At 34.1% G+C, this 136,942-nt stretch overlaps 10 protein-coding genes and 1 pseudogene across 15 annotated transcripts; 7 read left to right on the top strand and 4 right to left on the bottom strand.

Annotated features, from left to right (window-relative positions):
* Positions 1-6,564: 6,564 nt before the first annotated feature.
* Positions 6,565-7,002, bottom strand: LOC117927943 (secreted RxLR effector protein 161-like). The gene has a single exon (XM_034847677.1). The coding sequence runs from the start codon at positions 7,000-7,002 to the stop codon at positions 6,565-6,567; it is 438 nt and encodes a 145-aa protein (XP_034703568.1).
* A 12,983-nt stretch (positions 7,003-19,985) lies between these two features.
* On the top strand, positions 19,986-20,435 carry LOC117927942 (uncharacterized mitochondrial protein AtMg00810-like). The gene has a single exon (XM_034847676.1). It carries the CDS (start codon positions 19,986-19,988, stop codon positions 20,433-20,435), a length of 450 nt encoding a protein of 149 aa, XP_034703567.1.
* A 1,060-nt stretch (positions 20,436-21,495) lies between these two features.
* On the top strand, positions 21,496-26,687 carry LOC117928959 (cinnamoyl-CoA reductase 2-like). 2 transcript variants are annotated; one of them, XM_034849116.1, is made up of 6 exons: positions 21,496-21,691; positions 21,807-21,976; positions 22,592-22,777; positions 25,026-25,188; positions 25,334-25,523; positions 26,395-26,687. In XM_034849116.1, the coding sequence occupies exons 1-6, from the start codon at positions 21,568-21,570 to the stop codon at positions 26,531-26,533; spliced, it is 972 nt and encodes a 323-aa protein (XP_034705007.1). In that variant the 5' UTR covers positions 21,496-21,567; the 3' UTR covers positions 26,534-26,687. The 2 variants fall into 2 exon arrangements, with proteins under 2 accessions (XP_034705007.1, XP_034705008.1); XM_034849117.1 differs by having other exon boundaries at positions 21,497-21,691; positions 26,389-26,649.
* Positions 26,688-42,322: 15,635 nt separating this feature from the next.
* On the top strand, positions 42,323-46,724 carry LOC117927855 (protein trichome birefringence-like 38). Its single transcript, XM_034847548.1, has 6 exons — positions 42,323-42,379; positions 42,467-42,778; positions 44,524-44,698; positions 45,255-45,430; positions 45,554-45,712; positions 46,272-46,724. The coding sequence occupies exons 2-6, from the start codon at positions 42,480-42,482 to the stop codon at positions 46,561-46,563; spliced, it is 1,101 nt and encodes a 366-aa protein (XP_034703439.1). The 5' UTR covers positions 42,323-42,379; positions 42,467-42,479; the 3' UTR covers positions 46,564-46,724.
* Positions 46,725-48,333: 1,609 nt separating this feature from the next.
* On the top strand, positions 48,334-49,140 carry LOC117927856 (dirigent protein 22-like). The gene has a single exon (XM_034847549.1). The coding sequence runs from the start codon at positions 48,375-48,377 to the stop codon at positions 48,921-48,923; it is 549 nt and encodes a 182-aa protein (XP_034703440.1). The 5' UTR covers positions 48,334-48,374; the 3' UTR covers positions 48,924-49,140.
* A 2,441-nt stretch (positions 49,141-51,581) lies between these two features.
* On the bottom strand, positions 51,582-54,600 carry LOC117929208 (scarecrow-like protein 3). 4 transcript variants are annotated; one of them, XM_034849481.1, is made up of 3 exons: positions 54,056-54,600; positions 53,769-53,869; positions 51,582-53,211 (listed from the first exon to the last, which is right to left on the bottom strand). In XM_034849481.1, exons 2-3 carry the CDS (start codon positions 53,790-53,792, stop codon positions 51,757-51,759), a joined length of 1,479 nt encoding a protein of 492 aa, XP_034705372.1. In that variant the 5' UTR covers positions 53,793-53,869; positions 54,056-54,600; the 3' UTR covers positions 51,582-51,756. The 4 variants fall into 4 exon arrangements, with proteins under 4 accessions (XP_034705372.1, XP_034705374.1, XP_034705373.1 ...); XM_034849483.1 differs by lacking the exon at positions 53,769-53,869 and having other exon boundaries at positions 51,582-53,214; positions 54,056-54,599; XM_034849482.1 differs by lacking the exon at positions 53,769-53,869 and having other exon boundaries at positions 54,056-54,599.
* A 15,082-nt stretch (positions 54,601-69,682) lies between these two features.
* LOC117927936 (probable inactive purple acid phosphatase 27) lies at positions 69,683-73,931 on the top strand. The gene is made up of 13 exons (XM_034847668.1): positions 69,683-70,017; positions 70,233-70,320; positions 70,454-70,723; positions 70,809-70,914; positions 71,047-71,161; positions 71,420-71,552; positions 71,787-71,974; positions 72,157-72,343; positions 72,468-72,535; positions 72,610-72,703; positions 72,935-73,126; positions 73,233-73,313; positions 73,755-73,931. The coding sequence occupies exons 1-13, from the start codon at positions 69,683-69,685 to the stop codon at positions 73,848-73,850; spliced, it is 1,953 nt and encodes a 650-aa protein (XP_034703559.1). The 3' UTR covers positions 73,851-73,931.
* A 3,511-nt stretch (positions 73,932-77,442) lies between these two features.
* Positions 77,443-82,611, top strand: LOC117928056 (probable inactive purple acid phosphatase 27). Its single transcript, XM_034847824.1, has 13 exons — positions 77,443-78,317; positions 78,683-78,770; positions 78,907-79,173; positions 79,258-79,363; positions 79,518-79,632; positions 79,971-80,103; positions 80,300-80,487; positions 80,767-80,953; positions 81,079-81,146; positions 81,220-81,304; positions 81,376-81,567; positions 81,655-81,735; positions 82,391-82,611. Exons 1-13 carry the CDS (start codon positions 77,971-77,973, stop codon positions 82,454-82,456), a joined length of 1,923 nt encoding a protein of 640 aa, XP_034703715.1. The 5' UTR covers positions 77,443-77,970; the 3' UTR covers positions 82,457-82,611.
* Positions 82,612-83,915: 1,304 nt separating this feature from the next.
* Positions 83,916-87,120, bottom strand: LOC117927800 (NADH dehydrogenase (ubiquinone) complex I, assembly factor 6). The gene is made up of 3 exons (XM_034847485.1): positions 86,975-87,120; positions 86,772-86,871; positions 83,916-85,212 (listed from the first exon to the last, which is right to left on the bottom strand). The coding sequence occupies exon 3, from the start codon at positions 85,188-85,190 to the stop codon at positions 84,279-84,281; it is 912 nt and encodes a 303-aa protein (XP_034703376.1). The 5' UTR covers positions 85,191-85,212; positions 86,772-86,871; positions 86,975-87,120; the 3' UTR covers positions 83,916-84,278.
* Positions 87,121-88,060: 940 nt separating this feature from the next.
* On the bottom strand, positions 88,061-121,279 carry LOC117929024 (crossover junction endonuclease MUS81). 2 transcript variants are annotated; one of them, XM_034849210.1, is made up of 16 exons: positions 120,956-121,279; positions 120,235-120,389; positions 120,043-120,121; positions 119,849-119,935; positions 119,623-119,748; positions 118,494-118,722; positions 115,548-115,755; positions 115,308-115,438; positions 114,386-114,475; positions 114,124-114,272; positions 111,512-111,569; positions 108,196-108,354; positions 106,861-106,940; positions 103,589-103,826; positions 89,005-89,091; positions 88,061-88,481 (listed from the first exon to the last, which is right to left on the bottom strand). In XM_034849210.1, exons 1-16 carry the CDS (start codon positions 121,147-121,149, stop codon positions 88,377-88,379), a joined length of 2,175 nt encoding a protein of 724 aa, XP_034705101.1. In that variant the 5' UTR covers positions 121,150-121,279; the 3' UTR covers positions 88,061-88,376. The 2 variants fall into 2 exon arrangements, with proteins under 2 accessions (XP_034705101.1, XP_034705102.1); XM_034849211.1 differs by having other exon boundaries at positions 103,709-103,826.
* A 6,414-nt stretch (positions 121,280-127,693) lies between these two features.
* LOC117929347 lies at positions 127,694-129,821 on the top strand (annotated as a pseudogene).
* Positions 129,822-136,942: the final 7,121 nt, after the last annotated feature.

Raw genomic sequence — 136,942 nt, 5'->3', positions numbered from 1 at the left:
AGGGACCATCCAACATTCTCTTGGAAATCACAGCCACCTCAGTACCAGCAACCTGCTCAAGCACCTCAGCAAAGCCTCAACCTTGAACAAGCTATGATGAATCTTAATAAGGTCATGGAAGACTTTGTTGAAGCTAACAAATCCATCAATGCTCAGCTCAGTCAAAGAAATGACTGTGTAGAGAAAAAAGATGGATGAAGTGCAAAATGATCTATCTCAAAAGATAGATAATCTTCAAGATTCAATCTCAAGGTTTGCCAACCTCAACACAGTGCAAGAGAAAGAAAACTCTCCTTCTCAACCTTATCAAAATTCCATGAGTATCCATGAAATGGAGGCTAAGGAGGCATAACCTTCACAAAAGAGGGAAGTCAAAGAAGTTATCACTCTGAGGAGTGGTAAAGAGGTTGATCTGCCCACATGCAAGTTAGAGCATGAGGTAGAGAGTGAAACAGAGAAAGAAAAGAGGGAGGAAATCAAAGGAAAGAGAAAGGGGAAAATGATAGAGAAAAATGACTATGATCTTAAATTGGATGAAGAACCACAGAGGATAGTCATCAAGGAAAAAATGATGAAATACGTGCATCCGCTTTTTCTCCAAGCTTTGTATGACAAAAAGGGAATTGGTTTTGTTGCCATCATACAATGCAAGTCTCAAGTGAAGGATGCTAACTTCATATGGGATCCGGGCAAGCTGAATCAGGATCAAATTTTTTTGATGGACTTAGTCTTTTTAAAGACTAGCTAGTCCATACCTTTTTGCTTTATTTATTACTTGTTTTAATTTTGATTTCAATGTTTTAATTTTGATTTCAATGCTTTAATTTTGATTTTAATGCTTTAATTCTAGTTTGTTTTGTTGTAATATAGGTTTTTGGATGATCAAAATCAAGAGGAATTGCAAAGGAAGAAATCGGGAAGAAATCGGAGCGAAAACAGAGCAAAAACAGAGCAAACAAGGGGAAAAAGGGGTCTGCGAGATTTCGCAGCCTCTGCGAAATCGGCCTTTTGCTGTAAAATCACTTCGCAACACTTTTTAGCCTCTGCGAACCGGTTTCACAGCCTGCGAAACGGTGTTTGGCACACGAGTGCCACTCCGCAGCACAGGAGCCCCCATTTCGCAGCTACGAAGTGCTCTACGAACCACTAAGGCGTAAAAAGCCCCAATTCCGCAGCGATTTCTCAGCGATTTCTCCATTCTGCGGGGTGTTTCGCAGCTGCGAAACCAACTTTTGGCACACGAGTGCCATTCCGCGGTACAGTGACCCCAATTTCGCAGCTGCGAAACGGCTGCGAACCACCAAAGCATGAAAGATCCCATTTCCGCAGGGAAAGCTCCATTTTGCAGAGGATTTCGAAGCTGCGAAACCAACTTTTTGGAACAAGAGTCCATTTGGAAGCTCCGTACACTCATTTCGCAGCTGCAAAATGGCTACGAAACCTCCACACCTTAAAATCCTTCAGCGCGCACACCATGAACAGACATGTCACAGCCGTACCCCCATTTCGGCAACTATTGGACACATTTGGATCACTTTCCGAAGTTCATTTCATGCATACCATATCTCGTTTCAAAGCTTGGGAAGTCAGAAGTCCATAGCTTCAAACGGTACTCGATTTGGATTTGAAAAGGAAAAGTTATGGCTGTTTGAAGATGACTGTGCAAACCATGAGCGGAAATGTCGCACCTCCATTTCGCTACTGTTGGAGACATTTTTGAAGCACTTCCTGGAGCTCAAATTATGCATACCATATCTCGTTTCAAAGCTTGGGAAGTCAGGAGTCCAGCGCTTTAAATGGTATGCAATTTGGAGGTAAAATGAAGAAGTTATGGCCATTTGAAGATGAGCGCGCAAAGCTGAGCGGGAATTTCACAGTCGAGACGCCATTTGGAAGGGTGTTTCGCAGCTGCGAAACCACTTCTTGGCACACGAGTGTCATTTTGCAGCACAGTGACCCTCATTTCGCAGCTGCGAAATGGGCTGCGAAATTTTTTTTCCTCCTTTTCATCACTTTTGGGCTACGAAATCACCTCCAAGCTTCAAAATGGCTGCGATATCACCACCAAAAGTCGAAATGGCCTTCAAATTGTGAAATTGACTTGAAAAATGGAGGGAAGTTTGCAAAAACACCATGCAAAGCTAAGGGGAGTTGCTAAAATGCCAACAGAGCCCCACGCACCAGCTGAGTACCCTCTAGAACTCATGAACAGCCACCTCTCCATTTCAGCCTTGACCAAGACTAGAGGACAGGCCCGCGCACCCTGAGATCACACATGAAGCCTCTCATTCCATTTCTTACCTCCTTTAAACCATCAAAGCCCATAGCTACCAACTGAGAGCTCCAGTTGAGGAGACTATGCCATCTAAGGAGACTACCAGAGCAGAGGCCAAAGTCCTGATCCAATCCACTCAAGAGGCCACCACAGATGCATCAGCTCCACATGACCCTACCATTACTTGATCATCTCTTTACTTTTTATCTTTATATATTATACATAGCTCCATGTTATGATGTTTTATATTCTGGGATTGGAGGTATCCATTGATCATATCTTATGTTTTACTTTCTCAGAATCATACATAAACATCCTTTTTGTTTAAACTTGGCATTTTTCTATTTTCTCTACTCGCTAACTCTTATGTTTTCTTTGAAACATGTGGTTTCTCCTATACGACTCAGACTCCATGTCACTCAGGAGGTACCACTTCCTCCCTATTTTTTAATCGCTTTTGTCACATTGAGGACAATGTTCAGCTTGGTTGGGGGGAGAGTTGAGGAAGTAAGTATTGTTAATAATGCTAAGTTATTTTGGTAATTTACTTGTTTTTTTTTTTGCTTAATTTTTAAATTTTTAAGTTTTTTATTCTACTCCCCATGGTTATTAAGGAAAAATTTTCAAAATGAAAAAGGAGAAATTGATTTTTTGTCTTTTTACTTGACTTAGAGTTTGTATTATGCTTACTAAAGTTGATGAATTATTGAAACTTCTATTGAATTCAACCTTAGTTCTTCCACTTTAAGCTATTCACACACTGTGCACACTAGGTTCCGATTATAAGATGAAAAACTATTTCCCTCTTGACTTAGGAAAATTTTAGACTTGGTACCTTTGACCTCATTTAATAGTGTTGGGACACCTTGTAAAAGGCCAATGAGTCTTTGAAAAAAAAAAAAAAAAGAAAGAAAAAGAAAAAATGTTTACTTGCCTTGAAACCCGAGCAAGGTCTGAGGGGTATATGGTGAAAATCTTTAATACCTGGTGCCCTAAGCCTTCATTGGTTGGGAGTCACCGGCCTCAATGCTCGTTACAAGGGTGAATAGGTGGAGTTTAACATACTGTAGGTGCTTGGTATTAAAATTCATTCTCAAAAGTCCGGGGTAAAATCCGAGGAGTTAGTGGTTGAAAGATCCTTAAAACTTGATGCCCTAAACCTTAATTGGTTGGGAGTCATCGATGGACCCCCGTTACATGGACAATTTAAAAAAGAATACCTTTAAGCCTTGTACTCCTACAATAAAAAAAAAAATTGTGAAAGAAAAGAGGTGCGTTCTTAGCCTATTGGAGGTTGATTAGTTTGCTAAGCTTTGAAAAGAACTAGGTTGAGGGGAGAGATTAGTTTGACATACTATATCCAGAAACTAATAAGTAACACTTAGATTTTTGTGGAAGAGTAAGGTTTGGTCCTTTGGAAGTGGAAATGATTTTAAAGCTTAAATTTGCATAATGCCTTCTCTTTATGAATTGTGACTAGGCAAATTATTTGATAGCTTCTATTGAAGTTTGAGTTTTATTTCTTTAATGTTCCATGTGAGAGTTTGATCAATCATGCCACTTGAAAATTGTTTTTTGATTAGCATGATGTTGTAAATTATGGTAATTTTAATTTATTTTTCTCTCCTTCATTGCTAAGGGACTAGCAATATGTCGGTTGGGGGGAGTGATTACTACTCAAAAAGTGCTATTTGATAGCTTGCAATTAACTCTTTTAAACACTTTTGAGTAGTAGTTATTGCCTTTTAACCCAATTAACATGTTAAGGACCCTTACAATCACTTCTAATCAATTTGTGTTAAGTTTTGGTGTTTTGATAGCTTTTTGATCACCAATGCAATATGAGATTAAGGAGAGTTATTTGGAATCCATGGCAAAGCAATGAAGAGCTCAAATTCATGAAGAACCAAGATTTGGAGCTCCATAGCCCTTTTCCAAAGCCGTTCAAAGCAAGCAAAGGAGAAAAGCAAAGAGGAAAACAGAGTGAAGAAAACAGAGGACAGCAGCTGCAGTCTTCCTTCGCACTTTTGGAGCACTTCCCGAAGTCCATTTTCTACATGCTATATACCATTTCAAAGCTCAGGAAGTCAAAAATCCAATGCTTCAAACCGTGTGCAATTTGGAGCTGAAATGAGGAAGTTACAGCCTTTGGAAGACAACTGCTCCAAGCTGAAGGAAGGCTTCAGAAAAATGCTGCGGAATCAGCCTTTTGTTGCGAGATATTTCGCAGCCTTTTTGCACAGTGCTATGGTTTTCCCCTGAAGCTTCACGCCGCGATGGAAGCCCAGCACCACAAGATGGAAGTCAACTTTGTGAAGGTGTTGAATCAGCTGGTTGCTATGAAGAAATTTCGCAACCCTTCTTGTGCACCTGCGAAATTTCGCAGACCTCACCTTTCACCTGCGAAGTGGTCCTTAGTGCTTCCCGATATTTGTAACCGACACTTGGAGATATTTTTGATTAGATTTTTGTTGTCTAAATGCCCAAATTCTCCTTGTAAACCACCAGTGATAGAATTCCTTAGTTTTTAAGTTAGGAATTTGACAAAAATATCTATGTAATAGCTGTAAGTGTAATTGTGGTATTAAGGGAGCCCGAGGAGCCTGTTCTCAGGGGTGTTAGAGTTTTGGTTCCAAGGGATCCTTTGTACAGTTTTGGGGAAGGAAGTAAAATACAGAGCACTTGCTCTGTTTTTCATATATTCTTGTCTTCTCTTTCATTTTCATTTTTTTTTTCTTGCTAGCCAAACATTCTCTGAGATGTTTTCTCAGAGGATGAGAGGCTAGACTCTTTGTCTCTTGGAGCTAAGGTAACCGGGTAAGTTTCCACATGCATAAATTGGAAGTTTTGTTGTTTTAGTTGTTAATGAAGAGAAAGTGTGACCCGTTAATGGTTTTTTATCTTTTTAGTTAACTTAAAACGTCTTTAAATCACTGGGCCAACACTGGTAAGGCAAGTGATCTCCGTCCATGGAGATGCACTAGTTTACCCTTGCGAGCCTCTGGGAGGTGAGTTGAAGGTAGGATTTTCTAGAATTGCCAACACTTGGTAAGCTTTTGGACTCCAAGGAGACATCCATTAGTTATCTCTTGCCGAGCTTGTGAAGGGAAATCCAAGGTTAAAGATCACCTTGAATGGCAAGTGCTAGGTGAGAGGCACGAGCCATTGCAAGTTGCATCAGTGAGAGGGATTTAGTGTTTGAACCCATTAATGGGAAGCATCTGTACAACACCGGTTGGAGAAGGAACTATATGTTAATTCTCTAATGCGAGGAAAAGAAACAAGTGACCGGAACTCCCTTTTTGTATGAGGAATCTGAGCCTAGTGATCTGAAACTCCAAGAAACACTTTTTCTTTATAAGTAAAATCAGTTACTATTTTTGGTTAGTTTAAAACCTTTCCTTTTTCATTCAAACGTCTTTGTGTTTTCTTTTAAAGCTAACCTTGAAATGAAAAGGCACCAATCCAGCTTTGAATTGATATCATTTGTGAAGTGAAAACCCATCCCAGTGAACGATCCTAGAGCCACTATGCTATAGTAGCTTTGTCTTTGCTACCCTAGTATATGGTGTAAAGGTTATAAATTTTGTTGATTAATCCCTCAATCAAGGAGCACCAGCTGGACACGAATCAGCTGAGACACCAATTAGGCATGAATCACAAGGTTCAACCATGAGCTGTTACTCACTTAAAAAAATGAAGCTAACCCTTTGAGGTTTATCTAATCAAATCAAAATAGCAAGGATTCAATATCATGTTTATCAATCAAGCCATGGAGATAAAAACATCTTGAAGCTTTTAAGATCATTAAGAGTCAATTTAACTCTTAAACAAAAGTGTAAGCATGTCACTCTCATGAACTCAACAAATGTTGAAAATTTATGAAAAATGAAGAAAGGATTGAATCAAAACAAAAAGACATCAACTTGATTAAAGTTAGGAACATAGGAAGACAACTAGGACTCAAGAATATGCAAGAAGATGTCTTAGACAGGTTCTAGAGAAAGTCAATTGACTGTGCATAAACCTATGGACTTTCTAAGTGATTCAAACCTAGACACATCCAAAGGTTTAGTAAGAATATCAGCAATTTGACCCTCAGTTGGAACATATTCCAATGACACCACTTTGTCTTCAACTAAGTCACGAATGAAGTGATGTCTAATGTCAATGTGTTTTGTTCTAGAGTGCAGAACAAGGTTCTTGGAGATGTTGATTGCACTAGTATTGTCACAAAACACTACCATGGTTCCTTGATTTATTCCATAGTCTCTCAACATTTGCTTGATCTACAAAAGCTGAGAACAACAACTACCGGCAGCAATGTATTCCGCTTCAACTGTGGAAAGCGAAACAGAGTTTTGCTTCTTACTCATCCAAGCAACCAAACAATTTCCAATATAGAAACAACCACCTAAAGTGTTTTTCCTATCATCCACATTTCCAGCCCAATTGGCATCAGTGTAGCAAGCTACATCAGAATGAGTGTCAAATGGATACCAAAGACCTAGCTCTAAAGTACCAGCAATGTACCTAATGATACGCTTAAGAGCTATGAGATGAGATTCCTTAGGACATGCCTGATACCTAGCACACACTCCAACACTAAAAGCTATGTCTGGTCTACTAGCAGTGAGGTACAAGAGGCTACCAATCATGCTTCTATACAATGTTTCCTCTACCCCTTTCCCGGATTCATCCTTACTTAGCTTTAGGTTGGTAGGCATTGGTGTCCTAAAATGTTTAGTTGACTCAAGCCCAAACTTTTTGACAAGTTCCCTTGCGTATTTGGATTAGGATAGGAAAATCCCATCCTTGAGTTGTTTCACTTGGAAACAAAGAAAATAGGTCAATTCTCCTACCATGCTCATCTCAAACTCACTTTTCATCTCTTTGGAAAAATCTAAAGCACACTCACTAGAGGTAGAGCCAAACACTATGTCATCCACATAGATTTGTGCTACCAAGAACACTTCATCATTTCTTCTAATGAACAATATTCGATCAGCTCCCCCTTTCATGAATCCTTTCCTAAGAAGATAGGATGTGAGTCTTTCATGCCAAGCTCTAGGAGCTTGCTTTCAACCATAGAGAGCTTTTCTAAGTCTATAGACATGATTTGGATACCTAGGATCTTGAAACCCTTTGGGTTGCTCCACATACACTTCTTCATTGAGGATCCCATTTAGAAAGGCACTCTTGACATCCATTTGAAACAATTTAAATTTCCATACACAAGCTATAGCTAAAAGCATTCGAATAGATTCAAGTCTTGCAACTGGAGCAAAGGTTTCATCAAAATCAATTCCCTCAATTTGCTTGAACCCTTGAGCAACAAACCTAGCTTTATTTCTCACAATCATACCATTTTCATCCATCTTATTTTTGAAAATCCATTTTGTTCCAATGACATTCACATCTTTTGGTCTAGGCACTAATAACCAAACATCATTTCTAGAAAATTGATTTAGCTCTTCATGAAGAGTCTCTACTCAAACTTCATCATTCAAGGCTTCTTTAACATTTTTTGGTTCAATTTGGGAGGTATAGCAAACATAGCTTACCTCATTTAGCTTGGATTGTCTCCTTGTTACCATGATATCCTCATAGTTCCCAATCACATTGCTCAAAGGATGGTTCTTAGGTACCCTTGACTTATTTTTCTTTGATGGCTCAATTCTCCCCCTATCTCCTTTCTTTTCTTCATCTTCACTTAACTTTTCATCTTCAAATTTTTCTTTAATCACTTCAATATCTTTTAACACATCAATTCTATCATCATCACACTCTCTTGACCTTGATCATATATCATCCACAATCACATTGATTGATTCCACCATACATTTTGAACTCAAAATGTATACTCTATATGCCCGAATTTTGGAGGAATATCCTAAGAATATCCCTTCTTCACTCTTGGATTCAAACTTTCCAAGATTTTCATGATCTTTCAAGACATAACATCTACTTCCAAACACCCTAAAGTACTTCACACTGGGTTTCTTACCTTTCCACAGCTCATAACAAGTCTTCCTAGTATGAGGACGCATGTGAGTTCTATTGGAAGTATAGCAAGCGGTGTTGATGGCTTCAGCTAAAAAATGTGTAGGGAGTTCATACTGATTTAGCATTGTTTGGGCCATTTCTTAAAGGACACGATTTTTTCTCTCAACTACCCCATTTTGTTGAGGTGTTCTAAGAGCGGAAAACTCATGTTTGATTCCTAGAGAATGAAAAAATTAAAAAAAAAATTGAATTGTCAAATTCTCTCCCCCTATCACTCCTAATTCTTTCAATGGGATGCCCTTTTTCATTTTGAATTTTCAAACCAATTTCCTTGAAATTATGAATGCCTCACTCTTATCTCTTAGGAATGCAATCCATGCATACCTAGAATAGTCATCAACTATCACCAAAATGTATTTCTTGACCCCTAAACTCTTAGTTCTCATTTGTCCCATGAGGTCCATATGTAAGAGTTCTAAAGGTTTAGAGGTCAAAATTTCATCAACTCTCTTATGTGTACTCCTTGCTTGTTTTCCCTTTGACAAGGACCACAAATAGAATTAAAGGGTTTTCCAAGCTGAGGAATCCCTTTGATGACTTCATTATCTACAACCTTCATCAAGTCACGGTAGTTTAAATGACCCAACCTACGGTGCCACAAATCGATTGATTCAATTTTTGAACTACCACACACAAGAGAAGAATAAAAAAAGATAGAAGGATTTTGACAAACAGCATAGCAATTATCAGAAGTTCTCAAACCAATCATCACACAATTTCCTTTCAAATCAAACACTTTACATAAATTTTGTGAAAATTGAACATTGAACTTCTTGTCACATATTTGAATAATGCTAATCAAGTTAGCTTTCAATCCTTCCACATACAAAACCTCTTCAAGGTTAGGGATCCCGGGAGCACAAATTGTGCCTTTCCCTTTCACACTAGCAACATTGCCATCACCAAAAGTCACATTTCCTCTATCAAATTCAATGAAATTAGTGAAGAATGATCTATTACCTGTCATATGACATGAACAACCACTATCAAAATACCATGAGTGTAACTCACTAGCTCTAAGTGCAGTGTGAACAACAAGGCAATTAAGCTCATTTTTTTTCACCCATATTTGTTTTACATTTGTGACTTTGGTCATTCCATTTGAAGTGCTTCCTTGGAAGCCACTATAATAAGGGACTTTTGAATCTCTCTTGAACACTCTCTTGCCTCCTTGTAACAACCTATTTATCAAAGTGAATGATTCATTCATTAGGTTGGTTAACTTTCTTTGGAAACTCTCAAACATCCTAGCATAACATCTATCAATGGTGTGTCCCATTTTAGTGCAATGAAGTTTCAGTTTTTGAGGAATTTTCTTAGGGACCACTTCTTCACAAGACTTGACAAACATTGTTTTACCACTACTTGGAGTGGTAGCTTCATCAACAGAACCTAAGCCTCTTTTATCAAATGATTTCCTCCCTAAATTGCTCAAATCACTAAGTCTTTTAGAGCTAGGATGTGACTCTTCTTTCCTAAGAATCAACTCATTCTTAAACACTTGATTTTCACTCTTCAATTCATCACACATTTTCTTCATGTCAAAGTGTTCGCCCTCAAGAAAGGCAATCTTATCTAGCAAAGATTTTTTTCTCTCCCCTTAGAGTTTTAATCTCATTGATTAAACTCCTTTTAGAAATCTTCCACTCAACTTGTTCCTATTTGAGACTTAAGCACTCCTTGTACAAAGTCTCATATGCAGAGTCAAAACTCATCTCATCACCATTTGAGTCACTTGACTCACAAGACTCACTAAGTGCCTCCTTTTTTAGTGGTTCATCAATGACACTTGCTATAAAGGTTGTGAAATTAGTGCATTCCTCACTGGCATTGGATTCTTTTTCACTAGATTGACATGATTCTGAGTCACTCTATGGACCCGCATTTTTCACATGCGTCCCCACTCGATCGGCGAGACTCGCTTTTTATTTGTGAAAAATTATTTAGTTTTGGAAAAGTTGGAGCCGCCACTTATTTTATTTTTATTTTCAAGGGAAAATAAAACAAGAAATAAAACCCTAAAAAAATGACTCCATAATTTTTGGAAAATCGTGTATTTGAAAAACCCGAGTCTAAGTCCGGGGATCAGGTTACTTATTGGGAAGGTACCTCTAGGAGGTAGCACCCCTCTAAGCCTTAAAGAGGTCTCTACTGACTAAATTGGGGGTTATGTGGCAATTAATTGATTAATTGTAGATACCTAATGATTACTACCAAAAAGTGCTATTTTGTAGACCTAATTATAATGGTTTTAAGCACCTTTGTGTAGTAATCATATTCATTTAACCCAATTAATTCATTAAGGTCCTTAGTAATTGGTTTTAACCATTTTGTGGCAAGTTTACATGTTTTTATCAGCTTATGAATCAATTCAAGCATGCCAAATGATGGAGGAGCTAATTGGACAAGTTAAAGCAAGGATTTTGGAAGTTTACAGGCTTGAATTTCAAGTGGAAACACGAGCACAAGCAAAGAGAATGCAAAGAGGAAAAACAAGCAAAGTGAAGAGGAAAACAGAGGACAGCAGCTGTAGTCTTCTCTCGAACTTTTGGAGCACTTCCCGAAGTCCATTTTCTACATGCTATATACCATTTCAAAGCTCAGGAAGTCAAGAATCCAACGCTTCAAACCGTGTACAATTTGGAGCTGAAATGAGGAAGATATGGCCTTCGGAAGACAACTGCATCAAATCTTGTGAAAATTTCGCAAGGTGAATTTCTCCTTGCGAAATTTCGCAAGGAGAAATTCACATTGCGAAAATGCCAAATCTCCTCTGTTTCTCCACGCACGCACCACCGACTTCTCAGATATTTTTAGCTTGATATTTTCTCATGTAAATTCCTTTTGTAACCTTGTATTCAGCCATCATAAGGCTTTATCTTGTAATTTTGCTATATATAGAGGTGCACAACACCTCCAAAAGGGGAGATTGAAAAATGGATGGTTGGGGGATCGATCCTCTGTACAAAAATTAGAAATATATAAAGCTCCTTTTTTCTCTCTTCTCCTCTTCTTCTCCATTTCTATTTTCTTAGTAGCCAAACATCCTTGGTGGATGAAATCCCCAAGGATGAGAGGCTAACCTTTTAAGTTTCTCAAAGTATGGATGTTATGTGATGGCTTGGATGCAATCCCATGGAAATTTCTCGCACCCGGAAGGTAAGGTAGTCGTTTTTCATTAATGGTTCATTAATGGAAAGTTTGGTTTTTATTTCCTTTGGACAACTTCCAACGGCCAATACTTGATAAGCTTTTGGATTTCTATCCATTAGTTATCTCCTACGAGCTATTGGAAGGTGAGGTTTTCAATTCCAAGTTTTGCATTAATCCGTTAGAACCAATTTCAATGGCCATTGAAAGGTGAGTTTATCACCTGGAATGACTTTGAGTTGCCAATATTTGGTAAGCTTTTGGCTTCAGACCATTAGTTATCTCTTACGAGCCATTCAAAGGAAGTCTAAGGTGAATAACCATTGATGAAATTCACTACCATCTGTTTTGTCATTTTAAAGGATTAAAACTTGATTTGCTAAATCCATACCGGTTCGGGAAGCAAGCATCACCATAGTTGCAACCCCAACGCGAGGAGCCTATCCTGAGATTTCCAATTTGCATAAGAGCCAGAGCATAGCTATCCTATCTTTGAGAAACTTGTTTTTACACCCTTTCATTTTAGTCTTTAATGTTAGCTTAAGTTAGTTTAAATCTCTCTAAAATATTTTCATCTTCTTTTAAAGCTAACATCCATAAGAAAATCACCTATTTTCCTAATTTGAATATCACTTGTGTTTGCGAAAACCCTTCCCAGTGAACGATCCTAGAACCACTATGCTATAGTAGCTTGGCTACTTTAGTAATAGTATTTAAGGTATAAATTTTGTTGATACGCCTTTAAAGCTAAGCTACCATGAGTCGCATCACCTAAGTAAGCTAGGTGATTTCAGAAAGTAGCATGCTAAATAAGGAGATCAATCACAATAAAAGAGAGTTAGGGTGCATACCTGAACCACTTCTTAAGCGCCATCACAAAACATCAATGGTTAATTCAAAAATATGACACACAACATGCATTTTATCAAGGACGATCAAACAAGCATTGAGACAATCAAGTATGACATCAAACAAGGGTAATGACACGCATATTCATGGAATTTTGGGAACGTACCTGGATAGCATATATAACTCCTAATGCGCTTCCTCAGGACATGGGGGTTAGATAATAAATAATAAATAATAAATCCTAGCATGCTTATCTAAATAATTAGCAAAAATTATCAGAATTTGGAACAATTAATTATCATACATATCTTGTATACAATTCCTAAAAAAGAAAAATGTAAATATAATTACAATAAATAGTAGGGTGGTAGCAAAAATAAATTTTGAAAAAGATTTTCTTATGTAGGGGTTTCACCAATTCCCCAAATTAATATACACGAATTTAGCCTAAAACTGTCCCATTTATTTGGGACCACAAGCTTTGATTCGTGTTTTGTTTAAAACCAAAATTTTTGTTGAAAATTGAGAAGGATGCAAACCGATTAAGATATGGTTGCATGTTATTTTTTAAATAGAAAAGAGATTTTGATTCCAGAGGCTTTAAATGAATTTTTTTTAAAACTCTCTTAAAAGGGTTTTTTTTTTTTTTTAGAAAAAGAGTTTTGTTTTAAAATAAAGGAAATTAATTTTTAAAATAACAAAAATAGAAAACAAAATATCAATCAAAACAAAAGGAGACAAAGATCACGAAATAAAGATTTTAGGAAATCTTGTCAATTAAAGTGGTGAGAGTAAAGGCCAACCTTCATGGGTTTCCAATGGCTCTAAAAAAAAAAAAAAATTTTGACCAACAATCACTAAGGCAACAAATTTATAACTTCCTAATCAAATAAACTAACAAAATTATCATCCAAAAACTAACATTTAGATTTTAAGAAACACATGAATAACTAGAATTAAACTAATTGGAATTAAAAATGTAAACTTTTCCTCACAAGATCAATTAAACTAAAGAATTAAGGTCGATAATACGTTCAAATTAAAAATAAACTAGAATTTAAACTAATTGGAATTAAAGATATAAACTTTACCTTACAAGACCAATTAAACTAATAGATTTAAGATCAATAACTCATTCAAATTAAAAAAAAACTAGAATTTAAACTAATCGGAATTAAAAATATAAACTTTACCTTACAAGTCCAATTAAACTAATAGATTTAATATCAATAACTCATTCAAATTAAAAATAAACTAGAATTTAAATTAATCGAAATTAAAAATATAAACTTTACCCTACAAGTCCAATTAAACGAATAGATTTAAATCAATAACTCATTCAAATTAAAAATAAACTAAAATTAAACTAAAAATATAAACTTTACTTTACAAGTCCAATTAAACTAATAGATTTAAGATCAATAACTCATTCAAATTAAAAATAAACTAGAATTCAAACTAATCGGAATAAAAAATATAAACTTTACCTTACAAGTCCAATTAAACTAATAGATTTAAGATCAATAACTCATTCAAATTAAAAATAAACTAAAATTAAAGTAAAAATATAAACTTTACCTTACAAGTCCAATTAAACTAATAGATTTAAGATCAATAACTCATTCAAATTAAAAATAAACTAGAATTCAAACTAATCGGAATTAAAAATATAAACTTTACCTTACAAGTCCAATTAAACTGATAGATTTAAGATCAATAACTCATCCAAATTAAAAATAAACTAAAATTAAAGTAAAAATATAAACTTTACCTTACAAGTCCAATTAAACTAATAGATTTAAGATCAATAACTCATTCAAATTAAAAATAAACTAAAATTAAACTAAAAATATAAAATTTATTTAAACTTTCATGTAGATTAAAATAAACTAGCATAGACCTAATGAATTGCAATCATAAAAGAGAGACATTTAATCTAAGAAAAATAAAAGATTGTTCGAAATCGAGATTTAAAAGAATTTATCACAAACAATTAATTAAACCAATCAACTAAAACCCAAACTAAAAAAGAAATACTGTATCAAAAATCGAAAACTAACCTGTATTGTATCGAAAAAATACTCTCTTGATGTGTCGAAATGACAGCCCAATTAGTTTTTCAAGTCCTCTACCACTCCTCCCAAAAAACTCGTGTGTGTTGATCTCCCCTAGAAGAAAAAGTCTCATTTCCCAAGAAAAAAAGTCCTACCCTCCTTCTTCTATTCCTTTTTGTCTCATTTATATGGCAACCTATCTTTTTCATGGAATATTTTATTTCCTTTTGGGATATGTACGTGGATATATGGAAAGTGATGTTTTAATTGCAAAGTGGTATTTTAACTCTTATGGAAAGTTCTTTTCTATTTTATATACATCATAATTCAAAAAAAAAATAAAAAAATATATATTAACAAACCTTTTTAAAGGTAATAATAATAATAATAACTTATCAAATTGGTATAAACAAATATATATATATATATTAAAAAAACTTAACTTACCAAAAAATATATTAAAAGCACTTTAAGAAAATAACCAAATAAAATACAAAATAACTTACTAAAAAAATTTATTAACGTACATATTAGTAAAAACATTTAATAGTAATAATAATAGTAATCATAAAAAGAGATAAGATAATTGATCACATGCAATCTTGTAAAAACAAATAAATAGATAACAATAAACAAGTAGCTAAACAAATATAATAAATAAATAACTAAATAAATAAATAGATAAATGAATAAGAAATCAAGCTCATGCAAGTGTTAAGAAATACAAATCATGCGAACTATGCAAGTCATACAGGAGTTATCTAAAAGGTAACATAGGTGGGCCAGTATGCCTAAGTGGACCTAGCAAACCAAAGTGGGTCTAGATGTGCCTAAATGAGCTTAGGTGAGTCTAAGTGGGTTAAAGTGGACCTAAGTGAGCTTAGGTGAATTTAAGTGGGTCAAGGTGGACCTAAATGGGTCAAGGTGGACCTAAGTGGGTCAAGGTGGACCTAAGTGGGCTAGGTGTACCTAAGTGGGCCTAAGGTGAGACTAGGTGGGCCTAACTAAGCCTAACCTAAAGTGCACTTAAGTGAAGCCTAATCTAAACTTGAAGGGCAGCCAAGGTTATAATGTGGAGCCGAGTAAACCCCTCAACTAAAGTCTCCGAGGTGGCTCAAGAAAGGTAAGTAGCGTGAGTAGTTATGGGCTATCAAGAGATTACTGTAAAGTATTGGTAATGGAATTTAAAACATGTGCTAAAGGGACAAAATTGAGGGTCTACACACTCCAAGTGACTTGCATGGCTTTCTTTCCTTTTTTCTTTGAGGGACATTCAGTGGCATAGTGCCCGTTTCCCCCACACTTGAAGCATTCAACCTCAAGGTCCTTTTTGACACTCTTGTCTTTCTTTTTGTCTTTTACATTTGATTTTCCCATTGAATTATTCCATTTTTTAGCATCTTCCTTGGACTTCTTCTTATATTTCCTGAACTTCATGTATTTTTTGAATTTTCTAGCAAATCTAGCAACCTCTCCATCCGACATTTTCTCATTACCCTCACCTTCGGAACTTAAGGACTCCTCTTTAATGGCATTCAAGGCAATGCCCTTTGATTTCCTAGGTGATCCAAGAGTCATTTCAAAGGTTTGGAGTGAACCCACAAGTTCATCCATTTTCAAGGAATCCACATCCTTGGACTCTTCAATGGCAGTGACTTTTGCTTTAAATCTCTCCGGAAGAGATCTTAGAATTTTTTTAACCACTTTGGAATTAGGGATGGGCTCACCTAGATTAAAACTAGAATTCACAATGTCCATCAGTTTTGCATAGAACTCTTCAAAGTTCTCATGATCCTCCATCCTAATTGTCTCAAACCTAGAGGTTAACATTTGAAGTTTGGACACTTTCACAGCATTAGTGCCTTCATGAGTCACTTGGAGGATATCCTAAGCCTTCTTAGCCGAAGTACATGTGGCTATCCTACGAAATTCATCTGTGCTAATGGCATTAAAGATAGAGTACATGACTCTAGCATTGTTCTCACTAGCTTCATTATCACCTCTATCCCATTCCAACTTAGGCTTGATAACATTAGTTGGTCTTCCTTCTCTATCCAACACCTTAGGTGGAGACCAACCAAATTCAACAGCATTCCAAACTCTTTCGCTTTGTATTTTAAGAAAATATTGCATTCTCACTTTCCAATGAGAATAATTTTCGTCGGTTAAAAATGGTGGTCTCCCAATGGAAGCTCCCTCTTGATGAGGTTCCATGATTGAGATTCAAGGACCGAAAATGATTTTTCTTTTAAAAACCTGCTCTGATACCAATTGAAAATGTGAATCTTAATAATGGAATACACCTAGAGGGAGGGGTGAATAGGTGTTTTATAACAATTTTGAAATTCTCCCAACAAATATTACCTAACCTTAGACTATCTTAATGTCAAGAAACTTTTCTTCCAACAACTTTTCAATAAATCATAACATCCACAAGCAAGAATGTATGCATCAACACTCTCCCAACAATTTATCAATGCAAAACACATGCAAATGCTTCAACACTCCTCAAAAATAAATTAAAATGTAGAGTGAGAGAAAGAGACAATGAACACTGGATTTTAACGTGGAAAACCTCCAAAGAGATCAAAAACCACGAGCCTATCACCGATTGAAAAACTCCACTATGAAGAATAAAAACTGAGTGCAAGGTTTTACCTAGCTCAAGCCAACTAATCATTCTTGGACTACTTGACTAGTACCTTCATTTTCAGCTTCTCTATTCTTCTTTCGGAGCACCCTTGGAGTCCGCACCAAGCTCAATCCCAGCCTCTTCTTGGATCCACACAAGAAGAAAAATGGGTATGTACCCAAACCCAAATAGAATGAGAGATTGAGATGTGAATGAAGGAATGAATCAACCCATTTATTGCTTAAGAAAATCCATTAAAAACTAGTTTGGAAAACATTAAGAGAAGTGGATTTTCTTTGCAATGAAAAACCCCAAATTAGGAAAACAAAAATGAGAAAATGAAGAACACAAGGAGTGTGGCTGCTCTCCCCATGTTTTCTACAGTCTCTCTCTCTAGAAAATGAGAGAAGATTGGTTTTTAAAGTATAAAAAGAAACCCTTAATCTAATGGCTAAGATTTGATAAAAAAAACATTAGTTGGATAGATCCACCCCTACACCTGGATCGATCCAAAAACAGAGGAATGAAAGTCTTGCATCAAAAACCATTTTTCCCAACTTTCTAACACATTTAAAGATTAAAAGTCGGGTTGATTCACATCCAATCACTCCACGCTCGACTACATACCTCGGCCTCTTAGCAAAGTCTTAGTCTTCAAAGTCAAGTAGTACGAATAGGAATAGGAAAGCCGAGTTAGGGGACACTTAGGAATTTTGTCCGGAATTGCCAACCTAGCTAAACACTCACAACAGTTTTCTTCATCAAACGAAGTCTTCATGGGAAATGGTAAGGGTCTCCCTATTCATCACATTGGTCACACCTCGTTTTCATCATCATTCATTCTCTCCAAAACACTTGCCTTAAAACAACTTCTCCATGTACCAGAAATTACAAAAAATCTTCATAGTGTTTCTAAGTTTGTTGCTGATAATCATGTATTCTTTGAATTTCATCCTACCTCTCGTTTTATCAAGAATCTTTCCACTCAGACAGTCCTCATGCACGACCAGCTTAAGGGAGGATTATATGTGTTCGATAACACACAACTGATAGTACATGCTTCATCTACATCTCCCTTTGTATTGTGGCATAATAGACTTGGTCACCCTTCTTCACATATCATTTCTCTTATACTCAATAAATGTAATCTCCCTCATCTTAATAAAATTCCCTCTCTTATCTGTTCTGCTTGTTGCATGGGAAAAATTCATAAGCCCCTATTCTCGCATTCAACATCCTCCTACACCAAACCCTTAGAACTTATACATATTGACGTATGGGGGCTAGCCCCAACACCCTCCTCACATAAACATCAATACTATATTCACTTCATTGATGCCTACTTCCGATTTACTTGGATTTACATACTTAAACATAAGTCTGAAGCATTTCAAGTCTTTCTTCACTTCAAGTCACAAGTTGAACTTCAATTAGGCCACAAGATCAAAGTTGTGTAATTAGATTGGGGTGGCGAATATCGTTCATTCACTCAATATCTTACTTCCAATGGAATTATCCACCGTATTTCATGTCCTTATACTCATGAACAAAATGGACTTGCTGAACGTAAACACCAACACATTGTCGAACATGGCCTTGCCCTTCTTGCTCAAGCCTCTCTTCCCTTTAAATACTGGGATAAAGCATTTCACATAAGTGTTTATCTCATTAATCGACTGCCTACTCCATTCCTAAAAAACAAATCTCCCTTAGAAGTTCTCTTCCACCAAAAGCCATCATATTCTCAGCTCAAAGTCTTTGGTTGCATGTGCTACCCCAACCTCCGGCCCTTCAACCACCACAAGCTGCAATTCGGGTCCATTCCTTGGATATAGTCTCAATCACAAGGGCTATAAATGTCTCAACCCTAATGGTAACATATTGATTTCCCGTGATGTTATTTTTTATGAACATGCCTTCTCATTTGCCCAGCTGTAGTCCCAAAAACAGGTAACTTCCTCTTTCAGCTCTTCATCCACTTCTCTTCCCTATCAAACCTCTTTTCCACTAATGGTTCTCCCTTCTTCAACCTCTTCTCCAACCAACCCACCAATATCTCCTACCATCTCTAACCACAATGTAGCATCACATCTTCCATCATCCTTTGCCTCTCTTCTTCCCACCCATCCTATGATCACAATCTAAAAATGGCATCTTTAAACTAAAGGCCTATCTCATTTCTACCATTCCCACTTCAGTCCCTAAAGCCCTCCAACTTAGCCATTGGAAATAGGCTATGACTAATGAATATCTCACTCTTCTTCGAAACAACACTTGGAATCTTGTCTCTCCTCCCACTGATTGCAAATTGATTAGCTGCAAATGGGTGTTCAAAGTTAAGGAGAATCTCGATGGAACCATAAAAAAATACAAGGTCTGTTTAGTTGCTAAGGGTTTTCATCGGATTGCTGGATTTGACTTTAATGAAACCTTTAGCCTGGTTGTCAAACCGACTACCATTCATATTGTTCTCACTATTGCCTTAAATCTACAATGGAAAATTTGACAACAAGATGTCAATAACGCTCTTCTCAATGGCGACCTACATGAAGAAATATTCATGATCCAACCTGAAGGCTTTATCGACCCTCTTAGCCCGAACTACGTTTGCAAGTTAAATAAATCTCTCTACGGCCTCAAACAGGCCCCTAGAGCTTGGTTCGAAAAGCTACATCAAACACTTGGCACTCTTGGTTTCTCATCCACTAAATTAAATCAATCCCTCTTTATCAACATTACACCTACTTAATCCACTTACATTCTAGTATATGTGGATGATATTCTTATCACAAGTAGCAATGATCAGTTTGTTCAATATGTGATCACGTAGCTCAACAACCAATTTGCTCTCAAAGATCTTGGAGATATTGATTACTTTCTAGGTATCCAAGTCAAGCATACATCTGCTAGAATGCACTTGTCACAAACCAAGTATATCTCCAATCTACTTTAAAAAACCATGATGCTTCATGTCAAGCCGGTTCCCACACCTATGGTATCTAACCAATCCCTATCCAACTTTGGAAGTGCTCCATTCAACAACACTCAACTCTATAGAAGCATTGTTGGTGCCCTCCAATATGCCACCATCACACGTTTAGATATCACCTATAGTGTCAACCAAGTTTGCCAATTCATGCAATCTCCTTTTACTGCTCATTGGAAGGCTATCAAGAGAATTCTACGCTACTTAGCTGTCACTCTTCACCATGGACTCCATCTTCAGCACAACTCCAACTCACACATCAACTTAACAGGGTTCTGTGATGCAGATTGGGCATCAGATGTTGATGATCGCCACTCCATATCAGGATATTGCCTCTTTCTTGGTCCAAACTTGGTTCCTGGCACTCTTGAAAGCAACATAAAGTCTCTAAGTCTTCTACCGAGGCAGAATATCAGAGTGTAGCTACCTTTGTTGCTGACATTTCTTGGCTGTAGTCTCTCCTCAAAGAATTAAACATATCTTCCTCCACAACCCCGGTCATCTGGTGTGACAACCTCAACACAATGTACCTCTCGACTAATCCCATTCTTCATGCTCGGACTAAGCATATCGAAATTGATCTTTATTTTGTTTGAGAAAAAGTTCTTCAGAAACAAATCCAAATCCATTATGTACCTTCCTCTGATCAACTAGTTGATGTCTTCACTAAGGCAATTCCCAGCTTCAGATTCCTCACCATACGTGCCAAACTGAGTGTCAACCAAAGTCCACCCTGAGTTTGAGGGGGGCTGTTAGTGAACTCAGTTGAGTTTGTTACCAAATTCAATTAGTTTCAACTGATCATTTATGTTAAAACCAATCTCTCAAGTTAGTTATAGGTATCAACAACTACGTATATAAAAACTACAGAAGTGTAATGATTTTATAACCGAGAAATAAGAGCAAGAAGCATTACTCTGTTTTTCTCTTACTCTGTTTTCTCTTTCTCTTATTCTAATAATTTCTGTTACTCCATTTCTTCAAACATTCCTTATATATTACTACTATATTTAGCCATTTCATATATCATAATATCTCATAAGGAAAATCTTAATTTCATAAATTTTTATCCTCATAATTATCATATTCATAAATATTTTTCTAGCATATTTTCTATATAATATTCCTTATCATATATTCATAATAATTACTTTCCTACTATGTAAAATATTCTATAATTTTTTTTTCTAATATATAAAATAATCTTTATAATATTTTTTTTTATCATATATCAATTAACTGTCTTGATTACTTTCCTTATTTAATATTCTTAATAAATAATAAATTTTATTATTTTATTACTGAAAAATCTGATTTGACATTTCCGAAGTTATATTTTATTTTATTTTGTTATCGGGGTTAGTATTACTGTCCTTATGCCAGTTGCTGCATGTGATGAGCCATGACATAATTTAATATAGATTCCTCTCTGCTGTCTGAACATCTGGCAGTTGTGGAGATCCAAACAAGGAAGTAAGAACAAATACAAACTCAAAAGCCTGGCCAAAACGCAGATGCCTTTGGGCGCTTCTCTGTGAGAGAAAAATAAGGGATAATGGCAGAGAAGAGAGATGAGGAAAGAGTGTGTGTTACAGGCGCCGGAGGGTATGTGGCCTCATGGCTTGTCAAGCTTCTTCTCTCTAAGGGTTTTATCGTTCATGGAACCGTCAGAGACCCATGTAACTTGCTTCTCTCTCTTTGCCTTTAGTTTCTGGTTTTTTTTTTTTTTTTTTTTTTTTTTTTTTGTGGAATTTGAATGATAGAAGGTGTCTGATGGTTTGATCACAGACCCATGTGATGAGAAGAACAGTCATATGAAGAAGTTGGAGAAGGCTTCAGAGAATTTGAAGCTGTTCAAGGCAGACTTGTTGGAGCTTGAAAGCCTCTGTGCAGCCATTGATGGTTGCACTGGGGTTTTCCATGTTGCCAGCCCTGTTCCTTCAGCCAAAGTAGCCAATCCAGAGGTGAGGTTTTTTTCTTTCAATTCTAGAGGAAAATAATAATAATAATAATGTAGTTTTTATTTATTATTTGTCATAAAAAAAATTTAAAAAAAAAATGAAGAAGAAAAGGCTTTGTAAAGAGAAGAGATAAAGAGAGTTTTGACTCTATTGTTTTTTAAAACATCAAGTTGGGTGTTTTTAAATGAATTGATAATTTCATATGAATAGATTTTCATTTATTTTACTTAAATTATTATTTTTCCTTTTATTTTTTTATTTATTTATTCCATTTTCATCTCTCCTCAACACCAAACTAGAGAACACTTTTGGAAAATGAATTGAAATAAAATAAAATAAAAACATTTAGGCACATAGAGATTGGAAGCAAATAATTATTTTTATATTCTAATTATATATATATATATATATATATATATATATATATTTCATTTTATTTATATGTTTTCCCAATTTTTAGGCAAATAATTATTTTTAGGCTATAAAAAAAACGCCATCGAAATTGGCGTAATCCTTTCCTTTCTAAATCTCATAGTGGAATGATAAAAAATTAGTAAGAGCTGCAAATGAAAATGGGATTGAAAAGTAGAAGATAATTGATGTATGAATTTAATATAGGTTGAACTGCTGGAACCAGCCGTCACGGGTACACGAAATGTACTGAAGGCATGTGAGAAGGCCAAAGTGAAGAAAGTCGTTGTAGTATCATCAGCTGCTGCAGTCAACCGTAACCCAAATTGGCCCATGGATCGCCCCAAAGACGAGGAATGTTGGTCCGATCCTGAATTTTGTAGGACAAATCAGGTATCCCATTACCAAATTCATGATTCTTCCGGGTTTAATTTTTAATAGCCTTAATCCTATATTATATCCAAATGTCTAATAAGTTATTTTTGTTAAGATTTTTTTTATTAGAAATAGAGGGAGAAATAAGTGACATCCCATGTGTTATTTTTAATCATATAAACGCATTTTAAAGTTATAAAAGTTTATTAGATACAGAGCGAATAATATTTACATCATTGGGAGTTAGTCATTATATGATATTTTGGGATATATCCATCTTTATGTGCTTATTATATGAATTTATCCACCTATTTTGAAGTAAAATCTTGATTTGTGAACATATTTAACATTTGAGCATAATTTAATGTCTCCACTATAGGAGGATTACTTAATTTCTTTGTCTTACTTCAAATTAAAGATGTGAAACAAAATCAGCCCTATGTTGAGACAAAGTACAAAATAATTATTGAAATGATTTATTTTTTGTTGGACAATGTCTTAAGTTTCTAATTAATATACATTCATCTCTTCATAAAAAATATTATATAGATTATACCCTATGTTTATTAGATTGTCTCATAGAATAAAAAAAAAAAGTTATTAGCAATATGCCAATAAATATTCTAAGTCTAAAGAATAAAATATTATGAGTTGGAAATGAAGGTTGAGATGTATAAAAACCTATATCAAATCGGTAGAAATGCAAAGAAGGATTGAAGATATTAGTGGAGTGAGGACTCACAATTTAAGGTATAGATATGAGGAGTGAAAAACACGAAGATATATGGATATTTTAAGACTAAATAATTGTATCTTGTTTCTTTAATTGATAATATTCTATATGGGATAGTGAAATGATTCTATCTTATTTCTAAATATAGGCATAGTTTGTTTAACCACATTCAAACTTTATATACCATTGTGTGTTGATTATTTTATCTTTATATTCTTGTAATAATATATTAGCATTAAAGATTCAACCTATACAATAAGTTATGTTGAAGTCCAAGTCAAAATTTTTGGAAAAGCCAAAAAAAAAAAAAAAAAAACACAAATTATGTTTGAAGATGAAGTTTATTTTTCCCTCATTAGAATAAGATACATAAAGCTTGTATCATAAAGATAGAAGATTGACTTGATAGAATTTAATTAAGATACAGATTATTGAAAAATCTTCGAAATATATAATTGATATACATCTCATTTTGTATAGAATATTTCTCATGTTAATGTGACATTGTAATATTAAATTTCTTAATAGAATAAGGATAATTATTATGTCTACAAAATTTCTAGATCCTAATACAAAAAAGTTAGGAGATAGAGATGTAAAGACTATGTCAAGTATAAATGCAAGAAAGAGTGAAAGATATCAATGAAATAAGGGTTCCTAGCTTATGGTAGAAATAAAAGGAGTGATGAAATATAGAATGTAAGTATGATATAGTAGAATTATTTTATTTTCTATAATATAGTAGAATTATTCACTCTTATTTTTTGATGTATGATTAACTAAACCACATTAAAACCTTATATACCTTTATATATAGATTATTTTATCTTTGTATTCTTATACTAATACGTTAATATTAAAGCTTAAGCCTGCACAACATTTTAGGATATTGAATTTTAGACTTAAAATCAATAACTAAGGTGTTGTTTATATAATGTATTTAGTTATAATATCAAATATGTCAAAAACACAAAGACAGAGAATCAAAGCTATTGAGTAAAATCAATTTGATAGTTTATGAAAGAGTTCTATGAAAATATTTTGAGCACTTTAGAATAAAGCTATACATGTTTTAAAAAAAATGCTTGAAATGTGTTTAAGTTAAAGGTAACAAATAGGATTGAAAATTAGAATTTTCATTTATAATAATTAAATGGAATCTATTGGAGATCATGATATACAGTAGTCTCATTTAGGGAAGATCATCATTGAATATTTATTTTTCCAATTTATTGACTCCGCCTACCCATCAATTTGTACATCTTTTCACATGTGGGTATTAGATCACATCTATGGGAGGATGTTGGAGAGCATGAATGACATACATTATGAGTCCTATTGAGAACTCAAATTGTAGCTGCTTAAAATTTTAAAATATTGATTCTCCATCATAGTCTTTATATTTCATTTCAAAGGAATGTTTGACTAGAAGTGACAACCACATGCACGAAAAATAACCCTTAAATAAATTAATTCTTATTTTTATCAAATGAATATAAACTAAGCTCTAATATATTTTCATATGAATGGCAGGACTTTTACAGCCTTGCCAAAACACTAGCAGAGAGTGAAGCTTTGGAGCATGCAAAGAAAAGTGACCTTAATATTGTAACAATTTGTCCATCCCTGGTTATTGGACCCATGCTGCAATCCACATTGAATGCTAGTAGCCTCCTTCTCCTCAAATATTTGAAAGGTTTCTTCTCTTACTAAAGCTTTCTTTTGCAAACACCTTGTGTTATAAGTATGCTACTATCATTGAAATGTTATGGGGTTTATCTAGATATTCTTAAGTTACATTCTTTTTTTAACTATTTTTTATTTCTTTTCTTGGACATCAGATGCAAATGAATCGGTAGAAAATAAAGATCGTCCAATCATCGATGTGCGTGATTTAGCTGATGCAATTTTTTTGATATATGACAAACCCGAGGCAGAAGGAAGATACATATGTTCATCATATACGATCCTAGTACAAAAATTGATAGAGAAATTGAAGAACATATATCCCAACTACAATTATTCTAAGAGGTAAGCTCGTTTATGGCTAAAGACTTAGATCATCTAAATATGATATATGTTATTTGTTTATTACCAAATAATTTCAAATTTTGAGTTAAATTATAGGTTTAACATAAGGGCAAAAAATCAATAACTCTATCAATCTAATAAAATTGAACCAAATCAAAACAAAGATATCAAGTTGGCTTTTTTTCAAAAAATTTAAAATTTTATTGGTTAATTTTGAGAATAAAAAACCGGAATATTTCAATTTAGTTTACAACTTGTGAACATTTTAAACTGTTGAAATGAATATACATAGTTTATCTTAACCTACTAGGTAACCCACTATGTCACTTTGAATGTGATCTACATTATCATGTGATCTTATGATGTTTTAGATTTGAATTATTAAGGATAATTGTAAATAATTATAAATTTCTATGTAAAATATTTTTATTATTACATGAACATGTGATAGTTTTTTTACTAGATTATCATGTGGTGATGGTATAAATTATATTCTAATACTTCTACATTATTGGTCCAATTTTAACCCAAACCAAATGAACGAAATTGAACTAGATGGAATTGATGTTAAGACTATTTTGGGCTAATAAATAAATTGGTTCTATTCAGTTCCACTATAATTAAAATCAACCAATCTGGTTTACCTCTTGGATTGAAAACTGAACAAAACCAAATTGTGTCCAACCCTATTCTAACATGGTATAAGAGCTCTAGTTAATTAAAGGTCCTGACCTTACATGTCTCCATGTTGAAAAGCTTTTGAGTTAAATTAGTTTCTGAAAACCATCAATTTTCATGATATGCACTTGAACTTATCATAACGTCAATCTACTTAATATTTTGGTTACTCGTTTTATCTTTGTAGTGACAGTTATACTGAAGTAGAGGAAGGGTTTAAGCTGAGTTCAAAGAAATTGGAGAGTTTGGGATGGAAGTATAGGCCATTGGAAGAGACTCTAATGGATGCTGTTAAAGACTTTGAAGAGAATGGCTTATTGGATAAACACTAGCCAACAACACTATCTCTACTGTTTGTGGTTGCTTTGCATTTTAAACTCTTCTTCCTCTTTGCCATGGATATTGATCTAAATAAAACATCTTTACCAGACACAATGGTTTTCTACCATATGTTGGCAAGTGATCTATTGAAATAAATTTTAATTAGATATCCATTTGACCTCGAAATTGGAATCATTTCATTTGAGATTAATTTGTGCTCAAAGATTTTATTTCACAAAAAAACCTAATATTGATTTTTTTTATATTCACCAATGGGTCATTGTTATTATTTGTTTGGTGAGTAGAAATTGATTTTTTTTAAAAAAAATTAAAATTTATTTGAAAAAAAAAATGAGATTCAAACAATTTTTGATACATTTATTTTTTTAATTCTATGATAAAATTTTAAAAGCAAGAAGTAAAAGTGGGTTATCAAATATGATTTTCGTTATAAATAAATTTGCTTGAAGTGAATACCATATTAGCAAACCTGATTCAAGGCTTTAGAAGAGGCAAAATTGTGTTGCCTAATGGAAATAAATTTCATGTCAATGATGCTTTATGTTTTGAATAAGCTTCTCTGTGTTTTTCTCAGGAAACAAACAGAAATGGGGTTTGGGATTCAGAGTTCTTCCATTCGAGTGGTTGTTTCTGTGATATTTTCATTTATGCATTTGGCAAATACTATTGTGAATGTTCATGGGAAAACAATTAGAAACAAGATGCTGGAAATGGGAAAATGTGATATATATATATATATATATATATATATATATATATGAAGAGAGTTGGGTGGTGGATGAGACATCTCCAATGTATAACGCTTCATCATGCCCTTACATTCAGAATGTAGTTTTTTTTTATTAAAAAACAAGGATGAAGAAAAACAAAAAGATATCTCAGAAGTAAAACAAACTCGAACAACAATAATTCATTAATCATCAGAAATTATAATAAAAACTTAATCAACAACTACCCACTATAAACGTGGACAAATGATAAAGCCATGAACAAAACATGCAAAACAGAAAAACAATCAACACCTAAAAACTAGCAATAACAACTTTGAAACATTCAAAACAACTAAAAAATTTATGACACCACATCACCAGTCCTAAGCATGTCTTCAACACTCCTTCTTGCTTCACGAACTACAAACACCAAGTTTTGTCCTTAGAAATTCAAATTTGCTAACTTGCAGTGGCTAGGTGAAAACATCCGCAACCTGATCCTCTGTTTTGCAATAGAGAAGAATCACATCTCCATCTTTCTGCACTTCTCTTAAGAAAAATAACTTAATGTTAAAATGCTTAGTTTTTTCATGAAACACAGGATTATGAGAGATAGCAATGGCAACTTGGTTGTCAATAAGTATCTTCGTGCTTTCCTTTTGCTCCCTATTAAGATCGTTTAAGATCTCCCTTAGCCAAATAGCTTGATTTACCACAACTGTGGCAACAATAAACTCTGCTTCAGTTGTAGATTGGGCTACAATTTCTTGTTTTTTCGAGCACCAAGAGAAAAAACCATCACCAAAAGTGAAACAGTAACTTGAAGTACTCCTCATATGATCAATAGAGCCTCCCCAATCACTATCTGAAAAACCAACCAACTCGAACTCTTTGCTTCTCGTAAATTTGATGCTAAATCACAAGTGCCTTTAACATATCTAATCACCCTTTTTGTTGCCTTAAGACGCATTTCACTTGCACAATGTATAAACCGAGACAAAATGCTTACAACATTCAAGATGTCAAGCCTTGTTGCTATGAGATACATCAAGCAACCAATCATGCTTCTGAAATATGTCTGATCAATCCTATCAGTTCCATCATCTTTACTGAGCTTCTCCTTTTGATTCATAGGAGTTCTTATCTCCTTGCATTCATCTAATTTAAACTTCTTGAGTATCTCTTTAGCGTGTTTCTTCTGACAAATAAAAACTTTATGTTCACTCTATTTGATTTCCATTCCAAGGAAAAAAGTCATCAAACCTAGATCCGTCATCTCAAAAACTTCCATCATCTCTAGCTTAAACTTCTCCATAAGACTTGTGTGGTTCCTAGTCACAAGCAGATCATCCACGTACAGTGAGATGATAAGAATGCCGGCTCCATTGTGCTTAACATACAATGTTGATTCAGATAAGCTTTTAGCAAATCCTAAATTCAGCAAATGTTCATCAATTCTGTTGTACCAAGATCTTAGAGCTTGTTTTAGGCCATAAAGAGCCTTATTGAGAAGATAAACCTTGTCTTCTTCTTCTTCCTTCACAAAGCCCTCAGGTTGCTCAACATAGATTTCTTCCTGCAAGTAACCATTTAAGAAGGCTGATTTGACATCGAGTTGATACATTCTCCAATCCTTTTGAGCAACTACAGCAAACAACAGCCTAATGGTATCTAATGAAGTAACTGGAGCAAACGTATCCAAGTAGTCCATGCCAAAAATTTGATTGTAACCTTTCACAACAAGTCTTGCTTTGTTTTTGTTAACAGAACCATCAACATTAAGTTTAGTTCTATACACCTATTTAACTCCAATCACCTTCCTGTCTCTAGGCCTTTCAACAAGAATCCTTGTTTTGTTTTTCTCTATCATTGATAGTTCCTCCTTCATTGCAATCATCCAATTCCGATTCTGCATTGCTTCTTCATAGTCTGCAGGTTCACATACAGCAATATTGCATCTATGATATACATCAGAAAGAAATCTCGTGTCTCCAATCAAAGCACCATCTACCATGTCATTATGTTAATCTCCATTATTTTGTTTTACACCTTCCCAGTTCCATTTTTCATCTTCCACAAAGTGCACATCCCTGCTTATAACAATATTTCTGGTTTGTGCCTGAAAAACTTTATAAGCTTTTATAACCGAGCTATAGCCAATGAAAATGCTTGGAAATGCTCTTTTATCCAACTTATCTCTCTTGATCTGTGGAACGTGAGTGAAACACAAACAACCAAATATTTTAAGGAACTGCAAGGATGGTTTATAGCCATACCACGCCTCAAAGTGTGTTTGATTTTTCACTGCTCTTATGGGAAGCTTGTTTTGTAAGAAGACAGTTGTATGTGCTACTTCTACCCAGAACCGCTTAGGTAGATTCTTCTAATGTAACATACATCTTGTCATCTCCAAAATATATATGTTTTGTCTCTCACTTAATCCATTTTGTTGCGGAGTATATGGAGTGGTAAATTGATGTTGAATGTCTGCTTCCTCACAAAATCGATTGAACGATTTAGATGTGTATTCCTTGTCATTGTTTGATCTGAGAGTTTGAATTCTACAACCACTCTCATTTTCAACTTTGACTTTAAATTTCCAAAAGATTTGTGTTATCTCCGATTTATGCTTCAAAAAGAAAATCCAACACATCCAAGTAAAATCATCAATAAATACAACATAATAAAGACTACCTTTTAGAGAAGGTATTCTTTGAGGGCCTAAAATGTCTGAATGAATCAATTGCAGCTTCTTTGATGCTATCCATGTCGCCTGATTCGTTCCCAATTGGTGTATCAGCTGATTCATGTCCTCTCAATAGTCCCCGACAACCGTGCCATTTGATTCGTGTCCAGCTGGTGTTCCTTGATTGCGGTCCTCAAACGGGAGTAATCAACAAAATTTATAACCTATATCACCATGTACTAGGATAGCCTTAGCTAGCATAGCATAATGGCTCTAGGATTGTTCACTGGGATGAGTTTTCACTTCATAATTGATATTAATTCAAAGCTGAATTGGTGCTTTTTCATTTCAAGGTTAGCTCTAAAAGAAAACATAAATTTGATTGAAAAATGGTTGGTTTTAAGCTAACTAAAAATAAAGTAACGGAAATTACTTAGAAAGAAAAGCGTTTCTTGGAGTTTCAGATCACTAGGCTCAGGTTCCTTATACAAAAAGGGAGTTCCGGTCACTTGAATCTTTTCCTCGTATTGGGGATTTAACATATAGTTATTTCTCGAATCGGTGTGGTACAGATGCTTCTCCTTAATGGGTTCAAACACTAAATCCCTCTCACTGATGCATCTTGCAATGGTTCATACCTCTCACCTAGTATTGGTCATTCAAGATGATCCTTAACCTTGGATTACCCGTCAAAAGCTCGCAAGAGATAACTAATGGATGTCTCCTTGGAGTCCAAAAGCTTACCAAGTGTTGGCTATTCTAGAAAATCCTACCTTTAAACCACCTCCCAAAGGCTCGCAAGAGATAAACTAGTGTATCTCTATGGACAAAGATCACTTGCCTTACCAAGTGTTGGCCCAAGTGATTTTAAGGCGTTTTAAGTTAACTAAAAACATAGAAACCATTAACGGGTCACACTTTCTCTTCATTAAAAATTGAAACAACAAAACTTCCAATTTTTGCATGTGGAAACTTACCCGACTTTCTTCACTCCAAGAGACAAAGAGCCTAGCCACTCATCCTCTGAAGAAACATCCTCAAAGTTTGATTTGCTAGAAATAAAAATAACGAGAAAACAAAAATATAAAGGAAAAGCAGAGCAAGTGCTCTGTAGATATATTTCTTACTATTGTCGATTACATGATGAATTTATGATATGTTCTTTACATTGGTTCAAAGATATATATAGAGAAGATATTTTCTAAGAAATATCCCAATAATATCTTTGACTGATTACAAGGAGAAAATAGAAATTTACATAAAATATCTTGAGAAAAAATCTAACTGAGTTGGTTGCAAATATCTGAGATTGCACATGTGGATTTCACAAGGTGATTCATACGTTGAATTATCCATTTTGTAAGTTTGAACTTTGATTTTGCAAGTTGAATTTGTGATTTCGCAACTTGGAGGTGATTTCACAACTTGGAGATGATTTGCAACTTGATTCGCAGCTTGGAGGTGATTTTGCAACGTGGTTCGCAGATGCGAAGATGGAGTTTCAACTTGCGAAGTGGCACATATGTGCTTGGAGGTGGTTTCACAGCTGCAAAACACCTTACGAAATTTCGCAAGTAGATTTCATTTCACAGCTGCGAAATGGGCTTTGGGCTGCGAAAATTTTGCAGCTGCTAAATTTTCGCACAACTTGATGTGGTTGTCTTTAAATGGTCATAACTTCTTTGTTTCAACTCCGATTCATGCACTGTTTGAAGCATTGGACTCCTGACTTCCCGAGCTTCGAAACGACATATAGTATGCATAAAATGGACTCCATAAAGTACTCAAAATGTGTCCAATAGTTGTTGTCCTCTTGAATTTCATGTTAGATTCCTCTCTTTTTCCTCCTTGCATTCTTGATTGGCTTTGGCAAAGAACTACAAAGCTCCAAAGCTTTAATTCTTCATGTAAATGAGCTTCCATTTGCTTTGCCATGGATTATATAAAGTTCTTCCTCATCTCAGATTGCTTTGGTGATAAAAAAAGCTATCAAAAACACCAAAACTTAACACAATTTGATTAGAAACGATTGTAAGGGTCCTTAACATGCCAATTGAGTTAAAAGGTAATAACTACTACTCAAAAGTGTTTAAAAGAGTTCATTACAAGCTATAAAATAGCACTTTTTGAGTAGTAATCATTGCCTTGGGGAACGGTTTTCTGTTTTGCTTACCAAACTGATATGCTTTGCAATTTGGAACGTGATCATCAAGGTCTGGAAAATCATTTGCCATCATCTTGGATTTCATTTGTAACAGCCCCTGATGATGATAGTGCTCAAGCCTTTTGTGTCATACCTCTATGATATTTTCTTTGATTGGGAAAGTGATTTGCTCCTCCTCTAATGGATTTAGAGCAAAGTTTTTCCTTCTCATTTTTACTCTAAAAATATCTTAGCCAACCGCATCTTTAATCAAGCAACTTTTGATCTATTTCAGTGACACAACACATCATAAATGAGCTTTATATCTGAACAACTTGAAATTGCAACTGTTCCATCTCATTCCACGGTTATGTACTAGTCGTTTCCAATTCAAACCTTCGACGTGTTTGTGCTTCTTAGTTCCATGAATAGATCCTTGTCATGTGTCATGTGGTTAGTGCAACCACTGTCAATGAGCCAACTCTCACTTGATTCCTTGTTAGAGAAACATGTAGCCACGAACAGTTGATCCTTCTCTTGATCAGCAACTTGTGCCTCTTCACCATGTTGCTGATTTTTGTTTTTGCAGATGACAACTTCATGCCCCATCTAGTTGCATACTTGGTGTCAAGTATTCTCTAGTATTTGCAATGCGGATGAGATTTTCCACCACAATGCTGACATGGAGGATGGGGTTCATTTTTGTTTCCACTTTTGCTCTTATTGTTGTTGGTTGTATATTCTCCATTTTAGCCTTGATGTTTTTTACCCTTCTTATTCTTGTTATTTCTTGCATTCACGTGATGCTTGACTGGTAAAGCTCCCTCGATAGCACCATCCTACCTCATAACTCTTCTTTGTTCCTATGCTTATAGTGCATTTAAAAGCTCTACGAGTGTGATCATTGACAAGTCCTTAGTGTTTTCTAAGGTTGTAATGGATGCCTCAAATCTTTCAGGCACTATCACAAGGAATTTTTCAATTATCCTTAAGTCTGGCAAGGAAGAACCAAGTAATCTAACTCGGTTTGCAATAGTAAGTAACCTGTCAAACTACTATGATGGATTCAGTCTCCTTCATCTTCTACCATTCAAAGTCCTGAATCAAATTCAAAAATTGCATTCCTCTTATTGTTTCATTTCCCTCGTATTTCATCTTGAGATAATCCCAAATTGTCTTTGTTGATCTTAATGACATGATGCGAGTGAAGATTGTGGAAGAAATGGCAGCAAACAAGTAAGGTTTTGCCTTGGACTTCTTTGTTTTTCTTTCCTTGTGATTCTTAATCTGAGCCATCGTCGGATTGTTTAGAAGATGAATGATTTCATAATCCTCTTCCCCAGCTTCCTAGAGGTCCATAGCATCAAGGTACGTTTCCATCCTAACAGCTCAAAATTGATAATTGTCACCATCAAAGACTGGAGGGGCAATTGAAGAAAAACTTGATTCGGCTTCCATGGCGTCTTTAAGAACTCAACCTAAATACCATTGGTCCCTTAAGAGTAGAAACTCTGATACCAATTGTAGTTTTTTTATAAAATAAAAAAAGAAAAAAACAAGGATGAAGAAAAACAGAAAGATACTGCAGAAGTAAAACGAACTAGAACGACAATAATTCATTAATCATTAGAAATTATAATAAAAACTTAATCAACAACTACCCACTATAAACGTGGATAAATGATTAAGCTATGAACAAAACATGCAAAATAGAAAAACAACCAACACCTAAAAACTAGTAACAACAACTTTGAAAAATTCAACACAATTAAAAAAATTATGATACCACATTAGCAGTCCTAAGCACGTCTTCAACACGAAAGAATTCAACTACCACAAGTATGGACGCTCAGATCAACCCTACCTCAAATATAGATGGCAACCCAAGGACTATGACTTGCCTAGGTAAACATCTCCCTTTTTCATGTTCATCACTTTTTATTCTGTCTTTTTATTTTTCTTTGTTGTTTGATTTTCTTGGTTTTTTATATTGGATGGCAATAAGGTTTTAGATTACCTTCTAAAATGTCCAAAATCTAGATTGGTTATTTTATAAATTCTCTATCTTAAGTCATGAATGAAAATATAAAAATTGAGAACCACTCTACTTCCACAGCACCAAAGTTTTAACCTTTGTTTTCACGAAAAAAAAAAATAGATGCGTTCAAAAGAGAGAACCTTTTCATAGAAGCATATTCTTTCATACTTTTCTTAGGGAGAGCTTTTCTTTTCTTTTTTTAATGATAATATAGTGATAATTTCTAAGCAATTTTAACTCCTAAAAATTGTTCCCTCATTTCTTATATTGTTGGGTTAGGTCGAGTCAGCCCACTTGGGCACCCAAACCCAACTACAACAGATGAGTCGGTGATGAGCTAGGTGGAAAAAACGACTTAGACTATATTTTGAAAAGTGTCTTTGAAAGAGTTTTGAATAATAATTTTTAGAAACCGTTTTTTTAATGTTTTATATAATAAAAGTCTATTTGAGAACTTGAAACATTCTTAACTTATTTTTCTATATTATTAAATATTTTTAAAAGTAATTTTTATATATAATAATTTAATTTTCACATTTATATAATTATTTTTAAAAATAACTCTCAGAAAATAAAAATAAGATCATCTAATGAGTCTTTTTTCCATACCAAAATACTAACCCATATCTAGGAATCGAAAAATACTTGATTTGTCAAAACATTTCTTCTTTTTTATGATTTTTTTTTCTCAACATTGGTGTTGGAGATACTTGCTTCTTGTTTGATATATAGCTTCAAAAATTAAAATTGGTTATTGTTGATTTTTGTTATTTCATTTGTTGGAGATGATGAAATTGCATATTTGATGGAAAAAAAATTCTTGAGGAGATTTAAGGGGAAGAAGATAATGTATATAGGGGATTCAACAGTGTCACTTAATGGTCTGCCTTCTTCATGCTACTGTTACTTATCAATCTAGAGTTTTACGCAAGGCAAATGGCCCCATTAGTACAGTTATCTTCCTGGTCAGTCAACTGCCTACTACTATGAGCATTCTCATGTGTATATATAGAGAGAAAGAGTGAGAGCATTCTCACATATAGAGAGAGGGCTAAATTTTATGAAAGAAAAAGAAAGAAATATTAATAATGAAAAATAAATCATGAGAATAAGCTAAATTTTATCAGAGAAATATGAATTAAATTAGAATTATTAATATTAATTTTACCTAAAATTCAACATTACCTCAAGGAAAAAAAAAACTCAATACATACCTATGTGACTTTGTTTTAAACCAATCAAATAAAGTGATCAAATAATTTAGAGATTGTTTGATAACAGTTTTCAAAAATAATTTTGAAAAATAATTTTTTAGAACAATATTTTAAAATTGTTCTCTCATGTTTTGTAGAACAAAAAAACCTGAAATGTTTTCAACTTATTTTTAATATTTTTAAATGTTGAAAAAAAATTATATTCAATATTTTATTTTAATCATTCTCTTCAAATTGATGAATGATAGTTTTTCATTTTAATTATTTCATTCGTTCATGTACAGAGTATATATAGAGGGTAATCACCATTCTAAGAATGAGAAAGAATGATACAAGAAAGGAATGATATAAGGAAAAAACAACTAATATCCTAATATCTCAACACTCTCCCTTAAGTTGGTGCATAGATGTCACACATGCCTAACTTGTCTAAAAATTTTGAGAACACTTGACTTGAGACTGCAGCTTTGGTGAGGATATCGGCCAATTGATCTTCTGATCGAATCTTAGGCAATTCCACAATCTTATCATCCAACTTCTCCTTAATGAAGAATCTATCTACCTCGACATGCTTTGTACGATCAAGTTGTACTAGATTATGAGTAATATCACATGAGGCTTTATTGTCACAAAACAATCAGATTGGTTGCCTAGATAGGTAACCTAAATCCTGTAAGAGGAGTCTTAGCCATAATGCCTCACAAAGTCCTAAAGTCATACCCCTAAATTCCGCTTCTGCACTTGAACGAGCAACGATATTCTGCTTCTTACTTTTCCATGTCACAAGATTACCACCTACAAAGGTAAAGTAACCAGATGTAGATCACCTATCATCCACTACACCGGCCCAATCAACATCAGTATATACTTTTATACTCTGATGATCAACATTTTTAGTGAACAAAATTCCCTTCCCAGGAGCATTCTTCAAATACCTCAAAATACGTATGACTGCATTCATATGTTGCTCTCCAAGATTATGCATGTATTGACTTACTACACTCAATGCATAGGCAAGATCTGGTCTTGTATAAGCTAAGTACATTAATCTCCCCACAAGTCTCTAGTATCTTCCCTTATCGGTTGATACTTGATTAGGCTCAACACACAATTTCAGACCTTCTTCTATTGGTGTATCAACAGGTTGACATCCTGACGTTCCAGTCTCCTATAAAAGATCTAAGGCATAATTTCTTTGAGACAGAAAAATTCCTTCACTTGATCGAGAAACTTCAATCCCAAGAAAGTATTTTAGAGAACCTAGATCTTTCATTTCGAATTCTCTAGATAGATAATTTTGCAGAGCTTTTCTTTCTTTAGGATCATTTCCTGTAACTACCATGTCATCCACATATACGATGAGTGTCGTAATCTTACTATGTTGCTTTTTCAGGAACAAAGTGTGATCTAAATACTTTGAAGATAGCCAAAAACTCTTATTGACTTTGTGGACCTTCCAAACCATGCTCTCGGGGATTGCTTCAACCCATACAACGACTTTTTCAATTTGCACACCTTCTGACATTGCTTTTCTAACACCATGCATCCTGGTGGAAGATCCATATATAGTTCTTCAGATAACTCGCCATGTAGAAAGGCATTTTTCACATCGAACTGTTGTAATGGCCAATCCAAGTTTGCAGCTAAAGACAGTAATATTCGAACTGTGTTGATCTTAGCTATAGGTGCAAATGTCTCTGTGAAGTCAATTCCATAAGTTTGAGTGTACCTTTTTGCTACCAGTTTTGCTTTAAATCGTTCAATACTACCATCTGCCTTGTACTTCACAGTATAGATCCAACGACACCCAACTGGCTTCTTTCTTGGTGGACATTCTACGAGTTCCCATGTTTCATTCTTCTACAATGATTTCATATCTTCATTCATGGTTGCTTTCCACCTTGGATCAACTAAGGCTTCCTGCACACTGTTAGGAATAGCTATAGTAGATAATTGATTTACAAATAACTTATTTGATTCAGACAAACGATGGTTAGACACATAGTTACTCATGGGATATTTGACTTTGGTAGACAATTCAGGTTCATATGTGGGTTTAGGAATACCTCTATTATGACGGTGTGGTAACCGTTTCATGAATGGATCAAGTGCCAAATTAAGAACACCCTCAACAGGCGACGATTGGTTTGGTATTTCAGTGAAGACATCTTCGGACCCAAATTGTTCAGATGGTGGTGATGGTTCAATTGTACTGTCTCTTCCTTCTTCTATCACTTCTTCAGTTTCTGGGTGGTCATTACTACTTGGTTCCAAAGTTGTACCACTCATATCCAACTCACCTGCTTCCTGGTTCACTAGTTCAGATTGTCCAGATCTATCCTCCTTAGAGATATGATAATCATAATCGAGAGTCTAAATTTCCTTCTGGTACTCCCCTTGAAGTTCAGACTCAAATGAAAAATACATTGAATCTTCATGAAACACCACATCCATTGTAATAAACATTCGTCGAGTTGGAGGATGGTAACATTGATATCCCTTTTTATGCAATGCATATCCAACAAACACACATTGCAATGCACAGGAAGTTAACTTGGTGCGTTGGTGTTTGTGTAGATGCATAAATGCCACGCAACCAAAAACACGAGGAGGTAGATTTGGGACAGTTGGGGCAACTACGACATTAGTAAGAGCTTGGAGAGGTGTTTGGAAGTTAATTGAGCTAGAAGGTACCTGATTGATCAAGTATGCTACAGATGTGATTGCTTCTCCCCAATAAGATATCGGTATTTTTGCTACTATCAAGGAAGCCGAACAACCTCTAATAAGTGCCGATTTTTCCATTCAGCGACTCCATTTTGCTATGGTGTATTGGAACAAGTAGTCTAATGAATGATGTCATGTCCTTCCAAATACTTTTGAAGATCAAAACTCTGATATTCTCCACCATTATCACTACTCAGAAGCCGAACCTTTACATTGTACTAAGTTTCAATCATTTTATGAAAATTTTGAAACAACAAGTTCACTTCATCTTTGGTCTTTATCAAGCATAACCATGTCATTCTAGTACAATCATCAATAAAAGTAACAAACCAATGCGAACCAATCAAATTTTGGACTTTGGATGGGCCCCAAACATTAGAATGTATAACCATAAAAGGAAACTGACTTTTATTCAAAATTAACGGAAACGAAGCACGATGGCTTTTAGCCAATTCACAAATATCACAAGGGAAACCAGAAATATCACTCTTTGCGAACAAACTAAGAAACAATTTTTTTTTAATAACCAAAGGAAGCATGTCCCAGACGTCGATGCCACAACCAAATTTTAAACTTTTTCTTCTCCCCCTCAAATCCATCTACCATCAAGGCTTGTCACAACTTATTTGAATCCTTTGACTACAATTCCAAGTAATAGAGTTTTCCCCGCTTAATACCACAACCAATCGTCTGTTTTGTTTGGATGTCCTTAATAACACAAAATTCAGGCTAAAAAATGACAATACAAGATAAGGCTGCAATGATTTGAGAAACTGACAAAAAATTGTAATTTAAAGATGGAACAACTAAAACATAATCCAAATTCAAAGTATCAGTAAGAGTTAAGGATCCTCCCCCAATGACTGGGGTTGTGTTACCATTGGCTGTGGAAACAATTTTTTGTGAGGAATGTCTAAGCGGTGAAACTTGTCTAGAATCAAAAGCCATATGATCTGTAGCACCAGAATCAATTATCCATGCACTATTAATAACAGGTGTAGAAGTATTTAAAAACTTACCACCATAATCTGTAGCGGTTACTAATGTAGAGGCTTTCTTAGCGACATTAGCCTCTATTTTTATTTCTTTCTTCTGTTGATCACGATTATAATCCCACCAGTCTGGATATCCCACAATTTCAGAGCAACAACTCTTGGTATGACCAGTCTTATTGCAGTGAGTGCATTTGAATGTAGGAAAGTTTTTCCCGTTCAGCAATATGAATCTCCACGAGTTGTGACCAAACGTCATAGTTTGATTCAGTCAAAATAATTCCAACAAAATATTCAGGGTTTCAGTTCCATGACTCTGATACCATCTTCAAATTGATGAATGATAGTTTTTCATTTTAATTATTTCATTCGTTCATGTACAGAGTATATATAGAGGGTAATCATCATTCTAAGAATGGGAAAGAATGATACAAGGAAGGAATGATATAAAGAAAAAACAACTAATATCTTAATATCTCAACTTTCCTAATATCTAAACATTCTTAATATCTCAACACATTCTACATGTTTGTATAATTATTTTTTTTAAAGTAACCCTCCAAAATAAATAAATAAAAAATAAAAAATAAAAGATGTTATTTAAAAACACTATATTTTTTTTATTCTTAATAACAAAAAATAGAAAACAACTTTTACTCATCAAACTTGTTTTTTTTTATTTTTTTTTGTTCTACACAACATAGAACCGTACTTGAAAACAGCTACGGACCATGTCCTTACTAATTTTCTATGGTTTAATATTTCTCTTGTATGTAAAAATAGAGTCATAGAATGGGGCAAGCCAGGAGTTGGAAATTGCGAAATGGAGACACAACCAATGAACGGATCCACATATTCAGCTGGTTTACCGCGTGCAAGTCATGTTCTAGAAGAAGTCTCAAGGAGTATGACAAAACCCATTCATTTGCTCAATATAACAAAGCTCTCCGAATTGAGAAAAGATGTACATCCAAGCAAGTACATTTGTTTCAAGGGCATGGACTGTACACATTGGTGTGTCCCTGGACACCCTCATACTTGGAATCAACTTTTGTATACCACTCTCATTACTTGAAGGAAAAAAAAAAAAAAAAAACAAATGGAGGGGGGAAAAGATTGTTTCATGAATTGGATTCATTTTTGTATAAAATCCTCTTTCATTTTTGTATTTTGTTGTATTCATATTATCATGTAATGTCATGCTTCAAATTGGCATAAAATCTTTTTTTTTTTTTTTTTCAAGAGTCGTAGACAATTTCATTGTTACTACGAGTCTATTTGGTAATTATTTTCATAAACAGTTTTTAAAAACTGTTTTTGAAAACTGTTCTATGATGCTTTATAAAACATAAATTTATTTGAAAATTGAAATATTTTTAACATATTTTTTATATTTAAAAATAAATTTTATATATAATATTATTTTTTAATCATTTTATATGTTTGTATTATTATTTTTTAAAATAACCCTCAGAAAACAAGTGTTCTCTGAAAATACCCCGTTTTCTGTTCTTGAAAATAGAAAACAGAAAGCAATTTTTTATTATCAAATGGGTTTTTTTTTTTTTTTTTAGTTTGAAGAACATAAAACTATTATAAAAATCAGTTGCCAATTACCCAAGTGTAATTATTGATGTAAAATTATTGGATTGGGCTCACTGTAGACACCCTATGGAAATATAAGGTCCTCGGAGCCCTTGAGACATCCCAAACCCAAATCCTTACTCGGGCTTGATCCTGGGCTTTGGACTCAGCCTAGTTTGCCATGAGGAGGGATCAAATTTCAAGCAAATGTAGGAGGTTGAGGGGGGATTTAGACAAAAATACCGTTTTCTTAAAAATATTTTAAAAATATAACAATTCAAAAAATATTTACGGCACTTTAAAAGAATTCAATTGGAAGTTATCTTTAAAAAATAATTTCTTTTTTTTTTTTTGGATCTTTTAAATAATTTCAATGGGAGATCCGAATCCTTTTTTATTTATTTATTTTATTTTATCCTTAGATAGTTTATTCAATAAAAATGGGAGATAGTGCTAATAAAGATTTCTCGTTGACTGCATTGCTGGAGGCTGGAGTTGAATACCTCTTTATGCTCAAAACAAGATCAAATATATGGGCAAAGGTGACAACAAACCATCCATACATGTGACATTCTCATGTTCATACCATATTATAATGATGCTCACCTAATTGATTGGCACTTCTGTTCATACTTTGTTACACCTTCCATTTGCCTAATCAACACCATCCTTATATTACATTTCATTCATAAAAATTAACTTTCTTCGGAAATATTTTGTTACAGACATTCTGACAATCTCCTAACCTCAAGATCAAATATTTGAGCGGACCTACTTTTAATACGAATCCAACGGGATGTTCTAGGAGGTAGTGTTTGAGCTTTTGTATTGCAAACACGATATATCTTTTCAAAGTTTGAATAATCCGTGTAAGCTTAATTTACATATTTTACCATTTATGAACTCTTTTCAATAAGATAATACTAATTGGATTCCTTTCTTATTAATTTGTTGTCATGGGTGCTATCTCAGTACTTTCCAATACTTTCCTCTCATCAATATTAGCCCTATTTGATTATTATTTTTTCAAACAAATTTTTGTTTTTCAAAATGAAAAAAATAAAAAAACATGTTTCACAACAACTAGAAAATCGAAAGCAGTTTTTTGTTTTTAAAAATAGAAAACATGATGCTTTCAAAAAACATCTTTTACTTTTTTTAAAAGTTATTATAAAAATAATAATTATACAAATATAAAAATGACTAAAAATAAAACACCACATGTAAAAATTATTTTTAAAATATATTTACAAATATATAAAATAGGTTAAAAATATTTCAAACTCTTATTTTTATTCCAAAAAACATCATAGAACAGTTATAAAAAATTATTTTTAAAAATCATTTTTCAGAAATATTTCTTAAAACAATTACCAAACAACCTTTAGTTGTTTTCAATTTTAATTTTTTACTGTTTATTCCCTCTTGTTGTTATTTATATATATATAGATATATAAATGCTTGTCTTCATTTCTTTTTTAAAGTTCAATTCAATATTTCTATCTCATTCCCTTTCAGAGACAGCTGCAAGCAAAGAAAGGCCAACCCCATAAAGGTGAGGTGTTTGTCATGTGATGCATGTGAATTCAAAATTAAAAAAAACAAAAAATAAAAATAAAAATAAAAAATCTCCTACAGATCCAGCCTTGCTCCTTAAATCCTAAGATTTTGGTGTACTTATATGTATAAAAGAAAACAGTTCTGAAGAGTGTCTAGAAATTGGAAACTGACCCAAAAAGGAGGTAGCGTATTAAAAACATATTTATGCGTTGGATCTGTATCTTTTCTTCCACTCTTGTTTGTAATAAGCTTCTCTGTGTCTTTCTCAGGAAACAAACAGAAATGGGGTGGTTTGGGGTTCAGAGCTCCTCCATTCTGGTGGCTGTTTCTATGATATTTTCATGGATGTATCTGGGGAACACTACAGTGAATGTCCATGGGAAAACAAGCAGAAACAAGATGCTGAAAATGGGAAAATGTGATATATATGAAGGGAGTTGGGTGGTGGATGAGACATATCCAATGTATAATTCTTCATCGTGCCCTTACATTCGAAAAGAATTCAACTGCCAGAAGTATGGACGCCCAGATCAGCTCTACCTCCAATATAGATGGCAGCCCAGGGACTGTGACTTGCCTGGGTAAGCATCTCTCTTTTCCATGTTCATCACTTTCTATCTTTTTCTCTCTCTTTTTACCTTTTCTTTTTATTGGCTGTTTGATTTTCTTAGTTTCAGTATTAGATGAGCTGGTGATGATACATAGAAAAAAGATGCAAATTAAACTTTGTTTCAAAGGTGCTTTGAAAAATAGTTTATGGTTTTTTTTTTTCAACTGGATTCATGTTATGATTTTGACTTAAAAAATTCAAGGGATTAGATAGGTATATGAAAACTTGTAAAGATTAACGAAGAAAAATTTGTTTGTTTATTTGAAACCCAAAAAATCCCAAACCATAAACCTTTTTCATAAAATAAATCAAATTGATTATTATTAAAATGATTTGAACCGTGGTTGAATAAAAAATTATTTTAAAATTTAAAAATATTTTTTAAAATATTTTATATCTATAATACTTTATCTTCAATTATTTTCTATATTTATATATTTATTTAAAAAACAAAATAAGTAAAAATAACTGAAAAATAAAAAACTATTTTCTATTTTTCGGTTTCCAAATACGCTTTTCTAATTTTTTGGTCCAAAAAGAGGAAAAAAAAAACTTTTTCAAAAATAGTTTACAAATAGATGCATATAATCATTAATGTTGATAGTGAATGCCTCATAAGTCATAAGTCTCTTTCCATGTTTATTAACTTTGGTCCCCACATATGCCAGTACCATTACAGCTATTATCAAACCAAAAAGCTATAAGCCATAAAGGGGGCATGATTTCTTGGTGTTTGGATTCTACATCCCTATTACTTCCCAATTAAGTACACCCATGATAAGCCCACTTATCTACCTAGTGACATTTCCCTTACTTAAATCAATTTGTTCGATTTTGCCCTCCCACCCCACATTTCTGACTCCGACAGTACCAACGAGTATTTTTGGATAATTATGTTTTAGATCTAGTTTGACTCAAAAATTAAGTTTAAATCGATATAAGTTTACCATTTAAGCTCAATATATAGAGAAAGTGAGAAAATTAAGAAAAAATATATTAAATTTTTATCTTTCCAAAAATGACCTTTATTGACTATGAAAAAAAATAAAGTAGGAAAACATTAATTTAAATTTTATTCATTTTGTAAACCTCAATAAAATTTAATTTAATCTAGTGATTAGGAAAAAAATACACCCTTTTCCAAAAAAATAAAAATAAATTATTATTATTATTATTTAAAATCAAACATCTTGGAAAATATATGTTTTTAAAATTGTGTATATAAAAAACAACTAAAAATATGTCAATTTATTTTTAAAACATGATATATTTTTAGAATTTTATTTTTAAATAGTTTGCTAAAAAAAATTAAATTTTCAAAATAATTATTAAAAAAAAATTAAGATAAAAAAGTTTATCAAACATTATGGTAAGTAATACTCAAAACAGTTTTGAAAGGTCAATGTCTCTTCATATTTTATATCATTCTCATCAATTATGTAACTTTTATGGGTCAAATCTTAATTTTTGAATCCAATTGGGTCCAAAACACAATTATCCCTTTTTTCATACCAAAACAATAACCCATATCTAGAAATAGAAAAATGCTTGATCTGTCCAAACCTTTTTATTTATTTTTTTATGATTTTTTTTTTCTTTTCTGAAGATTGGTTTTGGAGATACTTGTTTCTTGATTGATATATAGCTTGAAAAATTAAAATTGGTTATTGTTGATTTTTTTTGTAATATTATTTGATGGAGATGATGGAATTGCAGATTCGATGGAAAAGATTTCTTGAGGAGATTTAAGGGAAAGAAAATAATGTATATAGGGGATTCATTGAGTCTAAATCATTGGCAATCAATGGTTTGCCTTCTTCATGTTGATGTTTCTGATCAATCCAGAATTTTACAAGAGACAAATGACACTATTTCTACATTTATTTTCCAGGTCAGTATATATATAAGTTTAATTCTTATGGTAATAAAGGTTTTGTGGGGAAAGTGTTTTTGAAAATAATTTTTTAGAATAATTTTTTAAAATTGTTTTCTCATATTTTGTAAAACAAAATTTGATTAAAATTTTGAAATATTTTAAATTTATTTTATATATTTTATATATGTTTTAAAAGTGATTTTTATATGTGGTGATTTATTTTTATTATTTATATAATTATTTTTTAAAACATCTCTTTAAAAAAAAGTAAAAAATGACTAAAATATATTTTCTAAAAACATTATGTTTTCTATTTTTAAAAGTAGAAATTGTTTTTTGTTTGGTAATTAAACATGTTTTCATATTATTTGTTCAAAAGAATAAAAAACTTGTAATAAAAAGCATTTACAAATATAAGTTCAAAGTTTTCTATTTCTATGTTTATTAGCTTTTCCTTTTTTAAAATAAAAATAAAGATTTTAAAACATGTTTTTTTTCTTTTTTTTACTATTTTTATTTTACTAGAAAAACTTTTTTTTATTAATCAACTATAATCTCCATTATTTTACAGGATTATGATTTGTCAGTGATGTTATTTCACTCTCAATACTTAGTAGACATTGAAAATGAACAAAATTGTCGAATTTTGAAACTCGATTCACTTAAGAATGGTGAAATATGGAAGAATATCGACATCTTAGTCTTCAATACATGGCTTTGGTGGTACCGCACAGGCCCTAAACAACCGTAAGTAATATTAAACTACATTAATAAATAACAACTTTATGAGAATCATGAGCTTACTAACTTAGTTATTATACTTTTATGCAAATAATCTTAACATGAAGAATAAATTAATCTTGATTGCAGGTGGGATTATATTCAAGACGGTGATAACATACTAAAGGACATGGATCGAATGTTAGCTTTCCGAAAAGGTTTAATGACTTGGGCTAAATGGGTCGATTTAGAGGTGGATTTAACAAAAACTCAAGTTTTTTTTCAAGGAATTTCTCCTTCCCATTACAAGTAAGCTCCCTTACTTAAAAATAATATTAAAAATGATGTTATTTTAATACATACATATAGAATTATTACTCTTCCGATGAATTCTCCAAATAGTTTGCTTTCGATTTTATTCTTAGAGTCTATTCGATAATATTTTTATTCAAAACCCTTTTAATAAAAACATTTTCCAAAAAGTATTTTTAGTAGAATCATCTATTAAGTATTTATGTTCAAAATAGTTTTAAAAAATATTTTCTAAATTTTATCAAACATCTGATTTTTATTTAAAAGTTTTTTTTTTTTTTTTGTTAGAAGTACTTTGTAAAAGTACTATGAAATGGACTCTTATTCTCATTTATATTCCTTATGTAGATTTAAATGCACCCTAATATCAAACTTTATCTAAAAATCAACATTATGCTCAATTAATTAAAAAAAAAAACGACTGCAATGGCTACATGTCTACCTATTAAAATATTTTTAAAAAAATTTAAATATTAATTTTAATATTATTGTTATTATCATGTTAGCTTAAAACTAACCCAACTCTCATATTTCTCTTGCATATATGTAAAAATAGTGGCAAGGAATGGGGCAAGCCGGGAGTTACAAATTGCTCAAAGGAGACACAACCCATAAGTGGATCCACATACCCAGCTGGTTTACCCCCTGCAAGTCATGTACTAGAAGAAGTCTTAGGCAGTATGACAAAACCCATTCATTTGCTTAATGTAACAAATCTCTCCCAATTAAGGAAAGATGCACATCCTAGTACGTACAATGGGCTTGGGAACATGGACTGTACACACTGGTGTCTCCCTGGACTCCTTGATACTTGGAATCAACTTCTGTACACCACTCTCATCAGTTGAAACAAAAGTAACATACATTGGTTACATGTAGATGTAAAATTAATGGGTTGGGCTCACTTTGGACTCGCCCTATGAAAGAGTATTGTACTAGGGGCCCTTGAGACATCCCAGGCCCTGATTCTTACCCGGGCTCCATTATGGGCTTTGAAGTGGGCCTAATTTGCTATGCCCTGATTAAAGAAAGTTGAAGCTTTGGAGTGGACTGTGCAGATGGTGAGGAAAAAGCTGCAAAGCTTTGAGTTGGGCAGAAGCAAGCACACACTCGGTTGAATCATTTCATCCAAAATGCCGTTTAAATAAAATAATAGTTGTGAAGAGGAAACTTTTTTATTAAGGTAAAATCAAGTGGGTATTTGGTAAACCACTTAATAACTTAAATGACTTAATAACTTAATTTAAGTTATTAAGTATATTTGGTAAAATGACTTAATGATATAATTTAAAGTCAAAAACAACTTTTAAATAATAAATAAAAAAATTAACTTAAGTTCACATCTTTATTTTATTTTATTTTTACTTATATTTACCCTAATTATCTCCACGAGCTTTTTTGCTACTCCACGACCTCTATTGTTTCTTGACCTTCTTTCCCCTAATTATAATTTATGAGGATAAATATGTTAATTTAATTATTTAGAATAAATTTTAAGTTAATTTTATTGAACAATCTTAATACTTAACGTAAAAATTAAGTAATAAATTTTAAATCAATAATTTAAGTACAATTTAACTTAAAATCAACTTAATTCATTAAGTAATAAATATTAAGTTTTACTTAAATACCCAATAATTAACTAATAGTTTGATTAAAAGAGCTTTCAATCAATAAATTAATTAAAACCCTATGAAAAATGATTAGACAACAATGTCAAAATTTTGTTAAGTGAAGAAACCAATGGATTTGTATTCAAAGTTGTGATTAATTTATGATTGGAATTTGGCTTTGGCTTTAAGTAACATTGTGGGAACTCTTTTCACCTTTAATTTCTAAATTGTTGGCTTTTGATTATGCTACTTTTAAGTTAATCAACCTTTAATATAAGGAAAAGTGGGTTTGACTCACTATTTTATAATTATTTCTTGAAAATAAAATTATTAAAAAATTAATTTATCACTTTAATTTGATAAGAGTATCTTATAAAGTATCAATTTCTCTATGCCTGTATTGTACGTAACAATGGAATAATTATATAATTAAAACTGTATAAAACTATAAAGAACTTATATAAGTTAGAATATATTTTGTTATCTTTTATTTTTTAATTTTTATTCTTAAAAGTAAAAATCTAAATTAATTTTTTATTTTTTATTTAACATTTGAAGGTAAAAAAAGAGTACATTTTGTTGTCCTTTTATTTCTTAATTTTTATTCTTAAAAGTAAAAAATCTAAATTAATTTTTTATTTTTTATTTAAAATTTGAAGGTATATATAAAAAAAAGGTATATATCAAGAATTTTTTAAATTTTCAAAATTTTTATACAAATTTTAAAATCATAAAAAATAATAAAAAAATTATTATATATATAATTTACCATGTATAATTTTTATTCTTTTTTTTTTTCCTTAAACGTAAAGAACAAATTTCAAATTATCACAATTTTTTTTGAGCCAGTTTCTTCAAGAGGAAGAAAGCACAAAGGCAATGATTTCTCAACAAAAATGCTTCACCCACGCCATACCTTACAAAAGCAGACTCCACAAGCTCATGCGTATGAACCTTTCCCCTCATATCAACTCCTATAAATAACCATTCTTCTACTTCCATTCTCCTGCACATCTTCATTTTGTGAGATCAGAGACTTAGCCAAAATGGCCTCTTTTCTCACTTACACTACTCTCTTCTCCCTCTTCTCAACTTTCTCCATCACCATTCCCGCAGCTTTCTCCCAGCAATTTGCGGAGGAAATCGCCACAATGCCGCTAGAGAAAGTGAGCCACCTGCACTTCTACTTCCACGACATCCTCAGCGGGAAAAACCCAACCGCCACGCAAATCGCCGGCCCAAAGAAGGGTCGTTTTGGCATGACGATGATGGTGGACGACGCCTTGACTGAAGGCCCCGAGCCCAGCTCAAAGCTGCTGGGAAGAGCTCAAGGACTGTACGCGTTGTCCGCGCAACAGGAGCCTGCGCTGCTCATGGTGATGAATTTTGCCTTCATGGAGGGGAAGTACAATGGGAGTAGCATCAGTGTACTTGGGCGGAACCCGGTGATGCATGCGGTCAGGGAAATGCCCATCGTGGGCGGAAGTGGTCTTTTCCGGTATGCGCGGGGCTATGCTTTGGCGCATACAGTTTGGTTTGATGGTACGACGGGAGATGCGATTGTTGAGTACAATGTGAGTGTACTGCACTTCTGAAATCTGTGTGAAAGGAGTCATGGAAAGGTAGTGTTTTTCAGTTTTTGTGCTTCAGTGGTTGTTGTGTTTTAGCACAGATTTGATGGAGGTTATTTATGAACTTGGTTTTTCCTCATGTATGGACATGGAAATGTTTCTACTGAATCCTCATCACCTCCTTATTGTTGGTAGAAGTTGCACTACTTAGTAATATCATATTGTCTTTAAACTTCTGAAATTTTTATGACCTCAAACTTCCTGGTTCATTTGACTACATTGTCTTTATAACCTCGTTTCATGGGATGCTACGAGTTTTATTTCACCAATTTATTAAGTTGAAGCATAAGTAACAGGGTGTTTGGTAAATCAACTAATGTAAAATAAGGTTAACTTTTGAAATGTTTAAAAATCCCGATAGGTTGTTTTACTCATTAATTTTCTTGCCTCAAATCGTGAATTGAATTGTGAACATGATAACTATTCTTTTCCACAACCATGACCAGAAGTCAATGTTTGATTTAATAACTTAATTTAAGTTATTAAATAAATTAAGTAAATTTAATAGAATGATTTAAACCGTAACTTAAAGTTAAAAATGACTTTTAAGTATTAAATCAAAATAATTAACTTATTTTTAATCTTAAATCTTTTTGTCTTATTTACTCACATTTAATGAAAATATATTTAATAATTATGACTTAAAATCCATAACTTATATTTTATGATAAATATTTGAAAGTTATCTTACATATCTAAAATAATTTAAATATGGATGTTTAATAAAAAAAAGCTTAAGATTAATGAAAATAAATATTTTTTAAAATTAATGATGATAAATATTAATTACAACTAATGAGGATAAATATGTGACTTTAATAAGTTAAAATAAATTTAAAATTAATTTTACCAACTAGTAAAAAATAAGTAATAAGTTTATATGAATAATTTAAGAACAATTTAACTTAAAATAACCTAACCTAAATCAGTAAGCAAAAAGCATTAAGGCTTACCAAACACTCGTTAAGATTTAGAGAAAATGTGTCTTAAAGCTTTTAAGAAAAGTGATAATTCAATAATAATAATAATAGAATGGATATGATAACTCGTTAGTGAATGAAAAGGAAAAGCTGCAAAGACTGTTTGGAAAAGAAGACAGCCTGCTGAGTGGCTTGAGTTATTAGATTACCACTTTCCCCTTTAATCATGCCAAGAAATGGATTTTTACAAAAAAAAAAAAAAGGAGAGGGTGGGGGGGGGGAATTGTGAAAGGTCAACATATCCACCCATCTGGCTCAGACGGCTTGTTGTACTTAGAATAGGGACATTCGGGGCAGCTGAGGCCGGGACCTCTGTCCCATCTTTGAGGTTCAAAGCCCGACCATATGTTCTTATAAGGCCAGGCCTCCGGCTCCAAATTGGGCCCATCCATTGATATCACACTTCGGGCCCAACTTCTGGACCTGGTTTATATTTATATATAATGAGAAATGATGTAGAACTTACAATTTATTAAGTAATAGTTTTCTGCAGGAAATTCCCTGCTACCAGAAAGCCCATTGAGAAGGTGAGTCACCCCACTTCTGCAATCCATGATGCCCTCAATAGGAGAAACCCAACTGCCATGAGAAATGATGTGCACGACTGGGATTATGGATGTCCAATTCATACAAGGGACTGAGCTTGTAGGCAGAGCTAGCTTATTGCTTCTGGTTATGAGTTTTGTGGTCATGGAGAGCATGTATAATGGAAGTACTCTTAGCATTCTGGGCAGCTTCGGGTCCCTGAATCTGGAACTGAAGCATCAGTCCATGGAGGTAGCAGGGACTTTCTGGTCTGCTACGATTTGTTCAGAGGAGGGGTGCTGTGCTGCCCATCAGTTCAATGTGCTTGCAATTCAATTCCGAGTTCATTGATTATCCTTTCCATTTTGAATGTGTGCACCCTCTCCAGTGTTTCTTTTAACTGTTCCATGCCAATTGGATTTCCCCTCCATGAAGATATGTACAAAGGAAGAAAGAATTGGAAGATGAAAATGAAGAACACAGTTTTCATACTTGTACCAGCTCTTAAGAAGATCAGAGCTTCAACTTGGAACTTACAGAGTTCAAAAACAAACAAAAAAAGCCCAAGATTTATATAGAAGTTTTAACCAGCACAGCACATTCTTTAGTGGAAAAAAATCTCACCACCTCACTGAAATTTGAGCTGTCAACTTTCCATATGAAACAGGACTTTCACTTTTTGAATTTCTTCAGCAGTTTTCATGTGGAGTTCTAGGAAAAACTACTCCAGTTTTAGCTTTGAGCAACTAGCAGAAACAGGGGGGAGGGACCAAATATCAAAAGGATGTGATGATTCCTGACATCAAAGGAAATGGTGGGGATTTTTGGATCATGTCAAAGCCTACTAGGAAAATCACCAATCAAACAATCCCTGAAAGAAACAGGAAAGACTCTTTAGAAGTCCCATCAAAAAGGACATTATTGGTGTGGGTGTTGAAAATGCCTAACTGAGGCCAACAGGTACGAAACAATACATCTAAAAGGCCAGAGAAAGACTGAACAGATGAACTCAAACTGCGGAACTGACTCGTGACTAACAGGATATGAGAACATCATGCACACCTGCACATACACATTATGGTTTGAAACCGAACTACCAAAGATCAGGCTAAAGATAGAAAGATAAAAGAGGAGCGAATAAATAAACAAATGAACAAGATGTAGAACAGAGAATTAAGTTCTTCAAACCTTTCCACAAAACACTATGCACTATCAGAGAAATGACAAAACTTGAATATCCTTTATACAGAGAAGACAAAATGGAAAACTAAGTCTCCGTGTTGTCAAATGTTTTAATCATACCTCTTAAACCTCCAAGCAGAGACAGAGAAAAGGGGCCGGTCTTGCCAGCAAATGACCAAACACCCATTCTCTTCTTTCATCCTATACCCATCATAACCATAACTCACCAGCAACCTCGTTGCCTGCAACATTCCTTGGTAGCTCAGAGGCACCCTCCCAAACCCAGACAGCTCAAGCCTCATAACCCATTTCTCAAGCTTTTCATGCCTCTCTTTCCTTTCGGGTCCCTCACATGCTATGATATTCTTAATTTCCTCTCCAAAAAGCATCTTCTCCACTTTCTGTCGCTCAATGGATGCCCTTGATAAGGTAGATTCCAAGCAATCAAATAGTGCTGCATAAAAATTTAATGCTTCCATGACTCTTTCCATCAGAGTAGGACAATTATTGTTTGATTCTTGCTCTGTTACCACCATCAGCTTTGGTGAGAGGCCCCAAAGAGCAGCAAGAAAGCTCCCCATCTTTGGTGGACTGGCCAAAGATAGTGGGGAGGATGTTGATGCCGATGCAGATTCAGGACTTGGAATGTAAACATTGGGCAAATCTTTTTCGAGCCACTCTCCTAATGTGCGTTGGTTCATCTGCAAAACTCTCTGCAAGTGAACTGCACTAGTGTTCTTGGATGCTGAAGGGGATTTTCCAACCATCTCATCATCAATTGCCAAGAGAGTATGAAGTTGTAGTACGGAGCTGATTGCAAGTGCTTCTCCTGTCTTAACACGCAGACTTTCAAAATCAAGATTCTCTAATTTGCTAACTATAGGATTAAATTGAAATGGGATATCCAATTTTTCGGCTTCTTTTGTCAGCTGAAGAGCCATTAGATCCAACACCTCTTTCTGTTCATGAATACCTGTAATTCTCAGATGGGGTGGACCTTCTGGCCGTGCACTTAATGACTGAAGAAGATTAATCCACTGGGCAGATTCAAATGAATTGAGGTCAATAATATGAACCATCTTCTCCCCTTCCATGGCCTCAATAATAGCCTGGTTGGTAATAACATATGAGAGCTTCAGGAAGGGGCAGAGCTCAAAGAACAATTTCTGGACAAGAATCTCTTCAGATATAGAAGATATCTTTGTCGAATTGAGGGCCTTGTGCAAACCAGGCCAACCTTTCAGCATTCGATCAGCAAGTGCTTCAGTGAAATAAGCAGCTATTCGCTGGACTGTATCTCCATCAGGAGAAGCTAGATGGGAAATATGCTCAAGGCCAATATTTGCGTTCTCAATGCTGCCAGCGGCAACATGGTTAGCACAGGCCAGGAGAAGACGGATAAGATACAAACCCCGCTCCTCGGATTTCAGCTCCTTAAGCCAGGGATATGGTGAGCCCAAACCCGGAGAAAGTGACATGAGGGAAAAGATTTGAAGGGGCGACGAAGTTACAGATGAAGATCCGTCCTCTTGAATCATTCCTGCCATTAACAAGTTGGTTGGACTCTGCTGAAAATAAATTAGCTACAATCAGACCAAAATAAAACTAGAATCAATCTTAATATCACAACTACTCTAAATTCTAATTTTTATAGCTAAAAAACCTGAGAAATGGAAAGAATCTTTCTTTTTTCCCTTTTTTTTTTTTTTTAAAGATATGCTTTATGTGATTTTCATTTTATTCAACCCAATTAAACCAAAGATTTTTTCTTAGGCACAATTCCGTCAAGCTTTTAGTTTCCTCGAGTCCCAAATACAGAAAACCCTAGCATTCATGCTTTAAGTTCTTCCCTTTTCCTCCATTTTCTCGGCAACCAAACACATCCTGAATTGGGTTTTGAATTCCTCACGCTCAGAATATGTCTGGAAACCGACAATTCTCCCTCGAGTCTTCCAACGATTTCCAATGAAGTCCAGTGAAAGGAGAAATTAGAAAGAAATTGGCCATCTGTTTGGTTGCTGAGGAAACAGAGGAAAGATAAGAAAACATAAAAAAGATATCTTCCTTAGCTTATGTTTTCTGATATTTTTCTTCATTTTCAACCAAGAAGTAAAAAACTTAACTCAAGAAAGCCAAATAATTGCATTAGCCTCGGTTGAAAGGAGCTTTTTGTTTTCTGAGGTCCTAACTAATGAAATCAGAACTTTCATATATATTCCTTTCCTATGTTTTCTCAACAACCAAACAGAGAATGAAAGGAAAATTAGACCACAAACAAAAGAAAATTCACTAAAAAAAAATAAACTCACAAAGCATTTCCAAGTGGACATGAATCATTTCGAGAATTCACCAACGTTACTCAACAACAGAGACAGAGAAAAGAAAAAACAAAAGGAAGAAGAACATTACCAGAGAGAGCAACTTCAGCAGTGTTTCCCTGAACAACTCATAAAAGACGAGCAAATTCAAATTCTCAACTGGGTTTTCCAATTAAGAAAAAACCCAGAAAAATACCCTATGAAAATTGCCTAAATTGCTGCTCCAATCCCTTCACCCACCAAAGTGTCTTCAGAGGTATTTAGTGTTGAGTTCTAGGGTTCTGTTGCTGGAGTGCGTGTCAATTGAAATGAAAGCCCTTATCTTGAAGGACTTTTCCATGGCTGCGTTGGCGACAATGTAAGAAGTTGTTTTTGTCGTCATCGGTTTGTTGTCCTTTGGGGGGATCAGAGGAATATGGAATTTGTGAAAGACAGAGCCCTCTCTACCTCTCTCTCTCCCCTCTTACCTTGTTTTCTTCCCTTTTCTCTCTCTCTCTCTCTAACTTGTTTAAATTTTTTTTGTCTGCATGTGAAGTGGATGGGAATAAGAGCTGGCCAGGCTTGGTATTATTCCCCATCAATGAACAATCCAAACATGCCCTAACAAAGCAAAACAACACCCTTGGTTGTTGCTTAGTGGGTGATAGTGGGGATTGCAAGGAAAGCCCTCACAAGTGCCTCCAAAACCACTATTTGTTTTCTTTTCAAACCCATAGACCATCCATTTGGTACTATCTTCTTATATCAGGACAAAGAGACAAGGAGGTTGTGAGAAAAGCCAAAAGTAGATAGAACATTTAACTTTAGGTGTGGAGTTCTTGGGTGGGAGTCCTTGGAGCTTCTTAGCTCCTTCCTTCCATTCTTAATGCTTTCTTTTCCTTCTTTATTATTTGGTTTCAACTTTAAAGCAACTTAACCCCTTATTTAGAGCTAAAAATCATCGTGGAATAGTGGTATTTGGACACATCACCACTTTTGCTTCATCTTTGTTTGTACCCATGGAGGGGTGTAAGGATTTGTTATTTGCTTCCTACTCATCCATATGTTATTGCTTATTTTTCCTTCAAAATTTGTTTATTTAGTAAATTCTAAGAAATAAGTGTTGTTACTTCTTTCCTTTTCTTATTGGAATCTCCAAAAATGTTTTCTTTTCACACATACAAAGGGAATTGCATCTCATCTCATGTATCATATTATTGTTTTGTATAAGAAAATACAAAAGTACAAACATTATGTCTTAAATACTTCTTTTGAATGATGTACGGTGTATGAATTTAACTCTTTAAAAGATTAAGAGCATAATAATATGTGTCTTTCAATTAATCATTCAAAAGATTATTTGAATAGTATTACTATTGATAATTTTTTTAGTAAATTATTACTATCCTTTTCACCTTTTTACCTTACTTTTATCACTCCTTTAGGATAATAAATAGAAAATCAAAATCAAAATATTTCCTTCTCTAAAGAAGAAAGAAACAAGTTGAAAGAATGATATTTTTTCTAAGTCGGATTTCTCTTGGTAATGCTCTCATATATCTAGATAGGTTTAAGTTTTGCCATTTACTGCAAAAATTTCCTGGCACGCCTAATATCTTCTTTCCTTTTGTACACAATTAAATCATACTCAATTTGAGTGTAAAAAAAAAAAATTAAAAACATGATTCTAAATATACAATTGAGTAAACATAATTACTTTTAGTTTGAATTAATCTAGCTAAGGTTTCATTTGAAGGTCTAATGTTATATATCAACAAATATGCAGCAAAAATAGAGTAAAAAAAGTTAAAGAAAGAAACTGAGAGTTGACGGAGGTTTGACTATTCAAGTTGAAAGGATGAAAGTAAGGAAGGAAGCAAAGAGAGTAGACAGAAGTACACCTATGAATTGAAGTAATAGATTATATATTCATATCAATGTATCTTGGGGCAAATGTCCCCGAGTAAAAACAGGGAGAGAGTGAGGTTGGGTTGTAGGAGAATACCAATCATGATTATGATTGGTCGTCATACTTGAGGGCTTTTGATCATTTTGTATATTAAAGCAATAATGAAGTTTTTAACTGTCTTTCTTATTGAAGAAATGATCATGATTGATTTGAAGAACAATTAAATGATAGGGTTGATTATGATGAACCATCTCTACTAGTCTTTGATCTTGTGAGATTTGCAATTGCAATTTAGATTCTACTTCCTTTATATTTTGACTTTGTATCATACATCTTTACTCTGTTTGAACTTGATTACATGCATATGAAGATATTGCAACATAACATTAGTGCTAGTATCTAAGCTAGTTTTTTAAGTTAGGGGGAAAAGATTCTAGACATTTAATTTTACAATTCGCATTAAAAATTTAGTTTGGAACATTTTGAAACTTTTCCCTTTAATTCATTTTCTTACATTTTCTTGGCTAACAAACGTGGGGATCATGACTGAATTCGTTATGACCCATAGCTAATTTTGGTTTATCCAAAAGAGGATTGCATCTAAGGGAGAAATTTAGCAAGGAGTGTATCTCATGTGGTGAAATTTTATCACTAGCTATTCTTTAGATTTTTAAATCTCATTAGTCAATATGAGAAAATTCTTTACAAACCTATCAAGACTAGATATCATTGATGCTTACATAGTCTCAATGAGTACCTATCTTTGTGATTTGATTCATTGATGACAAAAATGGATCATTGATGTATGAAATCTTAATTTATATCATGAGATGAATTATAACTAAAAAGTTATAAAGATTTGAATTCGAAAAAGTGAGATCATTTTGAGAAATGATGAGATCTTACTTTTAATTAAAATTTGATCAAAGATGTGACACTTTCTATAGATAAGTTCCACCATCTTCTTGTTCATTTCATTATCATTGCTCTGTTTGCTTAAGAATTTCACGTCACAAATCACAACAATTAGATTTAGGATAGCCAACAATTAAGGACAATGGTTTCAATTTGAATAGTAATTTTTTTTTATTAAAAAGCTACTTACAAGAGGAGATGGCCAAATTGCTTTACATCAAACTATTTGTCTTTTTTCTCAGTCTTTTATTTTATTTTATTTTATTTTATTTTTGGTTCGGATGATAAGTGGTTGGATGATTTTCATCGATCAAGGATTGAAAAATGTTGATTTTGAAAGAAATTACAAATTAAATTGGTAACAACTTTGGAATCAGAACTGATCAAATCAGCAAGCCAACAAACCAATTACTAACCCTAAATTGAAATTCCAGTATTAATTGTATATATTAACTGTTAATTAAACCTATGCAGTGTCACAATGCAATGCATCAGAAATATATGATGAAGTGGTGGTGGCAAGTGGCAAGGGATCCAGGATTAAATATATCATGAATTTGATACATGCCTGGTTCCACCATTAAATTATTGAAGACACTTTAGACATCCCTCTTTGAAGGCCTAGGTGGATGGGGTTTGGAAGCTTCAATTATTGATGTTTGTATAACAGTAATCAACTAAGCAAGAATATGGATACGATAAAAATGGAATTAATAATGAAAATTATAGCATCATATGCTACTTATTTCAGCACTATACACATACCTTATTATAGAGAAAAATTAAAATGAACAAGCACATCCATCATGCAAAATGAAATTTTTATAGCCATTTTTGGTATCTTATCTATTTGTTGGTCATATAATTTATGTTGGATCTAATTTATGTTGGATCGGGATTTTGACAATTTCATCTAAAAATGATTTGGTGTTTAATAAGAATGGATCAAACCTTTTATGATATCGTTCAACATACATTAGACCCTATGAATCTGTTTTAAGAGTTATCATTTGGATGATCAATTCTCGTGTCTAGCAAAGGTAGATCAAACCATTTATGACATTTGATGTACATCTAATCTTGTGGGTCTATTCTAAGAGTTATCATTTGGGTGATCAATTATTGGACTTAAAAATGATATTATTACACTCTAATAGTTTTTAATTTCACAAATTCTTAAGCATATATAACTCCGATAATTGAGTATAATTAGGTGGATGGTGGACAAGGCATCCAACGATTTTTCCTATCTAGATCTTAAAACCATATCCTATGTGACGAACCACAAACGAGTCAAGTATTACGTCCCATGTGTATCCACCAAATACGAAGCGACAAATCAGAGAATCTGTCACTGATCATCCTCAACAACATTATTAACATATGGCCTTGCAGGTACGAACTTTGATCCCTTTCTAGTGCTATGTGCAGATTAATTATGTGGGCACACACTAGGGTTTGTATGAGTTTCAGAGCTGTACACACAAAAGACAAAACCCTAAAGAAACCCTAGTGAAATTCTTACATCATCAACATACAATATATATTGTTACAAACTTTGAACCCCTAACCCAGGCGATTTCAGTCTTGAATAGCTAGGAATCCTCGTAACTTTGTTGTATTAATCAATATATATGTCCTTATATTGGGACAGCATCCATCAAACCTCACTACATACAAAGGAGATATTCTAGGGTTTAGGGTTTTTCAAGGCCTAGATCATGTCATCTTTGAAAGAGAAGTGCCTAATGGGAACTGCAGATGATGTTTTTAGTGTTTGGTTTGGCTTAGCTTTGTGTAAGACTGGAAAATGAGAAAGACAAGCGAAGGCTTGTCTCTTTGTTATGAAAGGTAGGCTCTTGGTCTTATGTGGTCCATTGGTCCAAGCAAAGCTTAGTGGGGGTGTTTTCAAGAAGAGACATTTTTTTGTTGCTTTCTGGGTATTTTTAGCAATATTATCCTACCATAACTAGTGAGAGTTAAACAGGAAAGTTCCCTAGAATTCAACTATGGTGGCATAGGGTGTGTAAAGGAACAAAAACATGGAGGACCCACCAAGATATAAATGAGTTTGAGATGTATTTTGGCCATAGTTTCTTAGGGTTTCTCTTTTTATGCCTTGTTTGGTGTTTGATTAAGAAATAATGGGAATTCGACAAGGGGATAAGGACTCTCGAAGGGGACAATAAGCACCGATGATCCATCGGTGTTCGCCTGTTTTTTTCTGTGTGGGGTTGGAATTATTGTCAAATATGAGACAATCCAAACCCTAGATATCTCAAAAAAAATAAAAAATAAAAAAAATCATAAGCTTTTCAATGAAGTTAGGGTTAGAATGATCAAAAAAAAAAAAAAAAAAGGAAAAAAAAATGTATGGATGTTGATTCACATGAGCCTCAGTTCTTTTAGAGTCGGTTGGATGATATACATCTTGTTGAAGTACTAGGAAAATTTTTGGTTCTTTGTACACTGGACTTGTTTGTTTTCATTTGAGGGATGCATCATGCTTAGGTTTAGCCATATAAGGGAAACATTCAGAAGTACTGAGGTGAATATCCATATATAGATACAACATGGGCTTCAAGCCTTCAAAGTGAGTCCAAATGTTTCAAGGCAATGGCCCAAGCCTCTTTCAAAACCAGAGGGTTTAAAGCCTTATGGGCCCAATCCAGCTATCTTGGCCCATGAAAGTCCAAATGGTCTCATCAATAGGGCCATATAAAAATTTCAGATCATTTAATGTTTTTAAACTATTTTTTTTTTTTTGAAAATTTCATCTAATATTTTCTATATTTTTATAAGATTCAACCTTCATGAACCTTTTTTAATTTAGTTATTATTATTATTATTATTATTATTAATATCAAGGGTGGTTTGGTATGTTCACAACGACAGATTTGAAATAAATTGATTTGCTTCTTAGCAATATTATAAAACTGCATTTGATTTATTAAAAAGTATAATATGCATATTAAAATCAAGTTCTACAAGTTTAACCTTTTAAGAAAATTGATAATTTAATATGATATCAAAACTTGGTTTAGTGAGGGGTGTCGAGCCTGATCATTCTATATTTTGATACATGCATGAGTTTTGACCTAATTACCCTTTACGAAAGGGCCCAAATATTGGGCATGGTCCACATCTTTGTGCACCCGCATGTGTCACATGAAACTACATACCTTATTAATGAATATGCCCCTTTTCCTTTTTGGGTGTTCCTCTAGAATTGAAAATTTTCATGGAAATATTGTTCTGGTTATGCCAGCTTAGAATCACTCTCTTAAAACCTAGACCTTTCAATCTTGGGTGCTCACAGGTTGGAAAGAGTGTTTCCATTGGCTATATATCTAACCACTTGTGACAGTGAAGAAAGCCCATATAGTTGAGCCAGTTCATAGGTTCCCATAATTCTATGAAATCATTTATTGTTCCAAAATTTGATACCAAGCTGGCTGGTTGGCTGATTTTCAGGCATCCTTATGAGTTGTATAACCTAATGAATTGTTAGACCGATTAGTTTTTCTTGGTTTAATAAAACATTTTTTTCAATTTTTTAAAATCGGAAAAGTTAATGATTCATGATTCATGATTCAATAATCGATTGACAGTTAATTAATAGTCAAATCGATGATGTCATAAATATATATATATATATATAATTATTAAAATTTAAAATAATTATAAAGATTTATAAAATATTTAAATAATTAAATTATAATAAGGATAACACAGATTTATTAAATTATTAGTAGTTTTGATTTATTAAATATGTAACTTTTAATTATTAAGATAAAATAAAATTTTATTATTAAAATTTGTTTGGATTTCCATAACTATATATTTTACTATATTCAAAATTATTGGTTTTTTATTATTTATATAAATTACTTTGATATTTATTATAATATTTATATGTAGTTTAAATTTGTAGTAACGTATATATAGTTAAATATTTTTCTTTACAAATCCCATGGGCCGAATGACATTTTGGGCCTATTTCAAAAAGGGGCAGCCCATGAGCCGATTAAGCCGGCTCGCCCACGTGGTGGTCGAACTGACCCGTTGGATATACTGATTCGGTATCGGTTCAACTCATTTTTGCCTAGTGAATCGGTGTAATCGGAGCGGTTATTTGATTAAAATATGAAGCAATTCCAATTTTACAGGTCTAACCCTCCACAGATTTTAGTCTAAAAATAACCTATTTTTGACAAAAATATCATTCATTTTTTATTCTAAACATAATATTTTATTTCAAAATTTATATGAAAACAATATAAATATTAAAGGATATTTATATAAAAAATGGGTTATTTTTCAAATTCAAACATAGGAAAATTATTTTTATAAAATTGGGATTATTTCATCTTTTTTAATCAATTAATATAAAAAAAATAAGAAAAACATATGAATGGAGTAAAAAAAACCCATTTATTTAAAGGAATTAAGAAAAAAAATGGAAGAAATAAAAATTAACTAGAAATATAAGTAAATATTGAGTGTGGTCCACCCAATTTTCAATAATCCAATAGCTTACAACCTATTTTTTGTAATGATTATAAGAAACATTTTTAATCTTTTTAATATTTTGAATAATTAAAATTTCAAGTGTTAAAAAACTTATATACGGTTTCCTAAAATTATTACCAAATACATTTGTAATAGGTTTTTTTCATAGTTTATACCTAAACCATCAATCCTTATTTAGAAGAAAAAACATGGTAAGCAAAAATGGAAAGAGAGAGTAAATATTTTTCCAATAGAAAGAGGAAAATCCATTTAAAGTAATCAATTGCAATAGTAAGAAAGTCTTTATACAAAAATGTATAGTAGGAAAAAAATTATAATTATAAATTTCATATAAAAAAAATTGGCACTTTAATTATATATAGAATAATGTAAAAGTCCTTATAGAGAAAATATCATCATAAAAAAATAAAGAAATTATTTGGTGTATTGATTGAAGGTATTTTTGCTATAAAAGTGTAAAATATTGAGAGTATTTTTTATATAGAAAAATTGTAAAAGATTTTATAAATATAATAATAATAAATAATAAAATATTATATAATAATAATAATAATAATAATAAATTGTAAAATTCTTGATAGAAAGGAGGAAGAATTCCACAAACACTTGACTTCTTATTTTTCTAATAGAAGAATAAAATTTTCAATATGATTCTTGTTAATGTATATTATGTTATGGGCTTTAGGCCCAATTAGGTTACTTGTATAGTACACTTTACTTGTACCGCATACATATTACTTGTACCGCACACATATGCCTCCTATATAAAGGCACTGATGTATATTCTTTTACTCAGGAAATACAATACAATTATTCCGTATTTCTAACATGGTATCAGAGCCACTGCTCTGACCTTTTCTTAGCAGTCTTGTCTTCATTAATGTGACTTCCTTTCTTTTACTAACGCTTCCGCCATCACAACTGCCGCCGTAGCCTCTTGCCGTTGAACCTTCGACGTCATCCAACCGTCGTCCTTGGGTTCCGGACCTGCAGCCGCCGTCGTTAAGGAGTTTCACACTGCACAGACCACTGCTCTTTGCATCACCGCTGCGAATATTGCTCCGATTTCATTTTTGAAGGTACTACTGAGATCGTCCAGCGCCAATCTACACATTCGTGGAATCCTCGCCGCCATCGAAGACCGCACGCACCCTTACGCGCCGCTTAAAGATTCTGCGACGCTGATCACGCGCCACCACGCGCCGGAGTTTCATCGCACGCGCCGTTCACGCGCCTCCATGCGCCGTCCACGCACCTCCACGCGCTGCCACGTGCTCTCACACGTCGGGGCCTGGTCTGCTAACGTCATCATCTCTGCCACGTTAGCCCCAGCTGCGTCAGCATCCACTGATCTGCTGACGTCATCCTGTGACTTCATTCGTTGACCGTTGACCAACCGTTGACCGTTGACTTTGATCGTTGACTTTTTCTATCCAGGTTCTCCTTACCCAGTTTTTCGCATAGATTTCATTTTTGCAGTCTGTTTTTGCATATTGTGTCTCTAAATGGATAAAAAGGATGTTTTTCTTCCTTGCCCCATCAATACTGTATTGGAGGGGAATAAAAATTACTTATCTTGGTCTCAAGCTATGCGCAGTTTTCTTAAGAGTCGCATGCTCTGGCATTATTGTACTGGTGCAATGACTATTCTTGTCAAGGGAGCAAGTGAAGAAGATGCTGCATTTTTTAGTCGTATGATTGAATGGGATAGTCATAACCACATGATCCTCACATGGATTCGGAACACTTCCATTCCCTCTATTTCCAATCTGTTGGACAGCTTTGATGATGCAAAATCTGCATGGGATATGTTGGCCAAAAGGTACTCCACTACTCATGGATCCATGAAATATCAGTTAGTGGTTGAATTGCATCAACTCAGGCAAGAACCAGGGCAATCCATCAATGACTATTATGATCAGCTTCGCTTCATTTGGGACCAAATTGACCTTTCTGATCCAACTTGGGCATGCTCAAAAGATGCTTAGCAATATGCTTCCATTAGAGATGAATTTTGCCTCTATGAATTCTTGATGTCACTTCACAAGGACTTTGAGCCCATTCGTGGTCAGTTGCTAAATCGCAGTCTTGCTCCCTCTCTTGATACTGCTGTGAATGAGTTGGTTAGAGAAGAAGCTCGTCTTGCAACCCTTCAAGCCCAGAATAAGCTCAATGTTTTGGCTATTACTCCATCTACTCCACTCATAGAGCAACCTCAGCAATCAGGTGATTCTTCTGGCTCTAGCAATCGTCGCAAGCAGACCAACAAAAAGTTCTACAACTATTGCAAGCGTCCTGGCCACACCATTGAGACTTGTTACCGTCGTAACAAATCTACTGCTGCTGTTGCTAATATTGAGCCTACTCCGCCAACGGCTTCCACCTCAGCTGAGTCCCAGTCTTCTGGATCTACTATCAACCTCTCCTCCACTGAACTACAGGAGATCATAGCTCAGGTTGTTCGTATGGCTGGTAATGCATCTCTTTCCACTGCCTTATCTGTTCTACCTGGTAAGTCTCAAACTTGGCTTTTTGATTCTACCTACTACAATCACATGACACCTCACTCATCCTTGTTCTCCAACCTTGACCCTGCACCACATCCTCTAAATATTCATATAGCTGATGGTTCCACCATGCATGGGAATAGTCTAGGTTTTGTTTCAACCTCTAATCTTTCTGTTCCTGGAGTCTTCCATGTACCTGACCTATCTTATAATTTGTGCTCTGTGGGACAATTAGCTGAACTAGGTTATCGCCTTATTTTTTTACTATTCTGGGTGTATTGTGCAGGATCCAAGGACGGGGCAGAAGCTTGGGACAGGTCCTAGAGTTGGGCGTATGTTTCCCGTGAACAATCTTCATCTTCCACCTGTTGCTCCTGTTTCTGTTGCTGCTGCAGCTGCTGCAGTTTCTTCCTTACCTTCTCTTGCACTTTGGCATTCTCGTCTTGGTCATGCACCATCTTCTCGGGTATAATAGTTAGTGTCTAAGGGTCTGTTGGGTTCTGTGTCTAAAGACAATTTTAATTGTACTTCATGTCAGTTAGGGAAACAGTCAGCTTTGCCTTTTAATAACAGTGAATCCATTTCTAATAGTATTTTTGAGTTAATTCATTCTGATGTTTGGGGACCTTCTCCTGTTGCTAGTATTGGTGGATCTCGATATTTTGTTGTTTTTATTGATGATTATTCTCGTTATAGTTGGATTTTTCCTATGAAATCTCGTTCCGAAATTTTACCAATATATAGCAATTTTGCAAAAATGGTTGAAACACAATTCTCCAAACGTATCAAAACCTTTCGATCTGATAATGCTCTTGAATATACTCAATATGCGTTTCAAGCTCTGTTACATTCCTATGACACTGTACATCATCTAACTTGTCCAGGTACCTCTCAGCAAAATGGTCGAGCCGAAAGAAAACTTCGTCATATTCTTGACACTGTTCGTGCTCTACTTCTTTCTGCCAAAGTTCCTGCCCCATTTTGGGGTGAAGCTGCTCTTCATGCTGTTCATGCAATTAACCGCATTCCAAGTGCTGTCATCCATAATCAGACTCCGTATGAGCGTCTCTTTGGGTCACCCCATGACTATCATCACCTTCGCTCATTTGGATCTGCTTGTTTTGTTCTTCTTCAGCTTCATGAGCACAACAAACTTGAGTCTCGATCCAGACTCTGTTGTTTCCTTGGTTATGGCGAAACTCAAAAGGGGTATAGGTGTTATGATCCTGTCTCTCATCGTCTTCGTGTTTCTCGTAATGTTGTCTTTTGGGAACACCGATTGTTTGTTGAACTCTCTCACTTTCGTTCTTCCTTGACTAACTCCTCTGTTTTAGAAATCTTTCCAGATGAGTCTCTTGTTCCTTCTACAAATACTTTTGATCCTCCTTTGGACTTCTCTCCAAATATTTTTTATGCTTCTCCTAGACAGGTTGCAGATGAACAGATTGATGACGAGCTACCCCACTTTGAGCCTGGGTCCCCTGCTCCTGCTCTGCCTGAAGATCCTCCACAAGACATTCCACCTCGCCACTCAACCCGAGTAAGATCCATTCCTCCATACCTACTTGACTATCATTGTTACACTGCCCTTGCTACACTTCACGAGCCTCAAACCTATCGTGAGACCTCTACTGACCCTTTATGGCAGATTGCAATGAAAGAGGAACTTGATGCATTAACCAAAAACCATACTTGGGACCTGGTTACTCTCCCTCCTGGACAGTCTGTGGTTGGTTGTAAGTGGATCTATAAGATCAAGACTCGCTCTGATGGCTCCTTTGAGCGCTACAAGGCTCGTCTTGTTGCCAAAGGTTTTACATAGGAGTATGGGATTGATTATGAAGAGACTTTTGCTCCAGTTGCCCGTATCTCATCTGTTCGTGCTCTCTTAGCTGTTGTTGCTGCTCGTAAATGGGATCTTTTTCAGATGGATGTTAAAAATGTCTTCCTTAATGGGGATCTGAGTGAAGAAGTCTATATGCAACCTCCTCCTGGTCTCTCTGTTGAATCAAACAAGGTTTGTCATCTTCGACGTGCACTTTATGTTCTTAAACAAGCCCCACGAGCTTGGTTTTCCAAGTTCAGCTCCACTATTTTTCGCTTGGGTTACACTGCCAGTCCGTATGATTCTACCTTATTTCTTCGTCGTACTGATAAATGCACTATTTTGCTTCTTCTATATGTGGATGATATGATCATAACTGGTGATGACCTTAGTGACATTCAAGAACTCAAGGATTTTCTCAGTCAGCAGTTTGAGATGAAAGATCTTGGACATCTTAGCTATTTCTTGGGTCTTGAAATTACTCATTCCACAGATGGTCTTTATATTACTCAAGCCAAGTATGCTTCTAACCTATTGTCTCAAGCTGGACTCACTGACAGCAAGACTGTTGACACTCCAGTTGAACTTAATGCGCATCTGACACCCTCGGGAGGGGGGGAAACCATTGTCTAATCCTTCTCTTTACAGACGATTGGTTGACAACTTAGTTTATCTCACAGTTACTTGTCCAGACATCTCCTATGCTGTTCATCAGGTGAGCCAGTATTTGTTTGCTCCACGATCAACTCACTATGCTGCTGTTCTGCGCATTCTTCGATACCTGAAGGGTACCCTTTTTCATGGCCTTTTCTACTCAGCTCAGTCTCCTCTTGTACTCCGTGCATTCTCTGATGCTGATTGGGCAGGAGATCCTATTGATCGCAGGTCCACTACAGGTTATTGCTTCCTTCTTGGTTCTTCTTTGATTTCTTGGAGAAGTAAGAAACAAACTTTTGTGGCCCGCTCCAGTACTGAAGCAGAATATCGTGCCCTTGCTGATACCACATCTGAGCTCCTTTGGCTAAGATGGCTTCTTAAGGATTTGGGTGTGTCCACCTCCTCTGCTACTCATCTTTATTGTGACAACCAGAGTGCCATTCATATTGCTCACAATGATGTCTTTCATGAACGGACTAAACACATCGAGATTGATTGTCATTTTATCCGTTATCATCTTGTCCATGGTGCTCTTAAGCTTTTCTCCGTCTCCTCCAAAGATCAACTTGCAGATATCTTCACCAAGTCACTTCCTAAGAGACGCACTCGTGATTTAATTGACAACCTCAAGTTGGTCTCACATCCACCTTGAATTTGAGGGGGGCTGTTAATGTATATTATGTTATGGGCTTTAGGCCCAGTTAGGTTACTTGTATAGTACACTTTACTTGTACCGCATACATATTACTTGTACCGCACACATATGCCTCCTATATAAAGGCACTGAAGTATATTCTTTTACTCAGGAAATACAATACAATTATTCTGTATTTCTAACAATTCTAAAATGAGAAAATTTAAATTGTTGCTTTTATAATCACTTTTATTTTTAAGGCAAAAAATATTTACTTTCTTTGAAAGTAACTCACTTCAAGAAAATACTCTAAAAATAAAATAAAATCAAGGTATAACTAAATAAGATTTTGGATACAAATTTTCAAGAATTCTTATAATTTAATTTTTAAGAGTAGAGTTGGAAAACTTGGAAATGAAATTTGAACGTATTAGAATGAAATCACACAAGACGAGCTATGTGTATAAGGCTCGGAAATAAATTCACTGACATATGATTCATCGGCAATTACTAGGGATTAAATGTAAGAAATTGAAAATTTATAAATTTATACCTTCTCTTATATCTTTGTACCCTAAGTTGATTGTTTTTAACAATAAAGTGTAATTATATAATTTTGGATCTTTCATTAAGAAATCAAAGATGCAAAATCTTTGAAACTACTTATTATTCAATTCTAAAACATAGAAAAACAACATAATTATTGTGTTACTAAGATCCATACTTCATTTATTGTTTTTTATAAAGAGGTTACTTGTCATGTAATCTTATTTCATCGATTGCGCTTTTAACAAAAAAAATTCTTTAAAATAGAAAGTTTTGTGTTTGTGATAATACTAATTTATATTTACTTGTGCATATGAGGATTCTTGTTTATTTGCTAACTAGAGTATTCATGTTAAAAAATGAATGAATTTATTTTTGTTTTTTAACAAAAAAAATCTTTAAAATAGAAAGTTTTGTATTTGTGATAATACGAATTTATATTTACTTGTGCATATGAGGATTCTTGTTTATTTGCTAACTCGAGTATTCATGTTAAAAAATGAATGAATTTATTTTTGTTTTTTAACAAAAAAAATCTTTAAAATAGAAAGTTTTGTGTTAGTGATAATACGAATTTATATTTACTTGCACATATGAGGATTGTTGTTTATTTGCTAACTCGAGTATTCATAGTAATAATAATAATAATTAAAAAAAAAAAGTACTTACTCTAAAGCTTACCTACTCCTTCACGTCATTTTTATTTTCTGAAATCTTTTGTCCACGTGTAGCTTAGGTATTGGAGGGAGCCTTTTAGTAGGAATCTTTTGATTTTGGTATCTTAGCCAAGCCCAATGCATGTTCCAACTCCAAAAACAGAAAAGGCGCTGCTGATGAAATTGGCACATATATTGATGGAAACCAATATCAATATCAAACTTTCTCATGCATTCATTTTTTAGGCCTTATTTAATATTTTCCCATTGCGATCTTGCCCACACGTTACAAATTAATGCCACCTAGTCCAAATAGCATTACTTGCATAAATGCTTTTACTTTACACGTCACATATTTTTAAATATATTTTCTAGAACATCTAGATAAAATTTATTTGAAATTTTAAGTCTCAAAGAATATGATTTTTAGAATTATTTTGGTCATACCTTTCCATCTATAATTTTAATAATTAAAATAAATAAAATCATTAAGTAGAATATGCATATTAAGAAATAGGTATCAATCATTTGTCATGATCGTTGTTATACTTGTCAATGTGATATAGACATTAACATTTAGATATATTTGTTATATATGAGCATATTATATGATTTTACAATAATTATAATAAAAATATTGATTGCTGGAAAAATTAAAAGAAAATAAAATAAAAAAATTCATAAGATGGGAGTTCGAGTTTATAAAATATAAATTAGTATTTAATGTATTTTTTTGGTCAAATATAGTACTTTTGATCATTTAAATACTAGTTTTGATCATATTAGGTACTACATTTGATCAGTAAGTATATAAAACCTGAATTATTTTTAGAGGATTGTTATATTATAATTATTTTTATATAAGCGCATGAAAACATTTTTTTTTCAATTTTTAATTATATATATTTTTTTCATATTTTTTTTATAGTAAAATTAAAAATGGGAAAAATGATTTTTCTTAACTTACTACTTTTGGAAAATCAAAGATGGCTAAATTAAAATTTAGTTTCCAATCCCAAATTTGAAAATAAACGTATAGGCAATCAATATCATGAATTGAAAAGTGCTTCAAACTTGTATGGAAAAGAAAAGAAAAAGAAAATGATGAGAAAAACCAGATAAAGTAGAAGTCTTCGAACACGTGGACATTTAAAAAAAGAGACACAAGTGACGGTTGGGCAAGTCTTTAGTACCTCCATAACCAGCATCATCACGTTCTAGAAATCCAAATTCTCCACGTAAGATTCGACTCCATCTGGTTTCCTTTATTTATATTTATTTTTTTTCAAAAAAAAAAAAAATTGCTATAAATATTTGGAACCAATCCAGTCTACTTTTGTCAAACATCATATCCAAACAGCATTTCATGGTATATTTGATGAAGAAGAAAAATCCTGCAAGGATTAACTGGCCTTGTTGATTTTCTTTCTTAGAGTATCAGATTTTTCTGGTCTTCCAAACATCTGTCTTCTTCCGTCTCTTACTTTTTTAACCTTCGCGTTTGTTCTTGGGTTTTCTTCTCTTACTGATATTCCCTTTGAGTTTCAACAGCACTCAATGAAGCCCTTCCTTTCTTCTTGGGTCTTCGGGCTTTTCTTATTCGATGCTCTCATTCTTTTCTTTCCCATTTCTTGTTCTTCTTCGTCTTCCTTTTTGCCTCCATTAACCGCCTGCTTCATTGATGAGCTACAAAACCACACTGCAATTTCCGATTTTCGGTTACTGAACAGAAGAATTTTGAAGGAGTGTCCCAATCCAAACCCTTATCTTGAAATCACTGTCAGCAAGAATTCAAGCCTCGCCGATGAAGAATACCTCACCGTCACTGTGAGCGGAGTTTTAATTCCTGAAGAGACTGACTGGGTGGCCATGGTTTCTCCTTCTGATTCCGAGTAAGAAGATTTCTAACCACAAGCATATGTGAAAAAAAGTGAAATGAAAAATTTTCTGAGTAATTCTAGAAAATTCTAGATGTTTCATTCCATGTTAGCCTATTTTTCAAAGAAGAAGAGCCACCATGCAAGAGAAATCAAATGGTGAAGCGCATGCATCACTGCTCTTTAAAATTTTGATATATCATTTGTTTTCTTTTTCTCTCCATATGCAGTCTATCGGGTTGTCCATTGTCCAAATTTTACTATATACAAACTGGTGATTTTAGTAGCCTGCCTCTTCTCTGCCATTATCCTGTCAAGGTACATAACCACATCACTCAAAATTACAATCCTAGCTAGCCATTGTTCCTACATGAGTTTAATTTCTGTATTACCTTTCTTAGAGACTGGCCAGTTAGGTAAATTCTATGCATACTTTTGATTAAAATTGCAGGCACAGTTTGTGAGCAATGATCCTGGCTACCTCGATTGCATGAAAAAGGAATGCCAGGCATATGACGATGATGGAACATGCTTAATGAACACTTGCAGCGCCTCGTTAACATTTCATGTTGTCAACATCAGAACAGACATCGAGTTCGTGTTCTTTGCTGGTGCATTCGACCGCCCTTGCATTTTGACTAGATCAATACCTGTGAGCTTTGCTAATCCTAAGATGCCATTATATGGACACCTCTCAAGCATAGATTCGACCGGAACATCAGTAAGCAACCATATCTATATTATGATCAGATACTGATGAATTGGTCACTTCAATGCTCCATCTTAGAAAATGGTGATTTATGTAGATGAGATTAACATGGGTCAGTGGAGATAAGGAGCCTCAACTAGTTCAATATGAAGGCAAATCAGAACAATCAGAAGTTACAACATTTACACAAGAGGATATGTGTGGTAGTTCACTTAATTCAAGGGAAACAATATTTATTCTTGAATTGTTTAATTTCTATGTGATAGAAGAAGTCATGCATGGAATTGCAGCAAAAAGGTTTATTTAATTTTGTTTGGCTTCCGGAAAACCAACAGGTTCTGCAAAAATTACTCCAGCCAAGGATTTTGGGTGGCATGACCCAGGTTACATTCATTCAGCAATGATGACAGGACTTCAGCCTTCAAGAAACTTCTCCTACAGATATGGAAGGTAAGATCTTTCAACTTCTATCCAAGCAGCCTAAATTTGTTAAAAGAAACATGGATTTTGGTATATTATGAAGCTTCGATTGTATCGATCGATGTTTGAAAGTAGTAAACCTGACAACAAGTAGGGGAGAACTTGCCTAGCTACCTGAGAAATGAGCTTTTGATATATATGACCACCGGATAGTTCCAATCATTCTGAAAATAAAAATTCTTAGTATAGCAGAGAGTTTTACTTGGGTTATGGACTTTTTTGATGCAGTGACTCAGTTGGTTGGAGTAAGCTTACTCAATTCCGTACTCCACCTGCTGGGGGATCAGATGAACTCAGGTTCATTGCATTTGGCGACATGGGAAAGTCTCCTCGTGATAATTCTACTGAACACTTCATTCAGGTAGGAAACATTTGGTATTCCATATATCAAACTAAATCACACATCATTTTGGAAGATTATTCTCTCTATTTCTGTGTTGGAACACAAGAAAAATGATTCTGGCTAGCACATTCACCAAATGAAGGAAAATAGCCACTACAACATATATTAATTAACCACTCCCCTCCCTTGACAATTTCCATCAAAATTCTCCACACATTTACTAATCAGGATTTTGTTTTGGAACAAGTATAGCCAGGATCTATCTCAGTAATTGAGGCGATAGCCAAGGAAGTCAGTTCTGGCAATGTAGATTCCATCTTCCACATTGGAGATATTAGTTATGCCACAGGATTCTTAGTAGAATGGGATTTCTTCCTTAACCTTATCAACCCGGTTGCTTCCCAAGTTTCTTACATGACTGCAATTGGAAACCATGAGATGTAAGGACCTCAATTTCTCCCTTCCATTTTCCAACTGTTAACCTGGTATATATTATCTGCCTACTACCGAATACCTTAAGCCCCTGTGATCAAATTGATACTTTTATTGGAAAATTATGTACAACATTCATGCCACAAAAGAAATTTTTGTCACAATCTTTAGCTGATGTGTGAAATTTCAGGGACTACCCGGGTTCAGTATCGATTCACAACACCCCCGATTCGGGTGGGGAATGTGGAGTTCCTTACTGGACTTACTTTCCAATGCCTACAATGGAAAAAGAAAAGCCATGGTATTCCCTTGAACAAGGAAGTGTTCACTTCACAATAATTTCAACCGAACATGACTGTTCTGAAGATTCGGAGCAGGTAATGAAGCAGATTCTTTTACCATATTTAACATTGAATGTTTATTTTAATTTCTCACTATCTGTTTGATCATGCTGCTTTCTGTTTGTTAATTTTCTGACTGAAGAATTGGACTCTATTACAGTATGAATGGCTGAAAGAAGACATGGCTTCAGTTAATAGATCGAGAACCCCTTGGCTAATTGTTATGGGGTAAGTTGAAAGCAAAAAATATGCCATGGGTAGCCTAGAACTATAATTAATTGAAAGATTTGGTAACGTTACAGGCACAGACATATGTATACTTCCTTAAAGTCAGGCCTCTCGAGACCAGACTTCATGTTTGTATCAGCTGTGGAGCCATTACTGCTGGCCAACAAGGTGAGTATGGACATATTTGGGTTTAAGACTTTTAACTTACATTTTTAGTAGTTGTACCGGCAAAGAATAATTAGAGTCAGGTTTTCTGTAACTTTACGTTTGAATTATCTTTAATCTTCTAAACATTGTTTTTAGGGTTAAAAAAACTTCATATTGAGATCTGTGGTCAGGTCATAAAATAAGTTTTGTTCAGTTGGTCTCTAAATACTAACAGTTGGGAACATGGACTAGGTTGATCTGGTTCTTGTTGGCCATGTCCACAACTACGAGAGAACTTGTGCTATTTATAACAATGAATGCCTAGCGATGCCTCGAAAAGATTGGAATGGGACTGCTGTCTATGACAACAGCAACTATACTGCCCCAGTTCAAGCAGTTATTGGAATGGCTGGCTTCTCCTTGGACAAGTTTCCAGCGAATGTTGTGAGTATAACTTTTCATTAATTCATGTATGTACATGTTTACATAAGTATTCATCGTCACAAGTTTTACGTACAATCTACATTTTTGTTGTTGTCCATGGATACAGGAGAATAATTGGAGTCTGTCAAGGATTTCTGAATATGGATATGTAAGAGGGCATGCAACAAGGGAAGAGTTAAGAATGGAGGTTGGTATTGTATATTTACTTGTTCTGCATCATTTAATTTTCTGAGTCACAACACAATCCCAATAGAGATTTCAGTCCATCTCTAGCACGACTCACCTACATTAGCGATATGTCGTTGGGAGGATTAAGAATTTTCAATAACCGGCACAGGGAATTGATTGAATCAATGAGATAGTTAGCATGTACTTAGTATACAGCTACTACACATAAGAACAACAAATCATTACAAATTTAGGAATTAAGTTCTTCAACAAAATGAAACCCTAGCCTATAGCTCATGCAAAGACTGTTAGGTGTTAATAAATATCTAGATGTAATGCATGTTTGGTTATCGAGAAAACCGGAGAAATTCTAAACAGAATACTCAGCATACAATAGTTATACTGAAACTTTCTCATTCATTTCCTTCATTTTTATTTTAGTTTGTTTTACTTTTTGCAGTTTGTAGAATCCAAAACTGGAACAATTGGGGATAGCTTCCGCATCATTAAAAGTCCTGCAAAGTTCTTAGGAGAAGAAATAGATCCATTCTCTTGAAAGAGATATCATATGAATGTTCCAAATAAGAAGACAATGTGAAGACACAACTTTGGTATGATTAAATCTGTGAACAAACTCCTCATGAAGGAAGGTTTTGAGGAATTCCTTTTGATTTGTTAAATGGTTAACAAAGGACATCCTTTGTTTATAGCTGTCAACTTAGCAAATGTTGTAAACCCAGAATGGGCTTTTTGCAACATAAAACAATAAGATCATAACATTGTTACTGTATTAAATATATAAAATAAGGTATTGTTTGTTGTTTTAACTTTTTGTTGAAAAGAACTTACTTTCAGATTTTAGATTTTTTTTTTGTTGATTTATTATTTATTTCTTATTTCTTATTTCAGATTTTTTTAATTGAAAATAACACATATATAGAATATTTACTAGAGAAAAAGATAAAAAGGGGACACTTCTTTGAATAATCAAATTAAAAAAAAAAGAAATAAAAACTTTATTATAGCTCTCTATCTCTTTTTTCTTCTATAATTGAAAATAATTCAAAAAAAATAAAAATCGAATTTCTTAAAAATAACCCATTTCCCACCATCCAATGGCTATACAAAGAGCCAAAACCATGACAATCTTGTTGAGATTTCGGCCTTGCACTATAAGTTATAAAGGAAAGTTTAAACAACATTATTGGGTGTGGGGTCAGCATATGCCCAAAGGGGGCAAGGCCATTTTTGTTGGGTGCAAGGTCAGCATATGCCCAAAGGGGGCAAGATCTCCTTCCTCTTGGAAAACCAAATTCCGATTAAAGGGGAAAAAAGTTTAACAACTAAACTAAATTTACCATTTTATGTGACATCATCCCCTCAAACTAATTTTTTCTATTTTACCCCTTGCCTTACATTGTAACAATGACTTCTAAGGCTACAATTCATTAGAAGGAATTTTAGAATTTCAAGTTTATTTCTTATGTATTTTCTATTTTTAGATATTTTTTGTTTAGAAGTTAATCTCCTTTCCAATAACAATCTATTAAGGATGTTGGAGACCATATTGCCACCATCGAGAGTAATGACTATAGGCATGAAACTAGCTTTTGACCCTTCCTTTGCAAGCGTGTGTTGTGCTACCGGCACCATGGACAAAGTCAAGGAAGGCAGTCTATTCATCCGGTCAATGGTGCCAATTTCCATTTCTTTTGTCCGTCTTTTGTAGTCAATCAAGGCGTGAGTTGAGTTAGGAGTTTCTAGTAGCAAGTCCTTTCCTTTGGGAAGGATGAAGGGCATTTGAAAATAATGCTTCCTATAGTGATATCTCATAGACTTAATTGACTACTAACTATCGTGATACAACATGATGTCGAAGCCTAAACACACGGTGCCTAATTCCTTATACCTTTGCGTGAAGAAAAGTCTCTCTTTTATTTCATGTTCCATGACTCAAAACTTCAACGGCATGTATTCATAGACAATCATGTATTCATGGACCCACTGTATTTTTTCTTTTCTTTAATTTGTTTGCATCCCAACATGTGTTTACATGGAAATCTCTATGCTCTTATACACAACGACTTGGAGTGTATTGACCTAAATCCTTTAAGCAAAGGGCCCGGATACTTGGGTATGCTCCACATTTATGTGCACCCCCATGTGTAACATGAAACTAGGCTCATTACTAATGGAAATGCACCCTTTCCTTGTTGGGTGTATTGCAGAAATGAATTTTTCGTAGTTTTTTTGGTTTTGTCTACTTCTAATCATTCTCTTGAAACCTAGACCTGTCAATATTGGTTGCTCACAGCTTGGAAAGTGTATTTTCTTTAGGCAATAATCTAAACAGCTTGTATACACATTTGACATCCAAGTGGATGATAAGAACCTGCTTGAATATATACATATATTTTGCATTTGCTTTTTCATTTTTTCTTTTAGATTCCTACTTATTTAATCAAGCTTTCCAAATAATCTTTCTATTTTAGACCATGATGATCATATACAAGATGAATATTTTCAAACATTTTAAATTATTAAAGAATATGTACCCATTTTAAACTGAAAAAAAAGTAGTTTTTTGACAAAAAAAGAAAGAAAATATTTTGAGTCTACTTGGCAACACAACTATTTTCCACACCAATTTTATGTTCTTGAGAATAAAAAAATAGGACAAATCGCTTTGTCAACCAGAAAATTATTCTCTATTTTTTATACTTAAAAATAAGAGTGGTTTTCACTTTTTTTTAAGAACTATTTTAAAATATAGGATTATTTTAAAAAATAATAATACAAACATAAAAAATGATTAAAAATAAAATATTTGATATAAAAATTATTTTTAAAACATATTTAAAGATATTAAAAATAGGTTAAAAACATTTCAGTTATCAAACAAATTTTTATTTTATAAAATATCAAAAAATAATTTTCAAAAACTGTTATAAAAAATTAGTTTTTAAAATCATTTTAAAAAACTACTACCAAATAGGGTCTTGTTGATTGTATGTGAAAATAACTCAACTCAAGAAAATGCTACAAAATACCTGTTTTAGGTTTTTTTTTTGTTTTCTTTTGGCCTAACATGCATGTTTGAAGCCTCAAATTTGGATCATGCATGACATCATCTACAAATGGAGGCGTAGAAGGAATGTTGGAAATGTTTATTTTCAAATATTAATTCACTGGTACTCCAATCCAAAAACCGAATGCCACTGCTGATAAAAATTGATATATATAGATGAAGACCAATACCATTATATAACTTGGGTTTATTTTTTTCTTATTTTAGACCTTATTTAATATTTTCCCATTGTGACCTTGCCCACACGTTACAAACTAAGGCCACTATTTTGTTACATACAAGTCCAAATTGCAGTCATTGCACAAATGCCTTCTACTTTGAACGTCATATATTTTCTACATCATCGAGATAATATTTATTGAATTTTTTTGAGTATCAAAGAAAATAATTTTTATAATCATTTTGGTGATGACCTTACCATATAATAATATGAAAATATTTGATTAAAAATCATTTACTATTTCAAGCATTTATACGTAAGTTTTTAAATAAATTTTTATTTTTACCCAAAAAAATTTAACAAAACCATTCTTGTTGAAATAAGATTTAAAAAAAAAAAAAAAACTAAAGAACTAAATTTCAAAAATTGGGTTTTCATTTTAATCAAATAACCTATAATATGTTACATAGGATAATTTAATTTATTATTATAATTATAAAATAATTAAATAAATATAATTATTATGATAAATACATGGAAACGTAACTCATCTATTTTAAAAAACACAAAATCTACCAAAAAAAATCAATTAAAATTTATTTTCCTATCCTAAATTTAAATAACGGATAAACATTCAACATCATGAATTTATTGAAAAAAAAAAAAATAGCATAACTGACAGTTGGAGACCTCTTTGGTATCACCATAACCAACGACACCACGTCCAAGAAATCCAAATTCTCCACGTAATATTCGCCTACGTCTTGTTTCCTTCTTTTTTCACATATTTATATATATTTTTTAATTTTAATTTTTCTATAAATGTTTTGATCTAATCCCTTTTTCTTTGTCAACATCATATCTAAACCAAGCAACGACATTTCTCCATTGATTTTTACATCCAAATTCTCAGATCACTATTCAGAATGGTATATATATTTGATGGGTAGTCAGAGGATGGTGAAGAAGAAAAACTAGTCTTCAAACAAAGGACTGGCTGGCCTTGTTGATTCTCTTTCTTAGAGCAACAGATTTTCTTGTCTTCCAAACTTGTTTTGTCCGTATTTGGCCTCTTGAAAGTTTGCTTTTGTTGTTGGATTTTCTTCTCCTGCTGATATTCCCATTGAGTTTGATCAACAGTAGTCAAGATGGTATGCTGGATGGAGAGTGAGAAACAGTGAAGAAGAAAATCCAAGAGCCAACATAACTCGCCTTGTTGATGCATATATATTCCGTCTTGGGACAACTAATTTTCTTGTCTTCCAAACATGTTTTTTTTGCTTCTTCTAGGGTTCTCTTCTTCCATTGATGTTTCATGCACTCCATTGATGTAACTCAGATGGAAATTAAGAAAATCCAATAACCAATCAACAAAGCAAGCCTTGTTATTTTCTCCCTTGGAACGACAAATTTTCTTGTCCTCCAAACATGTCTTCTCCCTCTTCTTCCATGAAACCCTCCATTTCTTCGTGGGTTTTCAGACTTTTCTTAGCTGCTCTCTTACTTTCCTTTCCCGGTCTTTGTTCTTCTTCGTTTTCGCCTCCCATAACCATCAGCTCCATTGATGAGTTCCAAAACTACACTGCAATATCCGATTTCCGGCTACTGAATAGAAGAGTTTTGGTGGAGTGTGCTGATGCAAACCCTTATCTTCAAATCAACGTTAGCAAGAATTCAAGCCTCTCCGATGAAGAATACCTCACTGTCACCGTTAGCGGAGTTCTACTTCCTGCAGAGACTGATTGGGTGGCCATGATTTCCCCTTCTCATTCGGAGTAAGAAGATTACTAACCACTCTTTGTTTCATAAATACTAAGAATGAAGCATATGTGAAAAAAGTCAAATGAAACAGTTTTTATTTTTTATTTTAATTAATGTTTCATTTCAGCACTGTTTGGTTCTTGAAAACTTTGAGGGAAAATCGGAAGAAAAGAAAATAAAGAAAAAAAAAGTAGGAAAAAAGAAAAAATGAAAGAAAAAAAAATTTAAATAAGAATTTTCCAAGTAACCAAACATACCCTTGATGTTACTCAAAATTTCCAAGAATAAGAATTGACATGAAAATGAAATCAAATCTTTCTCTTTTCAATTGTAACCATTCTTTCACTTGACTTGTTCTTTTGTTTTTCTCCATGTGCAGTGTCTCAAGTTGTCCATTAGCTGCAATTTTCTATATACAAACTGGTGACATTAGTAACTTGCCTCTTCTCTGCCATTATCCTGTCAAGGTACATGATGTGACCAAGACCAGTTACTTGTCTTATTGGAAGTACTACTGGAGATGTAAAATGAAAGTGACCAAGACCAAAAGCACACGTATTTGGAAGAGAATTTCTAAATGCTTAATTTCGATTAAAATTGCAGGCACAGTTTGTGAGCAATGATCCTGACTACCTCAGTTGCAAGAAACAGGAATGCAAGAAGTATGAGAATGGCAAATGTGTAGAGGTCACCTGCGCTGGCTCGTTAACATTCCATGCTATCAACATCAGAACAGACATTGAGTTTGTGTTCTTCGCTGGTGGATTCCAAACCCCTTGCATTTTGACTAGATCAAACCCTGTGAGCTTTGCTAGTCCAGAAAAGCCATTATATGGACACATCTCAAGCATAGATTCGACTGGAACATCTGTAAGCAGCCATTTTCATACTATGATCAAATACTGAATGTGTTCATTTGTGTTCCATCTTAGCAAAAGGTACTGATTACTGCAGATGAGATTAACATGGGTCAGTGGTGATAAAGAGCCTCAACAAGTTCAATATGAAGGCAAATCAGAAGAATCAGAAGTTGTAACATTTACACAAGATGATATGTGTGGTAAGTCACTATCTTCCTACTCCTTATACAAATGATTCATTATTTTTTTTGCTGGCTTTTATCCTAATTAATTTTGTTTATACGTGATAGAAGAACTCATGGAATTGAAACAAAAAATTCACTTGGTTTTATTTGATTCCTGGGAAACGAACAGGCACTGAAAAAACTAGTCCAGCCAAGGATTTTGGGTGGCATGATCCCGGTTACATTCATTCAGCAGTGATGACAGGACTTCAGCCTTCAAGCACCTTCTCCTATAAATATGGAAGGTAAGGCCCGGTTTGGCAACTGTTGTTTAGAACAATTTTCATAGGAGAATAAATTTGAAAACCTGAAAACAGTAAACAAAACAGAAAATACAATTTATTTTAAAAACATCGGAAACAAATTAAGAGCATTTCAAGTTTTTAAACAGACTTGTATTCTATAAAACATCAAAAAACTGTTTTTCATAACTATTCTCGGAAATACTTGTCAAATTGAGCCTAAAATTGCCAAGTAGAGGAGAACTTTATCTACCTCCAAAATAGTCTTGTTATGACCATTGGAGGGGAGAGTTTTTACTTTGGGTTATGGACTTTTTGATGCTTTAGTACCTTCAATGCAGTGACTCGGTTGGTTGGAGTGATCAAATTCAATTCCGGACTCCACCTGCTGGGGGATCAGATGAACTCAGATTTATTGCATTTGGTGACATGGGAAAGGCTCCTCGTGATGCTTCTGCTGAACACTACATTCAGGTAGGAACCATTTGGTATTTCATCAAACTAAATCACAGACCATTTTAGAAGATCATTCTCTCTATCTCTGTTTTGGGACACTGAATGAAAATTCCATATTCACACAAGTATTAATTAACCACTTCCATCCCTCAACAATTTCTATCAAAATTTTCAACACACTTGCTAATCAGGATTTTGGTTTGAACACATGTAGCCAGGATCTATCTCGGTAATTGAGGCCGTAGCCAAAGAACTCAGTTCTGGAAATATAGATTCCATCTTCCACGTTGGAGATATTAGCTATGCCACAGGCTTCTTAGTAGAATGGGATTTCTTCCTCCACCTTATCAACCCAGTTGCTTCCCAAGTTTCTTACATGACTGCAATTGGAAACCACGAAATGTAAGTACCTCAATTGGAAACCACCATAACCTAATTAAGGATTTGGTCAAATTGATAGTGTAAGAAGATATCAGGATTTTGATTAAAAGGGTTATTGAAAACACGATTTTGGAAGAATGACCTCGTCTTTTAAAAGCATGAAATATAGCCTCTTTCTCTAATAAAAATACCCTTCAACCGTTTTTTAATTCTCATCTCCCATCGAATACTTGATAAAAAGATTGAGGGTAAAGATATCGGTTTTGGCACTATATTTAGCTGAGGTGCATGAAATTTCAGGGACTACCCGGATGCAGAATCAATTTACAAAACTCCTGACTCGGGTGGAGAATGTGGAGTTCCTTACTGGACTTATTTTCCAATGCCTACAGTGGAAAAAGAAAAGCCATGGTATTCCATTGAACAAGGAAGTGTTCACTTCACAGTAATTTCAACCGAACATGACTGGGCTGAAAGTGCCGAGCAGGTAAAATGAAACATTCTTCTTCCATATTTAGCATTCAATGTGTTTCTCTTTCTCATTGTCTGTTTGATCATCATACATGCTGCTTTTCATCCATTTGCTGACCAAAAAATTGTACTTTCTTACAGTATGAATGGATGAAAAATGACATGGCTTCAGTTGATAGATCGAAAACCCCTTGGCTAATTTTTATTGGGTAAGTTGAAAGCAAAAATATGTCATAGGTAGCTTAGAACAACAATTCATTAACAGATTGGTAAAAATTACAGGCACAGACAGATGTACACTTCCACAACCGGTTTGGGCTCCTCCGACTTTATATCAGCCGTAGAGCCATTATTGCTGGCCAACAAGGTGAGTATGGACCTATTACGCTTCAGACTTGTAACTTGCACTGAATACTAAAAGTTGGGAACATGAACTAGGTTGACCTGGTTCTCTTTGGCCATGTGCACAACTACGAGAGAACTTGTGCTATTTATGACCATGAATGCAAAGGGATGCCTAAGAAGGATGAAGATGGGATCGACACCTATGATAACAGCAATTATACTGCCCCAGTTCAAGCAGTCATTGGAATGGCTGGCTTCAGCTTGGACAAGTTCCCGGATGATGTTGTGAGTATAACTTTGCATGCATTCGAGTTCGTATATGTGTCCATGTTTATAAGTGTTCATACATTTTATTTTTGTCCATGGATACAGGATAATGCTTGGAGTTTGTCAAGGATTTCTGAATATGGATATGTAAGAGGGCATGCAACAAGGGAAGAGTTAAAAATGGAGGTTAGTTTTGTATACCTTTGATCAATGGGCTATGCTTAAAAATTCTTTCATTAAATCACCTTAATAGCAAATTATTAGAAACCCCATGCATATACCAAGTATATAGCTACACATAAGAAGGACAACAAAACATTACAAGTTTACGAACTTTTAGACCAAAACGAAACCCTAGCCTAGTTTATGCACATATTCTTAGATTTTTAGGACTTGTTTGGTAATTGTTCTTAAAAATAGTTTTCTACTTTCTAAAGCAAGAATTTTTTTTTTCTTAAAAAACAAAAACTGGGGTGTTTTCAAGAATAACTTTTAATCATTTTTACTTATTTTTTGTGAGAGTTATTTTTAAAAATAGTTATATAAATATAACTAATGATTAAAAATAAAGTATTATATATAAAAGTTATTTAAAAATATATATTTAAAAACATAAAAAAAAAAAAAAGGTTAAAAGCATTTGGGTTTTCAACTATACTTTATTATACAAGACATCATAGAATTGTTTTCGAAAATTGTTACTCAGAATTATTTTCAAAAATACTTTTCAAATAGAGGCTTATTTTCTACTTTTGTGTGTAGTGCATGTTTGGCAACTAAAGACACCATGCAATGAGTCATACTAAAATTTTCTCATTCATTTCCTTCTTTCTTCTTGTAGTTTGTAGAAAGCAATACAAGAAAAGTTGGGGATAGCTTCCGCATCATTAGAAGTCAAAGTTCCTAGAAAGAGAAATTAATGAGAGAATGCGAAGACACAACTTTGGCTTCGATATGATTAAATTTATGAAACTTGTTATATTTCCTCATGTAAATCAATCTTATCCATCAATTGGACCTACCTTCCAAAAAACAGGTATTGTGGTCTCAGTCCTCATATTTTTTTTTTAACATAAGATAATATGATCATAACTATGTTATTTGAATTGGTTTCTTTATCCAATAAAGTCCGTAATATGGACGGCTAGACATCCGAGTGCAAGAAACTAAAAGGTGAAAAATTATAAATTGCATTTAGTATTAGCTTAAAAAAAACGAATATCACCTTAATAATTTAATGATTTAAGTTATTAAGTACATTTTGAATGTCTATATGCAATAAAATAACTTAATTTTATAAATTAAAATTTATAATGACTTCAATAATAAGTAATAATAATTAACTTTTTTCAAATTCTAAACCCCTTTATTTTACTTTTGTATCTCATATTTTTTCCTTCCTTTTTATCTACTATATAACATCATTTCTTCATGTATCCTACTACAATACCAAAGGTATTTTTTCGATAGGTACCAAAAGTTATATTGGAAAAGTATCATCAATCATGTGGTGGCAAATGCATACCTTTGAGTGTCAATTTTTTATCTGGTACCTTAATTTCATTTGTTTATATCTTCATTCAACGGTCTAAATTTTATCACATTCATCTAATAACCTAAATTTTACTATACAAATTTAGCGACCCGTATCTTTCTTAATTCCAATAAAAGTAAATATGTTAATTTAATAGTTAAAAAAATTAATAAAATTCAAATCAATAAGAATAAGGTAATAAGTTTTAAATCAATAACTTAAGATAATTTACTTAAAATTATCTTAAATCATTAAGTATGAAATATTAAGTTTTAATCCACTTAGACTAGATGAGGAACTAAAATCAGATATCGGTTACCGAGAGGAGTGCTCTTCATAGAATTATATTTTTTTGAATTATAGGGAAAAAAAGAAGTATATATGTCCACAAAAACAAAAAAAAAAAGAAAAAAAAAAAAGTCAGCAAAGTGCATTTTCAAGTTAAGCAAATCAATTTGGTTAAGGATTAGAGATACACAACACCGAAAGAATCCTTAAGTCTTACTAGAGATGACATACTAAAATTGATTCTTTTGAATTATGAGGTTAGAATGGAGTTCAAAAGAGAAGGATATGCACTACAAAATCATTATAACGAATTGTCAGGTCAAATGAAATGAGTTTGGTTCAGGATTGAAGTTACACTACCCTAAGGGAATGGTTGTGATCATAGTTGATATCACCTAACACTAAAATTTTCATATTTGAGTTCTAAAACAAAAATTTATTCTTAAAAATATTCCCGAGAAACATATTTTTAATAATTGTTTTCAAAATTAGTACCGAACAGACCTGACATTTCTTGAGAAGGAGATCATGTGCGACTGAAAGCTTAAAAAAAAAATTGAAAGGGATTTTATTGGATATAAATTCAGAGTCATTGAGATAGCCAGTGAGTGGAAGCTTACCCAGAAGAGTATGCCGTCATATATCTGATACATGTGGTCCACTACAACAGTTGTATACCAAAACCTTGGATTAGGTTACAAGAGCAGTAAATTCAACATTCATCAAGCAAGGAATCAAATTCAAGCCCAGCTGCCTACTGTGACAACGAAGCACTGAGGGAGCTGCCAGTTAAAAAAACAATTGTAATCCAGAAGTCTCTGTATTTGTTGTTATATGAGAACAAAAATCTCCTTATTTGAAGGAACCAAAACTTCTTCAATGATAAAATCCCTTAACTGAAATTTTCTTAGTATTTCCCTCTCCATGAATGCCATTTGAGTTTCAATTGGAACCACAAAGGAGGAATACCAAGAATCCCCCGAGCCATCCTTGGATCAAACACATTGAATTGCACCCGACTCAGGGAGTCCAAGATAACCTGGGCAGGCACAGCTGGTAGAAGCACTGGAAGAGCCTCAGCAGGTACTGTTCCAGCTAATTGACGAGCCTTCTCCAAATGGGCATTAGCTACTGATGCCATATCAAAAACCACGTCACACAGACCCTCAGGAGAATCCATTCGAATCTCTGATCGACCTCCCTGTGTATCCAACAAATTGTGATTGGCTGCTAGGTCCTTTGGTATATAAGGAAACTGACGGTTTCGATTAGCATGATATGGTAGAGACCTTAGCAGCAAGAGAAGGCCACTTGCCTTACCAATGTGTGATGCTGCATGATCTGCTGCAGTAGACCTGATCCCACCAGCTTGAAGTGTTGTGTACAGAAGAGTGGATACAGTGTCCTCAGCATATCGCTCCAACTCTTCAATCGTTTCCGGCATATCAGTAACCTCTCTTCTTGCATCATTGATTCGAGCTTCAACAGACCGTTTCATCCAGCCCTTGCTGATTTTGTGCTCAGATACCACAGATGCAAGGGCCTGAGCTGTTGGATGCTCAATCGTTTTGTTGGCAAAAATTTTGTCTATGGCTTCCTGCCACCAGAGGAGGCGCATAAGGCCAATCCTGGGATCAGAAGCAATATCCATTGCTCTGGCGGTTTCAACATTAAAGGCACGGATGGCAAATGCAGCCTTCCGCATTTTGGGAGGGAGCTCAATGTTGCAGAGGTAGTGATGGTAATCATAATTTCTTACTTGCTGTACACAGTAGGAGAAAGCTGCCTGTATTGTACTTGATGCCGAAGCACCCTTCATCGAGTACCCGCTAGGGTTATTCCTGCCACACATAGTAAACAAATGGCAATACTAAATGAAACACCACAAAATTAAATAAAAAAATAACAGTTGAAATGATTTCCATAAGCACTGGCAAGATTCATAGAAGGGAGACCCGATTTGAATCAGTAAGAAAGAACTCTTTCGAGAGTCCAGTGCCCTAATGTTTTTTCTCCTTTTATAATGAGCTAAGCTAAGAGAAATTGCTATATCCTATATTGTATGGACTGGGGCATGACTGTCAGATGCGGGCATGTGTTTAGGGATCTGATCCTTCACAACTCAAATTTTAGAATAAACGAACCCAGCGAAAAAGGATCTAAAAAAGGACACGGGCATTGGGATATGATATAGTCAAAGAAAAACCAAGTAAAAATTAATTGGAAGTGAAGATATCTTTTTCAAAGATCTCATATTGTCCCTCTAATCTCTTTCTTTTCTTTTTTATTCATTTCATCCCTAAATATTCATACAAAAATTCACTTTTCTGCTAACTTCTCTTTTTTACTAATGTAATTATTACTAAGAAAGTTGAAAGAAAAAAAAAAGATATCAATGGAAAAATCAAACAGCCACACCTATAGTAAAATAGAAGTATCAAACAAGGATCTCATACCCATTCCCATATCATGCCGTGTCGAAAGATACATTGGGTGAAATTGAAGGATCCCGATATCATGGACTGTATGTTATCATTGCATTAAATTTGATAAACATAATTTTAACTTCATGAAGCAATTGCAAGAGCTGCTACCCCAAATTATTCATCCAAAAACTTAAAATTACAAAATTGGGAAGGGGAGGACAAACGGAAAGTCTCTTCACAGGTCCAATCAGCATTTCTACAAAATAACTCAAATTACTATACAACTTACATTTGATAGGGATGACTTCTTCTGTGAAGCTAATTATAATTGTGATCTGACTAAAGTTGCAAGTCTAGACCTAGTAGATGTCTAAATTGACTATCAAACTGTTACAACTCTGTCAAACTAAATCACACTTTTGAAGTGGCCTAAATTTAATTAACAGTCAAAGTTCAAAATCTTTATGGATTCTGCAATGGGAATTACATGATGGAGTTTTCAATAGTAACACAACCAGCCAACTTACAGCCGAAGTATTTTTGTTCACTGGCTAAACTAAGGTGCAGTTTGGATCTCAAATATCATCAAGAAAAAGAGGAACAATGGAAGGGAAAAAAGCAAGAGAAAGGAAAAGAATTAGAAGAAAAACAAAAAATAAGTATGTCCTGTGTAATTCCCATCACAACCAAATTAGAGCACTTGAGATTCCTTCTAATTGGATGGAATCCATGGCAGGACTGCCTCAAACCCTGTACCCTATTCCTAGGAGCCTTAAACCCTGAACCCCATTCCAGAAATGCATTTTCCAGAAAGGCAAACAAAAAAAAAAAACAAAAAAACACTCTTCACATGGGACATCAATCAAACAGAAGCCGAGCATACCAATGTGACCCATTTAAAGAATCACGGCTCATTTGACATACACTGAACGCAGAGCTTTGGGAAAAAGAAGAAATGGTGGAAGAAATCGTACCAGAGAAAAGGTCAAGATCGTAATTGTTGAAGGAAGTGACGAAGCTCAAAGTCTCTGTCAATGCAATAGAAGATTCGGCCCCATTCAAGCAGCTTCTGGTCTGAATAATCAAACAATCAATAACTGAAGACAATCAAATTTTTACAGAAATTCAAACCCTAACTCTACAGAAATTAGTAAATTACACAGCAATTGTAACTTACATTTCAAGCTCCAGAATCGAGAAAACAATACTCAAGCTTGGGTTTAAAATTACGGGTAGCAGGAATGTAAATTCGGCCTGTTGGCTTCAACTGCAAGTCCACCCGATCCCGCGCGAAAATATCGGGCTTGGTCCGATTCTAAACCCGAGCACGGCGATGGGCTGGCCCAAGCATAACCCAAACAACGTCCATAAATGTTACAAACACCAAAACAAGTCAATTTCAATTTCTTGACTTGAAATTGGATGCCTTGAAAGTAAACGGTTGCTATATGCATTTCTTAAGCACAGATTTTGAGAGTACTCCAAAAATATTCAACTAAGAATTCTCAATTTTAATCAATTTAATAGTAATTTAATCTATCGATTTTTTTTTTTTTATCTATACATATTTTAGTCATTTGAAGCATTTTAGAGTGCATTATACTTCCCAATAGCTTGATTTTTTTTTTTTTCATTCATTTTAATATTTGGATGACTTAAACGGAATGAGAATGAAAAGTAAAAATGACTCCAATAGAAATATTTTTTTAAAATGAAAATAAAAAATTATTTCAAACTATATGTAAAAGTATTATTGTCAATTTATTTCTCTTTCTATTCTCATTTCCATTATTATCAAATATTGAAATTGACACGGATAAACATTCCAACCTTTTATTCATAGATGCATCCAAACATAAAAATTAGAATCAGAAAATTCATTTTATACAATGAGAAATAAGAATTAGAAACAAGTATTTAAACAAAGAGAGAACGTCTTTGGAGAAGATGGGACGAGATACAATAAGAACAGATCAAACAATGGAACAAAAGTATAAAAGGATGAGATCAAAGTACAAAGCAATAAGACAAACTTTGATACTGAGCGATAAGACCTAATTGTGCATACGGCGCATTCCGATCGATCCCGTATTTCGGCATGTATTGATTTGATTCTAGACCCTTTAATAGGAGACGATTCTACATGAATATCTCACTGTTTCTGCAGCCTGCCTGAACATGAGAGGTAATTATTCAAGTAAATTACTCATCATGAGAGGGTTGAGACAAGATGAGCAGAGAGTAAAAGATGGCACTCCAACAATTATTCAATCGATCAAAAGCAGAAATGATTCATTGATGGTCTAAGCATGTATTTTCTGGAATACACTAGGCTAGATGGTAAGGAACCCTCAGTTGATTATTAATATCTTTCACAGAACTGTTCCTGCAACTAATGCTCTATAACCTCCAATGTACAAACTGCATAGGCATCCTTCAATGGTACAATGTGCAAGTTACAACAGTGATGACCGAAGAAACCAGCATTTTTGTTTGTTGGTCATCAAGCTTCATGACGACCCCCCAACCAATAAACAAGCAAACAAATCTTCAACATAGAAGATGGAGAAGAATAATAGTCAATCACCCCAAACTAGTTTGAAGATATTCCTACTAGCAACTGCATTAACCATGTTGTTGCTCTGCTTCCTGAGCATCTCCTCTTGTGCAAGTATGTCACCGTCCTATTTGAAAACAATTAGAATAAAACCCAAGTGAGGGAACATATCAGATGTTTTCAAGTAAGAAAGAGAAGTCATTGAACTAGGTTATTCATTTTTAGAAATCACCAACAGTACAAGAAACTAAATCAAAATTGAGTATGCATTAAAAATAACAATAATAGTAATTACAAAAATTAAAGACAAATTATCACGTAAAAACGCTGATATTAGAAGGTGTCCATGTAGGGTCAAAGAAATCAACCGCTTGCAAATTCAAACCGGGAAATATAAAGAGAAATCTCCCGTGTCATTGGATTCATATTAATGCATTTTCAAACAATTTTATAATAATTTTTGATATGTCACAGGCTGCTGAATTAAACCTGAGAATCTTAATCCAGAAGTAAATTTTCTTTCAAAGGACAGTAATAGGTGCTGGAGTTCAAAATATGCATTCAGGCTCAAATACTCTTTGAATTAGAAGACATGCTGATTGTTCATTGAAAGCTCCAACTAAAAACTTGTGAAAGGAATGAGGCCTCACAAGAAGAGAATATGCACGAGCAAGAGACAAAAGTGTTGGGTACAAATCCAGAACAACAACAGCAACCTCCTCTGTTACCTGTGGGACCTGCATTTGTGAAGTTTCATCATGCACACTACCAAAAAGGAAGACACATGTTGAAAATAATTCTCCAGGCCACTCAATTATATTCAAGGATTATACAAAATAAAAGTTCTTGAAGAATTCTACATGCGTAAATTCAAAGGCTATAATAGTATTGAAAACAGAGAATGATTTCTGAATAATACTTGTATTTTCACCAGGTATATTTATAACATATTCATAATGTTTACTAAAAGGAAATAACTCTATTCTACACTTAGAAGTACTCTACTAAATCAGTTACTAATTAAAATAAATAAATCAGGCCTTAATTACAAGAAATAAATCTCTCTAACTGTACCAAAAAAGAACACATTCAAATAAATCCCAAGCTATACGGGTTGTATAATCTGGCAATGACTGCACCAATTCTCCAACACATCCCCTCAAGCTGGTAAGTAAATATTTTTTATTCTCAACTTGTTTATGATGGATTGGAATAGTTGAGCTGCAAGTCCCTAGGTCAATATGTCGATCAGCTGTCTTTCTAATTAATTAAGGGGTGCGTACCAACTAACTATCCAGTTTCTCCCTAATGAAATGACGATCAACTTCAACATACTTAGTTCAGTCATAATGAACTGGATTGTGAGTTATGCTAATAGTCAACTTGTCACAATAGAGCTTCATAGGACCTTCCTAAACTTACTCTAAGATACTAAGAATGATTTTTATCCAGAGAAGGTCACATAATCCATGCACCATGGTTCCAAATTCTGCTTCAGTGTTGGAGCTAGCAATCACAAACTGTTTCTTACTCCACCAGATTACCAAATTCCCTCCCTAAAGTACTATAACCAGATGTTGACCTATTGTCTGCAATTGATCCTGCCCAATCAGCATCTATGTAAACCCCCAGTGTCATCCTCCAAGTTTTCTTAAAACAAAATACCATTGTAAGGAATTAACTTCAAGTATCTATGTATCCGGGTAACCGCCTCCATGTGCACCTCCTTGGTATTGTGCATAAATTGGCTCACCTCACTCACAACAAATATCATATGAGATCCCATATGTGATATGTAAATTCATTTCCCTATCAAGTATTGATACATCTCTCTCTCTTTCTACCAGAGGATTCTCTGGCCCTTCATCAAGTTTGAGGCCACCCTCAATGGGTGCATCTGCCGACTTACACCCTAACAGTTCAGTTTCTCTGAGGAGATATGTGAAATCACAATACCCTCATTTGACCGAGAAACTTCAATCCTTAGAAAGGATTTAAGTCTTTCTAGGTCTTTAATTTCAAACCTTTTTTCCAACTTCTCTTTTCCTCTCCCCATTTCTTCTAAATTATCTCCAGTCACATTGATATCATCAACAAACATGGTGAGAGTAGTTATTTTCTCACTCCCAAAGTGTTTAAACAGCATATGATTCCCTTTCCTCTAAATCTAAATCATGTTCTTTATTGCCTTAAAAACCTTCCAAACCAAGCTCGAGGGGGTTGTTTAAGCCCATATAGAGCCCTCTTCAATCTATAGACTTTTGTTCCCCTTGAAATTTTCTTCTAGACTAGGTGATATCCCCATATAAATCTCCATATCTAAATTCCCAAGGGAGAAGGCAATCTTTACATTTAACTAATGCAAGGATCAATCAAAGCTAGTAGCAAGGGATAGCAATATACAAATAGTATTTTTTTCCCACTAGAGCAAAGGTTTCTTGATAATCTATTCCATAAGTTTGAGTATATGCCTTAGCTACTAATCTTGCCTTATATCTTTTAAGTGTCTCATTTACTTTATATTTTATTATAAGCACCTACTTACACCTAACATATTTCTCCCCAACAAGAAGATCCATAACCTCCTAAGCATTTCCCTTTTTTTTTTTCAAAGGCACTCATCTCCTCTTGCATTGTCTTCCTTGAATTCTCATCCCCTAGTGCCATTTCAATAGTTTTAGGTATGTCAATAGAGCTAAGTTTGGTAACAAATGTTCTCTAAAATGCCAAAAAGCTACCAAACAAAATAAAGTTAGTCAAACTTCTCTAATGGTAATGGGTAAACAAAGATCATCCAATACATTGGAACTAGACTCAAGTTGAGTTTCAATACCTTCTTTCAAGTTGATAATAGGAGCAACACTCAGAGGTTCAAGGGTAGACTATATTCTCCTAAAGTAAACCCTGAGTGGTGTAGCATCTCTCCCTATCTCCTTTAGATAACAAAATCAATAATAGTGTTATCAAAGGCAATCACCTAGGTTGCCTAGGCCACCAAGCCAGACAAGGCAAATAAAAGTCACCTCTTAAAGACCCAACCAAGGCGGTTTCAAAAAGGCGAAGCCAAGGGAGTCGCCTTGGGATAAGGTGTAAGGCATAAAGGCGAGTCACCTTTGATCATGGGTTAAGATTAAACATACTTAGATTGTAATTTAATTCAATATAACATCAAACTAAATGAGGTATAAGATGAAATATTATATTATCAATCATAGTACTAATGAGATAGAGGGCTATCAACCTAGTCTTGATGGAAGTGATGATAATTTTAATTCCAATGATGACTATGATGATGATGTGAAAAGCTTCTCTAGGATGTTCATTTTCTTATTTTGTTTTTTATTCTAATTTTTAGATGTCTAGAAAATTAGAATATCCATTTGGACATGATGAATATCTCTAAACAATATGATGTTTCTTATGATGTGGAGTATAATATTTAACACTTCAAATCATTATTACTATTTAGTTAATTTTATAAGACACCATTAAAAATGAAAAATTAATAATGTTGATTGTTGAAGATGCTGCTTATATTGGTTAAGTATTGAATAGGTAAATATATGTATACTTTTTTTCGCCTTACTATAGTCAAACTATCACCTTGTTTTTCACCTTTCACCTTTCGCCTTAAGCTATAAGAAGTCCTATAGCCTTGACATCTTCTTTTTCTTTTGACAACATTGATCGAGAATAATAGACTAAGGAACCACAGGTTCAAAGTTAGTGGGCCTTGAGTGAGTCTTGAGGATGACTGGGGAACTACCAGGAGAGCTTGGGACAAGAACAAGCACTAATTTAGGGTCGAATTCATAATCAATTTTAGTGTATGGGGCCAAGAACTTTGAAAAAATTTCTTATCTGTTGCAAATGGCTCCCCTTGAAGATAAGATTGATGAAAAAATGCTTGACTGTCATGAAAGTTAACATCCATAAATACAAAAATTTTCTTGAATGAAATCACTTATATCCCTTTTCTAATGGAGAATAGCCAACAAATACACACTTAGGGGCTCTAGGATTAAGTTTTGTTCTTAGGTGAGCATGAATATGAACAAAGGCTACACAACAAAATTTTTTAAGAGGTATACAACTATAGTCATTGAATTAAGGGTATAACTAACAAAGTTGACTCATGAGTAATTGAGAGTAAAAAGCTCAAGAGTAGTCTATCAATAAGATGAGCAGAAGGACAGTTTCCTCCCAATAGGTTTGGGAACATTTATTTGGAAAATCAAGGCACTAATAATTTCAAGCAAATGTCTCTTTTTTCTCTCAATTATCTCATTTTGCTGTGAGATTGATGAAAAATGTCATCTTTTTGTAAATATGGTGAAAGATACTGGTCAACGTATCCTCCTATTATCAAATCTCAAGGTTTGGATTTGAGTTAAATTAGGTGCTCACCATTTTCTAGAAAACAAGAAATATAGTAATGACATCCATCTTTTGTTTCATTTTGAGTTAAATTAGGGTTGTTTTTTGTACATCTTGTTGGACAATTTTTTGTTTCAGCTACAAGGGGGTGTCTTTTTCTTGTACATCTTGGGCTACTATTTTAGTGCCTCTTCATAATACAATACTTTTACTTATCAGAAAAAAAAAATGGTATACATAAGTAATTCTTGTATAATCCATCAATAAAATATACAAACCACTTTACCACACAAATACTTTAGATCTTTATAGGTCTACAAACAATAGGATGTATTAAACTGAAAAAAATAGAATTTATTTTATTATTAAGGGAAAAACAATTGATGGTGTTTGTTGATTATAATGTATTTATAGTGTACAATCTTTCTTTCCTTTCTTAATATAGGTCACATATATGGTAGTTAGTTCAACCTAGCCTTATATATATATTTCTCTATTGTAAGAAGTTAATCATATCATTGAGAATTAAGGTTTTCTCTCTCTCTTTCAACTAAGGGGAGAAAACTTTATTCTTTCTGGTTTATCCGTATAATTAATTCCGAGAATCCGTCCAGTGACCGTGTTTCATTTCGGTCACCTTTGCCATCTCCCAAAGCTTTCCGGTCAATCATATCGTGGTCAGAAAACCCTCATCATCGTCAACATTTTTCCGACGATATTTTCCGGAGACTTTTCTGGCGACTTTTCCGGCGACTTTTTTTTCCGACGATATTTTCCAACACCGACCACATCATCAGGAGCGCAAAGAGGAGATCTGCAACTTTTCTCAAAGCATCGGAGCCAAAAATTGATCCACGCGCCTCCCATGCGCCGTTTTTCTCCGGCAGCCTGAATCCCATCCGCCGGCACTTGAGGGTGCGTGGCCCACTTTCTGGTGCCGAGCTTCTACCAGCAAGCTTGTCCGGCACCGTCTTGCACTTAAAGCCTCTGTCAATCCTCTCCGAACCCTGCTTCTCCATTTTTTTGGTATTTCAACCTCCGCGGGTCTTCTTTCAGCCTCCAACGACAGCTCCCTTCCTTGGCCGAGACCTGTGTGTGCCTTAGGAAGGCCTTTTCTTCATCTCCAGTCACTTTTCTCCTTTGTTTGGGTCCCGACATACCAGGTTCTTCTTCCACAACTGTGATCCGACCTCCCTTTAGGGCTCTCTTCGATCCAAACGTGATTCAATCTCAAGTGAAGTGGATATGGCGACTAAAAATCCTATTTTTACATCCGTCATCTCTGGATCTCCTACTATCACATCGGAAAAATTGATTGGTAGTGAGAATTATCTCTCCTGGTCAGCGTCCGTGGGACTCTGGTTTATGGGACAAGGTTATGAGGATCATCTAGTTACACCTGAGGATGCTATACCTGATGACGACAAAGTGCAATGGAAGAAAATCGATGCACAATTATGCAGCGTATTATGGCAATCTGTTGATCCCAAAATTTTACATCATCTTTGTGCCTACAAAACCTGCTTTAAATTTTGGACTCAGGCTAAAGGATTATACACGAATGATATTCAACGATTTTATAAGGTGGTTTCTGATATTGTTCATGTGAGACAGCAGGACATGGATATGTCTACTTATATTGGCAGATTGCGTCTCTTAAGGAGGAGTTCTTAACTTTGATGCCCTTCACTAATGGTGTTGAAGCTCAACAAATACAGACTGACAAGTTCTTTATGGTGTTAACCCTCATTGGCCTCCGTCCAAATCTTGAGTCTGTCCGATATCAGATTCTTGCTAGTCCATCAGTACCATCATTGGATGATGTGTTCACTCGTCTCTTACGTCTCTCCTCTACTCAGACCTTGTCGACTGATGGTCCTTCAGATTCATCTGTGTTAACCTCTCAGACTAACTCTTGAGGAGGACGTAGTGGCAATCGGGGTTGAGGACAACGTCCTCAGTGCACCTATTGTAATAAACTTGGTCACACTCGAGATTGTTGCTATCAGTTACATGGATGGCCTCCTCGCACTGCCCACATTGCTCAGTCATCTGATCCTCTGCTATCTCGACCTGACTCTGCTGCGAGCTCCACATCTCAGAGTATCACCCTTACTGGTAGTGATTATGATGCCTATCTCCGATATCAGGCAGTCACATCAGCTTCTGTTGCTTCTGTTGCCCAGACCGGTAATGTCTCTGTCTGCTTTACTCAGTCTCCTTCTCTTGGGCCGTGGATTCTAGATTCTGGAGCATCTGATCATATCTCTGGTAATAAACACCTTTTCTCCTCTATTACTACTACCTCTGCCTTACCTACTGTTACTTTACCTAATGGTTCCCAAACTATGGCTAAAGGTATTGGTTTGGCTCATCCTCTCCCTTCCCTACCTCTCCATTCTGTCCTTTATGCCCCTGAGTGTCCTTTCAATCTTATTTCCATCAGCAAAATAACTCGCACTCTTAACTGTTCTATCACTTTTTCTGATAAATCTGCGATCTTGCAGGACCGGAGTACGGGGAAGACGATTGGCATAGGGCGTGAGTCTCAAGGCCTCTATCACCTCACATCACCTTCATCTCCTGCAGCTTGCATTTCCACCGATGCTCCTCTTTTCATTCACAGTCGTCTGGGTCATCCTAGTCTCTCCAAGTTCCAGAAGATGGTCCCTCGTTTTTCCACTTTGTCGTCGTTTGCGTGCGAGTCATGTCAGCTTGGGAAACATACTCGTGTCTCTTTCCCAAAGTGTTTGAATAATCGGGCAAAGTCTCCTTTTGAACTTGTCCACACTGATGTTTGGGGTCCGTGTCGGACCGCGTCTACTTTAAGATTTCAGTATTTTGTCACTTTCATTGATGACTATTCAAGATGTACTTGGCTATTTTTAATGAAAAATCGAGCTGATTTATTCTCTATTTTCCAGAAATTTTATGCTGAAATCCAAACACAATTCAATGTTTCTATTCGAGTGTTACGCAATGACAATGCTCGGGAATATTTTTCTACACCCTTTACTTCTTTTATGTCCCAACATGGGATCCTCCATCAGTCATCTTGTGCTCATACTCCTCAACAAAATGGGGTTGCTGAACGTAAAAATCGACATCTTGTTGAGACAGCTCGTACCCTCATTCTCTATAATCATGTTCCTTTTCGTTTTTGGGGGGATGCTTATTAGTTGATTAATCGTATGCCCTCATCTATATTACATGACCAAATCCCTCATTCCCTCCTTTTTCCTACCCAACCTCTTTATTTCCTTCCTCCTCGTGTCTTTGGTTGTACTTGTTTTGTTCATACTCTCACACCTGGGCAGGACAAGCTCTCCGCCAAGTCTACGAAATGCATCTTCTTGGGATACTCTCGACTTCAGAAGGGTTATCGTTGTTATTCCCCTGGCACTCATTATTTTCTCTCCGTTGATGTCACCTTCTTTGAGGACTCTCCATTCTTCTCATCCTCTGAATCTCTTCCCATTTTTGAAGTATTGCCACTTCCTTATATTTCCCCCCTTTAGATGCGCTCTCTCATCCTCTTCAGGTTTATCATCGTCGACATCGTGCTGTTGATCTTCCTCTCTCTTCAGCTGAGGTATCTGATGACTCACCTCCTATCCCACCGATTTCTCCTACCCCGGCCCTGTTATCTTCTGACCATTTGCCTATTGCTCTTCGGAAAGGTAATCAGTCTACTTGCAATCCTCCTCCTATTAATAATTTTTTAAGTTACCATCGATTATCTTCATCCTATTCTGCCTTTGTCTCTACTTTATCCTCTGTTTCTCTTCCTAAGAGCACTAGTGAGGCACTTTCTCATCCTGGGTGGCGACAGGCAATGGTTGATGAAATGGCTGCTCTGCACTCCAATAGCACATGGGATCTTGTTTCTTTACCTCCTGGTAAATCTACAGTTTGATGTCGTTGGGTCTACACTGTTAAAGTTGGTCCTAATGGTCAGGTTGATCGCCTTAAGGCCCGCTTGGTTGCTAAAGGTTATGCTCAGATTTATGGTTGTGACTATGATGACACCTTTTCTCCTGTTGCCATGATTGCTTCTGTTCGCTTATTTTTCTCCATGGCAGCTATGTGTCATTGACCTCTTTATCAGTTGGATATTAAGAATGTTTTCCTTCATGGTGAACTTCTCGAGGAAGTGTATATGGAGCAACCACCTGGTTTTGTTGCTCAAGGGGAGTCTGGTTTAGTGTGCAAGTTACGCCGCTCTCTATATGGCTTGAAACAGTCCCCTCGGGCATGGTTTGGGCATTTTAGTTCAGTTGTTCAAGAGTTTGGAATACTTCGGAGTGAAGCAGATCATTCAGTTTTCTATCATCATAACTCTTTGAGCCAATGCATCTATTTGGTAGTTTGTGGATGACATTGTCATTGTGGACAATGATCAGGAGGGTATCCAAAGACTAAAGCAACACCTTTTCAACTACTTTCAAACCAAAGACTTGGGCAAACTCAAGTACTTTCTAGGACTTGAAATAGCTCAATCCAGTTCAGGTGTGGTTATGTCACAAAGGAAGTATGCCTTAAACATCTTGGAAGAAACAGGTATGTTAGAATGTAAACTTGTTGACACTCCTATGGATCTAAATGTCAAACTTACACCAGGACAGGGGGAGCCTCTAAGAGATCCTAGGAGATATCGACGACTTGTAGGCAAACTAAACTACCTCACCATCACTCGGCCAGACATCTCTTTTCCTGTGAGTGTGGTTAGTCAATTTCTACAGTCACCATGTGACAACCATTGGGATGCTGTGATCCGCATTCTTTGATATATTAAAGGAACACCAGGCCAAGGTATGTTGTATAAAGACAAGGGCCATACCCAAATTGTTGGTTACACAGATGCAAACTGGGCTGGTTCACCCTCAGATATGCATTCCACCTCAGGGTATTGTGTTTTTATTAGAGGTAACTTAATATCCTGGAAGAGTAAGAAACAAGATGTAGTGGCCAGATCAAGCGCCGAAGTTGAGTATCGAGCTATGGCTTTGGCAACATGTGAACTCATATGGTTGAGGCAACTCCTTCAGGAATTGAGATTTGGAAAAGATGAACAGATAAAGCTTGTCTGTGACAATCAGGCTGCATTACATATTGCATCCAATCCAGTCTTTCATGAAATGACCAAGCATATTGAAATTGACTGTCACTTCATTAAAGAGAAGATCGCATCAGGGTGTGTTGCTACAAGTTTTGTTAATTCAAATGATCAACTAGCAGACATCTTCACTAAATCTCTCAGAGGTCCTAGGATTAAATACATTTGTAACAAGCTTGGTGCATATGACATATATGCTCCAACTTGAGGGGGAGTGTTGAATATAATGTATTTATAGTGTACAATCTTTCTTTCATTTCTTAATATAGGTCACATATATGGTAGTTAGTTCAACCTAGCCTTGTATATATATTTCTCTGTTGTAAGAACTTAATCATATGAATGAAAATTAAGGTTTTCTCTCTCTCTCTCTCTCTCTCTCTCTCTCTTTTTCAACAGTGCTTAACAAGTTCATAGACATCACATAGGAAATTTTGAATATGTAATTTTTCAAACACACTAGGAAATGTTTTCTTTAATAATGTGAATGATGGATGACCCAAACGAAGATGGAATAACCAAACTTCAATTTTATTGGACCTAGAACTTTTGGATTAATAAAGGAGAACTTATGCATCTTGTACAACTTTTAGCCTCAAGGAGGTACAATCTATCCTTTTGTCTAACACACCCCCAATCATCTTCCTCATAAAAAGTTCTTGAAAAACCCACTCAAAATGTGAGAAGTTCATAGACAATTCAAATTTTTATGATATTTGAGATGAATAACATGTTAACAAAAAACTTTCAAACACGCAAATCATTTTCAAGGATGCTACTTTTAGCCAAAAGAGATATTTCCTAGCCAATTACAATGACAAATGTTCTATTGATTTAATTTTCTGATTTTCGAGGCATGAACTATAGGTTAAGAGGTAACTCGAAGAATTGGTCATATAGTCCGAAGCTTCTCAATCAATGACCTAAGGCTTGAAAACGATTTTTTAAGACATTAAGGATAAGAGAATACTTACATGTCCTAGCAAAACATGTTGTTCCCCACGCCATCTCAAGTCATGGCGGGAATTGCTTCAAATTTTCAATATCTTCTTTATTCAATTCTCCCTCTCAACTGATACTATTGTTTAGGGGGTTTTCATCAATGTTTTTTTTTTTATAAATATCACGAATATATTAAAGGGCAAAGGCCACCAAGCATACAGGATGTATACAATCTGCCTCAAAACGAGAGCACAAAAAAACAAGCACCCTTACCCTCCCTTAAGTGGCCGCTAGCCACTCCAAAAAACCTAAGAGTGAAGAGGACTCCTCTCCAATATACACCCTAGCCCAACTCCACAAGGTACAAACAAAAGAATTTTTGAGTTTTTGTATATTTAACACCCCTCCCTTGAAAGCTAACCTATTTCTTTCCTTTCATACCGTCCAAAAAATACACACCGGTATAGAATTCCAAATTTTTTTTCTCTTTTTCCCCACAAAGGGGCCCTTCCAACTGAATAACGCCTCCTTCACCAACTCTGGGAACACCCACTGAACCCCCACTAGGGCAAAAATAATTTCCCATAAGGCCCTTACCACTATACAATGCAAAAGAATGTGATTTACACTCTCCTCTTCACGACCACACAAAAAACAACGGTTAGGAAATTGCCAACCCCGTTTTTGAAGCCTATCCAGGGTAAGAATCTTCCCCACGAGGCTTCCCAAGCAAAAAACGCCGCTTTGGTTGGGACCCTGTCCACCCAAACGCCTCTATACGGAAAGTCGCAAGCATTGATAACAACCAGCCTGTAGTAGGCATTCTTCACCCTGTACCTCCCATGGCCCCCCCCTTTCCAAAGCACCACGTCCTCTTCTGAAGATAGTTTGAAGTCCCTGAGCATAATAAGCAATCCTCTAATCAAGTCCAACTCCCAATCATTAAAGTCTCTATGGAATCTAAGATTCCAACCTCCTGAACCACTGCTATGATCCCACATCTCATTAACCGTTGCATTCCTGTTGACCGCCATCTCATGTAGTTGGGGAAAAGAATGGGACAACCTCTCATTCCCACACCACTGATCAGACCAGAATTTCACTCTAGTCCCTTTTCCTACCTTAAACTTTGTATTTTCCCAACACCACTTAGCTTCCTTCATAATCTCCTTCCAAACCCCCACTCCATAAGTACCCCGGGCTTCTTTGGTTCTCCATCCAAGCTCTTCCTGACCATATTTCACCCCAATCATTAACCTCCAAAGATTATCCTTTTCAACTGCAAATCTCCAAACCCACTTTCCCAACAAAGCTTTGTTCAGGGAGTCAATCTTCCGAATGCCAAGGCCACCCTTCTCCCTTCGAGTGCACATCACCTCCCAATTAATTAAATGGACCTTCCTCTCTAAGCTGCCCCCTCCCCAAAGAAAGTCCCTTTGTAGTTTTTCAAGCCTCTTTACAACACTTTTCGGCATTCGAAAAAGGGACATATTGTAGATAGGAAGGCTGGCCATAGTACATTTGATTAAGGTGATACGCCCTCCCTTTGAAATATACTGTCTTTTCCACTGAGCTAATCTCTTTCTCATTCTCTCTTCCACCCCATCCCAAATGGAGGCAGCTTTGTGATGAGCTCCAAGGGGCAACCCTAAATAAACAGTGGGCAGCAATCCCACTTTACAGCCAAGTTCCACAGCCAGCTCCTCAATGTCTTCCACCTCACCAACTGGAATTAGGACACTTTTATCAAGATTAATTCTAAGACCGGAAGCCGCCTCAAACCAAGCCAAAATCCAGCTTAGAGCGGACACTTGCTCTTTGCTAGCTTCACAAAAGATGATCGTGTCATCTGCAAAGAGTAGGTGGGAAACTATCATCTCCTCTTCCCCTCTCCCCCGCATTCTGCATCCTAATAAGAAGCCCCCTTCAACCGCCCTTTTAATTAGAATACTAAGAACTTTCATTCCCAACACAAAAAGATACGGGGAGAGGGGGTCTCCTTGTCTTAGCCCCTTAGAATTTGAAAAGAAACCAGCCGGCACCCCATTGATCATGACTGAAAATTTGGCAGTAGAGATGCACCACCAAATCCACTCCACCCACCGCGACCCAAAACCCATTTTGACCAGAATTTTCATGAGAAAGTTCCAATTAATGCTGTCATAGGCTTTCTCAATGTCTAATTTACAGATCAGCCCTTTCTCGTTTCTCTTTTGCCAAAAAATCGATCACCTCATTGGCAATAAGAGACGCATCCAAGATCTGTTTGCCCCTCACAAAGGCGTTTTGGTCCCCGGACACCACCTTATCTAACACCTTCTTTAACCTATTCGCCAACACCTTAGCCAAAAGCTTGTACAAGCTCCCTAACAAGCTGATTGGCCGGAAATCACCCAAATCTTCAGCCCCTCCTTTCTTAGGAATGAGGACTATAAAGGTGGAGTTAAGGTTGTTGGCAAAAGAACGTTGGTCATAGAATTCTCTAAACAATTCCATAATCTCCTCCTTCACTAACTCCTAGCTTGATTGCCAAAAAGCGATTGTGAACCCATCCGGGCCCGGAGCTTTATCCCCATTCATACCCATTAAGGCTGCGTAAATTTCCTCTTCAGTAAATTGCACCTCCAGAGATTCAGCTTCACTGGAACTTAGACATTTAAAGTGCACCCCCTCAATATCCGCCCTCCAACCTGGTTCTTCAGAAAGCACCTACTGAAAAGCACTCACTATTCCCTCCCTCATCTCCTGCTCCTCCGTCATCCAAACTCCATTAATTTTTATTCTATCCATAGAGTTGTTCCTTCGATGAGCATTAGCCATCCTATGGAAGAACCCAGTGTTTCTATCTCCCTCCTTAAGCCATAACTCCCTTGACAATTGTCTCCAGTGTGTCTCCTCCAATAAGACCCATTTTTTAAAAGAGTCCTTGGCTTCTTTTTTCAGTTCAGTTTCATCTTCAGACAAGCTCTTTTCCCTTTCCACCCCGTCCCAAAATTCCACTTGTTGCAGGGCTGAGTTCTTGTTAGTTTCCAGCCTACCAAACACCTCTCTATTCCACACTTCATCAATATTAGCAAGATTAATATAAGGTTTATCTAATCAAAAAATTAATTATACCCTTGGTTCCTCCCCAACCTCTATTTCTTCTTCCAAAGCATTGAAGGCTTTCCATGGATTTACCAACACAACTCCTTGATATGTCTCGACTTCCACCAATAGTTACACCACTAAGAATCCTTATCACTTGACCTTCTGCCTTTGTTCTTTTCTGGGTTTGTGGTTGAGGCAACGACAGTAGGATCAATGGTCCGGCCAACAATAGCAATAACAATATTTTTAGGTTGAAAAATGATATGTTAAGCCATAATTTAGGGTTCTAATCTAGCATAACATCTCTTTGTCCTTCTTCCCCTCTAACAATTGCAAAAGCTTCCCTTACAAAAGAGTCTTTACCAAGAATTTAGACTTTAATCTAATCAAAATCATTATGTAGTCCAACCAAGAAATCAAAAGCTCTCCCTTTCAGTAAATTCCTAATATATCACTGAATCTTTGTCACACTTCATATTTAAGTTTTGATATTGATCTCATTCAAGCCACAACCTTTATATAGCATTGTAGTATTGAAGGACTAAAAGATTACCTTGTTTAGTATTTCGTATTCTAATTTTTAGTTCATAAATCTAAACATCTCTAACCTTTGCATAAGTCTAACAAGAGACCTCCCAAATCTTTCTTGATATAGCAAGGAACATGCAAGTTCTACTAATTTCCAACTGCATTAAGTTCCAACCAAAGCATTGAATTTTATGTCCACCTTACTCATCTATGATCCGAGTAAATGATTCAATTTCCTTTTTGCCTCAGGTACATCTTTAACAATTGTGACCACTCTAGGTAATTGCCTTCATTCAATTTAAATGTGGCTAGAATAATTTGGAATTCTCTTCGAATTGGGACTAGGTTTTTAGTGTTCATGATTGTTTGGGTAATAGTGGAAGAGGCATCAAAATTTTCTATTATCTTAGGCTGATTGGAGATAGGAAGAGATCACTGTAATGGGGAGGACATGCCAAGAAAAAACAAACAACCAACCTCTTGAAACCAACACCAGTAAGGATTCTAAGTAAGGCCAAAAGGATATGCGAACAATTCCAACCATTAAGGCTGGAAAAAATTGGGACTAACACCAATAATTAGAGTCAATAGATAGAAGAGAAAAAAATGTACCAAGCACAAGGTTCTGATACCATGAAAATAGAGAATGAGTTCTAAATAATATTTATATATTCACCAGATATATTTACAGGTTATTTATAATGTTTACAATGAGAAAAAAGACTCTATTCTAGACCTACAATTAATCCACTAAATCAAACACTAATTATAGGAAATAAATCAAAAACTAAAATCAGTCTCTAATTATAGAAAATAAATCAACTCAACTATATAGAAAAAGAAACAAATTCAAATTAAATCCCAACCTATACAGGCTATATAGCCTGACAATTACAGCATCGATTCTCCAACAAGTGCTCTACTTTTGACCCAAATACTTCTATAACATGAATAGAACTAAATTAAATAGTGATAGAACTATGAGAGACAAAGTTCAATAAAACCATTACTAATGATGACACAAGAACTAAAGATCATTCAGAAAGATTTGTAAATTTCAGCCATTATTGGTTAAGCCAATTATGTTTTCCTTATTACATCATTTACATGCAGTCATAATTTGTTGGCCATATGATTTTCTTCACATCAAAGGATTCTTATCATTCAAGTAGAGTTAATACCTGCATGAGTTGAATGGCAAATACATCACTGACTGTCATCTTATCCAGGCCATTGCAACTCCTAATAAATTCATTGAAAGGAGGACAGATGCTAGTGTTTTTAAGCTTGTCCTCAATCACCTGCAATCTGTAGCTATGGGTTATTGCTTGAGTAAGATAGCCATACTTCCTCAACGTATCAGCTAAGCCACTTGTTCTCTGCACATCAAATCCCTCTAAGATCTCTGTCGTGAAACAACTGCACACAAAACATAATATTACAATAGGATAAGAAAGAATTTGTAATACAGAATAAATATAATAGCCTGCACTAACTAGGGCAGACAATGCAAAAGTGCTCCACAAAGCAAAAATGGAAATACTTGACTTGGACAGTTTACAACTTAATTTTTAAGATTGTGGGTTTTTTTTTCTTTTATTTGATAAGTAAGAGATAGTATTATAAAAACGCAAAAAGCACACGAAAGTACATAGGTCGTATACAATGAGCACTAAAAAAAGAAGCAAAAAAAAGGGACACAAAAATACACCCTCCCTCAACAAAGACTCAACCAATCCATGAATTCCACCAAAGGCATATAGGGCTATGTACACGAGCACTAAAAAAGGAAGCAGAAAAGAAGGGACACAAAAATACTCCCTCCTCAAGAAAGACCCAACCAATCTATGAATTCCACCAAAGGCATATAACCTCTGCTATGTACCCTTTAACCCACAAAGAAAAATTGCTAAGAAAGATGTTTTTAATTCTTTGATCTGACAACTCTCCACTTTCAAAACATCTATGATTTCTTTCCTTCGAGATTGTCCAAAATATACATAAAAGGAGCAACCTTCCAAGCCTTAACACGCCTTCTACCAACAAAAGAGTTGGGCCATCCAAGAAGAGTCTCTCTAATCATCTCAAAGATAACCCATTGAATACCAAAACTGGAGAACACCAACTGCCATAAAACTCTCGTCTTATCACAATGTAGAAGAATATGATCGATGGTCTCTAACTCCTTGCACAAGGCATACCTGTTGACCAACGTCCACCCTCTTTTTTGAAGTTGATCCAAAGTCAACACCTTACCCCAACAAGCCTCCCAAGTAAAGAAACTCACCGTTGTAGGAATCCATGAGTTCCATACAATCTCTAAAGGGAAAGGGATAGCACAACCTATCTCCTAAAGAGAACAAAGCCCTCTTACAGAGAAAACCCCTTTGCTATCACACTTCCAAACCACTCTATCCTCCTCTCTCCTCATTGTCTGTCCATGGAGTAAGTGAAGAAACCACTTCATATTAACCAATTCCCAATCATTTAAATTCCTGACAAAACGGAAGTTCCAAGTTCCTCCTCCTACTCCCAAAAGTCGGCTACCCATGTCTCTTTCAAAATAGATAAGGCAAACAGGAAAGGAAAAGTCTCACATAAGGGCTCCTCGTTGCACCAACTAGATTTCTAGAACTTCACCCTACTTCCACTACCCACTGCAAAAGAAACCATAGTTTTAAAAAAGTCCCACTACTGCCCAATCATTTTCCAACCCCCAATCCCATAGGAATCTCTCTCCACATCTGATCTCTAACCCCTTTCTTCATCCCCTAACTTTCCCCTAACAATAGTTTTCCATAACGAATCACCTTCACTAGAGTAAAGCCAACACCACTTGCAAAGAAGGGCCTTATTTAGCAAAGAAAGAGAACGAACACCTAGGCCACCTTTCAATTTGGATTTACAAACAATTGACCACTTCACTAAGAGTAATTTGTTCTCTAAGGCCTCTCCTCCCCAAAGAAAATCTCTTTGAATCTTCTCTAGTCTCAACCTTACAATTCTTGGGATGGTAAACAACAACATAAAATAGATTGGTAAACTAGCAAAAGTAAAACCAAGCAACGTGAGTCTTCCCCCTTTTGATAGGTGTTGCCTCTTCCATAACAATAGCCTCTTGCGAAACCTCTCTTCTACCTCATTCCAAACTGCCACTAACTTGCACCAAGCCCCCAAAGGAAGACCAAGGTAAGAAGTTGGCAGCTTTCCTACGTTGCAACCAATTTCACAAGCTAACTCTTCCAAATTGCCCACCTTCCCCACTAGGATCATTTCACTCTTCTCCAAATTTATCTTCAACCCCAAAGAAAACCACGAAATGGCAGATTGTGGGTATTGAAAAATGCATCCAGAAGACAAGTCATGAGACTCTAGAAAGGATATTAAAATTGTTAAGTTTTCTTGAACAGCATATTCCACAACGATACAGCATTATAGGTTTTTTTTTCCTTTAAAAAAACACTTATTCTACATTTTAATTGAATTATGTCTATTGAAAATATTTTATTTAAAAAAGAAAAGAAAAGAAAAAAAAGAGGCTAATGATTTGATTGGATATTTGATAAAGAATAAGTTGACTACATAGAACCACACATGTTGCATACATTTTCCATTAAATAGTGTGAAATTAACTTGGTTAGAATCAAAGCATTCAAGATCCAAGTGCTGGAATGATATGGGGACCTTGATTCAACATAACCAATATGCAGACTGCAGTCACCAAATATCATATTTCTCCCAAAAGGAATTCAAGAACTTTGCTTGACAAGCAGTCAAAATATTTTGCAATTCTCTGAGTGTTTTTTGTCAAGGTCATAACTTCTAGATGAACCATGACATCTGCAAGTTGTGCCTAGCCAACACCAACATAATGCATGCCCATGGTTTTAAACTTACACTACAAGAATTTACTTCCACTCAAGAACCACAGATTACTCAACCAAACCAAGTTTATAATGTAAACCTAAGCTTGACATTTTAGTTTGATTCCACAACCTCTGAGGTATATCTGTTTAAATAATATGACCTCTTCTAATATAGCTGATCACCAATATAAATAAATGATCAACAGACCAAATGGCAAGCTTCTTTTAAAAATCAATTGAACTTATTTAGTGAGATAATCTGTTGAACTTCTTCTAAAAGCTGAGAGGTGACTAGGATTTTTGCAATGGAATGCTTGTTTGATAAATATCTTCCATGAATTAATGCTTGCATGGTATTTTTGAACTGAAGAGTCGTTTCAGGGGTATTGTTTTATCTTTCCCTAATCAGAACATTTTAAAGGTAAAAATACAACTAGTTAAATTATACACACATACAATATACAAGCATTCAAGAAATAATTTACTTCCCAGGATAAATGATCAACCTTACTTCTTGATGATATCAAAGAGAGACATATTTAATAAAGTAGAAACAACCATTGCCCTTAAGAAAGGGGAATGCTTACGCTGTTTTGATGCTTTCAGCTGCTTCAGAAGAATTTGGATCACCTTCCACTAGATATATCAGCTTCTTAAGTCCGCATCTCTTAGAACATGCAAATTAATAATGAAAAAATGCCAGGATGAGAAGCTCATTAGGATGAGACATTAACTAGTTACATCAATGGATTTAAAAACATATATTTTGTTATTCAATGATTAGCAAGAGCACAAGTTACCCAAACTAAAAGTTAGGTAATTTTACATAGCTATAAATGTAGCTAAAGTTCAAAAATGTATAGCAAGTAAATGAACATGTGTAAGTCTGAGAACCAATGAATAGGGGGGAAAGTAAAATATACAGTGATGGTATAAGTACTGTTTCAATGGATGAAGTAACTATGTTGATTCTCAATCCTTTTTTATTACCCCTGCCTTATTCCGCTTGCCTGAAACAACATATTTTGTTATTGGATTACATACCAAATGTGTTGTCAAAAAACTAAGGTAAGCCTAAGAAATGGACCTACTACGTGATTCATACTTACTAAAACATTAGCTGACATATGAAGCAAAATTTAAGTAAAAAGATTAAAACATAGTTATTACAGGTTTTTTGAAGCTAGGTGTAGAGCAAGTCAATTTGAACTCATTGTAGGATTTTGAACTCATGATAAGCTTTAAAAACCACTTGCAAAGCTGCAGGTGGTAGAAGCCAAGATGAACTTGGTTATGGCCCAACACTTGACAAATGATGCTAGCTACTGGAAACATATACTCTAGCATCAAGAGTCATTACAAAAAATATTATACAAATGTCAATTTCCTAAAGGTTTTAATAGAAAAACCGTTAATGCTCTAGGAATAAGCCTGTCCACAAGAAGTTACAATAACATGAATCAACACAGAGAGATTTTTTATGACTACCACAACAAAACAACAAAATATATCTATAAATAAACCTGTCAATGGATCAAATCATATATATATGATACACACTAGGTCTATTTTGTACTCCTTTTCCTTATACACCCAAGAGATTTTGTACTTAAGCATGAAATATTGTAACACATTACAGAGTCGATAAACAAAAGACAGCACAGAAATAGACCCAACCTACATTTATATACTATAGAATATAAGTTTGAACATTTGCAGGTTGGGACAAATGTCTGATAACAATCATATTCTGACTCTGGTTTTGAAACCTTAAGGCCATTGCATTTTATTGGATCAGAACATATTTCAATAATTTCAGCTCAGGTCTAACACAATCCTCTCGCCACACATACATATGATAAACGATAACGACCTTACTAAATTTCAATAAACCATTCAGTTATTCCAGTAAAAATCAGTACCAAAAGCCTTAACTTCTGATCCTTGTAGCGATTATCCCTGATTGAACAGCGTAAATCATTAACATTCTTCCTCTCAACAATAAAATCAAGAACATATTCACTGTCAAGATGTTTATGACGAGCTACCCAGATACCATCTCCAACTGGTAACCGTCTAACCTGTGGAAGGGTTCATATGGAAAATCCAACATCAGCTATATCACTCTAATCCTGAATAAAAAAGCAAACATTTTCACATTTCAATTTTTGCATTTGTAACAATAAACATGCATATTCAATTGTTTAATAAAATAAACTGAGCCAAGTCGTTTCAACAAATATTACTTGGAGGCAAGGAAATAAATCAAAGATCATTATAAATTGAATCATTATTGTTAGTGCGGTATATATTGTGGATTCATATCTTAAAAGCTTAAGTTTTTGGGAAAGTTCATAGCTGAATGTGCTACTAGATGACGGTTAACTAGAAGTCTCAAATTCAAGTCCCTCCTACTACTAATGTCTCCATGTATTCATGTATAATTCATAACTACTGTTGTTCTGTCTCTCCACGTGCCAAAATGGAGCTTAGGGTAAGGAAGGTGTTAGCCTAATTTACATTGTAGGCCAATATTCTAATAGGTTAAACTTTTAGGTTTGTTGGTAGCCTAACTATATGATTCAAAACACAGCTAAGGTGTTGTTTGCTTTTTTGACCAGTCTTAAAGCAACTTGCTTTAAGACTTGAGACATTCTAAAGGTAATTTGCTTCTTAACTTATCACTTTTCCTAAGATAATTTTGTCTCAATACAAAAAGCAATATTTCTTACATTTATCTTAATGGAAAACATCGCTTTTCTCTTTTCTCCTTCCAACCTTTAAATTTTTTACAACACTTGAACCCAATTTCTCACTCAAATTAAAAGTAATTTCATTTTTGAAATTTTCAGATAATTATTGATTTAAAAATAAATCGAACAACCAATGTTTTGCAATTTGAATGGGAAATGAATTTACCATAAATTAGCAAAGTCATCGGGAAAAAAAATAAAAATAAATAAAAAAAATCAAATACGAGTAAAACAAGTTCATTTGTCCATTTGCCCTTATTTCTTAAGTAAATTTAGATCTCAAATTTTCTCGTGAATTCTTACTAAAAACAAAACCAATAACATAGAAATCACTCAATTTGGAAAAAAATGTATCTAAAATAAATCCACAAATTTTCAAAGAGAAAATTGAATTAACTACATATAGGATGCAACCACTATTTTTACCTTACAACTCATCCAATTCTCAACAAAATCAAACTCATAAATTTTTGTAGATTCTTCATTCAAAAACAAAAATAATAACATTAAAATCATAAGTTTTGGATTACAAATAAATTTAATACAATTTTTCTAAATTCAACCCCTTACAATCAAAGTCGGAGCCAGATATATTGGTTTGAGAAGGCAAGGTTGAAATATGTACAATCATAATGTAAGGTTGAAATATGTACCATCATAATGTATATAAATACTTAGATTTTATAATAATAATAATAATTCAAAAGAATTTTTTAAAAAAAACTAGAAAATAGTAAGAAATATGACTATAAAATTTTCAATAATTATAAAAATTCTTGTAGCAAAAAAAATTAAAAAATTTCAAGGAATTTTATAAATTTTCTAATAAATATAATTTTATTTTTTTTCAAATAAATAAGGCTTTGTTTAAAAAATGTTTTCAAAAATAGTTTTTGAAAACTATTCTTTGAAATTTTGTAGAATAAAAGTTTGTTTGGGATTCTAAAATATTTTTAACCTATTTTAAAAATATGTTTTTAAATATGTTTTAAAAATAATTTTTATATACAATGCTTTATTTTTAATCATTCTACATACTTGTATAATTATTTTTTAAAACAACCCTAAGAAAACAAATGAAAACAACCAAAAACAATTAATAGATATGTTCTTTGAAACACCATTTTTCTGGTTATCAAATATGTGTTTTTTTTTTTTTTTGTTCTAGAAAACATAAAACTATTTTTAAAAATTGTTATCAAACAAAATCTAAGTAAAAAATCAACTAAAAGTAATGAGATTTTTTTCCTTAAAATTTTCTATGATATGATAATATTGGAATGGCATTATTAGCAAAATAAAATTTTAAATCTAAATATAAATTCTCATAATGTGAATAATTAAATAGCACACAACCTAATATAATTATTTAATTTATTTCTAAATTAGATATTATTAATTAAATCTCAAAATTTTACAAAAAAAAACAATCAAACTCAAAATTAAAGAGAACATACAATTTTAAAAAAATTGTTCACTAGAATCTCAAATACAAAATTATCAAAAAAAATTAATATTATTAGAAAAGTTATAATAAAATTAAAATTTACATATGATGAAAGAATGAAAAATTAATAAGATGTTGTATGCATGACAAAAATTAAATTATATTTTAAAATTTCAAAATTAAATTTATCTTTTTTGGAGTACAAAGTTTCTATTTTATTTTTTATTATTTGAAAATTATATTTATGAGATTTTTTTAGGGGCAAAATTTTGGGGAGGAGGGCATGTGCCCCCTTGGCCACTACAAGCTCCATTAGTGCTTACAATACAACTAAACCAAATAAGTGAACCACCACCAATTCCAATGAAATCTCTCAAATTGGAACCCAAAACATGATTCATATTATTCATCTAAATATCTAATAGAATCAACAATTCCAATTAATTTAAAAAAATAAAAAGTTATGATTTAATGTTTTCCTCAAATTAAAATCTTGAATATTAACAAATTAATTTTAATAATTGAATACATATTTTAATCACATATCCATAAGTCCAAAGATGCACCACATTAGAACCAATGAGTAATCAATGACATTTAACCTCGAAATTTCTAACATTCTTTTATCGACCAAATATAATTAGAATCCATAATTGATATCAATTACCAATTTCCTAACTAATTAAATAATTAATTATTATAAATCCTTTGTATTGTAGTAAATTTTAGTATTTTGGGATATTTGAAAATATGTTAAATTACTATTTGCTTTCAAATTATTCATTTTCAAATATATTTATCTTAATTATATCAAATAAGAAGAAACATAATAATTAATTTCCTATTGCAATTGAATTGCATCAAAAAAATCAACTTAATAAGAAAAATGTTAGTCCCCCAAATGTTGACAAGCCTTGAACTTTGATTTGCATGATGGCTAAGGAAAAATCAAAACCAACAAAATCAATATTTATATTCCATTGATACTCAATGAACCTTTGGAAAGATTTAACTCATATTAGAGTAATAAAAGCTCACCTCTATTTGAATTTTGAATTGAGTGCAAATATTCTCAATAATTTTCCTTGATCGTGACCTGAAAACCACATGGTACATAAGAGTAATCCATGAGAAACAATGCTGGCAAGGACAATGCAATAAAAGCAGAAGCACAAATGTATCTATATTGCCACAGCAACAGCAAGATAGCATAATTTACCAAAGATTTCTTGCACCAAAATAGGGAAATGGTTAATGATACAATCAACCAATGAATCGTGACTTTAAAGTTATTTCATTGCAAAAATTGATCTAATGAAAGTAACTAGAACCCCAAATTGAAGTAATAATATTATTTAATAACCCACAGCACTCAATATTTCTTCTTTAGTTCTTATACATGGAGTCTTTATGGATCCACACAACTTTAGTTCTCCATTTCCGTGTTCCAAACCATTCTTTCGATTCTTTGCTTTTTCTTTTTCTTATTTCCATCTCTTTATTTATTCATTCAATTCATAGTCAAATATGAAATGGACAGACATCAATTAGATCCCCATCAAAGAATATCATTTATGGCGGACAATAGCCACAAAAATTCATCATCATAATGATTTTTACAACCACAACAAAACCATTTTGCTAGCTTTGTATGTGATATCAAGTTTCAGACTTTGAGCTCATAGGATTGATAAATCGTTGAAAGCAGCCCTGCAGATGGGGAAATGGACAAAAATAAATTATCGAAGGAATATGCAGGAAGCAAGTGTGCTGAAATGCTCATCTTCTATCATGAGGAAAAGGGAAATTATTTCCAATATATCAGTTGAGAGTGAAAATGTCACCAATTGTTTTTACTAAAGTAATATGGAGTGAATCAAAGAAATTAGCCCAAACAAGCACAACTAATGTAACACAAGTTAAATAAATCATTACTTACAGCAGCAGTAATAGCAAATCCCAAAACCTAAAAACTGTAAAATAACTGATGGTGTTACATTAAGGGAAAAACTATCAATTAGGATATAAAACTATTCAACTTCATAATAAATAAGATAAGGTAAGCCGTAACAAGATATAACTTCCAGACAAAGTAGATTATTTCAGTCCTTTTCCTTCTGATAGGTAAAATAAACCATACTTTAAAGGCAATAATAGTAGAAACATCAGGATTCCAGTAAAACCGTTATATCAAGAATCCATTCCAAAACCTGATCAAGCAGATATGCAAAGCAAACAGTAAATTCATGATGTTTTTTCCTTTTTGGATTATAGGATAGAGTAGGAGAATTGATAAAGGGAATGGAGATGATGATAGAGATCATAGTGAGAAACAGAAGAATTCATTCATGATGTTTTTTCCTTTTTGGGTGATAGGATAGAGTAAACCTATGATCTTTTGCTAAGCTGATCCTGGCAGAAGGCTTTTTTCTGCTTAAATAAACCCAAATACCTAATTGAGAATTTATCATTTAGATGTAAGAAGAAATAAATTCCTAGAATGTTCAGTAAATGTTTTATCCCAGAGCTAATTTTCAAGAATCACAATTCACAAGTATTTTCCTCAAATTTCTATAGAAAAAGTCAAACTAAAAATAGGGTTAATACAAACATAATAACCAGAAATCACTCATCCAAAAAACTCCACCAGTCGATCGTTAGGTATTCTAGGCATCGAGTCTTTCATTTTCGTATTTCTTTGTTCTTTCTAATTCATTCACTTCAAGGCTGGTTCTGAACGCCGCGTAACATCATATGCAACTGCACACTTTCCAAATCTCACCTACATGTACATTGACGCAACAAAACTTTCAAAAGAAAGTCTCGACGTGTCAGACACTGCTGGGATCATTTCCTCACAAGAACAACTCCCCTTAGAGAATTGGATATGGTGAACCTTTAAAAGATTACTGAAACCTCAAAAACAAAACCAATTAAGACAGTGACATCGGTTAATCCGATGAAAGATTAGAAAGGTAATAGGAGGATTCAATCCACCTGTAGGTTTCCCTACTGCTACCATCAAATCTGTTACCTTTCTTGTGAAATTCTCTTCCTCCTGGAATAGTACTGCCTTCATCAAATGATCACATCAACAAGTTGATCAATTGATTAAACTTTCCAAATTAAAGAAAATAGAATAATTGGGCAAACAGTTACAAAAACAAAATTAACAAACAAATTTCACATTGTCATTTCTGTTTTCTCAAATTAATTGCCTTGCCCATCAAAAAACATTTTGAAACCCATACTTTTTTTCCCAGTCTATTGACAATCAACTGAAAATAAAGAGTATAGTAGTACAGTCAAGTAAGAAGAACCATTTTTTCATTGCAAAGCACACTGAAAATCCATTCAACTAACTATAATAAAAAATTAATAAAAGGATTGGATAGAATCAGATATTAGACAGCATATATGCATTAAAAGAAGTCCTCCAAGTTGTTCCAAAAGCATGACAGAAGTGATGCTAAAGAATGAAAGAGATTGCAGCAAGGCAAAGCAGAACAACATATTTCATTGTAAGTGAAATTCAAAAGCTTCAGCACAATATGGGATCTTATATCCAGACAACATAACAGGTGTCTCTAAGTAGCTTCTCAACAGTGGAGGTGATAGGCAAAGGAAGCTAATAATAAGAAATCACTAACCCTTGAGTAGTAAATTGCTCCCGATCATCCAATATTAAGACTACTTCATATACATCCTCAAATCTCTCACCAACAAGCAGAGGAGGCATTGTCAAAACATTCATATTCACTTTCAAGCCATCTGAATTTAATTTTTGAACAGGATAATCCTAAAACATTCAATAAAAAGATGAGCAACAATTTACTAAGAATTTACACTATATCTTAAAACAAGCATGCATTTGAATAGAGAAAAAAAAAAATAGAAATCTTATATGATTACATCTGAGTAACCAGATTTGCACGAGTTGTGCAGGTAAATTGTGAATAGAAGATCAGGATCCAACAATAATTGACACCCTCCATATAAAATCTACATTGGAAAAGATTATTTAGTAAATTTCAAAAACTTTAATCTTATATGATATATCATAATTGTCAAATTATGTAACAATATTAATTATCTCATGTTCTTCTCATTATCATATAGTATAAAGATACACAGTTAAATCTTGAGAAAAACAGGTACACATGCATAACATATTTTATTGCAACAATGGAACATAAACTGTATGATCAAGTTCATGAAAGAAATTAAGGTTCAAAGAGGGAAGACATGCATCCACCAATATGTTGTATATGCAAACCAACATGTAGAACCTCAAGAGTGAAGGTTCATTGCACGAGTTCATCAGAAGATCTAAAAAATAATTTCCCATAAGTTTTAATTATATATCTAAGTCAACTAGTCTACAACAAACTATGAACAATCAAAAGTTCCAACTATTACCCAACCAAATTCCAAAATCAAACCTTTAAGCATGTATGAAACTATACTAGTTAAGATATTGATGTACAAACTATAAAAATACCTTTTAGGTGCTTTGTTTTAAAGATACACAATCTAGTGCAAGTGTCTCATACATCATATCCATCACATGAGGATTGTAAGAAAGAGCTGAGGTGCTATACATGTTGGTGATACTGATACAAATCAATTTTCATATACGTTACATCATATCATGCATTATAATGTTCTGAAGCTATGCCAAGTATTATGATTCTGGCATTTCTATCTTATGCACATGACCTAATGAAGGGTCACATGCTGGAGAACACATGCCAGGTTTCCACTTAATTGTTAGATAACCCATGATTTCTAGTGCAAAAGGTTGCATCATTTGTTTAAATAAATGCACACATACAGATGATGAACAAGCTCTCAAGGTAAAAGAGCTCTGCACAGAATCAACTGGATGTGAAGACTTTGGCATGAGTAGTGGTCCACCACAGGCAGAATCCATCTGACTATTTTCACTTATAAGATCCACTTGACCTGGAGAGCAATAAAGTGCCATATGAAGATACAAATCAAATAATTTAATATGAGAGAATGGATTGTCTTGCCTTCATTCATACGCAGTTCGAAAAAGAAGCATATATACCATCAATAAATGTGTGAGTGGTTGCTGTGGAGAGACAATCCTCTCTTAGATTTGCTTGAGACTCTGAATGAAAACCATAAACTTGATTTTCTCGAAGACAGCATAACACTGCAGGCCAGAGTGAGGACATCCCCTTCTTCTGGGAAATTTCTGCAACTTCAGTAAAAGCACGAAGTACTTCTTCCCTAGTATACCCCATACGTGTAAACTACACATATTTAAGCATAAATCAGACAACAAAATCTTGTAGAAGAAAGCAAGATAAAAGGCTATCATTTGAAACTGTTTTGATCATGAGGTAGGAAAAAAACGGCCTTAGGTTTCAAATTCCACTATGGTATTGTTCACCAGGTACATCTAGAAAGCACAAAAAAGATTGACATGACCCCTATGACAACAAATGTGGACCTTTCTGTTTGAAATCTGTTTAGACAAAATGGATTAAAATCCACTAAACACTATGAGAAACTATTGTAAGCAGAAGAGGAGGAGAGAGAAAGGGTTCTTGGGGTTATATAGGTCCAATTTGGTATTACTGGCTTTTAGAATAATCACTTTTGCATGTGCTAAAAGAAAAATTAGCTGTGATGAAAAGCAGTTGAATGCTTGATAAACTATGGTTTAAAAGAGCTATGTGTTTCAAAGTAACATTTAAGTGTTTGATAAACCAGATTATTAAATTGCTATGAAAATATGTAATGACCAAATAAAAACAAAGATGCCAAAATTTTAAACAATTTCCTTCATTTCAATATAAAAAGGAGCCTTTAATTAAATAAATCATTGTATTATTTAAAAACAAATTTTTAATATTTTCTCTTTCATTTTATCATTTTCCTATTTTAACTTCATTTTTCCTTTTTATGCTTAACAACGAGTATTATAACACAAATCGCAAGAGAAATAAATTCAAGTAAATATGTTGATGGTAATAATTTTTTTTATTTTCACATTTTATAATTAGTATATATAAGTCCAAAAGACAAGGCTCTAGAGTAGAAGAGGATGAGAAAGAAAAATTATATATATAAAGAAATCACTAAAGGAAATTATTTGAAGACATAACACACACTTTAAAATAAAAGGTTGATTCTTTGCAAAAATCACTTTTTATTTATTTTACCAAATGGATTAATTGTAAAAAATTATTGCAAAAGTGATTCTAATGGGCCTAGAATAAATCCCAAATGGAGACTTGGTAGTTTATCCCACTTTCTAATTCGGGAATTTTCTTTTTTTATAAGCATTTTCCACTTATACTTATGTTTATGCCTTCTATTGTATAAACTAGTGCCATTTTTTACCAATGATCTAACATTGTCAAACTCCTCTCTAATTTGTCACACGCTTGGCATGACTCATGAGGGTTGTAGTCTCCTTGGCCTTTTAGGGTTATACACTCTCCTCCAAAGTTCAGTGAGGGGGGCTTTAGAGATCATTTTTTATAAAATTAGGGTGGGCCACCACCTCTCTCCTTTTTTGTTTCCTCCACCTGTTTCCATATTTTCTACCTTGTTCTTCTCCACATCCTTCATGACACATGTCTGACTTTTTCTGAAGGGGCACTGTTTCTTACAATTTTTTTAAGAAAATGAATAGCCACACAGTTCCTATAGCAACAACTAAACTAAATCCTGAGGGGAGTTCAAAAGAGACACCTGAAATTAATTCTGGTAAAATTCCCTCTTAGCTAAGAAATGCACTTGATGGTTACTAGATGAGTCAATAAAGGAAACTCTCATCCCACCCAAATAAAGAAAACAAGAATTTCTTTCAACAAGTAAGCATAACTTCAGAAGGCTACACCCAAAACTCATAAAGCTGAACCACAATAACAGTCCCCCTACCAGAAAGGGGCCTAAGACCCTTCCCATTTTTCATCCTAAGCTTATTTACCGAATTATAAGATAGTATATTGTATTCTTGCTGATAGAGAACCATAGATATTTGCCATGGAGATCATTGGGATGTAACAAATTGTTGACTTATCAAGAAGCTTGGATTGCTCTGAAATGTTAAGAGTCTAGGTCAGCTATATAAGGAAGCTGCTATTTAGCAAGAAAGAAGGGACCGACCTTCTACTTGGGGTCTTTTGGGGACCTTCCCTCCATCTGCCTCAACCCCCAACCCCCACAAATCCTAAGGGTTTGGTTTGTTCTTTTCTTTTTTTTTTTTTGCTTTTTTTTTCTTCTGGTTGCAGAGCGTGTGTTGCTTGGAACCATCTTATCCGTAGGCTACATTTATTTTCTTTCAAATACTTACTTTAAGGATCTACCATTCTTTCTCATACTTCCTTTATCTAATATGATTTTCAATACCTTATCAAGCAAAAAAAGGAACATAAATTGATAAAATTGACAACCAAATGCCTTCTAACCATGATGACAAACACCCTCAAAGTCAGGAATATACCCTTGAATATGAAATTCTCAGACTACTCCATGGCAAATGAGGTCAGAACCAAATGTGGATCAACAATCACTCATGAAAAATGATCCACTTGCATGTATCACCTATGTTGGGACAAGCCGTCATTACAAGGCCCCACATGAGCTTTGCAAATCATGCTATTGCTATTTCAAATATCAGTATGCTTTTGTGATCTCTGAATTCTTTGCACCCTAACTAAATGCTATGGTTCAAATATAAGAGATACCACAACATAAAACCATTAGCATAACAATTAATGGTATTGGTGGAAAAAAAAATTGCCATTTAACAAAATATATTGACAGATACATGATAACATGTAAGATACCATGGACCATAGAAACTGTATAAGAAAGGAAGTTCCCAGTAACAAAAGAAACCTTCCACCAGTTTAGATAAAAGAAATTTCAGAAAAACAGAATAAAGATGGGAAGAAATAACAATGAAGTGTTCCCATTCTACAAATATTTAACTCCATAATACGAGGTATAAATTCAAAAATTAATAACATTATACCTTCTCAAGAGATTCAAGTGGAACGTCAACAGATTTCTTCTGCCCATTTAAGCAGGAATGTATTGTATCCTCTTCATCCAGGTCAGCATGATCAAACTCCAAATCTAACACATTGCTTGTGCCCAGATATGTAGTTTCTGTAGCAGCCAAATTCTCAATGGGATCAGCCAAACCAGATCTCAACAGACATTCATGTGCAGCTTCCCGGCCTTCTTGAGTTAGCATATACCTGAAGAATAATAAAGGTTCATGCAAAAACCACCTACTAAGCACAGCACAAGTTCTATACAAAGGAATTAATAACTGTCTGAGTATGAAAGGTCCTTTTGTTTCACATGAGATCTAAGTGCACAGTTTCACTGAGCCATACTAAACACCTGTACCATGTAGATAAGATCACAACACACAAAATTATATTTGGTACAAGCGTTTATAATCTCGTAAGGACAATTATTGTAGTTTACAAAAAATTATGACAAAGATCCAATAATAATATAGAGATGCCTCAGGTATTTGTCAGAAATTTCTAAATCTGCAATAGCAGTACTGGCACCACATTGATGGTTGTGGTGGTTCCAACAACAATGGTCAAAGCATTGGGAGTTGTCTCAATTATGGTGGCTAGAGGTTGTGGTGGTAGCAGTGCTAATGATCTGGTGTGACAGCTCAGTAAGTGAAACGGGTAATGGTAAGAATGATTGTGGCAGCTGCAGGTGATATGGTAATAGTTCAGGTGGCAACCAAAGGTGAGAGCAATGGGGTTGACTAGATGCTATCGGCAAGGGCAGTACCCGCCGGCTAGCTGCAAATTATAGAAATGTAATATGACAAATGTAAATTATTAAGTCTGTTCTCCAAGAATGCATTTTCAGGCTCTCAGCTCTCATAACCAAACACATTTTTTTCCTGAGAACACATCACAGAGAATAATGCTTCTATAAATGTAGAATAAACACAATCCAAATTACTTAAGTATAGAAGTGTACTCCATGTCACAATTTAGCAGTAAATTATCAAAATGAACAAGTCACAACAAATGAACATATAAAAAATTTTCCAGAAAATAAAACAATACATGATGCATATAACCAGAAAAGGGGAGATGAAAAATTGCAATTGAGGGCTATACTTCGCAGGGCAACTAGATTTCACAACTAGTCCTTTGGTTATCAATGTCTTCATGCAGCTCCATCCACTATACCATTCCCTAGAAGAACTTCCAAAATGCCCACGTTTTCCTTTCTCTTTTTCTGGCCTAAGAACATAAAATCCAGTTTCAAAACCATCATTCCCATCATCCAAAACCTTTTGAGAGGCTTAAGCAATGAATAAATAGAAAATATGAATCAACATACACAATTGGCACCCGTGAAAGCCCACTTGCTTCAGCTGCATTGATAAGGTCCTGTTTACCCATAAAATCACTCCCAGTTGCAGTCCCCCTGATGTTTGAAAAAGTTTGCTACTCATAATTCACTAAATTGACCAAAAGGAAAAAGAAAAAAAAAAAGGTGTACATAAATAGGAATTCAGATATTCAAGCTTATACCTGTACAGAGCAATCAGTAGCGCATAAGCCACAGAATTCTTTTGTGGCATATAACGTTTGGTCCCCTTAGCTTTCTTCCCTAAACAGATTAAATTGAGAATTGATTTGCAACCTTCATTGGTTTTTCTCCTTCAAACAACACGACATGGACAATTTGAAGCCCAAATGTAACAAAAAAAAAAAAAGAAATACCCTTTTCTGACAAATCTTGTGGTTCTGAAGTGCCTGAATCGGTCTTGAAATACTCCTGCATCAGCCTCAGAATCCATTTCCCCACGCCCCTGCCACAGATATAAACCAAACCGTTCCAAGCAGAAAGAGGGAAAAGAATCAATAAACCCCATTGCCTGTCAAGAAAATCGATAAAATAAAACCAACTTTAAATCTGGTATATGCTTACATGAAGCCTTAGCAAAGCAACAGAAAAATTGGAAGTTACCCATTTGAGCTTAGAAAATTTTAAGAGTGTTCGGACAGGGCTTGGAAATTCCGGAAAGAAAAAAGTGTTACATCAATATAAGAACAGGAAGAAGAAAAAAGTTCCCTTTTCCGGGAAAGTGGTTATTTCCTGGGGAAACAAACACAGACCCAATTGAGCCGCCAAAAATAAAAAATAAAAAATCGTAGGCAATCATGGAGACATTAAAATAAATAAATAAAGATGTGTACATAAAAACCAGCGGAATAAAAAGAAAATTTTTCCTTTTCCAGGAAAACAGTCATTTTCCAGCTAAAGAAGCAGAGACCCAATAGAGTTGAGAGAAGCCCTTTTAAGTTCATGACGGGTATAACGAATTGGAAAAAAAAAAGGTGGAGGGGGGAGATGCTCAATCAACTCAAATGGAGAGTTAAAAAGAAACAAATTCCTTTCCCGGAGGACTCTCAATTTCCCAGGAACCAAACAATGACTCACTTGATCTGAGAGAACTCCTTGAGGGTTTTGACTGGGACTTCGGATCTGCAAACATTGGAATAAGCTCTGTAGAGCGTCAGGTCAATGTTCTCCGAAATTCCCTTGGGCTGCTCCGCCATTTCTTGCCTCTTTCTCCACAAGAACGCGGCAAGCTCTTCGTTCTCTGGGCACACCACTCTAACCTGATTCTCCATTTGGCGTTCGATGTTCTAGAATCTCGTGCAGTTGATCGATTTAGGGTTTTGATTTGGGCATTTTGATTTTGGGAGGTTGCAGAAGGGAATAATAAAACCGCGCCAGGTTCGTCTCTGTTGGGGAGTTTTGAAATTGCCACCTTGCCAATTCAGCAAGTCCCCCAATTTTCGTTTTAAATTAAAAGACGAATTTACCCCAATTGGTTATTACATCAAGGGTTGTTCTATGATACCCACTCTTCATTTTGGGGGTACCTACCCACATTTGACCCCAATAAAAATATGACATGTGTAAAGTACATATCATTAAAAAATTTATAAAAACTTATCAAACCGGTAAAGATGACTTGTTGGTGAGAAATAATCACATGCATTTCATATATATCTAAATATTACAACCTTTTTATAATTTATTATTAAATATCAAATATAATTTGTTATTTAATGCATTACCTAACTCTATCTAAAAAAAGAAAATCTTACCTACTACTCTTATACTCTCATTATTCATATATAAAAAAAAGGATAGTAATTTAATATGAAAATTAAATAATTTCAACTACCAAATTACAAAATATGTAAGATGTATTTTGATGAATCAAATTTCAAGATCAAGTTCAAAACTTTTTGAGAGAAAAAATTTAAAATTTGTATTATATGAAGAAGATGAAGGATTTCAAGCGATTACAAGTGTCAAAGGTAATTTTTGATATTTTTTTATCCAAATATAATTGTTGTAGGAAGAAATGTGATGTTAAATAACGATTTTAGAATTTTTTATGAGTTTATTATAAAATTTTGTTATCAAATTGTTATTAATATTTTTATATAATTTTTTTTTTTTTTTTGTTCATAGATTAAATTTGAAGATGAAGCTTTATATGTCTTGAAGGATGTCAAGTGATTACAAGTGTTAAAAGGTAACATTTGATTTTTTTTTTTTTCATTTACATATAACTATTATAGGTAGAAATGTCATGTTAAATGACATTTAAATATGTAATGATTTATAATATCTAGATTTTTTAATTTTTTGTTCTGAGTTATTTTTAACCAAATTGAGAGCATTTAGTAATTTGTTATGAAATTGTCATCAATATTTTGTAAGAGATGGTACGAACTTTCTAAGAGAGTGTACGAACTTTCTAAGAGAGGGTACGAACTTTCTAAGAGTGGGTACGAACTTTCTAAGACAGGGTACGAACTTTCTAAGGGAGGGTACGAAATTTCTAAGAGTATGTACGAACTTTCTAAGGGTGGGTACAAACTTTCTAAGGGAGGGTACGAACTTTTTAAGACATGGTACGAACTTTCTAAGAGATGGTACGAACTTTTTAAGAGTGGGTACGAACTTTCTAAGAAAGGGTACGAACTTTCTAAGAGATGGTACAAATTTTCTAAGATATGGTACGAACTTTCAAATACCGGGTACGAACTTTCTAAGACCGGGTACGAACTTTCTAAGACCGAGTACGAACTTTCTAAGACAGGGTACGGACTTTCTAAGAGAGGGTACGAAATTTCTAAGAGTGGGTACGAACTTTCTAAGGGAGAGTACGAACTTTGTAAGAGATGATACGAACTTTGTAAGAGAGGGTACGAACTTTTTAAGGGTGGGTACGAACTTTCTTACTTTCTAAGGGAGGGTACGAACTTTCTAAGGGAGGGTACGAAATTTCTAAGGGCGGGTACGAAATTTCTAAGGGCGGGTACGAACTTTCTAAGGGCGGGTACGAACTTTCTAAGGGCGGGTACGAACTTTCTAAGGGAGGGTACGAACTTTCTAAGGGAGGGTACGAACTTTCTAAGGGAAGGTACGAACTTTCTAAGGGAGGGTACGAACTTTCTAAGGGTGGGAACGAACTTTCTAAGAGAGGGTACGAGCTTTCTAAGAGAGGGTACGAGCTTTCTAAGAGAGGGTACGAGCTTTCTAAGAGAGGGTACAAACTTTCTTAAAGTGGGTACGAACTTTCTAAGAGAGGGTATGAACTTTCTAAGAGAGGGTACGAACTTTCTAAGAGTGGGTACGAACTTTCTAAGAGTGGGTACGAACTTTCTAATAGAGGATATGAACTTTCTAAGATAGGGTACGAACTTTCTAAGAGATGGTACGAACTTTCTAAGAGAGTATACGAACTTTCTAAAAGTGAGTACAAACTTTCTAAGAGAGTGTACCAACTTTCTAAGACCGGGTACGAACTTTCTAAGAGAGGGTACGAACTTTCTAAGAGAGGGTACGAACTTTGTAAGAGTGGGTACGAACTTTCTAAGAGAGGGTACGAACTTTCTAAGAGATGGTACAAACTTTTTAAGAGATGGTACGAACTTTCTAAGAGTGGGTGCAAACTTTTTAAGAGAGGGTACGAACTTTCTAAAAGATGGTACGAATTTTCTAAGAAAACTTTCTAAGAGTGGGTGCGAACTTTCTAAGAGAGTGTGCGAACTTTCTAAGAGAGGGTACGAACTTTCTAAGAGTGGGTACGAACTTTATTTTATTGTAATTTAACTTTAAAAACCTTAAATTCAAAAAATGTAAAATTTGGAGAGTACGGAAAAAAATTAGGACGATCTAATTACCTAAACTTTATATATGATTACCAAAATGTTGAATTTTTATTAAAATACTCATTTCATATTAAAATATTACCATATTCATTTTTATGTTGAATTTAAATGTTTAATAATTTGTTAAAAATAAAATAATATAATTATGATATATGATGATTTTTTTTGTTAATAAATATGTTTTCAAATTTTATATCATTTTATTTTTTATTTTTTTCTAATTCTATTTTTATCTAATATTTATTTTATTTAAACCCAAAATTGTTGAGAATGGAAGAAGAAAGAATGCCACAACCTGTTCTTCCCTTAACCGGTTAAATGAAATTTTTATTTTAAATTTAAAATGGATGACCAAGATGTAATCTTGGACATCCAATGGCTTGAAAAGCTTTTTGGGTAGGTACCGAAGAGGTACCCTAGAATTTTCCTTACATCAATTGTGTAATGACTTTATCTACAAATCAAATTTTATAAAAATAACGCATTATTTTATAAAACAACTCTTCAGGAGCACATTTGACAATAAAAATAAATAAAAAACTAAGGCTTGTTTGGTTGGTGTTTTCAAAAATTGTTCTTTATCTTTAAACATAAAAAACACGTTTAGTAAAAGCAAGCATGAAAATATCAGTAATCACGGGTATATCGATACTTCGATTTTACGGATATATTGGATATATCGGAGATATATCGGCGGATATTTTGGAAAAAAATATTGGTAAGCTTAAAATTGTTAAAAACTCATGAAAATATAAGGAAAACCTCATAATAATATAATTAGACGTATAATAGACATTTTAAAGTTATTTTATTGAAAATTTTGATATATGTATAATATGATTTATCATATTTGATAATAATATCGTATGTATCGATAAAAATATGAATTTTATAAATGTACATTTATTATTAAATTACACCTAATATTATGATATTTGATTATAATACGTTTAATTTTAAAATATATATTAATATTAAAATATGATTCATTTAATTCAATTGTATTAAACAATATAAAGTAAATTAATATATATATATATATATATGTATATATATATATATATAATTTTTTAATATTTAATTAATTATTAATGATATTAAAAACATTATGAAGAAAATTATATAATTTTTATATTTTTGGTAATTAATTAAAAGATTTTGCATTTAATTATAAAATAATTATAATTATTTTATTCTTTAAAATATTCTTTATTTTATTTATATAATGAGTTTAAGTATATATAAATTTATTGCACATTATATATCAAAGGGCAAGTTAGCCCAGATGACAAGTGGATGAACCTCAAAACCAAATACACGATATTTCGGTGATATATCGTCAAAATATCGCGACATTTTCTTCCTTGGGTAATAGAGTGTTTTTTATTCTCAAGTGTTCTTTGTATTTTTCAAAGCCCGGTTTTCAAATAATAAAAAAAAAAATAGTATTCTCCATGTTTTTTGTCACTATTATGAAAACAACAAAAATGGGATGCTTTCTGTGTTTTTAATTAGTGTTCTCCATGTATTCTCACCTTTTCTTTGCATAGGAAAAGTTAGTTGGATAAAAATTCAACAATTTTTTAATTTTTTATTTCAATATTTCTTTTTGGATATTTCAAGATCTTATCCCCATATTATTTTTCAGATGTATTTCAAACCTAAAACCTCATTTCTTCTATTACATACCTTTCTATTATTAAATATGGTAAATAAGGAATAAAGGATTTTAAAATCAGTAGTTACATATCTTCCAATTATTCAGAGTAGTAAATAAAGAAGAAAGGATTTCATAATTAGTTGAGATCCAAATTTTGGGATGTTTCAAATATACAAATAAATAAGGTCTAATTGTCGAGATCATGAGCATGAAATGCTTTGTTTTTGTTTTTATTTTTTTCTTTATTATTTAATGGGTGAGGGGAGAATCATCTAGCAATTGTAATCTTTTTTGAATTTACAAAAATAAAATTCTATCATTTTTCCCATCTTTGTTCCGCATTGTATCATTTTGTATAAGGTAGTGATCTTGCTCGCATCTAGATGATGGAAGGAACTAGAGGGTAAGAAATGAAGTAAATTGAAGAAGCATTGAGGCAATTGCGTAACATTCAGATCCTCACTCTAAGAAATCAAACAACAAAACTCAAGCCTTGAAAGAGCTACGCAAAATTGCCATAAACTTAAAGTATGATTAGATGAGCAACAGTTTTGTGGCTTATCAATCAGATCATAATGAGACCTCACACCACAATGAATATAGGGAAAACCTTAATCTCACCGACAACTTCAAAGCTTAGTATGGTACGATTGATTTTCCGAAATTTGCTGGAATTGACCCCAACAATGGGTGTTCAGATGCCAAAGGTTTTCTCATTACTATGGAGGGGCAGAAGATCACAAGGTGTTTGTGCCTTTCATTTGTGTATATATATATATATATATATATATATTTTGTTTTTTAATCTCACAAGCTTCTTTAACTTTAACCCCCTAATTCCGTCTTTTATTTAAGAACGAGAAATTTGAAATGTAAGCATTTTTAGATTAGTTTTCACTCTATTTAATAGTCCTTTATACCTTCCACCATAAACTCAAGAAGGAATTTTTGTCCCTTCCTAATTTTTTCCATCATCTTCCCTAGTTTTTAATTCCCATGATTTGAAAGGAGCTGACTATGTGAAACGACATGGAAAGAGCGTACATCCATGTTCGCTCTTAATTCCTTAGTCCTCATATTAAGCTCTTCAAGACCTTTAGTAATATTATAATTACCTCACAATTATTATTCACAAAAATGTGGAAAATTGGACTAAATCTTAGGAATTTATGGGTAAAGACCCTACACTCGCATGAATTTTGAAGAAAAGTTGAAGGCACATACATAGTTTTGCAAATAAAAATTGATTATGGGAAGATGAATAGAGTTGATAAAAAGGAGTCAATGGTCCTGGTTTTCTCGAAAAGCCTTTTTAATAATTTCAATTATGGTTTACGAGTGGGAAATTATAACTAATCTTAGAAATCTCAAGTAATGCCATTGAATGGTTTTGTAGAAAACGAGAAGGTAAATGGTATTGGATAAGGTTGATGATAATTTATGAAACATGGGTATATATTTTAGTTTGAAAGTAATGTGGATAAACATTTGAGACATTGATAAATCAATCATTGCGTGACATGAATGTCTAAGAGGATGTTTGTTTTTTTGGCTTTTTAGCTAAAAGTAATTTGTTTTTAGAATTTAGGATTTTTGTTTTTTTTACCTTTTCACGATTTATTATAAATTTTTTATTGAATAAAAAAATTCAAAATATTTAATTTTTTCTAAATAGAAAAAATAACACATTAATTTTTCTTTATTTTTAAATATTTAATAAAAATAAAATACTACAAACATAAACAACCTAATATTTAATACTATTAAACATTAAGGTTCTATTTAGAATTAAGTAAAAAAACAAACACCATCTAAGTGACCACAAACAAGAGATTTGGAGTTTCAAACGTTTCTCTAATTTTTTTACTTCACTGATAATAAGGTGTGTAGGATGTTGTTTCTTGCGGGGAAATTTCTTGAAGTAAAATAGGACTTAAAATTAAAGCATCAACCAATCCAACCTATCCAACCTAATATTTTCCACACTCCTTAATTAAATCGCCAACAACCTATTTAAAGAAAAACTACTTTGTAACTTTTATTTTGCCACATAAAGATCTTCAAAATCCCCTCTGGTCCCAACTCACAACTTTCGTGTCAGCATTACCTGTCTAATTTATCCAGAGAGTCTTTTAACAATTTTAGAAAAATCTCAAATTAGTGAAATGTTTGACTATAAAATTCACACTTCGGGATTTGTAATCTCGCTCATTCAATTTTCCCACTCTCTTTGTATCTCTTTACCGTGAGTTGAACTTCGTGTCTTTTGGTTTTTCCTTTTATGTGGCGTGATTGAGTTTATTATTGAAAAAGGCAAAGATGACAAAGATCGAAAAGGTTGGTAGCTTTGAATCGAAAATCACCGTTTATGTGGTAGTTTGTTGGGTTCTAGCGGCCTGTGGAGGTCTGATGTTCGGCTACGACATCGGAATTTCAGGTGCAAAATGCTTGCATGTGTTCAGTCATTCATTATTCCGATTTTATTTTATTTTTATGAGCTTTCTCTTGGTAATCTAAAGCGTGCCTTCGAAGATGATGGTATAATCCAATTCCAATCCTTGGACGTTTTTCAATTTGTCAGCATGATCCTACAATGAATAAGTCGTTCAAATCACTGGATCACAGTAGCGATTTTTAAATCATTGAAGATGTAATCCAGCAGCTTACGTTTAAATCGTTGTTGTCATTGGTGTGGCAGGTGGAGTGACGGCCATGGATGACTTCCTCATCAAGTTCTTTCCGGCCGTTTATCAAAGAAAGCTTCGTGCGAAGGAAGACAACTACTGCAAGTATGACAATCAATACCTTCAGCTTTTCACATCTTCACTCTATCTCGCTGCTCTCGTTTCCAGCTTTGCTGCCTCAAAGATGTGCTCCAAATTGGGTCGAAAGCCCACGATTTTCGTGGCATCTGCCTTTTCTTGTGTGGCAGTCTCTTGAGCGCGGCCGCTCAACGAATTTGGATGATCATCCTTGCCAGGGTTCTTCTAGGTGTTGGGGTGGGCTTTGGCAATGAGGTATTAATGTTGCACCAGTTACAACAGTTTTTATCATCATCCTTCTCCTTTTCGCATTAAAATCATCAATTTTTCGCGCACTGCTGCTTTAAATTGTCGTAACTTTCGGAACCCTTTTTTTGTTGAATTCACATCGTCGAGATTTTCGATCATCAAATGCTAGGCATTGCTTTGAAGGTATGAAACACCAGCGTGGAATGCTAATTATAACTAATTACATCAACATCTTGAAAATTTTGTAGGCTGTTCCTCTATTTTTGTCGGAGATTGCACCAGTCCAGCATCGAGGAGCTGTAAACATTCTCTTCCAACTCTTCATTACAATAGGGATTTTGTTCGCAAATTTGGTAAACTATGGCGCGTCCAAGATTCATCCATGGGGATGGAGACTGTCTTTAGGCCTTGCATCCCTTCCGGCTGCCTTCCTATTTGTAGGCTCTGTGGTCATCATTGAAACACCGGCGAGCCTGGTCGAGCGTAATCAAGAATCTCAAGGGCGATCAACGCTTAAGAAGATAAGGGGAGTAGAAGATGTTGATGCGGAGTTTGAACAGATTAAAATGGCTTGCGAGGCAGCACGAGAGGTCAAGGATCCATTCAAGAGACTCATGAAGCGCTCTAGCATGCCCCCACTAATCATTGGCGTTATGATGCAAGTGTTTCAGCAGTTTACGGGGATCAATGCTATCATGTTTTATGCACCGGTTTTGTTTCAGACCGTCGGGTTTAAGAATGACGCATCTTTGTTGTCATCTGTCATCACCGGACTTGTGAATGTTTTCAGCACGTTGGTCTCGATCTATGGTGTTGACAGGGTCGGGAGGAGGAAACTGCTTCTCCAAGCTTGCGTCCAGATGTTCATATGCCAGGTGATGTATTGAATAGGCATAACCCTGCTTTTTCTTAAGTTTTCCAAGTAGCCTGTTCACATATTGGTATTGACCGTGGATCATTTGCAATGCTATATGATGCAGACTGCAATTGGAGCAATCCTACTAGTTCACTTGAAAGGTTCGAACTCTCTGGACGAAGGACTAGCAGGGCTTGTGGTGGTGCTAGTGTGTTTGTTTGTTATGTCCTTTGCATGGTCATGGGGTCCTCTTGGTTGGTTGATACCCAGTGAAACTTTTCCTCTGGAGATAAGAACTTCCGGGTTTGCATGTGCAGTGAGCTCCAACATGCTCTTCACCTTCATCATTGCTCAGGCATTCTTGTCGATGATGTGCCACATGCGTGCCTTCATATTTTTCTTCTTTGCTGCTTGGATAGTGGCCATGGGGTTGTTCGTGTTATTCCTGTTGCCCGAGACAAAGAATGTGCCGATTGATGCCATGGTTGAGAGGGTGTGGAAGCAGCACCCGGTCTGGAAGAGATTCATGGATGATTATGATGGTAAAGAAGGCATAAAAAATGTTGGGATGATCATATGATGATGGGATCTGACTTGTGCCACTATATTTGGCCTCGTTTTGAAGAAGAAAAGATAAAAACTTGTGTGCCGTAACAAGAGGAGATGCAAATCTTCATGCACTTGGAATAATTTGTGGAGTTGCTCAAGCCATCGGCTTGAGTTAAAATCCATTAACCATAACAGCATCCCTCTTTGCAATAATGTGTTTTGTTATGACAAGTAAATGACATGAAGAACATTACTCAACTTCACCTCCTAATTTTCAATCTTCTATTGGACATTCTAAAATAATCAAGAGAAATTGAAAAATAATGTCAAACCCTTTGGCCCAAAATTAAAAATAGAAAGGAAAACAAAAAGGCAAAACTTTTTGTGTTCCTAATTCCGAGGCGCCTCTAAATTAGATTTTACAAATGTTTGCATGAAAGAAAAATACTAGAATAGGAATATTAAAGGAGTTGGAGAAGGAAGAAGAAAAATGTTGTTGAGGGAAAGTACAAGAGAAAGAAGAGAGAGAAAGAAGGGTGGAAGTAAAGGAAAAAGTGAATCAAATCCAAAAAAGAAAAAGTGTGATCTAAATACATGTTTTTTTGTTTTTTCTCACAAGCTTCTTTAATTTTTCTGCTCTAATTCCATCTTCTATTTCGAGAGCAAGATATTTGAAATGTAAGCATTTTTTGATTGTTTTCATTCTATTTAATAGTCCTTCATACCTTCCACCATAAACCCAAGAAGGAATTTTTGTCCCTTCCTAATTTTTTTTTCATCCTCTTCCCTAGTTTTTAATTCCCATTGTTTGAAAGGAGCTAACTATGTTATACGACCTGGAAAGAGCGTACATCCATATCGTTTGCTCATAATTCCTTAGCGCTCAAATTAAGCTCTTCGAGACCTTTATTTTGATTACCTCACAATTATTATTCATGAAAATGTGGGAAATTATATTAAATCTTAGGAATTTATGGGTAAAAACCCTACTATAGACCCTCCATTTTGTTATTTATCATATGTGACATTAGGTGCCTTCCTGTACTTTTCTCTTGACACGTAATCATCCTATGGCTGCCTTTTGAGCTTAGTTTAGATCTCACTTAGATTTTTTTAGTATAGGTTTTTACTTTTATTACAATCCATTGAGCTTGTTTAACATCCTAAATTCATCGGATTGCAAAACGTGATATTTATTTTTATATTTGTTTTATCTATTTATTTATTTATTTATTATTATTTACTTATTTATTTATTTAGTTTTTATTATTTGTTGCATAATTTTGATGTTTAGTTTTAATTTGCATTATACCTACTTTCGACCTTATTTTATTTTGCATGGGACTTGAGTACTATATATATTGGAAATTGGGGACTACCACTTTGGAGAAAAACGTCCTTGGCTAGCTACTAGTATGACACAAATCGAAGTGCAATATTGTCGATATTAGAGAAACGCCTCGGCTAGGCCCCACTTATTGCACGGCCATGCATGGCCACTTGAGTGCATGTTGTCCCCTTTAAATATGTACAGTCAACTAAGCATGATGCATGCATAATTTGAAAAGGTGTCGAAACAGAAAACAAGAGTAATGATTGGAAAAGAGGAGAGAATGGGGAGTTTCAAAGGATTGCTTCATGGGAAAAGATGGAATTTTGGAAAAACCATAGGGAAGGGCTATTTTTAGAGAGGCAGCAACTTTTGTGAAAGAAAGATGTTGAGATTGGGAGAAGTCAATGGGGGAGTAGTAGAAGGGGTTTTCTTGGAAAGTGTAAGAATAGAAAATGAAGGATGAGATTTCTGGATGAAGGCACCAACATACACCATTGAAAATAATAAAAAAAGGCACTCACCAAGATTGGGAAGGGGGAGAATTAGATTTCTTCAAGAACACACACACATGGGTGCTAGAGAAGATGTTAAGATTTGGGCTAGGAAAAATGGCATTAGAGAGTTGTGAGAAAGAGAGAAGAAAGAAAAAAAAAAAAAGGAAATAGAAAGAAAAATCAAGGAGAGGGCGTTTGAAGGAGAAAAAAGAAGGGTTAGTTATTTTATCAGATAGAGGAAGGGATGCAACTTACTTAAAGCCTTGTCAACACGATTTCGGAGGAGTTGTTACAAGTATGGTTGTCGTAAGTTTCTAGTTCATTTTGATTACCATGCATTCCTTTTTTTTTTTTTGTTTTTGCTGATCTTCTGATGTCGTTTGTTATTTGGTGTGGACATTAAGAGTCATAGGAAGATTTCGCTAAATTTGGTTGTTTGCATGTTTGCTCTGTTTTTGGTTTTCCTTTTTCTTATTTTGATATCTTTGAACTTGATGCACAAGAATCACGCTTCTGCCCACTGTTTCTTTCACTTGTTTCTGTCCATTTGATTAAAACATAAAAAGGGACCTCATTCAGTAGTTTGTTTGCTTGCTTAGCCCTTCTTGGGTTATACTATGTTTTCTGTTTTTGTTTTTCTCTCTCTGTTCGTGGAGGCCATGGGGTCAGAATTTAAAATCTATTAGGGGGATCACGTTATTACATGGAGTTCGAGGAGACTTAGGGATGCTGGAGAATTTGAGATGGGAGAGGACATCTTTTGGTGAGCGTTTTTTGGAGACGAATAACATTGAGACTTTAGGGAAAAAGGGCTACCAAATAATGAAAGACACGACTTGAGGACTTTGGAGATTAAGATGGCTCTCTAGATGATGGCATGGAAGGAAGAAATGGAGGATCTTAAGGTTTTGACTTATGGCTACATGGAAGTACTTGAAAAGAGCATCAGATTATTGTTAGAAACTTCCAGCGCACACCATTAGTAGCCAATTTTTCCACTTAGTGGAGAGCTTAATGAAGAAGAAAACTCATGGTTGAATTGCAGGTTGTTAATGGGGCTTGAAAGGTTTAATTTAAATGCAAGCTTGTGGCCATGGAGATGAGATGAATTTGTGGCATTAACAATTCAAATACGGTGGTTGCATCATATGGAGGATATATGATTGAATAAAGTGAATGCAATATGGAACTTTTGTGGTTGAAAATTTATGGAGAATGGAGCTTAAAGATTGCTGAATTTTATTGGCTACGAGTATGGAATTTCATGATGGAGGCATGGCTATGGATGGAGAAAATAATTTTTTTTTATTCACTGAAAGTGGAGTTCGATTCTTCCAATTGTTCTTGCTGAATTATTTTATCGTTGTTAGTGGATTCTTGGAGGCAGAATTTTAGTGGAAAATTAAGGGGAAATTGTGGCTCCATAAATGAAGATTTTTATGGCTGAAAATTAAGGAAGTTGTGGTTGCATAATGGAGAATTCTTGTAATTGTTTAAAGTGGATACAATATGGGAAGTTTAATGGATGAAAGTGACTGCCATCCATGGAAGAAAATATAGTGATATATTAGCGATATGTCGCCGAAATTTCGTGTATCGGAGGGTATGGAAACGATATTTGGTGGAGAAATATCATTCTGGCGAAATTTAAGGAGAAATCGCCAAAAATCAGCGATATTTCCTGATATATTGGCGATATGGTGATAAATCATCGATTTTTCGCAATATATTGGATGGTTAACGTGCTACAGTGCTCCCGTTGCAGTAAGCTATAGTGCTCCCTCCAAAACCCCAAACAAAAGGTTTGGGGTTCAACCTATCTTACCACCAGGGCAAGTTTGGCCCTTATTAAGTATAATGCACTAAAAATATATATTCAAAGTCATTATACAAAGAAAATTTTAAAAGAATATTTTAGAGAGCAAATTAATTATAATTATTTTATAATTAAATACCAAAATTTCTTTTAATTAATTACCAAAAATATAAAAATTATCATAATAATTTTCTTCATAGAGTTTTAAATATCATTAATAAATTAATTAAATATTAAAAAAATTGTACATATATCATAATTTATTTTATATCATTTAATATAATTGAATTAAATGGATCATAATTTTAATATTAATATATATTTTTAAATTAGACATAATATAATCAAACATCATAATATTATTATGAAATAATATTTGATATAATTTAATAATAAATGTACACTTATAAAATTCATATTTTTATCGATGCATACGATATTATTATCAAATATAATAAATCATATTATACTTATATCAGATTCTTTAATAAAACAACTTTAAAATATCTATTATACTTCTAATTACATTTTTATGAAGTTTTTCTTGTACTTTTATAAATTTTGATCAGTTTTATGTTTATCGATATTTTTTTTCCAAAATATCCACCGATATATTCGATATATCCGTAAAATCAAATTACCGATATATCCGTAATTTCCAATGTTTTATCCTTGCCACCATCCAATGGTTCTCTGGTGGCTGAATTTTTTATTGCAAAATCAATGGAAATGCAGCCATGAATTGAGACTACAAGTGGATTATGGCTGCATGCATGCGTCCATGATTCCATGGGTAAAAATTCAGTTTGGTTCAAGTGGAATTGTGGTCGCATGTGTGGGTGATTCCATGGCTGAAAGTTATTTATAATTCAAGAGGAAAAGTGGTTGCATATGTGTGTAATCTAGTTGTTGAAATTTAAAGTGAGTTAATCAATGCACATGGCTTGAGTTTGGCAACGTGAAGACGACATCAATTTCAAAAAAAAATTGAGGTGAGTTTCAAAAGTCGTTAATTTTTAATTTTAGTTTTTAGATTCATCCTATTTGACTTATGTGTGGCTTTAGGATTTTATTTGATTCCATGTCATTATCATTGATTCCATGTCTTTTTGTCCATATCTTGAGTTTGTTAACTTTGATTTTTAATTGGTCCAATTTTAGATCATATTTTTTTTTTCCGAGTTTACTAGTTTGAGTGAACTCGTGCTATTATATTCATTTTTTTTTAAGCTTATTAATTTTAGTTTTGATTCATCATATTTAGTCAGTTTTTATTTATTTATTTATTTAATTTTTTTTATTAGTGTTTTTAACCTCATGTCATTATTTTCATGTTCTAAGTTCATCTAGTTTTGGATCCATTGTATTTGGTTTGCATGTTTTCTAGAATTTTAATTGATTAGTTTTAGATGATCTTGAGTTATTACTTTCATGTTCTAGGTTTGTTAACTTTAATTCGCTATTTATCATATTTCAGTTTACAACTTTTTGGGTTTTGGTAAATTAATCTAATAGATTCCATGATACTAAGTTTATGTGTTGAGCTCATTAATTTTTTATTAGATCCTATCTTAATTTACTTGCTTTTAGAATTTTGGTTAGTATTTTGATTGATCCCTTGATATTTAATTTGTAGTTTGAATTAAAAAAAAATAATAATAATAGTTTTGAATCGAATCTTATTTATTTGTTTTAAAAATTTTTGATTCAATAATTCAAATAGAATATTTGTTTGAGTTGTAATCATTTTAAAATTATCTAATTGGTTTTTTTGGATTGAGTAAAAATCCTTTTTTTTTATTTTTGTAAAAATGAATTTCCTTCCATCACCAATAAGGCTCCTTGATTCCAAATGAAAGGTTGCAAAAAAGGTGATCCAAGTTTATTTTCTCTTGTTCTCAAAACTCTTTGAAGTTATAAATAAAAAAATGTCTATTTTGTATCAATGTTTTGGAATTATTGATTCACATGGTTCATTTTGCTTTCCTAAAATCATTTTTCAAAGGAATTCAGATCATTTAAAACTTTTAAAGAAATCCATTCTAGGTTTTTAGGGCAAAAATCTCACTTTCTTTTAAAAATATGCAACTCGGTTTTATCCAAGTTGCACTATTTTTTCTTGGTTTTCCAAAAACTTTTTTTTTCTTCTTAACGTATGTTTGAACTTGTGCTCCCAAGATAATGAGAATACCCAGGTTAAACTTATGGATATTGAATGGGAACTTGATGGAACCCCAACATAAAAAAATCTTTTCAAAACTCATCTTTCTTGCCACTTTTGCTAGTTGTTGTAATCGTAACCATTAATTTTTTCTAGAAATTATATACAAGATGTATGTGATAATTGATGATTCTGTGTACTCTGATAATTTTTGCTATGCTAATTGGACACCAAACATGCTAGGATTTATTTCTTTTATTATTTATTACTATAATTTTTATCTAACCCCCCATGTCTTATGGAAGCGCATTGTATGTTATTCAGGTACGCTTCTTCCCTTCACATCTTAATTCCATAAATTATGTTTTGCTTTATGTATGATCATTATGTATTACTTTGAATGTAATTGTCAACATGTTTAGAATATCTTTTTGTTTTTATTTTTTATTGCTTGTTTCACTTGCCATTTATGATTAAGAGACTAGGGTAAAATACAAGTTCCGTGTCTTATTTTTTTAACTAACCATTGATGTCTTGTGATAGCGCTTAAGTTATGGTTCAGGTACTCATACTATCATTTCTTTATGATTGTGCTTTGAATTCTTGTTTGACATGATAGTAATAGTAGAATTTTGAAATCACCTTAGCCCATCTAAATATCTATGATCAACTTACTAATTGCCTAATTTCCCCAAACTAAGTTAGTAGAGACCTTCTTAGGGCTTACAAAGGTGCTACCTCTTTAAAGGTACCTTCCTAATAGGTAACCTGATTCTTAGACCAAGACGTGGGTTTTTTGTAGACAAGTTTTCCAAAAATCAAGGGTCATTTTAGGGGTTTTTTTCTTACTTAATTTCCTTTTTAAAAATAAATAAAAGTAAGTGGCGATTTCAAGTTTTAATAAAAATAAAATTTTTAACCTTAATCATAAGCAGGTCTCATCAATCTAGTGGAGATGCTCATAGAAAATGCTGCTCCACAATTACACTGGCACAGATTTTGAAGAAGAGTTGAAGGCATATACATAGTTTGGAAATGAAAATTGATTATTGGAAGATGAATACAGTGGATAAAAAGGAGTCAATGGTCCTCATTTTCTTGAAAAGCCTTTTCAATAATTTCAATTATGGTTTTTACGAGTGGGAAATTAGAACTAATCTTAGAAATTGCAAGTAATGTCATTGAATGGTTTTGTAGAAGATGTGAAGGTAAATGGTATTGGGTAAGGTTGATGTTAATTTATGAAATATGGGTATATATTTTGGTTTGAAAGAAATGTGGATAAACATTTGAGACAGTTATAAATCAGTTATTGCCTAACATAAAAATCTAAGTGACCAAAAACAAG

The sequence above is a fragment of the Vitis riparia genome, chromosome 13 (genome assembly GCF_004353265.1).
Source record: "Vitis riparia cultivar Riparia Gloire de Montpellier isolate 1030 chromosome 13, EGFV_Vit.rip_1.0, whole genome shotgun sequence".
In the NCBI taxonomy this organism is placed as follows: Eukaryota; Viridiplantae; Streptophyta; class Magnoliopsida; order Vitales; family Vitaceae; genus Vitis; species Vitis riparia.
The sequence above is the reverse complement of the archived record's forward strand: the minus strand, read 5'-3'. Positions and strand labels throughout refer to the sequence as shown.

Bases quoted from the DNA above. Each gene is read 5' to 3' on its own strand.
- LOC117928959 (XM_034849117.1), top strand. From the start codon at position 21,568: ATGGCAGAGAAGAGAGATGAGGAAAGAGTGTGTGTTACAGGCGCCGGA. The intron at 21,977-22,591 runs GTGAGGTTTTTT...AATTTAATATAG, and splicing joins CCAAAGTAGCCAATCCAGAG to GTTGAACTGCTGGAACCAGC. The intron at 25,524-26,388 runs GTAAGCTCGTTT...TTATCTTTGTAG, and splicing joins AACTACAATTATTCTAAGAG to TGACAGTTATACTGAAGTAG.
- LOC117929208 (XM_034849481.1), bottom strand. From the start codon at position 53,792: ATGCAATTATTTGGCTTTCTTGAG. The intron at 53,212-53,768 runs TTAAGTTTTTTA...TATTTTCAGCAG, and splicing joins AATTATTTGGCTTTCTTGAG to AGTCCAACCAACTTGTTAAT.
- LOC117927943 (XM_034847677.1), bottom strand. From the start codon at position 7,002: ATGCCTACCAACCTAAAGCTAAGTAAGGATGAATCCGGGAAAGGGGTA.
- LOC117928056 (XM_034847824.1), top strand. From the start codon at position 77,971: ATGTCTTCTCCCTCTTCTTCCATGAAACCCTCCATTTCTTCGTGGGTT. The intron at 80,104-80,299 runs GTAGGAACCATT...GAACACATGTAG, and splicing joins CTGCTGAACACTACATTCAG to CCAGGATCTATCTCGGTAAT. The intron at 81,736-82,390 runs GTTAGTTTTGTA...TTCTTCTTGTAG, and splicing joins GGGAAGAGTTAAAAATGGAG to TTTGTAGAAAGCAATACAAG.
- LOC117927800 (XM_034847485.1), bottom strand. From the start codon at position 85,190: ATGAAGGGTGCTTCGGCATCAAGTACAATACAGGCAGCTTTCTCCTAC.
- LOC117927942 (XM_034847676.1), top strand. From the start codon at position 19,986: ATGATGCTTCATGTCAAGCCGGTTCCCACACCTATGGTATCTAACCAA.
- LOC117927855 (XM_034847548.1), top strand. From the start codon at position 42,480: ATGGGGTGGTTTGGGGTTCAGAGCTCCTCCATTCTGGTGGCTGTTTCT. The intron at 45,431-45,553 runs GTAAGTAATATT...TCTTGATTGCAG, and splicing joins CGCACAGGCCCTAAACAACC to GTGGGATTATATTCAAGACG. The intron at 45,713-46,271 runs GTAAGCTCCCTT...ATGTAAAAATAG, and splicing joins ATTTCTCCTTCCCATTACAA to TGGCAAGGAATGGGGCAAGC.
- LOC117927936 (XM_034847668.1), top strand. From the start codon at position 69,683: ATGAAGCCCTTCCTTTCTTCTTGGGTCTTCGGGCTTTTCTTATTCGAT. The intron at 70,724-70,808 runs GTAAGCAACCAT...TGATTTATGTAG, and splicing joins TAGATTCGACCGGAACATCA to ATGAGATTAACATGGGTCAG. The intron at 70,915-71,046 runs GTAGTTCACTTA...GAAAACCAACAG, and splicing joins TACACAAGAGGATATGTGTG to GTTCTGCAAAAATTACTCCA.
- LOC117929024 (XM_034849210.1), bottom strand. From the start codon at position 121,149: ATGGAGAATCAGGTTAGAGTGGTGTGCCCAGAGAACGAAGAGCTTGCC. The intron at 120,122-120,234 runs GTATTTCTTTTT...TAATCTGTTTAG, and splicing joins ACAAGATTTGTCAGAAAAGG to GGAAGAAAGCTAAGGGGACC. The intron at 119,936-120,042 runs GTATAAGCTTGA...TTCAAACATCAG, and splicing joins CTACTGATTGCTCTGTACAG to GGGGACTGCAACTGGGAGTG.
- LOC117927856 (XM_034847549.1), top strand. From the start codon at position 48,375: ATGGCCTCTTTTCTCACTTACACTACTCTCTTCTCCCTCTTCTCAACT.